Below are 144,179 nucleotides of genomic sequence, written 5' to 3' on the forward strand. Positions count from 1 at the left end.
TGGCAGTCAGGTGGGTCACGTCACAGGAGACCTGTGTATTTTCAGGGGTTGGCAGTGGAGGTTACTGTTGTTCTTTCTGCTGTATTGCAAGCTACACAACTAAATCACTAAAAAATTGCCAACTAAAAAGTCACCATGCTGGTGATTATAGACACCCCGAGTTACTTTATTTTATTTACAGAGGTTATGTGAGTTCACCTGAGTAAAACTAACAAGTTGATTTGCTTTACCTGCTACCTGCTAGAGTAGCACTGATTCAGTTTGTCCATTTGTGTTGACAAGCTGAATTTGCTCAGCTTTTTTTTTTAGTTGATTTGGGATTATTGACTGATTTATTGTAGCACTTTTGTGATAAGATTTGATGAGATCTTCCTTAGGAGATATGTCAGACAAATGTATGGCCTTGTGGAGACTTTGCAGCTTGTTACTACAGGTTGTAACTGCAGATGCCATCTCTTAAAAAAAATTAACTAATCCACTCTCATTTCCTTTCATCTGTTGGTGGTAAACTGTGGTACCCATTATCTACATGTTGCTTTTCTCTTTTTAGCAACTAAAGCTGTTTAACACATTAACTCAATAAACTTGCCCCAAAAAAACTTACAGTACATCCCCTTTTCACACCATTTCCTCTCTTTACATACCACATCATTTCCATCTAGATATACATCCTTCATGAGTAATAAGGATCCTAACATAATGAAAGGCACTGGTTAGTGTTAATTGCATATGGTGTAGAGCTAGCATAGGGAGTTTATTAGAATCTATTCATTTATTAGTTTAGTTAAATAGATTTAGTCTTTGGACTAAATAAATACTTAATGTTGAAAAATGATGAAAAATAAAACCCCACTGATATACTTTTAAATGTGCAGATATTTGCTACCCTCTTGGTTTGTATAATGTGTTTCTGTCTCTCCAGTATGATACATTACCCTCCTGTCTGTCCCCAGTATCATCTCTCTCTCTCTCTTTTCTACCTGTTGCTGTTTCATATGCTTGTCTGCATTCTCTTTCTGGTAAGAGCCACAATTCTCTACTCATCTCATTTCTCACTTTTACTGCTAACTCTCCAGGGCATGAATACTGTACATCCTATACACAAGTATGTGGGTGGTTTTTCAGGTATTCTTTAACTAGCTATGTAGTTTTTTCCCCTCATATTGCACTAGTCAGGCCCTAAACATGACACTATGGCAACCAGCAGTAACTGGAGACAGGAAGACACACTGCAGAGAGGTGTGAGCAGATTATATATAAGGTTTAATATGCAGTCTATGGATATGAAGGAACAAACATCACTGTGAGAGGTTCAGAGAGTGGGAAGCAGCATGCATTACAAAACTTTGATAAACTAAGTGTGAAAAAATCAGTTTTGGGGCTTTGCTTAAGCACTGTAAGCTTGTGAGTGGTGCCATCCATGATACTAAAACAATCAGGTGCGCATGACAAATCAGTCAGTTTTCTTACATTAGTCTTAATGTTCTTAATATGTGGAGCTTGTAGGTTTACTATTTAGATCCACCCTGGTTTCAGTGGACTGCATCAGAGATGTGTACAGACACTTGTTTAACTGGATGCAACACTAGATGATCTGTTCTCCTCTATCTCACTCTTTTAAAACCCAGATAGTTAGATATCCAGAGGGCATGGTGGCTCATAGTGTTCGGTACATTTGCCACACATCTCCAGAGTTGGAGTTCAATACCTGCCTCCATCCTGTGTGTGTTGAATTTGCATGTTCTTCTCAAGTTTCATACTCTGGTTTCCTCCCAGTACAAAGGCATGCATTTTAGGCTGACTGGCATCTCTAAGTTGTGTGTAGTGTGTATGATTCTGCCCTGTAATAGATTGGCACCCTGTCCAAGGTGTCCCGAGTCTCCTGGGAAAATGGATGGATAGTTAACCTTCCTCTGTGTGAGCAATTGAAACACACAAACGTCATTGGGATTTTCATGCATCAATATTGAATCCAATTGCAATCATATTCCTGTGCTATCCGATAACATCCCCTTTATAGGTTCTGAAACATAGAGAAAACACCTTCATTTCTTCATCTTTTCCTCCACATACCCATCCAGTTTGTGTAACACTTGGCAACTCTTGAGACTGATTGTGGCCCAATTCTTATAGCCAGACAAACAAAGATTTAAATTCTGTGCTTGGTTTGGATTCTGCTTCTCATATGAGTCACTTTGGAGAAATGATTGTGCTAAATAAATAATTGTACATTCTTCTCTTTCATTTTCTCCTACAGCTGTTATTACTTTTATCGCTCCCACTGGATGAGTCACTATTCTCCCAAATAACCCCAACTGTTAAGGTAGAGTACAGGAAATGGCTGACAAAAGTCTTCTTAGCCCATGGATTGTTGCTATTTTAATCATTTTCTAAATGTCAAAAACACCTTGAAGACTCTACCTCTATTATCCGGTAATTATCAGTTCACACCAAATCTCAGTATATCATCAGTATATCTTGAACAAGATCCTTAACCTTCAACTGTTCGGTTGTATCCTTTCTCAAGTGTAAGCTGCTTTAAATAAAAATCTCCATGTAAATGTACATGAAATTGAAATAGTAGAGTTGCATCTGCTGCTTATTGTCCTTCAGGCCAACAAACCAATCTGTCCTATTTTCTAAATTCATTAAGATTTTTTGTAATTTTCTCTTCTCCTGAAATGACGATAGATTACCAATTTGTTAAACACCAATGCTTTGATGTCCCAACTGAATACCAAAACATTTCCCTTTGTGGATGAAGGAAGAGAGCAAAAATGAAAGGAAAAATCAAAGGAAAGAAAAAAAAAAGATCTAAAATTGTGGTTATTTTACACCAGAAATAATGCTTTTCTCATACAAATCCCAAACAATGCTCTTCCTAACTAATCTCAGTCGAGTATGTGTTCTCACTAAGAGAAAGCAATAGATAAAATCTAAACATAAAATAAAAATATTGAAGAATAATTTCTGATCCAATATCAATACCAAATAAACACTATACATTTATCCTATCATAACCAGGCATTTTAAATATATTTTAGAAAGATTAAGACAGATATATAGGTACAGAGAAAAAAAATCAAGAGATATAAAGTGCGTTATATTGTGTGAGTGAGAGACAGAAAGAGAGAGAGAGAGAGAGAGAGAGAGAGAGAGAGAGAGAGAGAGAGAGAGAGATGAGAAAGAAATGAGAGAGCGAGATAGAGAGAGAGAGAGAGAGAGAGAGAGAGAGAGAGAGAGAGAGAGAGATGAGAAAGAAATGAGAGAGGCCGCTCCCCTTCTCACTAGAGACAGACCTCATTATAAACTAGGACACTATATAGGGCAGAGCAGGAAAAAAATCATGCATGAACATGAATCTAATGCAGCAATCGTCCGAACATCATCATCACCATCTCTCTCTCTCTCTCTCTCTCTCTCTCTCTCTCTCTCTCTCTCACACACACACACACACACACACAGTGTTATGCAGAGGTCATATGATTTTGACCTGTAATGTGTTAATATTTATTTCAATACAGAAGAACATCACTGAACAAGACACTGATAAACATGTAAAACATATTCCAAAATCCAGTGCAAATCATTAACTCCAACCAATTTTAAATAAAAACTTTCAGCAGTCTACATTTCTCTTTGGATGACCATGGTGCCCACCTTAAAGGTTGTTTAATAATTACTACAAGGTACAAGTTCATGGTTCTATTACTACTTCTACAAGGTACAGGTTCATAGTACTACTGCTAGTTGTAGTAGTAGTAATACCATGAAAGCTACCTATCAAGTCAAGTCAAGAAGCTTTAATTGTAATTTTGACCATATTTTGACCATATATAGGGGCTGGTCACAGTTCGTTAAGTCACAGTTTGTCCATAACGAACACCATGTTCAAGCATAAGGGTGTCCATCAGTACACATGGCACCAGGACACCCTAGGTCGGAAGTCGATGATCGACTTTGTGGTTGTTTCATCTGACCTCCGGCCATATGTCTTGGACACTCGGGTAAAGAGAGGGGCGGAGCTGTCAACTGATCACCACCTGGTGGTGAGTTGGATCCGATGGCCAGGGAGGAAGTTGGACAGACTTGGCAGACCCAAACATACTGTGAGGGTCCGCTGGGAATGTTTGGCAGAGTCTTTGGTCAGCGAGATCTTCAACTCCCACCTCCGGCAGAGCTTCAACCAGATCCCGAGGGAGGTTGGAGACATTGAGTCTGAGTGGACCATGTTCTTCATCTCTATTGTCGACGTGGTCGCGCGGAGCTGTGGCAGTAAGGTCTCCGGTGCCTGTTGTGGCAACAATCCCCGAACCCGGTGGTGGACCCTGGAAGTAAGGGATGCCGTCAAGCTGAAGAAGGAGTCCTATCGAGCCTGGTTGGCTCGGGGGACTCCGGAGGCAGCTGATAGGTACCGGAGGGCCAAGCGAGCTTCAGCCCGGGTGGTTGCAGAGGCAAAAACTCGGGTCTGGGAGGATGGACACACAGAAGATGGATGGATGGACCATATATAGCTGATACAGCAGTACACAATAAAATGAAACAACGTTTCTCCAGGACCAGGGTGCTACATAAAACACTGAGCTACATAAAACAACACAGAACTAGGGCTGAAGAGTAAAAGAAAAAGAAAAAACTTATAATTCAACTATAAATTATTAAAACATGTGACCAAACAGTTGTATTATTATTATTATTCATTCATTCATTCATTCATTTTCTACTGCTTATTCGAACTATTCTCAGGTCACGGGGAGCCTGTGCCTATCTCAGGCATCATTGGGCATCAAGGCAGGATACACCCTGGACGGAGTGCCATCCCATCGCAGGGCACACACACTCACACACTACGGACAATTTTCCAGAGATGCCAATCAACCTACCATGAATGTCTTTAGACTGGGGGAGGAAACCGGAGTACCCGGAGGAAACCCCCGAGGCACGGGTAGAACATGCAAACTCCACACACAAGGCGGAGGTGGGAATCGATCCCCCAACCCTGGAGGTGTGAGGAGAACGTGCTAACCACTAACCCACCATGCCCCCTTATTATTATTATTATTATTATTATTATTATTATTATTAGTAGTAGTAGTAGTAGTAGTAGTAACAATAGTTAGTAATAGTAGCAGTAATAGTAGTAGCAATAGTACTAGCATAATACTACTACTAGTAGTATAAGCAATTGTAGTAATAGTAGTAGTATTATAATTAATCCTAGTAGTGGTATTAATAGGTAGTTGTAATAGTAGTTGTACTTACAGCAGTAGTGATAATGGTAGTACTAATAGTAATAAGTAGTAATAGTAAGAAGAAGTTTCACATTGTTTTTTAGTGCATACAATAAAAATATACGTTTTCCTTATGACGAACCTTCACCACGCACTCTCTCTTTATCTCTCCCTTTCCAACATCATTAATGCTTTCCTCAAGGAGATATCATAAATCACGGAGTCATGAAACAAGGACACACGTTAACAGAGTGATACATTTACTCTCTGTTGTGTAGAGGGAGCTCCTCCTTTGAGATCTGTGGTGCAGTCAACATAAAATAACTGAAATCAGGGGACTTGACGAGTGAATGCTCATCATGGCCAATTGTAGGGTCATTTATACAGTTAAGAGCAGAGGTAGGAGTAAGTCACACATGTGCAAGTCACAAGTAAGTCTCAAGTCTTAACCTTCAAGTCTCAAGCAAGTCCGAGTCATTTTTTGTGAGAGTCAAGTCAAGTCAAGTCAAGTCACTGGCAAGTCATACAGATGTTTGATGATTTAACTAAATGTATATATTATACAAAGTTAAATTTATGGACTATGAGAGTTTTATATGCAACAAAAATGATTATATGCATTTATTTTTAAAAGGTGTCCACATACAGGTGAGTTGTAAATACAATAAAAATCTAAAAATGAATAAAAATCAAAACTACAAAGAATAAGATGTAAATGTAGCTGAAATAAGGCCAACATAAAAGCATGAAAAGTTTCAATATGCCACAAACATGGCAGAAGACCATGGAAAAGTATATATATATAAAAAAGTACAATGGTTTCTTTGCAACCAAATGCCATTTTTTTAACAGGCATTCCCTTTTAATGGGACATGAACACATCCTTAAATTAGATCCTTCCTTTTTAACAACAGAATAACAACAACAATCACGTCAATCAAAAAACATAAATTATTGAGAGAGATTGGAGTGAATATTAAAGGGATAGTTCACCTAAAAATGAAAATTCTGTCATCTTTTTCCCACCCTCATGATATTACAAACCTGTATAAATTTCTTTGTTTTGATGAACACACATGTAGATGTTTTGAGGAATGTTTGTAACCAAACCATTTATGAGCCCCATTCACTTCCATAGTGAGAAAAAAGAATACTATGGAAGTGAATGGGGCTCATGAATGGTTTGGTTACAAACATTCCTCAAAATATCTTCCTCCGTGTTCATCAAAACAAAGAAATTTATACAGGTTTGTCCCTGTGATGGGTTGGCACTCCATCCAGGGTGTATCCTGCCTTGATGCCCGATGATGCCTGAGATAGGCACAGGCTCCCCGTGACCCGAGGTAGTTCGGATAAGCGGTAGAAGATGAATGAATGAATGAATACAGGTTTGTACCATGAGGGTGAGAAAATGATGAAAGATTTTTTTTTATTTTTGGGTGAACTATCCCTTTAAATTGAATGTGTGTGCGTGTGCATGCGAGACAAGAATATGGCTGTGCTTGCAACTCTGAAGTTTTTTATTTTTATATTTATGTTTTTTATATATATGTGCATCCCCATAAACGATCCATAGGCTTTTCACTCAAAGCCTAACACTGATGACCAATAATAAGACCTATTGCAAAAAAGCTGACATTTCCACTTAAACAGTGACAAACCATTTACATTACATTGCACTTGCAAAAAAAATTAATTTGATAGAACTTTGTCATTCAATTGTGAGCGATATGGTCGCATCCTGCTGTTCTTCTCTTCTCATCTTGCACAAAATCCCGGTACCCGAACTTAACTATTTTTGGTGTGGCGCCTTCCATGTTTCGTCACGACTGTTAAGGTTTATTAGTTCAGTCAGGACCACTTGAGTCAAAATAAAGACAATTCTTTGACATATTTAAATTTTTTATTTGCAAGCTTATAAAATTTATATTTGGCGGTATGGCTCTGTTCTGAATTCCCCATCCTTTTCATGAGCTCCATGAAAGCTAGTCAGGGAATAGCAGCAGCTTCATGGGGGGACAATCTCCCATTTAACTGGGAAAGCAGCAAGACAAAATCCCCCATTTAGAACAGAGCCTGCATCAGTGACAACAGAATGACACTGATTAAGTTAAACACAAAGTTTCAAGGAGGAGCTAGGGGAGGAGGTGGGTTGCAGCACAGCAGAGGAAACAGCCAAGCAGACAGACTGAAAAAAGCATTTAAATAGGGCGCCCTGTTTGAAAAGGACCAATAGCGTGCTTAGAAATCAGATCAGCTGATGGGCGGGGTTAGAAAATTGACATCAGCTGATAGCCGAGCTTGACTATGTGGCCTGCCTGAACTGACGCTGAACGCTATATTTAGTGCGTTCAGACAGTTTGCGTGCGTTTAAAGACAGATTTAAAAAACAAGTTATTTCGAGTCATTTAACTCAAGTCCGAGTCAAGTCTCAAGTCATGAATGTCAAGTCAAAGTCAAGTCGAGTCTTTTTTTAATATTTGTCAAGCAAGTCTCAAGTCTCAAATGTGCGACTTAAGTCCGACTCGACTCAAGTCATATGACTCGACTCCCCCATCTCTGGTTAAGAGGCCATTTCTAAATCTTAATTATTGAAAAGAACTATGAGGAACTAAGAACTATGTGGAGAAGAGGGAAGTCCAGTGAAACAAGTGAAGATTATTCCCATCATATTTTTTCCCACTGTTCAGGTGTGCTATATAAGTAATGTATGAAACCTGAGTAACAATTATATTACCAGTTTTAACATTTCATTTACATTTCTGGCATTTAACAGACAAACTTATCCAGAGTGACTTACATTTTTTTTATTAAAGTTATACAACTTATACAACTGGTGGACCTGGGATTCAAACCTATGACCTTTCCATCAGTAGTCCAACACACAAATAATTATATTACCAGTTTTAACCACAACAACAACACAGCAACAAGGAAGCATTTTAATATGTAATGCTTTATGTGGGGCAGCATAGTAACACAGATCCAGGCTTCACATCTCCATCCTTGATTTACTGTGGTTGAGTTTCCTCTTACATCCTAATAATATGCTTAAAAAAGAGGCTTTCCTAACTTGCCCCTAGGTGTAAAAGAGAACTGCAAATGTAGGTGTTTCATAGACAGGTGTCCCATCTAGGGTGTGTTCTTGCTTCACAACCAGTGCTCCAAGTAATGGTGCTATATCCATTGCAACCCTGACCAGTAAAAAGTTGTTAGTGAAGGTGAATGAATGAATGAATAAATTAATTATTTGGATCTGCAAACGATGGTCAAGAGAAGATGATGGTGATACTGATTAGAAAGCCTCAGTAATGGAGAAAAAAGCAGGCCATTCATCTCTACCTGCTCTCAATGCTTAATTTAATTGTTTTCTCTCTCCTCACAATACTTTCATCCATCCTCTCCCTCTTGCTATCCATTCTCTTACTGCTTACTATCTTTCTATCCATTTTCCTTTCCCTCTTATTCTCCTTGATCTGTTCACGATCCATGTAGTACTTTATTTACAATGCAAATAATATTAGGATGAGGGGCACGGTGGCTTAGTGGTTAGCATGTTCGCCTCACACCTCCAGGGTTGGGGGTTCGATTCCCGCCTCCACCTTGTGTGTGTGGAGTTTACATTTTCTCCCCATGCCTCGGGGGTTTCCTCCGGGTACTCCGGTTTCCTTCCCCGATCCAAAGACATGCATGGTAGGTTGATTGGCATCTCTGGAAAAATTGTCCGTAGTACTGTATGTGAGTGCGTGAGTGAATGAGAGTGTGTGTGTGCCCTGCGATGGGTTGGCACTCCGTCCAGGGTGTATCCTGCCTTGATGCCCGATGACGCCTGAGATAGGCACAGGCTTCCCGTGACCCGAGGTAGTTCGGATAAGCGGTAGAAAATGAGTGAGTGAGTGAGTAGTTCCAGAGTATGATAAATAAATACTGCCATGTAGTGGTCACAAGAACAAACTGCATGTCCTTAGACTGAAAAAACTGTTATAGCCATATCACTCAAAAGCAAAACCATCAAAAAAACTATAGCATGTGCGTAATATGGGTTGAAAAGTTTGTGCAAGTAAAATGACATTAAAAATGTACCAGAATCTGCAATTGCAATTGTATCTGAGCACTTGTATGTGTAAACTTTACATTTACTGTATTTGGCCCTTATTTTGTTTTTTGTTTTGTTTTTGTTTACAAGGTAGGTCTTTAGGTGTTGTCCTAGGAACCAGTGCAGAAAAGAATGAAGAATCTTTATGCATTTTCATTTAATGTATGCATTTTTACTGCCTTTTTATTCGGTGCCGTCCCCATTCCATATCTCCTATTATCTGCTTGCTTTTCCTGAATCTTATGTTCAGCCTTACAGCATTTCTCCATATTCAGTCCTGTTTAATATAAATGTATATGGTCATGATTTTTTCCTTCTGACTCTTTATGTTAAGGAGGGACAGTTTTAGCACTGAACATGTTTCTGCAATGGTGACATATCTTAGGTTATGGTATTCTGGCCTTCCTTGAAGGCCCATGCACATTAGGTACAGCATTATGGAGAGGTTTCTGTCTAGTTTTCTTCTATCTTCTCTATATGGACATCCTGGACAGACACTAGACAGATGTTCCTTGTGTCTTGCCACTTTTACCTCAGGAAGGTGTGAGATTAGTAGAAGATGCTCATCTGTGCTCACATGCTGGACACCAGGAATCCCCCAAACTTCACTGCACCAATTTAACAAGAGCAAATTTTCAGAACCATGGTATCAGACATGAGCCCAATACCATACATTTACATTTACAGCATTTGGATGACGATCTTATCCAGACTGAGTGCTTTGAAATCTCCATCAATGAATATATCATTACTGATTCACTAGACCACAGGATAGGAAAACCATCAGTCTAAAAATCTAAAGAGTCGATTTCTGTTTCATTCAATTAGAAAAAGGAGCATTTTTGACTGTCATTCTCCAAAAAATCAAAAACTAATTATATATACAGTACAGTGGTGTGAAAAAGTGTTGGCCCTTTTCCTGATTTTTTTTTTTTTTTGCACGTTTGTCACACTTTTATGTCTCAGATCATCAAACAAATTTAAATATTAGTCAAAGATAACACAAGTAAACACAACATGCAGTTTTTAAATAAAGGTTTTTATTAGTAAGGGAAAACAAATTCCAAACCCACATGACCCTGTGTGAAAGGGTGGCCCATCCAGTTATTAGGTTTAGGGGCAAACATGTAGGTTTGGATTTTGTTTCCCTTATAAAATATAAAACTTCAGTCATGTTGGCAAATATTACAAGTATTCACAATTCGCACTGGCAATTTACTGAAAACTGCATTTGAACTCAAACAGGCTGGTCTTCAGCCTATCAAAAGAATAAGAGTATAGCTTTTAAAAGTTAAAATCTGTTCAAAAATATGTCTTTAATTTTATTGTCCTTCAGACAGTCATGATCTCCGGATGGCAAAAGGCAAAAAGGCTTTCTGTTTTTGAATGTGGCAGGATTATTGAGCTGCACAAGCAAGGGCTCTCGCAACATGCCATTGCTGCCAAGGTTGGACGCAGTAAGACAGTCGTTTTAAATTTCTTAAAAGATCCTGAGAGTTATGGGACAAAAAATTCAAGTGGTAGACCCAATATAATTTCACCTGCACTTAGCCGGAGGATCCGATGGGCCAATCCTCGACTCACATTAAGGCCATTACTGATGTTGAATGCAGCCCAATAACCATAAGACGGCTGAGAGAAGAGAAGGCTTAAAGAACAAAAAAATGTCTTCGAATGCCACGTCTCCTCCCACTAACCTGCCCGTTTGGAAATTGCAAGAGAGCACCAAACATGGGACAAGAAAAAACTGTAACCTGGATGGTCTTGGTGGCTTCCAACGATACTGGCATGACAAGGAGATCCTACTGGAGATGTCTTCTACCCAGCACAGTGGAGGACGCTCCATCATGATCTGGGGAGCTTCAGGTTGTGCAGGCACGTCAGATGGCGGCTGGATATGTGGACATGTTGAAACAGACATCCCTTGCATTGACCGTGGGCCCTCGTCTGTGTGGTAATAATTGTTTTAAACTTAACATTTTAAACCTTCATGTGCTCTGGTTATCATAACCACGGGCTGGGCCACATCAGAGCACAAGCGAGTAAATTCATCAGTAAAGATTATTATGAAAAGGAATTTGAATGTAGGCTATTCACCTTTGCAATGTGCATTGACATTTCTAGTATTTTTTTTTATTATTAAAAAACAACAACAATATTTTAGTTAGACACAGTCTGTTACGTGGTCACATTTTGATTTTGATTGTCTGATTAAGCATGGCACTATAAAAGCACAAACCTACGTACAGTGGATTACAAAGAAAGAAATGGGTCACAGTGATAATTGTGCTATAGAAACGAAGGCCCAGGTATTTGTTTTGGTTGTGTTGCTGGTGTCATGGTAACTTGTCTGCATTCCCAGTAAAACCTCTGAAGCGGTATTTATTTGTTTAGTTCTCTGTAGGTTTTAGGGACATGTTTGTTACAAATACTTTTGATTTATTTATTTGTTTATTTATTGATTGATTGCATTACGTTATGGCTGTAACCCTACAGTCATTCCTACTGTAGGTGTAAAAAAAAAGTTAACTACAAGGCTGTATGAAAACTAATTAGCTTAAGTACCTATTTGCATTATTTAGTACTAGAGTCTCATGTTTGAAAGCTGTACATAATCCTGCATAATTCTAGCCTTATATGTTTGAATGAAAAACAACCAGCTGCTAACATGAATGTTTTTAACCATACCTGTAATGTGTTTGCATTATATGTCATGAATATATGTCAGGAAAATTATATAGTGTGCTGTGTTTGTTATACTGTGTTACTAATATAGAAAAACACAAAAGCCAATAACTGTGGGTTTATACCAAAATTTACTGCAATTGAATTCAAATAAAACATGAAAGCAAATGTTTCAGCACGAAGTAAATCACAGTCATGTTCTCATGTACGGAATTTATCAGTGCAGTGCTGAAAGCGGATGTTAAAAGGGTGAGGAGAGGTGTTATAATCCAAATGTTTCACAAAAACTGAAGTGCTATAAAAAAATGTTTATATTAATTTATAAAGCAAAATATGAATTTGCATAAAAATAGGGGCCTGGAAACCACACTACTGACAGTGTATTTACAGATCCTCATGAGTACATGAGCTGATGTGAGAATTGTGTGCGTGCCTCGGTGCAGGTTTAGAAGCACTTCCTGTGGACAATGGAAGGTCCGGCTTCTTCATACTCATCCTTGCTGATCCACATCTGTTGGAATGTGGACAGAGAAGCCAAGATGGAGCCTCCAATCCAGACTGAGTATTTACGCTCAGGAGGAGCAATCATCTACATGAGGGAGATTTGGGATTATTTTAAAGTGAGAGTAAGAATGAATTAGATCTTACGAAAAAGAAAACAGTAGTAGTGTAATGATGGAAGGAAATAGGGAGACATTAGGATCATCATCGTGAAAACAAAACACTGAATTTGTACACTTTACAACAACAGTGCACAAATAATCTTGCACTAATCCCTGAACTAATACTTACTTAAATATGAACGTAAGGATGAGTTAAGGCATGTACTAATCACTAATGAAGAGCTAAACTTAACTCTGTCATGAGTCTTATCACCTTAACTAAATGTTAGTGCATGTTCGTTAGTTAACGTATTAACCTCTTGAGGACATAACATTTTCTCACACTTCATTGTCTATATATATTTATTGTACCAACCTTATATGAGGACTGTTAGGTATAATTCTTTTGCCAAACTGCTTCCTTGAAAACACTGATTAAATTTATAGTTATCAGCTATGAATTAAGAGAAACAGTCAGTAGAAATTGTAAAGTACACAACAGTAGCATACGGGTCTCAGGAGGTTAATTAACACATGGGGCAGACTAATCAAACAGCAGAAAATTATGTTATAATACACTAAATGTCATTTAATAATAATATCTGCTAAATGAATAAATGTTACCGTGTTCATTTGATGAGAGCTGGATGGAGAATGAAATGAAATTATATAAATGAAGTTTTCAGTGTATCAAAGCAATTCAGTGGCACACAATAATGTTGGTATGGCAAATGATATACATTTTAAATGATGTAGATTTAATTCTTTTTTTTTTATTTAGTTTACTCCTACATGTTGAATAATACACTAACTAGTACAAACATATTAATGTACTTAAGGTGGTCTATATTCATGCAATTTATATGACTCTATGACAAAGTTTATATTTAAGTAAGTATTATGTCAGGGATTAGTGCAGGATTGTTCATGTACTGTTATAGTAAAGGGTTACCTAGTTTTGATACAACGTCTAAATGATGTATGACATTCTACTTATGGATCTAAAAACATTAATTAAACAGAATGTTTAAAGGTGGGCAAATGGAAGTTGTGTATCACTTCCACTTATTTGCTTATTAAATAAATAAATAAATAAATAAATAAGGCATAAATAAATAAGGCATAAACAAACAAACAAATAAATAAATAAATAAATAAATAAACATCACAATATTTGATAGTCAAAAATACTCATATATAAATATTTATGTTTAAAAAAAAAATGAAATCCCGATTAGAAAAACAAATAAACAAAAAATGTAACTTCTGTCAAACAGAAAAACAAAGAACTCTGTAACCTGAATCAGTACAAAAATAGATCACAGCTCTCTAGTCATGGTTGTCCAGTCCTACAATAATCAATTCACCGATTTGAGCACTTGATATGGAAAAGAGAACAATACCTTGATCTTCATAGTGCTGGGAGCTAAAGCTGTGATCTCTTTCTGCATCCTGTCTCCAATACCTGGATACATGGTGGTGCCTCCAGACAGGACATTATTGGCATAAAGGTCTTTACGGATGTCAATATCACACTTCATGATGCCGTTGTATGTGGTTTCATGGATACCAGCCGACTCCATACCTGAAGAAAAAAGTGGTGCCATACATTTAGTTTGAACTATAAATTCATTTAACATATTTGTCCTTATTAATGCTTCCATGCAGCTATGTGCTTTTTACACTTATTTATTATATAGTGAGTGGTTTGTAGACAGTACTTGCTTAACCAAAAGGACAAAGACATAAAAACTGAACTGACCAATGAAAGAAGGCTGGAAGAGAGTTTCTGGGCAACGGAAACGCTCGTTGCCGATGGTGATGACCTGCCCATCAGGGAGCTCGTACGATTTTTCCAGAGAAGAAGAAGAAGCAGCAGTGGCCATCTCATTCTCAAAGTCCAGAGCAACATAGCACAGCTTTTCCTTAATGTCCCTCACGATTTCACGCTCAGCTGAGGAAGAAGAAATACATTTACATTAAAAAAAAAAAGCCAAAGAAGAAAGTCTTTGAATTATGATGCTCTGGAGGCTCATAACCTGAAATAGAAAAAATTTATAATAGGAGTTTTTATACTATTTCAAAATCCTGCTTTAAACTCCAGCTACAGGAACATTTCAACATGTAATTTAGAAGCAGTGTGAACACTGTTATTTAGTGCTGTGATAAAATACCTGGGCTTGTATTCATGAACATTCTTAATGCAAAGAGTTGCTCCTAGTGACGTAATTCTAAGATTTCCACTTAAAATTAAAGAAAAGATCCTAGTAAAGTTAAAAACATCTAGTAAAGTTATAAAGCATCTTAACCCTTAAAAGGGCCCAAAAAAGTTAAAAACTTTTAGGTGTAGATTGGAGGACATTTAGAAAGTTTAAGAGATTCTTTAGCAGAGGAGGAAATGGCTGAAAGGTGAAGAGGGAGAAATGTATTGTATACAGTCTTTAATATTGATAGTGAGTTAATAAAATGATACAGATTAGATTGTGAAGGATATTTTTTATGACCAATCGTATTAGAGATAACATCTCTGACTCAGCATAGAAATGACATATACAGTGGTGTGAAAAAGTGTTGAACAAAAAAATGTGACAAACATGCAAAAAAAATTAAAAATCAGGAAGGGGCAAAAACTTTTTCACACCACTGTATGTGTATATTCTGCCGTTATGGCATTTAGAGATATCTCCGAAACAGAGCCGAAATGCCATTGTGACAGACATTTCTGCACTGTGACAGAGATATATGCCATATGTGCCATATAATATGAAAGCCATGATGACATCACAGCCTTCTCAAGGTTAAAGTCATGGAAGCATTTAGTGCATGTGAGACCCTGCAGTAGATACGTCCATCTACACTTTACATTCTGCCAGCATTTATATTTTCATTCCAGACCTCTGATATCACACACACACACACACACACACACACACACACACACACACACACAGCACCTGTTGGTGAATGTGTGGCGAGTTTACAATTCTTTTAGCCACATGACAAGAACAGTGACCTCTAATTTCAGCACATTGAACATGCTCACAAACATGTGCACGCACACACACACCCCATATAATTGTTTGAAGGTGTTTTTCTGACAGCGGTTGGTAGGAAAACATGATTACCTGTAGTGACAAAGCTGTACCCTCTCTCAGTGAGAATCTTCATCAGGTAATCTGTCAGATCTCGACCGGCCAAATCAAGCCTCATGATGGCATGCGGAAGAGCGTAACCCTCATACACAGGCACATTATGGGTTACACCATCACCGGCATCCAACACGATCCCTACACGCACCCATACACACAAGCACGGTGTAACTAAAAGGGTTTTATAAGAAAAACATATTAATGTGACATCCAAAGCTTTATATATGCTGCTAATCATTTCTTTAGCTTGATATACTTCTTAGCACATTGTACACTTTCTATATTATAGGCCAAACTAATCATAAGCCAAAACATTATTCAGCTACCTACTAAGCTACTGTTGATTTTATTTCTCTAGCATAACTAGCTATAATGTGTAATTAAAAACATATCAAGCCACAAAAGTGAAAAGAAGGGCTGATAATAGTCATACAATCATGTGTGCATTTAACTAATGTATCATGCATCATAATCTGTGCCTTTGCTGGTCCAGAGTAGACCAAATTAGGACATAAATGTGTTTTCTCACCACACACACACACACACACACACACACACACACACACACATTAAAAGTATTTTCTAGACTAACATGTATAAAAAGTGTGTGTGTGTGTGTGTGTGTGTGTGTGTGAGAGAGAGAGAGAGAGAGAGAGAGAGAGAGAGAGAGAGAGAGAGAGAGAGAGAGAGAGAGAGAGAGATAGAATGAGTGTGTTTTCTCACCAGTGGTACGGCCAGATGCATATAATGACAGCACAGCCTGAATGGCTACGTACATGGCAGGGACATTAAAGGTCTCAAACATAATCTACATACAGATGAGAAAACAATGGGCATTAGACACTGATCACATTTAACATATTTATCTGCATTCTGTTTATTTTCCAGATGTGTAGCAGCACAGACATGTTAAACCAGCGGTGTCCAATCTTATCCGGAAAGGGCCAGTGTGGGCGCAGGTTTTTATACAACCAAGCAAAAGCCACCTGTTTAATCAGTTGTTCTTGGCTTTTTGTAGACTCTGGTGTGGCTTCTGCTTCCCTTTGTGGATAAGATTGGACATGGCTGTGTTAAACACTTTATGTTCTCTTTTTCTGTACCACTTAGAGAGAGAGAGAGAGAGAGAGAGAGAGAGAGAGAGAGAGAGAGAGAGAGAGAGAGAGAGAGAGAGAGAGAGAGAGAGAGAGAGAGAGAGAGAGAGAGAGCGAGAGAGAGAGAGAGAGAGAGAGAGAGAGAGAGAGAGAGAGAGAGAGAGAGAACTAAGTTTAATTGTGTTTGCATTACCTGTGTCATCTTCTCTCTGTTGGCTTTGGGGTTGAGAGGAGCTTCAGTGAGCAGGACTGGATGCTCTTCAGGAGCCACTCGCAACTCATTGTAGAAAGTGTGATGCCAAATCTGAGAAAGATACAAAATATACAACCTGTATATAAGATTTAGGACTAAGTGAACATTTTAATGTACAGTTCCATATATAAGATTGAGCCCCCCAAAATCTTGGAAATGAACAAAGTTTTAGGATTTGATTTTTTTTAACACAGTATCAAAACTATTACTGTAACCTTTCAGCTACGTTATTGCTGATGTGATTTATAATGATTATAATGATTGAAAAAGGATGCCAGAAGCATTTTCACAAGAGCTTCCAGAATGTTGGATCCTACTGAATACCCTAGTATTTGTAGAAAAATAGTGTATTACATGCTCATGCCCTCCTGAATGCCAATCTCATTCTGGGGAAAAGTATATATATATATATATATATATATATATATATATATATATATATATATATATAGCCACATATACAGAACCTCAGGACAGTTAGATGGTAATTTATCAAAGCCACTGAAAGTAATCAAAGCCTCACACTGTGGAAATGTGCCTCAATTCTAAAAAGTCCTGCAAATTTGATATTTCATCCCACTTTATCCAAGCAGATGGATGTGAAAAGACTGCCATTGGCATTCCATGGTGTTACCTTCTCCATGTCATCCCAGTTAGTGATGATACCATGTTCAACAGGGTATTTAAGAGTTAGAATGCCTCTTTTGCTTTGAGCTTCATCTCCCACATAGCTGTCCTTCTGACCCATACCCACCATCACACCCTGAAACACACATCATCCAACAACAAGCTGTTATCCCTCTCTGAGAGATAAAAACCATTGCAACTGTAACAAGTACATTCCTAACAATCATGTTTAATTACAAAGATCCCAATGCAACATTACTGAAGATCTGAATTGTAAAACTCAATAACCTGATGGCGAGGTCTGCCAACGATAGACGGGAAGACGGCTCTGGGAGCATCATCACCAGCGAATCCAGCTTTAACCAATCCAGAGCCGTTATCACACACCAGTGCAGTGGTTTCTTCCTCATCACACATCTTCACTCACACAGCTAAGGTCCTACAGGAAAGAAAGGAAAACAGAAGGAAATCAGAATCAGATTTATTGACCAAGTCTGTTTTAACACACACAAGGAATTTGGTACTGGCTGATGGTGACCCTCAAAAGTACAGATATAAAATAATGGCACTGTATGTTTAAGGAAAAAAAAACACTATACATTAAAGAAAGAAAGAAAGAAAGAAAGAAAGAAAGAAAGAAAGAAAGGAAGAAAGAAAGGAAGAAAATAAGAAAGAAAGAAAGAAAGAAAGAAAGAAAGAAAGAAAAAAATCTAAGTTGATTAATTAATATATATGAACATCTATCTATCTATCTATCTATCTATCTATCTATCTCTCTCTCTCTCTCTCTCTCTCTCTCTCTCTCTCTCTCTCTCTATATATATATATATATATATATATCTATATATATATATATATATATGTATATATATATACATGTACATATATATATACATATATATATATATATATATATATATATATATATATATATATATATATATATATATATATATTAACATGTAAATTTACTGAGAAAACAATACATAACAATTTATTTTAAAAATATTTGGCTTCACTAATTTATTAAAAGATTGATAAAGTAAACATTAAAAGCAAAAAAGACGCTAAAAAATTACACATGATAAAAAAAAATGTTAGTACATGAATGAAGGACTCACTTAGTAGAGGAGAAGAAGAGGCTCTTTTGCTCCCTTTGGAGAGTAGAGAATGTGTTCACCTGCTCTCAGTATTTATACACACACCTTCATAAAAACCCACCCATTTATACACACAACCTTTTTTGGACACAAAGTCTCTCACTTTCTCTCCACCCCACACACCCCTCTCTGTGTGTGGACAGACATGTATTTGCCCTCAATGGAAAGGACAAGTGCAGGTTCGTCTGCACAGAGACAATGTCAGACAGTTAATATTAGATGGTCATTTGTTACACAGGCGACAGCAGCTAGATATTTAAGGGGGAAAAGGTGATCACACTCTCTTGTGGTAGGCCCATCGCTTGTGTGTTTATGCGTTTATAAACGGTCTGAGGTAAAGTTCTACCCATGCAAAATTCTTTAATATTGTCAGGATCTGTAAGACACCAACATTTACACGTTACGAAACATTTACACCCCAGTTATATAAAGTTTAAAAATAAGACATTCAACACATTCTAAATATGTATTCAGAGAGTTCCTTGGTACCCAAAAACATGTGGAACAGTAACAATGTGTAGGAAATTTGCACACATCAGGTGAGACATCAGGAAAATAACCAGACTGGTTTGAGCTGTAGCTCAGAGGCTACACACTATGTACAACCATGGATGATGAGGAAGGCCATGGTGGATGATGAGGAGGGTGTGGTGGATGGTGAGGGATGTTATGGTGGATGGTGAGGAAGGCTTTGGCGGATAGTGAGGAAGAATAAGTGATGTATAGTGGATGATGAATGGATAAGAAGGGTGTGATGGACAGTGAGGAAGGTTATGGTGGATGGTGAAGAAAGCTATGGTAACTCAATCTTACTTGTATTTTTTATTTTTTATTTTTTATTTTCTATTACTTTAAGAAGGGGTGATATTGGGTGTGTATACATTAAGATAATAATATTACTCTAAGCATTAAATGACTAACAGCCTGGCATATAAGCATAGTAACCACATAGTGATTGGAATCATACAGATAAATAATAATAATAATAATAATAATAATAATAATAATAATAACAACAATAAAAATAATAATAATAATAATAATAATAATAATAATAATAATAATAATAATAATAAATAGCTAACAAGGTTATGTTGAGAACTATAATAATAAATTAGCTTTGCCTAAATATATATAAAGGTCAGAATACACATTGCATTGCAGTTTGTTGCCATGCTGACTCCTGTCCACCGTGGAAAGCACCAACAATAGGCACGTGAGCATCGCGCGCCAGGGGAACACATGGCACCAGGATTCACCACAGGAAGAAGACAAGTTGGTCGGCGGCAGTGTGATGCTTTGGGCAATATTCTGCTGGGAAACCTTGGGTCCTACCATCCATGTGGATGTTAATTTAACACATACCACCTATCTAAACACTGCAGACTGGTATTCCTTGATGGCTGTGGCCTCTTGCAGAAGGATAATGCACCCTACTACAAAGCAAAAATGGGTGCACAAATAGTTTAAGGAGCACAATAATAAGTTTGAGGTGTTCCAATCCAATCGAGCATCTGTGGGATGTACTTTTTTTTTTTTGGCAGCGGGGACCAATGCAATATTAGGAACATGGTGAGGACGGATTAAATTTTTAATAACTTACATAAATCTCTCCTGTTTTTTTTTTACATCAAGACCTAAGAGCTAAAAGTGTAAGTGTGTTCTTAATCTACAATGTTATGCACAGTGCTGAACAACAAACTAACTGTTTCAGTGGCTAGAAGAAAAAAGCTGTCAGTCAGACCACACACACACACACACACACTATAAATAAATAAGACTCTTGTGTTAAAATGGAGGAGAATGGCCTTGTCTCTCCTGACCTGTGCTGTCAATCATACATGCCAAAAGTGCTTTGCTATAAGGAAGTATCTAAATGCACAATCGTTAAAAGCATAGTAGACCAAGTGTCCTTCACTTGACATGACAAAGGGAGAACATTATAATGCTCAGAGATGGAAAGATAAAGTTGGCACAGATGTAAATTCACATTCAACTCAATTTTATATTCACTCAAAATAGTTGTTTTCCCCACGGTGAAGCTTTATTTGCTCTCATGACTTTCTTTAATGAAAATAAACATCATAGAGAGAGAGCGAGAGCAAGAGAGAGAGAGAGAGAAAGAGAGGGGAGAGAAGAGGAGAGGAGAGGAGAGAGAGAGAGAAAGAGAGGGGAGAGTAGAGGAGAGGAGAGGAGAGAGAGAAAAAGAGAGGGGAGAGTAGAGGAGAGGAGAGAGAGAGGGGAGAAAGAGAGAGAGGAGAGAGAAAGAGAAAGGGGAGAGGAGAGTAGAGAGAGAAGGGGAGAGGAGAAAGAGAGGGAAGAGGAGAGAGAGAGAGAGAGAGAGAGAGAGAGAGAGAGAGAGAAGAGGATAGAGAGACAGACACTCTGGTAAATGTCTGTTTTCTAACTGTTGTAACTGACAGTGTTTAATGTTTGGATAAATATCTTGTTAAAACATCCATCTACTCTCCAGGTTGAGTGATGTCTTGGTATAGAGCTTTTCGTTGTGGTATTTATGGGACCTTCATCACAACCCTTCTTTCTCCAAAAGAATGAGCAATTTGCAGCGTTTTTATATAGAACCTGATTTATTTTTATTTAACCTTTACATGAGCTTAAATGCTGATGGTCAGGTTTAATATGAGGATCTTTATTTACATCTAAATTAAAATAAAAACATCCTCTACATGATTGCCTTTTCTTATTAACACACAAGGGGTTATCTCTCCCAACACACAAAGGGTTGTCTCTCTCATCTCAGCGTTGTGTGTGATGTGCTTGCCATGTTCAGAGTTAACAGCATTGAGACAACTTCACAATGTAGCCGTGAGAAAGATTTAATGTGGTGTTCTTTTTTCAAAGACATTCTTATAGGCTGTCTGAAAAAAACAACAAAAAAAACCCACTAAAATATAAACTATGTATGAAACATTTTGAAAGACATTAGGCTAAAGAGTTTCTGGACATCACATACAATATTCTGTATCACCCTAAAGAGTATGGGCTCTCTTTCAAGTCTGGTTCCTCTCAAGGTTCCTACTGTATATTGTCTCCTTATGGTTCCTATAAGTTTGCCTTGACATCACATCTGGCTTGTTTATTAAGGATCTACAGTAAATAGAAATCTACATCCAGTTTGTCATACACAAAATAAAACGCCATTATTTTTTTTCAATAAAAAGTTTTCTAATAGCTTTATTTAAAATGAACTTCATTAAAAAAAGAAAAGAAAAAGAAAACAAAACCACTCCACCATATTGCACACATTTCAGCCCACCAACAGAGGACACAGTCTTTCTTCATGAGTCTAATGAATCTCCTCAAAAATAGACCTTATATAGAAAATAGGACAATTTGAATACACTCAGTAGTAGTTTTCATTTTAAATAGAGATCCGTTTTGCTCTAAATCGTCCCATATTTACAGACCACTTTAGTGTAGAACAGCGTTATACAGCAAATCAGTCAACCTGTAAACAATCAGTGTTAAATATAGTACATCATCTGTAGAATATATACACACATACACAATAGCATAACATCCAGCAGTGTTTTCCAGCTGTGCTCTGCACATTACAGATGTTCCTGCTCTAACTCACCTCAGCCCCTCAGAACACACCCACATCACACATGCCGATATTCATGTATCGTCAGTAATATGTCGATGAGTCAAAAAATCTCAGCATGTCATTGTTATTTTGCTGTGGTGTTGTCTGCATAATTGACCTACCAGAAAGGCAACTTTACTTAAGACTTTATTTCACCAGTTCTACACTAACAAGACTTCTTCATTGTGCACATTTTATTCTTGCACATTTGAGAGCCTGTATGCATTACCCACAATGCTCTGCAGCAGTTTTAATGCAGAGTGTGAAGTCTTTTCGAAACATATGGAAGTAATGGAAACGTTATTTGTTAATTGTTATCTTGTGACATAAAGCAAAATCTCGTGTGTTTAGGGTCCATGTCCTCTGTCCAGCTCATGAGAACTTGCAGGGCATTATGCCCCCATTCCTTTTCTGTAGGGCTTGTCCAACACAAGAGCAGTTAACATGGAGTCTATCCATCAGGGCACAAGTCAGGGGACACCCTGGACGGGGTGTCGTTCCATCGCAGGGCACAGTCATACAGTACACACACACACACAAACACTCACACATTACAAACAAATTAGAGAAGCAGATTCCAACTCAAGTCTGGTCTTTGGACTGGGTTAAAGAGAACTGAAGTATCCCAGAGGAAACCCCAGAAGCACAGGGAGAACATGCAAATTCCATGCACCTGCCAGCACTGGAGTTGAGAGGCAAACATGCATTTAGGGGAAAGCCCTGGTGTGTTTCCTGTTAAAATGCCCCATTTTTCTTTTTCATTTTTTTTTTAAAGTGAGAAACTCACTAAAATGTTGAGCAGCACGAGCACATTAAAACACTTTCTAACACAACCGACTGGACCAAATTTTCAGGCAACTTCTTCCGATCAAAATGGGTGCTTCGATATTACTGTGTGGTATGAAGTACAGAATTAGGTGTGCTAGAGCAGAAATACACTTCTTCACCATACTAATGTATAGAAACACTGCATGAAGCATGGGTTAAGAAACTGATGAGCTGAATCTGGCAAGCTTGACCGGGACACACTGCAATCTACACATACTGGCATTAATGCTTATTGTACCTTGCATTCACCATCTTCAATACACAGTAGAAATAAATACACACACGTTGTCCAGACCTCCAAGTAGTTGCCACAGTCACAGCATACACAAACACACAGCATTCTATCAGCAAGCATGCATGTGGAGTTAAAGGGTGTGTGTGTGTGTGTGATACAATAGCTTCATTTCGGCAATCGCTGATAGAAATGAGTTTTAAAGGAACTGTGATGAAAATGAAAGATTTCACTCTGTCTCACACAAACACATGTAGTGTAGTAAATACGCACCACTTTAAATCCCATAAGCACTTTTGATTAACTTCAGTGTAGAAAAAAAAAATCCAAATTCTTTCTCTCTCCCTCTCTCACTCACACACAAGCACACTATGTATGTGCTACGCATCTGTTATACAATATATTGCAATATTCAACATACACAACCATCACACCTCTTGTGTTAAGTCCTGGACGAGGCTGCCTATATAAGCCAGCAGTTTGTGCAGCAAAACCAATTCTGTCCTGTTCTGGTCTTAGTTTAGATTAACTGAATATTTGTTGATGGTGAAGGCAAAGTTTGAGGAACATGGTATGAGTACAATATTGTATTAGGACCAAAAACCATCTTTAAAGGTCCTGTCTCACAAAATGTGACCGGTGACACTGCTACACTATACACCGAGCCTGTAATCTAGAAATAAATGTTTAGTGCAATAACCTCATCAGCAGCGAAAATGACAGATGCATGATGAGTGGACACGATGACATCTGACGTGAGCTCAGGCAAATTATTGGATGTGATGTGTGATACCAAAACTGTTTAGAAAGCTCATCAGTTACCAAACACCAAAACGGTCCCTCTGCTGAACCTTAATACTGAAGAATGCTTAATTTAGCAAGGGATCTACAGCACAGATCGTTAGACTAGATGGCAATCTGAGGATGATGTCGTCATCTGTCATCACCAAGCTGATGTCCTACAAACACATGCATTCTATCCCGCCATACATCAATCAGTGGGATTAGTGTGTAGTATAAAGGAAAGACAAAGCCTATTGCAGTACATATGTGTAAATAACACCACATGTACTGTGTAGCTGTAACAGTATTCTTACACACTGTTTGATGAAGTTATATGTGACTTCAGAGAAACAACTGCATTTGCATGCTTTGTTTCATCAACTTTGGTTCAAAAAACAGCTACAACAGAAGAGCAGAAGTTAAGCAATGGTATTTTCAGAGTTGCCTGGTTTGCTCATTTGGGTCTGATATTGATGCTAATAGCATCTCTACAGAACACACAGTTTTACTTCTACTAGAGAAGAGTGATAGAGAAACTATAAACTGTTAGAAGTTGTTGGTGTTTGATAACTGATTAAATAACAAACGGCTCTTGAACACAACTGCACTTCTCGTTGCTTTGAAAAGTTCCTCATTTGCTCAAGCAACCTGTCCGTGGTTTTAAAAGTCTATAACGCCCCAGTGAAGCACATGAAGACGAGGATATGGAGTGCGAGCAGGTAGACCAGGAAAAAGTAGCGGGATTTCGCTCTGGATGTCAGTAGCTTGGAGCAGTAAAGATTACGGCCTCGTAACCAGCGGCGGCACGAGTGGACGCCGCTCTTCATCTGGAAATAAAAACAATAACAATTGCTAAACATTTCTAGCAAGGACAGATATACACAAAATGAAATACTGTTGTTAAAGGGAAATAATTCTAAACGAATATACATTTAATGTTGAGAAATATCCAAGTTGTTACAATCATGTACATTAAAATCCTTACACAAAACTTTATATCAACAATTACACTATGTAATATGAATTTTTAGCTGAAACTAACATCTGCTTTTATATATTTATATATTTATATATACACACTTATAAAAAAATCTCTACTCAAGAATGCACCATGGCTTAAAGATGAAATAATTTATAATAAAAACTGTGACTTAGTCCAAGGTTTTCATTAATCAAGTCTTAAGTCTTAAATTGTGGATTTTGAATGTAACCATGGCAACATTAATGATGCCTGGCCTAAATCTACAATTCATTATTGCTTTTGCTATCACAACAAAAAGAACAAAATCCAATGACAGATTTATGCAAACAATAATTATTTGAACCCTCCTTTTGCACAGGAAATAGAAATACAAGACTTGGCTATATTAGTTACTTTCATATCGTTCAGTTAGGTGGATGCAAAGATATATACTGTATAACCACATGTGCACATTTGCTCAGTAGACATGGGATGTTCACCTCACACCTCCCCTTGTATATGTGGACACTTACTTATATTAAAAGACTTACCGTGCGGATAAGCAGGTGTTGCTTTGGATCTAAAATCAGAGCTTCCCATTCCTCATCTGTGTCTAACCGGATACTAAAGTCTCGCACAGAAGATCTGGAAGGGCTAGGTTCCCTACTGTGCCACACACACACACACACACACACACACACACACAGTTTACTCAACAGTCTGTGACACTAGTCAAAGACATAACTTCATGCAGACGTGAGCCTGCAGTCAAATCTGAAAGATGAATAAATTAAAGTTTGTGGACAGGGTCAAAATGTTTGGGAACTAATTTGGATAAAACAGCTCTAATTAGTGACTTCAAACAATCACATGGACAAGTACAAACAAAATAAATAACTGCATGTACACATGTTCTCTATGTGTGACACACTGTGATAGATATTGCTCTGCAAAACTAATTCTCATTACATGTGGATTACATCTTACCTGCCCCAGTGCATTGTGGGTGCACTGCATATTAGTTGACCATATCTGCCCCATTACCTCTTAATCCTCTGCTCAGCCAATCCCAGTGCTTCCTCCGCTGCTTGTCTTCGCACCCTTTCCTCCTCCAGCCTGTTGTTGAGCTGAGACACATTTTGCTGAGTGGAGTCCAGCTGGAGCTCTGCTTCTACCAGTCTAAACAGAGAAGATATTTTCATGCTTTCCCTTCCTTTTCATACTCTCATTTATATATATTTATATACAGAAATATACTATTTTCCATGTAGAACCTTTTGCTGATTTATCAATTCCCTGTCATAAGTTCCACTGGTTTTCTTTAATCAGGTGAACAGTCCAGTACAGTCCAGCAAAAACAAGTTGGTCTAGTCTTGTTTCTGTGTTCACTTATACCCATTTCACCTGCTCTTGAGTTCTCTGATGTCCAATCCGTCCAGATTGCTTGAAGCGCTGCTGATTTCCTGAGGAGCTCCGGGTGCAACTTCTGCACATACCGAACCCTGACAAAATATGCATTCTGGATTAAAAAAAGAGTGCTCTTTATTTGTAATAATACTGTTTTTCTTTAAGGTTAAAACTGCCTTTGAACCAATTTGAAATTGATTTTAACCTAATTTCCTGAAATAAAATATTGTATGCTCAGCCACGTTAGATGACTGCTAAAAAAAAAAGGAGAAAATCTCATGGGAAAAGTATACTAAAAGACACAAACATACAGAATGTCCAAAAGTTTGTTTAACTCTACATGCAACATATAACATAAGAACAAAAAAAAACAGTCAAGTCTGGAATAAAGTCATTTTATACCATAAATCCTATTTTTATCTTATTAATTTGAATTAATATTGCTGTGAGTGTGAGTTTAAATCTGAAATGCTTCAGTCAAAAAACAAACAAAAAATCCTATTTTAAAGCTCAGTAGTTTTTAATTCAACATAGAACATGCATCAGCTGATATGAGGTTTCAGTATCTGAATCAGTTTAGAATTAGTATTAGAAAAGGTGCGATCTCACGAAGAAATATGTAGTTTTATTGACCAACAGTGTTATTTAACATTTGTCTATCTGCTCTCATTGCATGATGTAAAGGTCAACATTAGACCAACGCCAAACATCACCCAAGCCAAACCCTACACAACTCTAAACAAACAGACAAAACGAACTAGCTAGCGTGGCACTGCCGAGTCTTAAGCTGTGAACAGTAATCAAAAGTGTTTACTGTAACCAAAAGTGCTTATGAGAAACCATTTGCATGTGTATATGAATACTTCATACCTGTGCATGTGAGTGCTGGATTTGTTGCTGATTTGCTATCCAATAATAGCGGTTCTGCAGCTCACTCAGACTAAGCTGGGTTTCCCTCAGAGTCTGAGACACGGCTCTCAATTGAGCGGAAACGGCAGCTTTCTCTTCTACAGCTTGCTGCATCTACAACCCAACATCAGCGGCAACAGTGATTCCAACCAAAATAAGAATATGACAAACAGGAAGTGTAATTAAAAACAAAAAGGAATAAAAACCCAAACAAGCAGCACTGTATGGATTAATTGCATGTATTAAACATGCTTGAAAGCTGCACAGACAAAGTCTACCAAATCTAGCTAAATAATGTTACTTTTGCATACAGTTACAGAATTGTGTGCTGGCTTGTGTACACACCTTGATATTGAGCTGCTGAAAGCCAAAATCTCGCTGTTGAATCTCCACCAGGCAGCACTGTAGATGAGCCTGCAGCTGTGCAACCTGCTCTGAAGATGTGCCTTTACCTGAAACAAAACCAGTCCCCTACGCACACACACACAAGCACACACACACACACACACATGCACACACACACACACGCCCACAAACAGCACTTCAATAAAACCTGCATACATCTAATCCTTTGTCTACCATCAGCCTCTGCTATTATAATAAAAGAATTTGAATGAGTTTTGAATGTGACATAAATGTACGCTTATTCCCGTAACCTATAAAGACTTTTCTTAGCTCTTGCTTTTCAATGTGAATTTGTGAAACTCTTTAAATGTTTTTTAAAAATTATTTTCCCCCTGTTTAAGTTGCATTTCAGCAGATAACATCTATGTAACGCAATTTTCTCTGAACTTGGAAGCGGATCAGATAAAAATAAATAAATAAATAAATAAAAAAATTTATATATATATAAGATCAAAACATCACTCACTGGACATTAACTATTTACTATTTGACATACAGTATAAGTATAGGGAGTCACCTGTACACTCTTATAGAAGAAAGCCTGTGTCCAGGATGTAATGTTCAGGCTATTCTTTATTATTATAATTATTATTATTATTATTATTATGTTTTTAAATGACTTGATTGCATTTTTTTTTTAAAGTTTTTATAAGGATTAAAAAAAAAAAAAAGCATGTCACAGTGGCTTGTAACTACTCAGAATTAGCTACACAAATGACACAAAATTTGTGACCTGACAACAGCCAATTCACCCCTAGTAGTAAATTCACAAACTTGTTTGCGTATTAATGTGCTTAAGTAGCTTACCAGCAGTAGCTTTAGTAGCTTTTCGGCGCACTATAAAAGATCACAACAGCTACCATATGTAACGGGGTCAGTTAAATTTGCTTAGTGGGCTAGCTAATGGCTCTATGACTTGTGCACCCCTGTTCTAAAATACTGTTAGTGTTGATCTGATAATAATCTGATAATTTATCAGTGTACATTATATGCACTACTGTGTGACCTTCCTGTCTGTAATAAAAAAAAAAAAGAAATGCGGCCTGTATTATATTACCTTGCTGGACTCCCTGAGAGCTTGACATTCAGACTGCAGTTGGCTCTTTTCAGACCTGCATGGTTAGAGGGGTGAAAAAAAAAAATCACAATGCTGTCACTATAAACACAGACTCCACTGTTCCATTAAATGTTACACACATTTTCCTGGCTTTGACAGCATATCATGCCAAGCATAGTGCTAATGACTTCCTGTGTGTGTATGTGTGTGTGTAGAACTATCATACTGATTATAGGATAGAAAGTCCTTTCACAATGACCTCAGTCAGTTTAGGTGTAGAAACATTAGTCCTATTATTAAAGTTACAAGGCTGCATAAATCCAAGTTACAGTTTACTACAGAAGACTACAATAAATGTTACCATCCATCCATTTTCTGTACCGCTTATCCAACCCAGGGTCATGGGGAAACTGGAGCCTATCCCAGGGTACTATGCAGGACTGTTTGCAAAACCCATCGCAGGTCATAACACAGTATAGACAATTCAGATATGTCAATCAGCCTAAAGCAATATTTTTGAATTGGGGAGGAAACCGAAGTACCTGGAAGAAACTGCTGAAGCACAGGAGCATGCAAACTCTGTGCACATGGTGCGAGGGCGAGAACTGAACCCATAACCCCAGTGTGAGGAAAACATGTTAACCACTAAGCCACTGCACCACTACAACGACATTTATAAACCATACAGTTCATCCAACTCACTGTATACTCATTGGTGAAAATCTTTAGAGATGGTAATGTGTAACAGTAGAGTGAACTATGTGAGTGAACTCAATATCAATTAGTCCTTTAAAATGTAACACTATTTAGTTAAGGGTTAATGAATGATTTATCAAAAACAGGATGACAGTTTGATTTTAAATGACAGTTCGATTCTTTAAATATAAACAGTTCTTGGTAGTACACTGAGGTGTGTTGAAAGGCCAACATGGACATATTCATCATGCTACAGTTCAATGCACCAGCACTCACAGATTAACTTAAGTAACCCAGAGGAGCTGTATAAGTCACAGAAACAGCAACAAAACAAAACACCTTAATGATCCTGTTGTGTAACCTAGGAAAGAATAACTATGACTTCATACAATAGTTCTTCTGATCAAACACTAGTGCCTTATTTACCCCTTATTTCATCCATAAAATATAAAAAAGTTTAAAAATTCATTAATTAAAGCGGAAAAAATTCTACTAACTACTATTTTTTGTTGTTACGAATTGCAATATTTTATCAGTTTTTTTAGTTACCATAGTTAAGCTATCTCTAAACCTGTACAATTTTTATATTAGTTGCTCTCTCAGGCCTGTAAAGTCTGATGTACAGTGGATGTTAGAAAAAAATTCTGAACAGCAGCTGTGCTGAACAGCAGCATCGATACTTACTGAATTCTTGTATATTGAAGAGACCTGATAACATGCTGTTCGATTTGCCTAACTTAAAGCCCACTTCATGTTCTGACTAAAAGTATGCATATATTACGAGACAAAACAATTCTTTTCGTTGATATAAAAGCTGCAGATGCCATGTTTTCTGACAGCCATTGCGATTGTTGGAATCTATCAACGATTCCTGACACTATCATCAAACTTCCCAAGCTTATTCATGCTGATAGACTCAATTACTTGCTTCTGATATCATCATCTAATACTGTGTTCAGCCAACAAGGAAAGATCTGTACAGAAAAACCAAGAATTACCTCAGCTCTGCTAGTTCTGCCTGGTATCCAAGAACATCTTTTTCACACTGTTGTTTGTAAGCGTGTGCTTGTTGTAGTGCCCTATGTTGGTCATCGTATTTCTGCTTCAACTCCACCAGCTCGGCATTCTGAGACTGCAAGTTTCCAACCTCCTTAAGCTAGAAGACAAAGAAGCAGAGAGATTTGCTTGAAAAGCTATAACAGCAAAAAAGTAAAATAAAATAATACATAAAAAAAAAAAAAAAAAATGCTGAAAAGAGTCCCATTGCTTCAAGCCATCTCTGTGTATTTAATAACACCGTAAATGTACAAACTCCAACTGATCTTCACTAATGGGGCTTTCACACTGGCAGTTTTGTCCAAATCAGAGCATGGTTCACATGAAAAACTGGTAAAGCATTCATGTGGACCAAGAAGTACACCATGGAACTGAACTGGAGACTACTTGTAGGAGGAGGTCTGTGCAAATTGTGTTCAAGTGAACATGCTTGTGTCGACGCTCGTTCAGGTAGCAAAGTAACCTGTGCAGGTTTTAGCTGATTATGACGACATCGTTCATTTTTCCAAAACGTACAAGTACTATTAGTGGCAGGGAACAGTTGTGGGAAAGAAGTGGTAAGGTGCCCTGCTGCACATAACAGCACCAAAATAATTTAGAAAAATTAAATAAAGTACAGTTGATGTGATTGTGTTCACAAGTGCACCGGAATTATTTAAGAGAATTTAGTAAGTTAGAAACTTTTCCAGTGCTTGCGGGGGCACTAGAAACAATTTACAGTCTGATTTGGACCGCATAAACATGCCGAGTGTGCAACGCACCGAATTCTCAGTGAAGAATATAATCAACAATACAGATGAAAACTGAGCCCTTCCCAGGCCTGGTGCGCAAGAGATGGAATAAAGGGGACAGGTATTTTTTGGTTCAGACAGTTCAGGTCATTTTGAACGAAAAAAAGGTAAGAGTCAAAACCCCATGCTCTTAGCACATCCAAGTGAAGCCATACAAAAGCACACGAATAAGAGCAGCCTTGCATGCCCTTAACAAATGCCCACATGCCACAAGAAATACTCAATCTAATCACAGACATAGCCCAGGACTCACCAGGCCATCTCTCTCAGTCTGAAGAGAACCAGCACTGATGCTATGGTTATTTGAATCCTTGGATTTGACAGGCTCGAATGGTTCAAGGCTTGATTGCTGTCTACATTCGACTTCCTTCTTGGCCTTCCTGAGTTCCTCCATCAGTCTGTCTCGGTCAGATTGAAGACTGACCATCGCTTTCGAAAACGCATTAACCTGTCTGCTATAGGAGCTCTTCTCCAGCGATGCCTGTTTAAGCTGGCCCTCTTTCTCAGATACGGCTTGTGAAAGGTCGTTCACCAGCACAGATAATTTGGAATGTGCGTCTTTGCTTTCCAGTGCCAGCAGCTTTTGGACCAAGATGTTCTTTTCTGTATCAAGAGCTGATATTTCAGAGGTGGATTCGTTCAGCTGCCGCTCAAATTTATTCATGGATGCTGTAGCTTCCCTGAGCTCTTCGTCGTATCTGCCGCGTAGAATCTTGAACTCATCTATGAGCTGATCCCGGTCATTTTGAAGTGCTGCCATGGCTTTTCCAAGTGATTCATTCTGAGATTTCAGATTCTTGTTTTGGCTTTTAGCTTCAGACAATTCCTGCTCTGCTTGCATAAGATTTCTGGCCAAATCTGCAACCCTTTCGTCTGCAGTTTCTCTCTCGTTCCTCATTAAATTAAATTCGCGCTTAAAAGCGTTTAGTTCTTGGCTGTACTTTTCTTCAGCCTCTGTCAACTTTTTTTGAGACTCTTTGACTGTTTCCTTTAGGCTCCTGTTCAAGTCATCTGCAGCCACTTTTTGAGCGAACAACTTTTGCTGAAGTTCATTACATTCAGAAGCTTTTGCTGCGATGGCTTGCTGTAAATCAGCAATCACTTTACTCTCATTTGTCTCCTGTTTCTCCTTCCGTAAGGCCGATAAACTGTCTCGCAGTTCTTGCACCTGAGAATGTAGTTTCATTTTTTCTTCTTTTAAGGCTTTGATTTCCTCTGCTTCCTTCTGTACCTCTAAGAGGGCATCACAATGATGCATTTCAACGGTTCGTTTTTGGTTCTCAAGGTTTCTTATGGAATCCTGCTGCTTTTTGAGAAGATCCTTCAGCTGGTTGTCTTTAAGGGATAAAACCTGGTTTAAATCCTCTCTGTATCTAATAAGCTGAGCTTTGAGCATAGCATTCTCTGAATTGAGATCATCCATCTGATGAAGAAGGGTTCTGATCTCTTGTTTTAAGCTCTTGGTCACACTCTCGGCAGATTCTTCTTTACCCTGTGCCTTTATCTGCTTTAATTCCGATGCCAAATGTTCTTTTTCAGCTTGCAAAGACAATACTGAGTTTCTAAAGGTGGCAACATTTATTACCAACTGTTCCTTCTCCTGAGCAAACCTGTCCAATCTGACCTGAAGACTTCGGATTTTGCTTTCTAAAGACTTTGCTTCTTTATCAGAGCTTTCTTGCTTGGTATAGAGAGCAGTCAATCTGTCCTCATACCCTGCTAACTGAGCATGATGATTAGCCTGAAGCTGCTCCAGATACCCTGACAACTGTCCATCTTTTGAGGATAACAGAGAGGATATCTCAGAATCTTTGCTTTGAATAAGAGATTTCAAGTGCAATAAAATGGCTTCTTGCTTTTCCAAGTCAACGAGAAGCTTGCTGTACTGGGCCTGGACTACAAGGAGCTCGGATTCTTTGTCTGCTAACATTTTAGAGGAGTGCTCAAGATTGGACTTTACTTGAGAAATGGAATATTTTTGCTCTTCGACTTGTTTCACAAGGCTGCTTTTATCAGTTACTAACCTCTCAATTAAGGCACTTTGTTCGGCGGACCGTTTTGTAAGTATCTCGAGGTTTTGATTGAGTTCAGTATTGCTTGCACGCATTACAAACAGCTGCCTCTGGTGTGCAGCAGCTGCAACTGAATATTCGTTCAAAGTCCTCTCCAATTTCCGATTAGTAATCTGCATATCACTTAACACCCTGCCTTTCTCCCTATTGTCCTCTGATAGTTGAGTAATAACCAAGCTTTGTTCATGAAGCTGGTTGTCCTTATCATGCAAGAGTTTATGAAAAACATTGTCCCACTGCTCTGCAGCATTGCCAATGTTTGGATCTACACTTAACACTGCTAGCTTGGCCGAATTGGTCTCTGCTTCTCTCTTTAGGGTTTTAAGCTGCAAATCTTTAGACTCTACTTGTTTGTGTAAGGACATAATAACTTGAGCTTCCCTGTTATTCTGCTCTTGCAAGTTGCTGATCTGTTTCTGCAGCTCAGCTCGCTGTTCTTTTAAAAGGGCTTGCTGCTGTTCTGCCATTTTTTCCAAGGACCTCTCCCTTTCCGCCGACTCAAATTCGGACTGTTCTTGCCGCTCTGCGAGTTCCTCTTCGAGCACATGTTTCTCAGAAGTTACTCTGGACAGTTCCTTTTTGGTCTCGTTGAGGAGGTTTTTCTGTGTTTTGACTTCTTTTTCGAGACTTTCATTCTCCTTTTGCAAAACTTTGACGTTCTCAGTCATGTCACTGAGCTCCTTCTGTACTTGCTGTTGCTGGGTCTCACATTGTTTTAGAGACCTTTCTAGATTAAGGATCAATTCCTGATATTTAATACAATCTTCTTGTAGCAGGTTGAGCTCTTGATGCTTCTCTTTTAGCAGCTCTTGTAGTTCTTTCTTCATGTTTTTAGAACCTTCTGTGCCTCTTTGCAACACTTTGAGCTTTTCTTCAAATTCTTTCACAAGCTTCAAGTGCAAGTGCTCCTTTTCTTGACAAACCTTTGCCTTGTCCTCCTTGACTTCCATGAGTTGAGCAGAAAGCTGCAATTTTTGTGTTTGCAAGATATTAACTGCCTCGGTCAATTCATCGATTCTTTCAGAATTTTTCAGAAGCACCGTCTCCAAATATTCGTTTTCGTTTTTTACTTTATCAGATGTCTCTTGGACGTTCTCAAGTTCCTCTTGCAGCATACATTTATCATCTTCCAAAATCTTAACCTTTTCACTTAGGTTTATAGTTTCTTGTCTGTTTTTCTCTATTACCTGCTTAAGATCTGATATAATTTTGTCGCGCTCGCTCACTTCTCCTTCACGGTTATCCTTTGTCTGTTTTAGTTTCTCGGCAAGATTTGACTTCTCCTTTTCGAGCAGCGCGACCATTTCAATATGCACCTCTAAATCTGTTTTTTGGGTCTCTATTTGAGCTGCAAAAGATCCGTTCAAACGAAGAGCTTCACTTAATTTGACCTGCAGACTGCTTTCAGTTGATTCAGACTCCTTGTGCCACTTCTCAAGAGATAAGCTTGCTTCTTTGAGCTCCTTTGCCAGGATCTGGTTCTCCTGCTGTAGTTTGCACATCTGTCCTCTAAGCTCCTCTGATGATTCTTGGAGGGACTTGATCTCACTTTCTAACCTACTATTTGTTAAAGTCAATTCGTCGACTGTGCATTTTTGTTTGTCATCAAAAGACAGCAGGTCTTTTCTTATCTTTTCATTTTCCACTTCAAGCACCTCAATCTTCTGTTGTTTCACCTTGGCAAACTTTCTCATTTTTTCTTTCATTTTGTCATTTTCTTCCACTAATTCAGCAATCTGTTTATCAAGAATTTCTCTTTCAGATTCATATTTGTGAGACTTTAAAAGAGCTTCCTGCCTCTCTCTCTTAGCACCTTCAAGAAGCTGCCTCATCTTGTCCATTTCACTGCCGACATTCTCGTAAGCTTGGAGGAGAGATTCATATTCCTGCTTCAAATCAGCATGCTTGGATTTCCATTCGGACAACTCTTCGGTTTGTGAGTCTTTAAGGGATTCCAGTTGACATGAGAAGGCTTGCTTCTGTTGGGTGATGTTCTCGATTGTGAGTTTAAGGCTTTCACAGGCTGCTGATAGGTTGTGATTTTCGCTCAGGATTCGATCCAGATCCCTGTCGAGGATCTGTTTTTCAGCACTTAGCTTGGAAATGTTACTTTCCAGTTCATTTTTCTGCCGTCTGAGGTCAAAAACAGTGCTTTCTAAAGATGACAGTTCACTTTGCACATGTTCATTCTTCGACTGTAGTTTCTGGATTTCTTCTGTGAAAGCCCGATTCTCCTTCAAAAGCTCCTTGCGAGAAATCAAAGCAGCTTGAAGTTTTTTTGTTATCGGATCTACTGTCTTCTTATCTCCAATTTCTGCTGGTTTCTGTTGTCGCTCACTGACTTCTATTCTCATTTTTTCCATTTCAACCTCATGGAGATGAATTTGTCTCTGAAGTTGTTGTTCCAGAGCAGATATGAGTGCCTCCTTTTCTGAAAGCAAAGACTGAAACTCTCCCTCTTTTAAAGTGGTTCGTTGTTCACAAGTCACTTTCGAGCATTCAGATGGTACAGATGGTTTATCGGTAAATTTGGTCTTAACCAGAAGCTCCTTGTTTTGTCTTTCAAGTTGCTTCAGCTGGGACTCAAGTTGGGTGTAATCCTGTCTGGATTTTTCAATGTCCATCATGCAGCTCTCTTTTTCTCTCCATAGAGCTTCTATTTCTAATTTCAGTTGTTCCACTTCAGATTTTGCTTCTTGCCACTGAGAATGTTCTTCAGAAACTTGCTGACGAGCTACGGTTAATTCATTCTGCAAAACCTGCAGTTCTTCCGATCTCTGAGTGACCATTTTTAAGGCAGACTCCAGATCTGTGGTTACGACATCTCTTTCCTGACAAAGTTTTTCTATTTGGTTCCGCAACTCGTTTTTCTTGCATTCTTCACCTTCAACTGCCTTCATAGTTGGTTTTAGCTCTTCAAAAGATGCCAATTGGGTCTGATGCTCAGACTGAAGCTTGGTCGTGTCATTTTTAAACTGCTCAAGTTGTCTTTCAGTTGTCTGAATGTAGAACTTCAGGTGCTCAATTTCTTGGTTCTTCTCGTGGATCTCTTTATCGAGTTCAGATCTTTCAAACAGAAACTTCTCAACCATTTCTTTGGATTGTTCCTCAAATTTGAGCAGTAGTTCATCTTTGGGGGCCATTTCATGTGTGATCTTTTTCAATTTCTTTTTAAGACACTCTAGCTCTTCTTGAAGTAAAGACGACCGTTGTTCAAAGGATGCATTAAGGATATCCAATTGATTTTGATGGTCAGACTGAAGCTTGGCCCTGCTTTGTTCCAGGTCCTTAAGTTGCTGTTCAATACTTTGGATGTAAAACTTTTGTTTTGCAATTTCATCAGTTTTTTCTGTGATTTCTTTAGCAAGTTCAGATCTTTGTTCTACCGTTTCTTTAGTCTGTTTTTGCAAGCTGAATAGTAATTCATCTTTATGAGCCAATTCAGATTTCACATTTTCCAAGTTTTGTTTAAGACACTCCATCTCTTCAACAACTGATGATGTTTGCCCTGATTGTGTTTCTAAGGACGTTTGTAAATGCTGCACGGCCGCTTCTCTTTGCTCAATGCCTCTCTCTAAGACCTCTACTTTGTCTTGTAGACATTTTAAATTCTGAAGTGTACATTCCAGCTCTTGTACTCTGAGATCATAGCCTGATTGGACAGCCATAGACTCCTGCGTTTGCTTGCTGTGCTTCTCCTGAAGAGATGTGAAATTAGCCTTAAGTTCACAAAGCTCGTCATTTAACATTTTTTGATTTTCTTGAGATTTTTTGCGGGCCAACAATGCAGCTTGAGCTTTCCTCTGAAGCTCAGATTTCTCTTTCTTTACCTTAGCCAACTCACTTTCTAATTCTTCAGTATGATGTGATCTCTCGCTTCTTACGTCCTTGTCGGTCATGTCTTTCTCTAGTTGCTGGAGTTTGGCCACAAATTTCTGCTTTTCATTCTCAAAAGCAACGTCGTTTTCATTGCTTTTAATTTGAAGCTGGTCAATTAAAAGCTTCTGTTCTTCTAGTTTCTGGAGGGTGGAGCTCAAATTATCCTCCTTTTCCTTTAGTCTCCCTTGTAAATAATGAGCACTGGCTTCCATTTGCACTATGATCTGATCTTTTTCTGACATAAACAGCAACAATTCAGTGATTTTACTGTCTTTATCCTTCAACTGCTGAATAAGTTCAGAAACAATTGTATCGTGTTCTTTTTTGAGAGAGTTTGTTTGCGTCATGAGTTCTTCGAATTTCTCGCGCAAAGCTGAATCCTCTACTTTGCTCTCTGCACTTTTTGCATGCTGTTTCTCGTGTTCCTCTATTTTTTTTAGCAATTCTTTCCTAACAACAAGCGCTGCTTGGAGCTTTTTCTTCATGGCCTCTTTTTCTTTAGTTACTTGGGAGATTTCAGTTTTAAGTTCATTGCTGTCTTTCACCAAAACCTTGTTTTCAGATTCTTTCATTTCAATTTGACTTTGGTAAAGAGAGAGATTTGCCTTTGTCTCTTCCAGTTGTGAAATCAGACTGTTGAGCTGGTCCTCGTGTTTTATCCTTTCATTTGAGGCAGATGCAACCACTTGTGTTATCGACGTCTCCCTCAATTTTAGCTGCTGGCTGAGTGCTGTGATTAGCTCTTTTTGCTGACTTATCTGAATGCTCATACAACTGAGTTTATCATCTTTCTTTTGGATAAGTACATTGTGTTTCAAACTAGCCTCCTTCAAATCTTCAGATTTCTGGACTTCTGTCCTGAGTTTTTCTTCAAGCTCTTTAATGTTTTCAGACAAAAAAGTGATCTTGCCTTCGCTCTCACTATTACTATCTAGACCCTCCACATGCTTTTGCTCTAGCTTCCTATTTAACTCAGCTAATTCATTCTTAAAGAAGGACTCTTGAGACTGATTGACTTCTTGTAACTGCTTAATTGTGGATTGTAAGGAAACTCGCTCTTCCCTGAAAGCCTCTTCTTTATCTGACACGCACTGTGTTAAACGGGATACCTCCTTCTGAGCATACTCTTGACTTTCTACCAGTTTCCTGAGCTCTATTATCTTATCGTTTAAGGCCTGGCTTAATTCAATATTCTCCTTATCCTTTTCTTGAACTGTGTAGACAAACTCCTCTAATTTGCTTCTACTCATTAAAGCATCCAATTCTTTTTCCTTAAGCCTCTCTGAGCCCTGTTCAATAGCCAGCATGGCTTTGACTAACTTCTCATTTAAATGATCTAGGTCCTGTTTCAGAGCATGCACTTTACTGTCTTTGGAAGTCAGTTCATGCTTGATTTCCTCGAGTTGCTTAGCGAGGACATTCTTAGCCTGCGTTTCCCTGTCAAGCACTGAAAGCCACTCTTTCTCAGACTCTTGAAGAGTTTGTTCAACTCTCTCAACTTCGGATTTCAATCCGGTGATAATATCATCTTTGGCACTAACCTGGTCCTGGAGTTGCTCCATCTCTGTCTTCATTCTCTCCATGCTACTGTGTTGCTGTTGACTTTGAAGCTGCAGCTGTTCTTGTGTCCTTTGAATCTCATAACTGTAATTCCTACTGAATGCCTCTTTTTCCAGAAATAACTTATGGGCCTCCTCTTCCTTTTTTGTCTTTTCATTGTTGACTCGATCTAGCTCCTGCTTGGTCAAACGTTTTTCCTCTTGCAGCTTCTTGCACAGCTCATTTATTTTCTGCATCTCTGACATGGTGTCCTCTGTATGCTTTACCTGAGCAGTGTATTGACTATTAATAGCATGCAGAGCCAATTCCCTTTGCTCAAGGCTCTCAGTCAGGGAATTAACCTGGGCTGCAACTTGAAGGTGTTGTTCCTTTAATCTCTCGATTTCTATAGTCAGGGCATTGGCATTCATTTGCTGAGCAACTAATGCATCATCCTTTTGCTTCAGAACTTCAGCGTTAAACAATCGCAGCTGCTGGACCTCATTCTGCAAAGAGGATGACTCCTGTAGAAGGGTGTGAATTTGTCTGTCTCGCTCACTTATCGTCTGGTTTATGTTTGACAATTCTTTGTTCTTTTGGAACAGCAGATTTTTGGCTTCTTGAAGTTCTTCCACTTGAAAAGCAAATTTATCCTGAAGGTTTGTTAAGGCACTTTGCTTCTCGTCTATCGCTATGGAAAGCCTCACAGTCTCTTCCTTGAGGGCCTGAGTTTGATTCTGCAGCTCAGACACTAGTTCTGTACTTTCCATAAACTGACTCTTCAACAAGTCAGCCTCATCAGCCTTCCTCTGAAGATCCTGAAGAGCTTCAGTTTTGTCCACCACAGTGCAAGTGCTTTCTTCGAGGGCTGCTTTGAGTCTTGATACCTCTGCAAACTGGTCACTGAGATTGAAGTTCAACATTGAAAGCTGTTCTTTAAGTTGAGACAACTCTTGTCTTAAGTTGTCATTTTCTTCATCTTTGTCTTTCAGGGTTTCATTCAGTCTGCCGAGCTCTGTAGACTGTTTAGATGAAGTGTCAAGAAGGGCCTGATCTTTCTCAGCTAGTGCAGCCCTGAGTTGTGTGATCTCAGAGGAAAAGCCCTGTGCTTTACAAGTCAGTTGGGAAATGGTGTCTTCAAGTTTGTCAGTGTTGGCCTTCATGCTCAGCTGCTTCTCTGCTTCGTTCTTCAGCAGAGCATCCTTTTCAGTTAGAGCTGAACTGAGGCTGTCATTTTTCTCAAACAAAACCTCCAAGTCACCTTGTAATTTAGAGATGACATCCATGTCAGATTTAATGCGTGCTTTCGACACTTCTAATTCTGACATTATCTTTTCACTCAACCGAGCAATCTCTTGATCTTTCTTGAGCAGTAAGACATCTTTCTCCTGCAGTGATCTTTGTAAGTTCTGTGCATCCCTCTGTAGCTCAGATATGGCTTCCATTTTCTGGCTGATTTGACCCTCGCCGGATTCAAATCTGACCTGTAATTGACTCAAGAACGTCTCCTGTTGTTTAAAGGACTCCTCTTTTTGCTGTAGTTCCAGATGTAAGCTTTCGGCCTTGGAACGCTCGGTCCCTAGCTGCTGCGTCAAACATGTGAAATCTGCATCCCTGTCGGACAACTGTTTCTGAAGAGCACAGATTTCTTCTTGTTTTATGGAAATCGCTGTCTCTGATTTTTGGAGTTTGGCATTTAATGTACTATTTGCCTCATTTAATGCCTGCACCTTATCCTGAAGTTTCACCAGCTCGACTTGTTTCTGGCTCAGCTCCTCTTTCATCATTGCGCTCTCTGCCGAATGACTCTCCAAAGAATGTTTAAGATGTTCGTTATCTGAGAGAAGCTTTGCAACATTGTCGTTCGTGGTTGCTAACTGGCCAGTAACTGAAACCAGTGACTCATTTCTCTTGTTAAGCTCGTCGGTGTGATTACAACATTCACTTTCTCTCGCTCTCAAATCCTGGAGCAGTTGGGAACATTCTCCTTTAAGCTTCTCGTTCTCAGTTTTGAGGTTTGTGGTAAGCTCTTGCTGATGATTAAGCTCACTTTGTAACGAAGAACACTCCTTAGACTGCTGTTGTATAACTGCATCTTTCTCCAGAAGTCCAGACTTTAGAGCAACACCCTGTTCCTGAAGTAATGAGAGAGTTTCTTGTAGGTGATTAAGCTGGTCCTGATAACCCACAAGCTGTTTGCGTAGATCTGAAATGACCTGGTCTTTTTCAGCAAAACTGAGGTTAAATTGAGAATCTGACATCCTCAGCTGTTCGTTCAAGTGGTTTATAGACTCTCTGCTCTCCTGAAGTTGTCTTGAGAGAAACTCACATTCAGTTGTCTTTTCAAGTATGGCTTCCTTGGTTTGCTTGACTGTTTCGTTTAACTCTTCTTTGTCTTTAAGCAAGCCTCCTATAATTTTACGGTTTTCTGCATGCTGCATCTCAAACCCAGAAAGTTTGTCATTTAACAAGTTTTGTTCCTTCACTAACTCCTCTTTTTCTTTTTGAATGGTACTGTTTTGCTCAGCAAGGATAGAAATCTGAGCAGCAACGTTTCCCTTCTCTTCCAGTGTCGTCGCTAGCTTCTTATCCATTTCGGATACAAGCTGACTCAATTCGGCTAGCTCCTTCTCCTTATTCTCATATAAAGCTCTTATCTGTAAGTTCTGTGTGCTCAGAGCCTGAATGTTGTTATGAAACTCAATTATTTTAGTCTGCCTAAGATTTATTTCTTCAGTCAGGTTCTTGTTACTGGCAAGCAACTTTTCTAGGGTCTTTTTCATGTCGCCATTTTCAGCCTCAAGCTTGGCATTAAGCTCATTCATGGTCCCTAACTGACTGCTGAGGGAAGAAAGAGATGCGTTCCTCTTGTCCAGTTCATTTAGATGGCTTTGACACTCGTTAGTCTTATCACTGAGAGCTGTGGTTTGTTCCTGATGACTGTGACGGAGTTGGGTACATTCTTCTCTGAGGGAGTCACATTCGGTTTGAAGCACTGAAAAAAGATTCCTCTGTTGTACAAGTTCACTTTGTAAAGACGTGAACTGGGAGGCTTGTTGCTGTAAAAGACTATCCTTCTCCGATTCTCCTGAGTTCAAACTCTCCTGCAGCCGCATGATTTGACTCTGCTGGGTGTCTATGTGTACAATTTTCTCACTCAGAGTCCTCTCATTTTCTGATAGTTTACAGTTTAATTGGTCAACCTGAGTGTTCAAGGTCTCTATTTGGCTTTGTAAACGCCCAACCAGCTCTTTACTATTCTCCAGTGACTCTTTAAGCTGATTACACTCACCTGTTTTCTCCAACAGATGTTCAGAAAGAGACTGCTGGCTTTGCTCAAGCTCTGTAGCTCTATCATTAAGCCTTTCCTTATCTTTAATCAGGTCTTCTACCGTTTTTCCATTTTCCACTTGCCGTGATTCAATTTCTTCTGTTTTCCTCAGCAGCAAGTCTTTCTCCTCTGCAACCTGTTGCAGCAACTGTACCTTGTTCACAACTTCCTGCTTAAGAGCATGATTCTCTTCGGTGAGGTCGTCCACTCTGGACTGCAGGCTGACATTATGGTTTAGCACTAAATCCATTTGTTTCTGGGATTCTTGCAAAAGCTGTGTTTGGGTCTGTGAATTCTCCTCGAGAGATTTTTGAAGACCTAGAATTTCATCCTTAAGTGATTTCATCTTTACTTCCAGCTTCAAAATGGTCTTTGTTTTGCCAGCCAACTCTTCTTGTAGTGCCTTCTTTTCTTCTTCTGCCTTCTTCTGTACATTCCGCAGCTTTTCCTCCAGCGACATTATAGTCACCAGTTTTTCTTCAACCCCTAGCTTAACCTGTTCCTGGCACTCGACCTGTGCTTGAAGCTGACTGGATAGAGAATGAAGCTCATTGTTATATTTTGTAACGTCTGCCAATAGCTTGTTGCGTTCTTCCTTGAGAGTCTTCATCTCCTTCTCATGGGTCTGCTCACGGTCGAGGATCTGCTCTTTGAGCTTCTCGTTTGAATTCCTTGTCTCCTTTAGCTGAGCAAGAACGTCCTCAGAGTCTTGAAGTTTTTGAGAAGCAGCCAGCATTTGTTCCTTCAGTGTTAAAATTTGAGTTTCGCATTCGGTTAGGTGAGCACGCTGACTTGTGTGCAGCTTCTGAATTTCCATGTTGAGATCTTGTATCATCAGCTTGTTTTCATCCAGTTGACTGAGCAGATCCTTCGTTTCATTTATCTTTGCCTCGTTCTCTTTACGGGCCAAGGTTAGATCATTCTCTGTGACCCTGAGTTGTTCAGTCAGCTCAGCTATTTTCATATTAAGGGATTTCTGGTCAGAAGACTGTGAATCTTTAATTATTCGAGCTTCCTGTTCAGCTTTCAAAAGAGCACTCTCAATACGAACCAGATCCTCCTCTTTATGCCTTATTTCCTGTTTAAGCTCTTGTATTTGCTCTGCATATTCTAACATATTGCCCGAGAGAGCTGAGATTTCCTTGTCCTTGTCTGCAATAACGTCTTTGAGGCTGTCAATTTCTCGTTCGCAGCTTTGGAGATCGTGAATAAGCTGTGCTCTTTCTTCTAAATGTGTGGTGTTCAGCTTGTCCAGCTCATCGGTGGTTTGATCCAAATCGCTCTGCAACGATTCAATTGTAGCTTCTTGTCTCTGCATCTGAAAAATCATAAAAACAAACAAAAAAAGTCAGATCGTGTCACGTAATACTCTGTATTTTACCACTAAGTACCACTATGCTTGGAGGAAAAAATCCATATACACTTTGCTGTATGCATCACAGAGACATAGCAGGCATTTTAATCTTCGTCCAAATGTTCCACTAACATTGCACAGGGAACATAGATGTTCAGTTTCCTAAGCTGAGTGTTTCACACCAAACAAAACAGCAGCAATAAACAAATGCGTAATTTCACTATGCATTCATACTTTCATTTTTTTTTTAATACACTCACTGGCCACTTTATAAGGAACACACTCTTAACCAAGTGGCACCAGAGCAATCTATAAAATCATTCAGAGACAGGTTGAGAGCTTCATGTTCGCATCAAAATGGGGAAAAGTGTTAAGCTTTAATCGTGGCATGGTTGTTGGTGCCAGTTTGTGTTTCAGAAACTGCTGAGCTCTGTTTTTGAGATTTTCACACAAAAACATGCACAAATAGGCAAAACATTTAAAGCATCCGACTCTCACCTACCTTGATTTAGACCAATGCACTTATAAAAAATGTACTCTTTTTATATACATAATTTATATAATGAATATAATTGTATATAATGAATCCTTAGCAGCTTGCCTACCTACACACTTTTTCCCTTCACAGGGAAGCATCATAGCATGGACTAGGAACCTGCAATCTGACCTCTATATACAGCATGTGATGCTGGACCAAGGCCAGGAAGATAGAGAAAGACCTTAGCTATCCAAACAGTAGACATTTTGTTGCAGTTGGGGAAGCACTTTTGCTTTGTGAAGACCAAATAAGAGAATGAGGATCAGCTACGTCCTAGAGTCCATTTGGGTCCTCGACCAGGACAACACCTCAGACTAGAACCTGGACTTGACTGTATTGCACACACTACCTGAAGTAGATTGTGCACAGCATATATTGCACTTAAACTGCACTGATCTCTACCTTATTAATAATTGTCATACAGTTATTTCACCGATCCATTAATCTTTAAACTTACATTATATTTTCCTCCTTTGAAACTCTACAATAGTTTTATTTTGCTTTTTTATTGTAAGTCTCTTTTTATTCTACTTTTACAATACGGACACTGGTTTCACGTGACATATGACCAATAAATACAAATTTGAGCACACACTGAATACACATCTGCACTTTATTCATATTAGTCAGTTTGTTCTGCTGCCAAACTGTATTCATATGAAAAACTTGTATTTTTTTATATCTTTTCTTTCACTTTTTGTGTATAAAAAAAACAAACCACTCACCTTCTCTTTCAGCACATTAAGCTTCTGCATGAGCTCTGCGACTGTTTCTTTCATTTCTGTGCACTGCTTCTCAAATGTACTGCACTTCTTGGTCACATCAGAAAGCTGATAAAATATATAAATAAATAAATAAATAAATAAAAAACAACTTAATCTTCTCTTTTATAAAAGAGAGGAAATGGGGGGTTTACTTAAAGTGTAAATTTTAGGCAAATGCAGGGTTACGCACATTGTTTTCGGTCACTAGTAGTTTATCGGCAACGTCTTTGTGCTGCATCTCCTTCTCCTTCAGTGCGTCTTTCAGACTGTCGATAAGCTCGAGTTTCTCCGATGTTTGGGCGAGTGTGTGCTCTTTCTCCATCAGAGAGGATTCGAGACACTCCTGTGTGCTGCTTAGCCTGAATTACAAGTTGAATGAATTAATAGAGGGAGACAATAATGAAAAACTATGGATATAACATGTGCCTGATCACTGATTTATTTCTTAATTTATTACAATTAAACCTTCTAAGAATTTTACCAAGGAATTTATCAGCGGGATATTTGTTTATCGTGGTTTTGAATTTTGTTTATACGTTTGGCGAGTAATAGGTACATTCAAAATTATATTTACAATAATAATAAAATTAAGATGCTGCATCAACTAGTCCCAACTAGTGAGTCCCAGTTTTTGTGGTTGTGTGTGTCATGAATTTGCCGAGACATGCCGCGGAGAAACGTGTTGCAGACAGATTTAATATGTGACGTGTGACTTGTAGCTCCAATGTAAAACAATTTTGCTGGTCAAATATTACTGTGATAAAAGAAGAAATTACCCAGACAATATGTTTTTTTAAAGAAATATTACCCTTTGAGTTGCTCGTTCAAACTCGTGACAAGAAGCTGATGCTTTTCAGCATCTCTGCTTTGCTGACTGCGCAGGCTGCTAAGCTGAGCTTGCAGTTTCTCAGATTCATTCTGAAAGGCAAAAGGTTAAAATGTACTGAAAAAGTGTCAAAGGGAGCTTTTTACTTGGAAGTGAGTTTAAAAAGCACCAAAGCCCAAACAAAGCAGGAGAGCAGTGAGTACAACAAACCCAACCAAGCCAAGATTAAAGGACACCGTGTGTAATACGCATACACCTGCTCTCACATATACATACAGTATACACACTCTCTCACACACAAAACACACCTGAGAAACCCAAAATGTCCGACCTTCTTCATCAACATCGAAGGTCACCTGTGTTAGAAGGATGAGTTACAGAGTTCTTGAAAAGAACACATGCAAATTACTGGAAGTCCAAATAGGAAAAATGGACAAAACGTCATTAAAAGAAAAATAGAGGTTTGACTTCTGAGGGTGAAAACTGTTTGATGGGGAAATAGAACATAGCACAGAAAACTGAGAAAGGATTCAGTACCAAGGGCTCTTTCACACTGGCTGTTTAGTCCAAAACATAATAAAGTGAAGGCTGTTATGTGGCCTGGTAAGAGCACTATGGTACCAAACCCGAGACTAACTGTAGGAGTTCGGGTTGCACTGGTGCTGCGGTTGTTGTGAATGTGAATGCAACATTACTCGTACTCGCATCCGTACAGGAAGTAAAGTAACCTGTGTACGTGTTTTAGTGTTTGAGTTTCCACAACACACGTGTACCATGAGTGACAGGGATACAATGTGGGGCATAGAAGATATAAGATGCACTTTACAGCACCAAATTCATTTTTAAAAATGCTGAGTCATGTTGCGTTCTCCATGTGTATTTGTGATGATATAATACGAATGCATCGTGGCTCAACAGAATCACGCAAAAATGTCTGAAACCAGACCAATGCTGTCAGGGTGCCAGAAACAATCACGCTAGGATTCGGATCATGGCAGTTTGAAAACCACCTAAATAAGTAAAAATAAATCAAATAAAGCAAGCAAGCAGGCAAGATGAAACGCAGAATATTTCAAATGAAGCCACCTTTCAAAAACATGAAGTGCTTTGTTACACTGATTATACACTGATGATGCCAGGTGAAATGATTACATAATCTAACATTTGTGATGGCTCAGTAAAAGCAGTAAATGATGAGAAATACTACATCAACAGTTTATTATGGCTTGTTAAGTTTCGCTTGCTTTCACTCCGGACGCACACAATACACGGTATTAAGAATCATGTGTGTAAACTTTTGAACTGGTTCATTTATTGTGTCTTGTGGACTAGAGGTACACATCTGCTGTGTGAAATAACTTATTCAGAATAGCATTAAATAAAACAGAAAATGCAATTTTTATAACTTTTTATTATATTTTAGATATTTGAAAAAAAAAAACCTTGTCTAGTTATGTTTGTCCTTATGACTCCGGAAAGTATTCACAGCACTTCACTTTTTCCACATTTTGTTATTTTACAGCTTGATTCCAAAATGGATTAAATTCATTATTTTCCTCAAAGTTCTACAAACAATACCTCATAATGACAACCTGATGGAGCATGAGAGGTCTTGCAAAGAAGAATGGGAGAAACTGCCAAAAAATAGGTTGTATTGTGCCAAGCTTGTAGCATTATATTCAAAAAGACATAAGGCTGTAATTGCTTAAAGGTGCTTCAACAAAGTATTGAGCAACGGCTGTGAAAACTGATTTATGCACTGTAAGAAAACTGTTATGTTCTCAGATTTACCAAATCCTTATTTACACACACCATGTTAGATCACGGACATATTTCTGGTTGTGCTAAATTATTAAGTTAAGTTAAGTTAAGTTTTAAAAGAGATCAGAGGAGTCATGCATGAACGTTAATATAAAACATTCGGCGTACCTGTAGGGACTCGACGCGAGCCTGTAACTGCAACCGATCTTCCAAGTCCTGACAGCGCTCTTCCAGTCCAAGGATTTGCTCCTGCAGTTGATTTCTTTCAAGTTCCAGTTCTTCCACAACAGACCTCAGACCCTCTAAAAGATTAGATATAGACTGGGTTAAAAATGTATTAGGAGAAAAACCAATCTGCAACGTTACTGGGAAAGTACCATCTATGTTTTAAAAATTTTTGGACACTTGAAGAATCACACCCATTTGTGCTCATTTCCTGATGTAGTGCCCCGTTTGCTCATATAATAACCACTAGATTTGCTTTCCACTAGATTTCTAAATTTGGCTGAATGTGGGGGACGATAACTGCATCTCAAATGATATACTTATGCACTACAGTAATACTCTACTGTCTAGTGTAATTTTAGAAGGGTAGTAAAGTCTCAAATGGAGCACTAAAGTATTTTTACTAACTAGAAGTATAAGCTGTTTCCCAGTCGATGGTAAACAATTTCAATTGTTATTGAATACGTTATCATACATATCAGTTGAATACAATGAATTTTTAATATGCTGAAAAATAATGTACACAGTGTGGGCTAATTTAACAGACAGTTGTAAGATGTTGCTGGCTGTCATGCTATTTTTCTCTCATAAAAATGCTGTAGCATCCTGCACAAGTATGTGATTTGTTAACTGGAAATCTACAGCATAATACAGACACATAGATTGCGCGTCAAAATTTTTGCCATGATTGGTTGAAAGCCAACGTATGGGCGTGATGGTCGGGTGTGCACAAATACTGTTTTCTCAAAGCCACTTACTGTTGCTATGGCAACCAGTATCAAGATTGTCTACTGTGACCTGTGACTTATGTGTGTTCATAGCTTTAAAACTCGTGTCTCTGCACGATATGGCGAACGCGTTTCCTTTTGCGCCGTCCTTGCAAGACGCTTATCTTAATTATGCCGTGAAGAAAACATCGTTTGAATCCATTCATGCTCCACAGAAAATGCTTCAAATTATAATGCATTCACTTTGCTACACAAAACACAAATGGTTGAAAAATAAACACTTACCACAGATGAAGGGACTACACACCAACGTTATTACACCAAAAAAAAAAAACAGAATGTGCATTCAACATGGACTACAGCCTACAGAACCGAGACTAGGCAGTTCATCCAGCACGCACATGCCCCGAATAATCTACAAAAATAAAGCACAACTACAAAAAAATGTCAAACAAAAACAGACCATCACACTGGTTTGATTGATGGGTTAGAAAAATGGAAATAAAAAATATAAATATGCATTTGAATAAGATTGAGTGAGGTATAAAAACTTCATTGCCAAATGAGAAAAAGAATGCAAACTAAATACAAATAAAAAATAAAACAAGGCTGATGTTCATAACAACAATTTATGCTTATAATTTTTAGAAATTAGCTTAAGTTTAAAATTTAAATCTTAATAGATGTTACTATTAATCTAAACACCCATTCAGAAGGCTGTCTCTGTAACATTTCCAGTAAGACTTTGCTCTTTTAAGCAATTCAGTGCGTCTGTTCACTAGATACACGTATAAATTTACAGTGTGAGAAAATTCACATTCATTTGGTGCCATGGTTACAGAAAAGCAGCATATTCAGCCTTTTGCTAGCATTACAAACTGAGCGATTTAGCTACAGTAGTCGACTCCCTCTTTGCATAAATTACGATAATCAATGTGTCTCGATCAGCTTTCGAGTTCGTGTCCCGTACTAGAAATGAAGTCGTATTTTCTGGAGCTTCTCAGCATGGAAAAAAAAGAAAATCTCAGCTAACTTTGTCTACAAAAAGAAGTACAGTAGCTTGTTTAGGCAGGATATACTGTGACTAACCTTAAAGAATAGCTAAAACTGGCCTAAAGTTCATGATTTTCGACCGTAGCTTTGATCAAAATATATACATATAAATTATAAGCAATTTTAATGCTTTATGAACATGAGCACTTATAAAGAGTTTTATGCAAAAACAGTATATGGGGATGTTAACCTATGAGGAGAGTGCATGCCAGGCTGAACTGTCTAGTGTGCTTCACACCTGTGTTTGAGGCAGTGAATTCGGGCCACCAACCTCCCATGTTCTCCCCTTCCATTGGAGTGATACTGCCAGAGGGATTGTGGGAATCTGGGAAAGATGACCTGTTGGTGAACTCAAAGTCCTCCTGAAACAACAAAGAGTTAATCACTTGGATAATAAAACATATCTAACCAAATACATATTGCACAAAATGATGATGAATAATTCCATTTAATTATGAACAACAATTAAATACATGGCTTCATCCTTTCCTTTGACAATAACAACAAACTAACAGCACAATTCTATCCGAAAGTGAAATACGTATTCGTTACTTTTAGGTTAAGTATGTATACCAATCAGCATAACATTAAAACCACTGACATGTGAAGTGAATTACACTGATTGTCTATGGGCAAGAGGTGGGATATATTAGTCAGCAAGTGAATGGTCAGAACAGAATTTGACAAGGGCCCAGTTGTGATGGCATGAGGACTGAAGAATCTCCAGAGAGAATCTCCAAAACAGCAAGTCTTGTGGGTGTTCCTAGTATGCAGTGGTTAGTAGCTACCAAAAGTGGTTCAGGGAAGACAGGATTTGCAAATGTACCATAGAGTGTGAAGTCTAGCCTGACCACAGAAGAGCCACTGTAGCGTAAATTGCCGACTATGTTCCTGCTGACTATGATAGAAAGGTGTCAGAAAACACAGAATATCCCAGCTTACTGTGTATAGTGCTGCACAACTATAGAACAGTCTGCGTGCCCTTTCTGACACCTGTCCAATACCAAAAGCACCTACAACAGGCATCTGAGCATCAGAATCAGAAGCCTGGGTGCGTGTCTGTCGCTTACCTGTGGGAGAGATAGCACCAGGGTGCACTACAGTAAAAGGCAAGCCTGTAGAGGCAGTTTTGCTTGTAAACCTTGGGTCCTGGATTTATTGTGGATGCTATTTTGAAATGTACCACCTACTTAGTCCCTGCTGAAGACCATGAACACCTCTTCATGGTAATGATATACTCTAAATTTGCTCAGGAATGGTTTGAAGAACAAGACGAAAAGATTTTGACTTTTCATGCAAATTCTCCAAATCTGATTGAGCATCTGTGGGATGTGCTGATAAAAAAAAATAAATCCAAATCCATGGAAGACCCACCTCACAACTTATATGATGTAAAAGAATCTAACATAATGGTGCCAGATACCACAGCACACCTTCAGTGATCTTGTGGAGAATAGGCCATGAGGGCTTAGAACATTTCTGTGGCAAAAGTGGGACCTACACAATATTACAGGTGGTTTTAATGTTATGGCTGATCTGTGTAATTATTTATTAACTCTGTATGCTTCGCCTAATAGCCTGAAAATAATTTAGAAAAAAAAATTGTATTCATGATGTAATAATATAATTAGTAAAGGGGCTATTAGTAAATGAAGAGCATATTACCAGCTGCTAATTAAATACCTCAGTTTTATTGGTGTGGAAAAAAAAGACATTTACTTGAAACATTTTATATTTATTGAGTAGAACTAAAGTTAAAAAACAGCTGCAGACAAACAGGCACCAATTTGGTTATCAAAGCCTGTCCCCGGCTTGTTCCTCAGTTGTATACCTAATCTCTCCTGACCAGACAGTACGAAACTGCTCGTACCTGCAGGTTGTTGGGGCTGGAGCTTCCCGTCTTCTTGCCCCTTTGTGGACGGAGCCCTCGAGCCTGAGCCAACTCCTCCTCCAACTCCCGCTGCCGATTGGCCAATGCTGGATCGGAGCAGCCAGGAAAGAACCAGTCATCCTCAATCAGTTTTGTGCCACAGGAAGTTATGAAGGGTTTAATAGCATTTGCACGAAGGAATGAAAGAAAAAGCAACTGACAAATGAAAGGAAGTGACTGATGACTTGATGAATTGTGTGAAAAGAGGGGGGTGTAAAGGGAACTAGATGAAGAACTGAAATACATCACATGCATGCACACACACACAGAAGCTCCTGCATTCGCACACCACAAAGCAGTACAAGAGGACATGTACAGTGCAAGCGCATGACCAAGAGCTGTTTAGCATACACTTAAACAACATTTCCTCCAGCTCATTTAAAATATTTAAGAATTTATGATACAACACTGGCCTCCAGTTGGTTCAGAATGCTGCCACATGTCTTTTAACTGGAGCAAGGAAACGAACATTTTCCACCGCTTCTGGCCTCACTCCATTGGCTACCTGTGTATATTGGGGTCCAGTTTAAAGTTCTTTTACTTGTTTTTAAAGCCTAAAATGTTGTTGCTCCACCTTATCTCTGAACTGCTTCATCCCTACAGTTCTGTCTGGTCGCATAGATCGTCTGATCAGATGCTCCTCGATACACGGAAACCAAACAGGATGTCTTTTCTGCTGCTGCCCCTAGGTTGGGGGAACAACCTGCCACTGTATATTAGACAGGTGCCTACAATCTCCATATTTAAAAGCTGGCTTTTGGTTCAGAACAACTATAACCTGGGGTGAAGCGCATTCAACAATCTTCCATCAGAGGTCTCACAAATGCAAAAACAAAAGTTTTGATGTGACCTGGACATCTAAATCCTCCACATTTATGTTCATATTACACAGATCATAATGTACAACTGTATTAATCAAAACAAGTACATTGTTGATAACTGATCAAATATGAGCAGCTCTTAGTACTGCGCTTGTACTTGCATGGACTCCTCTGTACGTGCCAGTGCGTCTTTGCCAAGTGTAAAGATAAGTAAAATCCATGCACATTTCTTCATGAATTTCTTTCCTGAGAATGAATGAGAAAGGCAACAGGATGAAGTGTGTTGTCCAGAAGCAACAAACTGACTGCGAGGGAATGTGTTTGTGATTGCGTTAGGAAATTCCTCCCCGATTCTGCTTTGTGAGCGGGCAAAGCTTTTGGGTTTCGTAAAGCGTGCTTACATCGACATCTGATTGAATAAGAATGTGAACGATCGGCACAAAACATATCCCCATCTGTTTTGTGGCAACAGTGAAGTGTGGCTAAGAAAATAGATCAAAAATATTAAGGAAAGGACGTGACATGAAGGAAAAAAACAGAAACAGGAATAGAGATTGGACAAAAACCAAAAAGAGGTAAGCAGTTGAGTTGACAGTTTATTGGGTACACTCCTTGGCTATTTTATCTGGACACACTGTAGGTTTAAACTTACTGACTAACTTAGCTGCTGCAGTCCAGCCGTGCTTTACCCAGCTGTATGCAGGCACGACCACCAGAGCAGCTCTCACTACCACCACAGTTAAGGTCACTACTGTTTGAGAAAGTTCCAGGGGTCTCTAATCTTATCCACAAAGAGCTGGTGTATGTGTAGGTCTTTACAATCCAAACAAGCAGGAGTTGCACCTGATTCCACCTGTTTCATCAGTCGACCTTGGGGTTTCAGGAGACGCTTGAATGACTTCTGCTTGATTGGAATGAAAACCTGTACCCACGCCGTCCCTTTGTGGGGAAGACTGGACATGCCTAATCTAGCCAGTGCAGTGGTGATGCAAATAAACAACATTTTTCTACATGACAGTGCAGCCTGTCTCTGCAAATTAATTCTGTTTAACTGCATGTGTGAATTCCCACTGGCAAGCCAGCTGTCCTGAATCCATGCTTAAAGTGATCACTCTCCTGGTCCAGGTACCTGTATTTCATTAACGGTCTCTGACTCTAGGCCCACTTTGCTAGTTCATTCATATTGATTTCAGACTCTCTATCTTAAATATGGTTCATTTCCTATTCCTTGCATTTTGCAATGCTGAGAACACATCATGGTCACCATTGATGCATTCCGACTCTGCCTTCTGTTTAATCGACGCCACCTCCTATCTCCCTTCTTCTTCGGTATTCTCTACATAAGCTAGGTGGCTCCAGGCCTGATCTTTTCCAGGCTCTTGGTAAAAAAAGCCAAACCAAATCCTTCTGTCTCTAGACTCATAACTGCTGAGTTTCTAATTTGAACCAGCACTTACAGTATGAGTGGAGTTAGACATACAAAAATAAAACGTACAACATACACAATTGTTACCGAAAGTCTCTTGTAGCACAAGATAATCTTTACAGCATTCTTCAGTAGCAGTGTTCTGATCATCTGCCAAATTTGGCATGAACCTGTGTATTTTCTGTAGTATTATATTATCATCTGACCAAGGGATGCATATTCATTCAGCTCCCTAGTTCACTAGTTAAGGCACTGATCAGGGAGTCGACCATTTTTAGGACTGTCTCAATTTCAATATCCATCCAGTGGAAAAATCAATCCCTAAAAAAATGCACCACAAAACCGTGGGTGCATCCATGTTCACAAAAGATTACTTATGTTTGTGATATTAACCTTACAGTTATGCCTTGTTTGAGTCTACCAGTGCCAAAATTTGTATACACAATATACTGATTTCCCACCTAGGGATCTGAATGACACCCCCCCCAAGTCTTCTTCCAAATATTTCCTCTATTCTATGCTAAAATCTACTGCCATACTGATTTGTTTTAAATCTATTGCCACAACGACAACTTGTGTCTCCTAAATGTGTAACTTTTGTGCCTGAGACAGGTCAGCTTTCCAACCTAATGCAATATTTTGCTCACCATCACTACCACCTTCACTTCCCACCCTCCTGCTCTCATAGGCAAGAAATAGGGGATAGTTGATGGGAAAACCTCACAGATGCTCAACCAGGATATACTGTATATTCAGCAGAGTCTGGATTAGATACGTAATGCTGGAGTGCGGTAGAAATGTGTCCATAGTCAATAAAGCCAGTACCTTCAAGGTGCATTTATTGCTGATAGCATAGCCAGTGAGTGTAGATATAAGGTAGGACACCTTAGTAAAAACGTCAGTTTAATGATGGCTATAAAATAGGAACGAAGAAACAAAAACAAAAAATAAAGATTAGGAAACATGCAGGAGAGAACATCGTAATGTCCAAAAGTCTGAAGCATATATTCAGCTGATGGTTGTTGTTCAGAAATGTGTCATCATAAACAGATTTATAACGCATTTTAGAAAACTGGAATCTACAAAAGTTCGCACTTCACTTTTCCTCGCCTTCAAATTCAGACTTTTGGAGTGTCTCTTAAATCGAGATTTCTGAAAAGACTGAAATCTGGTGGAAAAAAAGACTGGTGAGATTAGGGCTAGAATTTGACCCTCTGTAATGATACTACACCATTGGTTGCTTTGTTGTGGGTCAGATTACTGTGAGTGTGAAAAGTAGAGCAAAAGAACTGAATATAGCAATAAAGATTGCATTGTTAGAATTAGTACATGGAAGAGGTAGGGAAAAAAAGAACCAAACGTGTGTGTTAATAGTGTGTATTTTACAACTCCAGGCCACAGCACAAATAATCTCAATCCATTTAAATGAAGAAAAAAAAGTGTCAAACCAATAATGTTCAAAGATGTGATTAGAGACTGTAGCTTAATCAATGAAACTAAATTAGCCAAAAACCGAGACTTACAAATTTGCCACAATTCACTCAATTTAAATATACCGTAGTAAATATGTTTTAATGTTAAGAAATCTGTATCTTAATAAATAGGCATGTGCTGATAATGAGAACGTAGCACTAAAAAAAGTAATATGTGGCCAATCAGAATTAAGAAAAAAAAAATTGTTTGTCACCAAAATGTGGCTTCGTTTCTTATAGTTATTGAAGATTAACTATAAGTTACTAGATTAAAAGATGAGTGAGGGTGATCAATTTACATAAACCAGTTCTGTAGTGAAATCTCATGAGGATATTGGCAATAAAACACCAGCGTTGGTGGTTTGATTCTCAAGTGAGAGATCAGTGTTTGTGTTACTCGATTCAGTCACATGTAACCGATGCGTGCATTATTATATTAATAGAATAAAAGCCTTTATTTTATCACATATAAAATACATTAAATTACATTTTGTCACAAAAAAATTACAGAACAGTGAAATTCTTTCTTCGCAAATCCCAACTTAGGATGTTGGGATCGGAGCACAGGGTCAGCCATGATACAGTGCCCCAGAAGCAGAGAGGCTAAAGGGCCTTGCTCAAGGTGCCAACAGTGGCAGATTGTGATTGACAGTGCTGGGGCTTGAACACAGATCCTTCCTAGCTTTTTTTTTTTTTCAGGTCGAGATAACAGCAGTGTAAGATCCTTCTTAAAGAAGGCACTACCTTTCACTTTGATTATATTGGATATCCACACATGCCTATTCAGAAATCTTTGTTACACCAAAAAGCATATATTTATAGCATCTAGTGTGTGAATGAGGTGATATTTGAGCTGTGCCTGGTCAATAAGAGGTCATCAGATCCAGAAAATAAGTACAAATTAAAATGTAGGGGGGAAAAATAGGAATACAAAATAAAGAAAAAGAAAATGATGATGTCAGACATCTGCTTCGGCTGTACTGCTCCCGTTTCCGCATCTGATAGGTACAAAGGGATGATGGGAAGCAGGAAGCAGTACAGCAGCAAAACAGACGCTGAGTGAAACCTGCATGCACAAAACTGACGGGAAACTGTTTCTCTTTGGCTGAACCGATCACAAAGAGGGAGGGAGAGAGGGATGGGGGAGATGAAGGGCGTGAGGCGTGACGAGGCACAGGGCCAATGTTCGACTCGTTGGCGATGGAGAGAAAATGAAAACATAAATAAGGGACCATGCTTTAACCCTGGCATGAAAAAATGCAAGGGAGGAAAGGAAATTCACAATGTCTAAGACCTCTTAATGGTTTTTATTTTAATGCTTAAATATCCCTCCCTCATGGATAAACAAATCTGCCAAATAAATAAATGTAATGTCATTCTAAAAAACAAACAAAAAAACTGCAAGGTTAAAGCAAATACTAGAAAGTATGGAAAACAAGAAAAGCTCATAAAGTAACATACAGAACTAAGAATAGAGCATCTCAGGCAGAGAACACTGTTATTATTGTTATTATTATTATTGTTATTATTATTATTATTATCCCCTCTCCTTCTCCTTACCTTCTCTTTCCTCCTCGATGTGGCTCATTCGGATTTCTAGCATGTTCTTCTCCTCTCGGATGTGATTTCGTGCCGCTTCAGCTTCAGCCACCATCGTCATCATATCCTGCCACTCCATCACCTGACTCTGAGCATCGTCCATGCTTCCAGCTTCACTCGCCTGCAGAAGAGTTGATCAGTTAGCACTTTCCTCAGCTAATCCTTATGAACGGAATCACGACAAGAGTGACGGCGACAGTTGGTGTCTGGATGTAGGTGTGTCCAGCGACGCAACAAAGTTGAGGAAACGTTATGCAAATATGGAGCAAACTGGTGCAGCGATTACCAATGGGAGTGATGGCAGAGTTCACACACTGCTTCTCCCTCATCTCGTATATGATATGATGCACATTAACACTACTGAATTTTACAGACAAAAGCCAAATCTCCCTCCTGAAAGTTTCATTCCAAAAAAAACTGATCTGTTGTTCAGTGGAAGCCTAGTTGCATCACCCACTGACAAATGTTATTGCTATGGCAACCAGTAATAGAAACGCCTACTGGCCACATCATAGCACAGCGAATGGAGACGTGTGAACATAGCTTTGTTGAAGTACGTGACAGTCTGTGGAAGATTAACACCAGGATATGTTTACTGACCCAACTGCTTACAAGCCTTCATGCCGTACAGTGTCAATAAAATAAAATATCTGACCTGGGATGCAGCTCTCTTAGTGACTTGCTCCAGATCGGCCTGCATTTTTCTCTGCTGCTCCTCATACACCACCAGCTTGGACTCTAAAACATCTACAAACAGAACATAACCACTTTACCTGCATGAAACTATAAACATATATTAATTGTGTATATACTTCTGACTTGCATATCCGACAATGTAGGAAAAAAAGAAAGAAAGAAAAGAAAGAAAGAAATTTGTGCAGATCCCAAACGTGTACTTAACTTTTAGTTATAACTTATTTGACAATAAGTCTAAGTTATTTAGAGACTTTACAGCGGTATATATATGCATTATATTATAATGACCTATAGCGCTAGGGGAACACAATGAACAAAGATTTGAACAGTACGGTCATTCAAGGTTATTGTTATATTGCACGGAACTCTGTAAATAACACAAATAAACATTTTGTGTGTCCTGCACCTCAGACTATTGGAGTTCTGCCTGTTTTATGCAATAACGATTTCAATATTCCGATGCATCTGATGTTTTGTTGAGTTGTTTCAGAGTATAACATGTTCTTTTCTTTCCCCTCGTACCATTTTTGCCCTTGAGCTCGTCATATTGCTCCAGTTTACACAGCAGCTCTTCTCTCTCCTCTTCCAGTTCGCTGACACGGGCACGAAGCGCCGTTACATCCGGGGCCGCGGTTCCACACTGGCAGGTCAGACACACAGAACAGAAACAAAAAAGCAGGCATTTACTACAGGGCCTTTCCGTAGCTATCATCACACTACAATAAGACGTTACATTTTATTATCTCTAAATTGCATTCAAGAAAACTGAAAAACAGAACATTTAAATGTGCATGAGATACATATTGTTAATGTGCATTTATAATAATATACTTCATTTACGTTTATTTTGAAACCACTTTCTTACGTTCTTATTCACATGGTCACAAAACCAGGACATAACAAACCAATCAAAATGAATATAAAATGTTATAACACACAGGTGCATGCACAAGCACGCACACCCCCTTTCCTCTTTTTTCTGAATTACAATTCTTTTTTTATTCTTTCCTAGTAACACAAGAATTATCAACACAGCAAACCTGCGCTTTCTTCAGCTCATCTTCTAGTTGGCGGGTGCGGGATTTGGACCAGGCTTTCATCCTCAAAAACTTCGCCTCTGACTTGCTGGCTTCTTCTGCTTTGAGCTTGACTTGGGCTTAGAAAAAAAAAAAGCACATAAAATGTGTTCTTGTTATTACATTGTCGGTTAAAGAAAAAAGGTTTATCTTGTGTGTTCTTGTTGGTGTTTTAGCACTAGATGAATATCATTGTAACTGGCTTGTTCAAGTTCTTGAGCAACATGGTTTGATTAAGGAAATCTTTCAGCTTGGTTGGACAAGATAGAAAATAAAATATTGTATCATGACTCACAAGGGCATTCTTACACTACTTGACATGTAACAGTATACAGCTAGTCCCTAGTTTACAAAGGAGATGTGTTCCAATGACCTCATCGTAACTAGAAAATATAACACAAGTCGAATCATGACCTAGGCTACCCAGGAGTCTTACAGAATAGTGATCAGAATGGGCTAGCACATTTGGCTAATGCAATCTAATAGAATGTTTGTTTAGTAAAAAACACTAAACTGCTATAAAAACTTTAACAATGATCGTAACACTTAAATGAAATAGCTATAGCTAAGTATAAGCTAGGTTTGGGTTACTGATGACTGCGTTAACTTAGTTGTCGGAAATTGAGGATGGCGACGACTAGTAAAACTAGTCTAGTAGACTAGTAAAACTAAGGGCGAGGCATGGTGTGAGAACAACGGATCGTACCACATATGCTGCTATGATAGCCCGATCGCGCGGAAAGATTTTGAAAGATTTTTAAACAATTTTGTTGTATCGCCATCATCTATAATAAGTGTGAAGTCAAACTATAGTAACTTGGAGTATAACTGATAAATAATATAAAATTTTCCTCACAAACCTCCAGCAACACACCAGATTAAATGTGTCAAACCACCATAAATTTCTTTATTAAAGTGAATCCTTCCAGAATTTTATGAGTTTGCGGTCACAAAAATAAACAAAAAATCAAGCAACTGTGCAATATTCTGAAGCGCTGACAAATTTTAAGTTAAATTTTCTGCAGGCTTGGGCCGAAACGTGTCATGTGACGTCATTGCAATGTACATTGAGACAAAGCCCTCTTTGACAAAACAGCAATCCTGTTTTTACAATTTTACAAAAAAAGGCTTCAGCATAATCAAAAATAAAAAAAAATCTCCACATAAACTAGAGTGGCTTCTAAATATAAATAAATAAAACAATTGTAGCTTTTAAAAACTATTTATTATTTACAAAGACAAAAATGTTTTAAAAAGATTTTAAAATTTAAAGATTTTTTTAAATTCTGTTTACAATTTGATCAGCCACTTTCAGTCAGTTCATTATTATTATTTTTATATTATTTATTATCAATCTTCAAAATGATAAAAAAAGACATCACTATCAGCAATATCAGCGATATATCAGAAAAGTACTTTGATGTAAAATGATCATGAAACTAAGATTTAGTTTTGTATTTTTCAACAAATGTGTAAATCTTCTACAGCTTTGGAGCTACAATGTTATAAATATGTACAGAACAAGAAAGAAAAGCTACTAAAGTATAAAGTGTAAAGTATACTACATGTCTACTGTGTTCTCCTCAAGGACATTTGACCATTTATACAGACCCAGTTACATAAAATGGCAGAATAAGCCCATAATTCGAGAATTAATAAGGATATCAACAAGGATATAAATAAAATTGGAATAAAATCTGAAATCGTTCATCTTTAAACATGAGAAAACTTTGTAAACCCACTAATCAATTCAGAAGCAGTGGAAAAAGATTACTAGTATTACTAGTACTACGAGTTTAGTGACATTCTTCGTATTATTTTCTAAATAACAGCACCAGAATACTGCATAAACTAGTTTGTTTTGAGATCCTGAAAACATCAAGAAAGTAGTTGAGGGAGTGGTGTGTGGTTTGGACTTGGACAGGAAAAGGTCTATAATGTTAAGAACAACAACATGCTACTAACTTTTAAAAATAAAATAAAATAAATACCTTCAAGATCTGAGAGTCTCTGGTTCACTGATGGGTCAACGCTCAAGTCTGCAGACGTGGTGACTGAAGCAGAGGAGATGGTTATCATCTCCTTCTCCGACATCTCCCTCTCGTATTTCTCCGTCACTTTCTTCAGCTCCTCTTGGTGCTTCTCCATGAGGTCTCTAACCTGAGTGCGCATGATGTGTTTCTCGGCGTCCATTTTAGACTGGAGGTTTTCCTTCTCGCTCTGTAAGCGTCTCAAGCGCTCGTTCAGCTCCTGGATACAAGGAAACCAGTCGGACAGATGAAGTTGCTTGGGGAATTCATGTTTAGGCTACATGTAGAGAAAAAACATCATTTCGCCCTATCGTAGGGAGACTGCGTTAGTCAATTAGCCATTTTTCTTAAATTGTCTTAACATTTCCATGGAAAAAGAGTTGAATGAGTGAGCATTATTTCTTTTTCTCCTCACCTGTATTTGCTGATCCCTTCCATCCACTTCTCCTTGAAGGACATCAATCACCTGAGTTTTTCCTAGAAGGACCTCTTCCTTTTCATGCAGTTTCTGTTTAAGAGCCTTCAAAAGCTGTACAGATGATATTAAAGAGAATCAAACCACCACACGCCTGTATCCTCAGTGCACTGTAATCTGTAGCAGCCTGCAGTGACCTGGATATTACTAATGTTCTATTTTAGAAAAGACCCAAATGTCTTATAAGAAATTATATTTGAAAACGTTAATTGTGTATTTCTATAGTTTATAAAATGTGTCACTGTTAAAACTTGGTTTAAAACGTTCGTTGTTTTATAAATCTAGGTAGAAAACAGCAATTAATTATTTCTCACAATCTGACAAATTAATTAAAAAAAAATTTTTAATTAAAAATTATGATTTTCTTTGTGGGAAAAAAAAATTCACTCCTTTAGCTTTACACTTTATTCTTTAGTCTCGACCAACAGCTTTTATGCCTCGGATCACACCAGCAAGTCCTCATCACCTACTAAAGAACTGGTGTGGTTTAATGAATTTCTACAACTAATGCATTTAATAAAAACTAGACAGCATTCGTGCTAAAAACATCACTTCCTATAAAGAAATCCATGGCACATTTTTTAAAAGCTAAATAATACACCTTTCTCAGTACAGTACTGATGTACATTGCTCTGTTAGATATCTTAAAAACATCCTTAGTGATGAAAAGAAGTTCTCCAAGCTTCCATGTCTTACCTGCTCAAGATCTGCACTAGCGTCTGACTTTGCTGCGAGTTTAAAAAGCTCCTGCTCATGCAACTGACCCATCTCTGTTAACCTGTTGTCTTTTTGTAAAATGATGTCCTTGAATGTCTGGATCTGTAATCAGGAAAAACACAAAGGTTTCTGTGTTTAAGCTATTGCTGAATTTGTCATTAGTACAGATTACAGAATAGAGACTACAGATTAGGTTAGTTAGGGTAACTAAATAAACAGTGCATGATGGATGGACTGCATGTACGGTTCATGATGGATAAATATCTACATGGACAAACAGATGGATGGATGAACTGATAAATAGATAAAGAGTGCACTGATTAGCAGAGCACCCAGTAGACAGTTTAAAGAAAATCCAAATGCAGCTCACATTTTGTTTGTACATGTTCTCCTTCTCCTCAAACTGAGCTCTCTCTGTGACCAGCAGCTCTCTGAAACTGTCGCTCTGCTCCTTTAAGAGGCTGTACCTCTCTTCTCCGTCTTCAACTTTTCTCGTCAGGTTTTTCACCAGCATCTCCAACTCCTGAAGTGCAGCTTCCTGAAATTATTCAAATGGTAAAAATATAATAATAAAAAATAATATCATCTGTTACAAATCACATTACAAAATCCTTAGTTGACCTTTTTTAGTGAATAGTCGTCTTCTACTTTCTGCTTTTCCCGTTAGGGGTCACCACATTGAATCATCAGTTTCCACCTAACTATATCCTCGGCATCCTCTACTCTCGCACCAATTACCTTCATGTCCTCATTTAACACATCCATATATCTCCTCTTTGGTCTTCCTCCTGACCACTTACCTGGCAGCTCCATCTCCAACATCCTTCTACCAATATAACCATCTCCCTCCTCTGTACATGTCCAAACCATCTCAATCTTCCTCTCTGACCTTTTCCCCAAAACAGCCAATCTGAGCTGTCCCACTGAGGTGCTCGTTCCTAATCCTGTCCATCCTAGTCATTCCTAAAGAGAACCTCATCATCCTCATCTCTGCTACCTCCATCTCTGCCTCATGTCTTTTCCTCACTGCTACAGTCTCTAACCCATACAGCAGAGCTGCTCTCACTACTGTTCCTTAGTGAATAATGAATTTACATACTAAATCTTAAATGGTTATTAATGCTAATTTGTTGCTATTATAAAATAAAGGAGTTTTTCCTCACCTTGCTTTCCGGTGTTACTTGCTCCGCTGTTTTATCCGATGTGGCTCCACCTAAGGCCATCTGTAAGTGAATGATGAAGTCTTCTTTTTCAGCCAGGCGTTTGTCTTTTTCCACCAACATGGCATCCATCTCAGAACCGCGCTCCCTCTGGGCTTCCAGTTCATTTGTCTATTGCATAAAATTACACAGGAGAAACATGTGTAGAGATGTGCCAGTGCTTTTGTCCTCTAGGTTAAATAGGAAAAAGCTGCTGTACCTTCAGATGCAGTTCCTGATTTCTTTGTGCAAGCTGCTGCTCCAGGTCTTCCAATTTCCTTTTAAGCAACAAAATTTTCCCTCTGCTGGCTCCGGTGTGCTCCGATTCCCCCGATTCTCCACTTCCACTCTACACCCATTGGTTAATGGTTATTTAAAAAATAAAAATAAAAAAAAAAAATAAATAAATAAAAATTTTAGCAAATATGAGTGTGGTCCCACTGACAGTAATGAGATTTGTAACTAAATATTAGCACCCGGAAGAGTAAAATCAAGTATACATGCTGTGGAAATGACCGAAAACCCACATCTCGACATTCTTCCAGCAAACAATTACACAGAACATCTTTCAGTGAGTGACTACAACTCTGAGGTGATTAGGTCAGCATTATGTCAGTATGAATGCTGGATAAAAGAATGAATGCCTGACCCTCTTTGTATAGAAATTAAAACTGGTGCACAAGCAATAAAGTGAGGAATAAGTGAAATATTGAGCTCAAGTCCACTCAAGCTTTATTGCCATTCTTCTACATACACAGTATACAGAAGGAAGAAATGCTGTTACAACAAACCAAGGTGCGTAAGTAGTGACACGACAAGGAACAAACGACAACAGTGAACAATAAACAAAAATTAACGGTAAACGTTTAAGCATCATAAGTGCTACGGTGTGTTAAATTTGAGGTAGGTGTGAAGTATGAGGTCAAAATGTAAGCAACCTTAAACAATAAAATAATTAAAAAACAATGTAGATTTAAGTGCAAGTGCACAGTCAGAGGTGACTCTGTGCAAATGTGTGCAATAGTGACAGTTAAAGTCCCCGAGTGCAGATGTCTGCAGATGTGTTACATGACCAATGTGCATTTTAGTGCACGATAAAAGTGGCTAAATGCGATTGTGTGTTGTGTCCATTAAGCTGTGTCCCAAATGACCTACGACACACTATACTCAATAATCAAAGAATTTTAAAAAAGGTAGCACTGTATCAAATGGGACAAAATCTGTTTTTAAGCTACTTGCCGGTCAAATGCGATCAGATGCTTACAACGTGACGTATCTAGCTTTAGCGGAATATGGTGAATTTTTAAAATGTTGACAAAAATAACATTGCATGACGTGCGCTAATTTAAGACATCTATAAATTGTCTTGGCGGCCAGAATGTTGTAAGCCATCTCGAAAAGGTTTTCTCACGCAGTGTTAGTGCCTGGTAGCCCTGTAATTCTTACACTGCACAGCAGAGCATTCAGTGTTGAGCACATGAAGTGGCAAAGATTCCACATATTTTCTTATTTGAATAAATAATAATCATCTGACTACTTGAAGTTCACATTTACTGCATTTGGTAGACGTCCTTATCCAGAGCGACTTACATTATCTCTTTTTTTTATACAACTGAGCAATTGAGGGTTAAGGGCCTTGCTCAGGGGCCCAACAGTGGCAGCTTGGTGGACCTGGGATCGAACTCACAACCTTCCTATTGGTAGCTCAACACCTTAACCACTAGGCTACCACATGCCCAATTTTACTTGTTCTTGTTGGACCTTTCAGTGTGAACACACTCCTCACACTATTTATACTTTAAAATGGTATAGAATAGTACAAAAGTATGCACTATAAATGCACATCAGACCCTTATTGATTTGGGGGGCGGGGGGCAGTGCGCAGTAAGAAGTGTTAATTAGCATTAGCACCGTTACCCTTTTGAGCTGTGGTGGCTCCCCCTGCAGTTTCCTCAGCTCCTCCAGCTGTGAGTTTAGAGACGTGACTTTTGCTTTGTTCTGGAGCCGCATCTTAGACAGCTTCGCTTCGCACGCCTCCTTTTCTCCCTGTAGAATATATGAAAAAGGAGAATTTTATTTCCACATGTAGATGTTAATAAATGTCACGCTAGTTTCCAGCACACCCTTTACACACGACCAAGTCCATTTTGCCCCTTAAAGAACTGGTGAATGGAGTTGTGTGTAACATAAACAGAAGCTTAATAGTCTGAAAGGATGATAAGTCCTAGTTTGACTCCTAAGACCCCCTCACATCTTCTCAGATGAGCGCTAAGGCTACATGAATAACCAAAATGCTCATCTTTACTATACTGTGGAATGTGAGCAATTCTCTCTGGTTAATCTCTCACAGCAATGAAAGATTAACCAGACTGCTGAGAGATGTGCAGATATCCACAATGCTCCATTATTACTGTGTTTAGCTTGTACTTTGCTCTGCATTCCACTAGAAGGATGACTAGCTTTCCAGGCAAAATGTGAATGTTCCTGTTAAATAATATGACGACCGGCAACAACGTGAGGTCGCGTTAAATCGCAATATGACACTAAATGTAAGTGCAGTGTAATATTCTGTGTATCATTCTAACTAGCTGTGCATCTTAACCCACGAGTAGATCACAAAAGTATCAATAGTTTCTAATAAGGTGCACTGATTTAACATACTACACACTATTGTGTAATGATCAGAGACTTTAATCCTCTAAAAGGCAACAACTGAAACTAATAATTGTGACTATTATAAATCAGACATTATTCATTAAATATACTTTTATTCATCAGAAATGGAATGCAATTAAACGACACGTGTGTAAAACATAAATGCAGTTTTTAATATAAAGTAATAAAGTAAATATTCTATATATCAGTAAACGTTCTAGCAAGGTGACGTCCCATTAACCCTTGACCTTTTAAAACTTGCTTTTCTACATTATCATGCATCATGCATTATGGCAGGCCTACACTAGATTACTACTACAAACTGCCTCTGGAACAGTAAACTTCAACTTGTGTATTTTATACAGTATTACATTCTCATCAGTTCCTTCATGATTTTGCTAACTAATGACAATGACAAATATGAAGTGCGGCGATTACCGATGGGAGTGAAGGCGGTACAATGCATGTGATCCATGGTAAAGAGGAAACTCTGCTTCTCCTATGTCACTTTTATATGATGCATAAATACCAACTGAAAAACAGTGTCACTATGGAAGCCTGGTGACTTCACAGTACAGTGACCGGTGACCTGCAGCGTATGTATGAATATATCTTAAATAGGAAACCTATGGAGATATTTAATTCAGGTAATGAACTGTAATTACTAGTAAAAGGTTGTGCTATAAGCACAACAAACTGCATTGACATTCACATTATTAGGCAAATGAGCATTTGAGGATCTCGCAGTGGCAGCTTGGTGGTCCTGGGATTCAGACTCACCACCTTCTGTTCAGTAGACCGACACCTTAACCACTGAACCACCACTTCCCACCCTTTGCTTTGTGTTGTTGTATTAAAACATATAATCAACCTCAGCTTAAAAAAGGCATCACACTGCGACACGTTTGTTGTTTATTACTTTCTTATAACAGCATGTATTATAACATACGTGACAAATTTACATTAATATAAAATGTACACAATGTTAATGTGACATTAATGACACACACACTGGATCTGCATCTCATATTATCATTTCTTTTCAAAGTAGGTAGTAATTTAGAGCTGATCACCTTGAGCTGTTCATCTTTATTGTGCAGAGCTGCATCTTTTTCTCGGATCATCTCCTTCAGCTGAGACACGAGCTGCTCCATCTGAGTCAAACGCTCTGTCTCCTCAGAGACAGAGGGCTTAACAGGACCATCGCTGGCCTGAGAGACAGAGAAAATCAAATATATAATAAAATACAAAGACAGAGAGGGATTTGTGCTGAATGCAATCGTCACTAACCATACTCACATGCAGCCTAATTATCCTGGCTTTTTTTTTTTTTTTTTTTAGAGAAAGCTTTGGATACTATTCTTGCTCATGAGTAAAAAAGAGTAAAGCTTGCTAGTGTTTGATTTTACACACAATATATACAGACACATACATTATATATATATATATATATATATATATATATATATATATATATATATATATATATATATATACATACACACACACACACAGTGATACCTCGAGATAAGAGTTTAATTCGTTCCGTGACCTTGCTTGTATCTCAAATTGCTCGTATCTCAAAGCAATTTTCCCCATTTAAATTAATTGAAATCCCATTAATCCGTTCCACCTTGCAAAATTCCACTCCAGTTGTTTTGTTTGTGTGTTTTGAATATGAAAAATGTACATTACCTGTATATATAAATGACAAATATAAAAAAAAATTGTATAAAACATACAGTAATAAAAGAGAATGTTAAAAAAATAAACTGGTTTTACTTTACGGAAGATGCACACGGATGTCGAGGGAGGAGTAAACAGGCGGAGGAGTTAGGAGGAATTACACTTTCACTGTCGTTCACTTACTCGCTACTGTACACTCTTAATGCTACTTTACACTTAAATGGAACTTAACTAAACTCCATTTAGAGCGGGGAGAGCAGCAACTAGAAAATAGAATAGACCCTCCTGTATAACAGAACCATTAATCATGCATAGAGTTAAAAATAGGAAAGGAAAATAATAAATGAATAAATGGATAAATAAATAATTAAATAATTAGAGAGAGAGAGAGAGAGAGAAATATGTGGAGATTTATGACGTAAATTGGTACAACGAACATGGGTTCCGGCATGGTGGAGTCGGGGTTGGAGGAGGGAGTTTAGATCGCAGCAGCAGCGAAGCGCTAGAGCGGCTCTATGAATGGGAATTTAAATGGTCGGGTAATATGGATGTTGTAACCAGATTGGTGCGCATCGTGGACAGCTGATTAACAGCTGATGCATGCTTGACGACGTAGCCTGCCAGAACTAACGCGATACTTGTGTATATATGTGTATATATATATATATATATATATATATATATATATATATATATATATATATATATATGTATATATATATATATGTGTGTGTGTGTTTGTGAGATACATCTCACTTGACAGTATGATAGCTGTGATGATAAGAGCAACAAAAAACAACAACAAAAGGTAACATACAATAATAATAATAATAATAATAATAATAATAATAATAAAGATAAAAATCTTTTGTGTTTCTTTTTCCATCATATTGCACAGTGTTAAAGTATTTACCTTTTATAAACATTTCTTTATAAAGCAAAACTTATCAGTTCTATCATCATGTTTCTGAAGGGGATTTCAGGTAACTTACATCATTTATCCACAAAGGCATTAAACTAAATGTATGCTCACACTATCACTTCAGTTTTGAAATCCCCAGCCCTTAAAATAGCTTCAGTCTCTGGCAAAACGTTAATAGAATAAATATAAAACAGATCACTTGAATGTCATGCCTTTTTTGTTGGAGAAATAATTTCTTACATATTTAGGTTATAAGTGATGAGAAATAAAAGTACTGCTTGTATTAGTCAGTGGACCGAATACAGTTTACTGGGGCAGAATTGAATCTGTGTCTCATCGAATCAGCTTCATTTTCATCAGGCGAACAAGCGACAGCAAAACACGCAGGACTCGTAGTAAGCAAACGTAGCACTCAATTTGAAGAATTTGGCAAATCACTATTACAATTAATGATTTGAATAAATCCAATTTTTAAATTACGTCAAGAAAAAAATAAATAAATTACGTAAAAATAACCAGTAAAGCAAAATAGCACACTGTATATAACCACATGCTAGAACTTTATTTTCAGTTTAAGCTGCTGACACGTTCTAATACTCACTCCGGGTGAAGAGCCAGCGTCGTCGGAGCCAAACCACTTCAGCATGGTTTAGATCTCAAATCTACAACACAAAGAACACAAATCCGTTATCCTTGTTTTTATCTTTGTTCTTATAACAGTTCTATCTACTCATACTGTACCAATACTAAACTTTCAATAAAGATCACAATTCATCTGTTTGTCCCATCAACTACACCACCTACCGCTTTAAAGTTAGTTCCAAAAGTGCTTTGAAGTCTCAATCAATGAATACGTCATAAATTCTAAGTTACACACTTAATATACCATCAACATAAAACCCTGTTCTTTTTTTTTAAAATACAAACAGTGAAAAGTGCTTTTTTAACTGTTTCAGGAAAAGGTAGGTGTTCATCCATTGTTTGAAGATAACCGGTGAGTCAGCTGTTTGGACATCTAGTGGAAGTTCATTCCACCATCTTGGTTCCAGAACAGAAAAGAGTCGAGACTCTTTGTGCCAGAACAGAAAAAAGAGTCGAGACTCTTTGTGCCAGAACAGAAAAAAGAGTCGAGACTCTTTGTGCCAGAACAGAAAAAAAGAGTCGAGACGCTTGGTGCCAGAACAGAAAAGAGTCGAGACGCTTGGTGCCAGAACAGAAAAGAGTCGAGACGCTTGGTGCCAGAACAGAAAAGAGTCGAGACTCTTGGTGCCAGAACAGAAAAGAGTCGAGACTCTTGGTGCCAGAACAGAAAAGAGTCGAGACTCTTGGTGCCAGAACAGAAAAGAGTCGAGACGCTTGGTGCCAGAACAGAAAAGAGTCGAGACGCTTGGTGCCAGAACAGAAAAAAGAGTCGAGACTCTTTGTGCCAGAACAGAAAAAAGAGTCGAGACGCTTGGTGCCAGAACAGAAAAAAGAGTCGAGACTCTTGGTGCCAGAACAGAAAAGAGTCGAGACGCTTGGTGCCAGAACAGAAAAGAGTCGAGACGCTTGGTGCCAGAACAGAAAAGAGTCGAGACGCTTGGTGCCAGAACAGAAAAGAGTCGAGACTCTTGGTGCCAGAACAGAAAAGAGTCGAGACTCTTGGTGCCAGAACAGAAAAGAGTCGAGACTCTTGGTGCCAGAACAGAAAAGAGTCGAGACTCTTGGTGCCAGAACAGAAAAGAGTCGAGACTCTTGGTGCCAGAACAGAAAAGAGTCGAGACTCTTGGTGCCAGAACAGAAAAGAGTCGAGACTCTTGGTGCCAGAACAGAAAAGAGTCGAGACTCTTGGTGCCAGAACAGAAAAGAGTCGAGACTCTTGGTGCCAGAACAGAAAAGAGTCGAGACTCTTGGTGCCAGAACAGAAAAGAGTCGAGACTCTTGGTGCCAGAACCTGGAGAGATAGTAGGACCAGTCGAGCAGTGCTGGTAGATAAGCTCCATGTGTACAATGTCACTAGCTTACACTGTGTACTGCACTTACAACATGCATTATGTATTGCATCAAATGGAACACTAACGCTTTTCACTAAGAGGGAGTATAAACTGCTGCCCAGTTGATGGCAAACATCAAATGTGTTTATGGTGACGCCGCTGGCTTTAGCAGAAGAGGTGAATTTTTTAAATGTTGAAAAATAAACCACTCAACATGGGCTAATTAAAGACATTTATAAGATGTCATTGAATGCATCTTGAATTTTTTATTTATTTTAATAGAATATTATTACTCACACTGTTTATATGACGAAATGGCATAGTGCATGATTCTGTGATTTGGGACGCACCGTTGGATCGTTGGTTGGATGGATGGATGGATGGATGGATGGATGGATGGAACACCAGAATGCAAATAAAAACCTCCCAGAATCTTTGGAATCGTGCATAATATTGATATGGATCATGAGAGAGCATGAGGATTGAGTCATTTATTATATGGGAGAAAGAAAGGTCACAGTGGCTTCTCAGGTTGTAGCCATTTGCTCCCGTTTGTATTGATACTTTGCGTGGTTTCCCTGTAAGTGACGTTTTGTTATCGTGGGAAGGAAAAGGTGCTTTCTGTGCGAATGATTTATCTGTCAAGTAATATTGCAACTTGAATGGAAACACAGCTACTGTCTTTAAAGCAGTCGTGCAGCTCTAAAAGTAATCATCACATGGGTCCTGGAAGATTTCTGTAAACCTGTCGTTCATCAGCATTCGCCCCTGTATCCAAAGCATAAGTCGTGCATTAACACCGTCTGTGAGCGATGCTGAGATGGACAGTGGCGTTGTGGAAGCATGCTGAAGTTTTGTGGTCAGATGAAGCAACATTTCAAATAGTGTTTTGGACAAAATAGAAAAGAGGTAAATAAACTTCTGGGCTGTTATCAAGCTGTCTAGACACCATTTTCCCTCATGTATTGTCCCTGTAAGTCTGAATGTTTGTTTGTGTGCATCTGACCAATCAGAACTAATTTGTTGACATCTTTGTTGATGTTTGTTGTTCAGATCTTGCTCACAGTCATATCTACCACTTCTACACTGGAATTCTTACTCATCTGATAAAACTGGAGTCTTATCCCAGATTGCTGAACATTTCTCTCTTAATAAACTCTACCAATCTCCCTCTGCGATGTCAGTGACAGAGAGAAATACCTGCAACTTGTGTGCAGTTTACAGCTGTTTCACTGAACACAGATTAGACTGTACAGCATGAGTAAGTATGCACTCAAATTATTTTCTTCCAGAAACATTGTGAAACAAACTAGAGCTGTCAAAGGTAATGCACGTGATTAATACAAAATCCCTAACGCAATAACACAATACCGCAATAATTTAACAATTAATTTGACATTAATAATTTAACGCAAATACCGCAAATAAATTACCGAGTCACACAAAGGTGCGTTATTAACGTGTTATGATGTTGGGGGTTGGGAGTTTATCAGACCTAGCATCTACAATGGTGCAAGTACCTCTGGTAGGTGGGAATTTCTCTTTAAAAAAACCTTCTATGGTACTCTGGATAAACTGTAATTTAATGAAGAACTGGCCTACCATCAAAGCTCATCGAGTTTACAATATCATTTAAAAGCAGAACACATCACAGGTTCTACTAGCAAACCAACGGGTAGTGTGTAAAAACCCACACTGGATCAGTGTGTATGGCGTGTGAGAAGACATACGTCAGCCAGGCTTGCTTCCTTCCGTAGAAAAGTAGATTGCCAAGGACTGCTGTTCAGTCAACATCATTGCTGACCAGAGCCTAAAAGAAGTGATCAGGATTACGACTTCCGACTCATCGTTCGAGCCACCGACAAGATCAACAATCACATCCAGGATTCACAAACTGTACATTAACGAAAAAAAATGCAAAGTAGAGCTGCTATCACAAACAAAGAGTGTTGCTTTGACAGGGGACCACTGGACATTGGTAAGCTTGCATAATTACTTGGTACAACTGCGCATCTCGTCGATAAAGACTGGCACATGCATTCATTTGCATTAACTATACCTTAGCGGCTGGATAAAGGTAGGGTCTCCGTTGTTTGAAAGCCAATGTTGACATTTGAAATCACCAAAACAAACATGCCCCTAACCCAAATGGGTCCCACCCCTGTTTTGATAGCTCCGCCCACACATACACCAGACAAGTATAACCCAAGTATAACCCAGACAACTATTGTGGTGGAACCTGTTTGGGCAGCTGGCCGAGGGTATATTTTTATCAATAAATTAACTCAATGAGTAATACTATGGTAATACAAATGTGTTTTTGTAGTACTGTGTGTTGTACTGTGAAAGGTTTATCTCCGTTTCACGCGGAAGGCGTTCAGTTCTCTCCAGCGCTGGAAAACTGATCCTATATTAACATGGGTCCTGCTTCTTGCTACCATAAACCTTTCTTCACTTTCTTTCTTTGTTTTTATCCTCCATGTCAATGTTAAAACCGCTTTCTGCTAATGTCACACATGCGTACTGAATACTCTCTCCGCCCATATTGACAAGACCCGCCCCTTTCTGCTCATTGGCTACACGTTAGTTTTGTTTTTGTTTTGTTTGGTGGCCCGACTCAGTTTTCTGAAGCATTTCTCAAACAACTGAGACCCCACCTTTAAATGCCGACTAGAAAGATAAGCTTGTGTTTGTTCTGTTTTAGTTTGGCAAGTAGGAAATTGAAATTGAATTGAGATTGAAATTGTTCTGATGGTTCGCTTTCCTGGATATAGCAATTTTGTGAAATGTTGTCAAAAATAAACATGTTCAACAAAAATAAAAGTGTTTGTTTCATTTCACTACAAGTGTGCAATTAATCACAGTTAATCACACAAAAAGAGTCTGATTAATTGTGATTAAAAAATTTAATCTATTGACAGCCCAACTCGAACACATCCCAAATATTTCAATATAAACAATTTATTTAATGTGGTTCAGGGTAGAGACATAACACACATACATAACGTGGCAGAAGAGGAACAACGTCTTCACAAACTTCACGAGACCAAAAGTATGTCATTCACAGAAACACCGTAGGAAAACCATGAAAGACTTGACGTCTCTCAGGATATTGAAATGTCTTCAAATAAACTCTAACACGCAGGCAGGCACCACTAATCCCAGACGATTGACAAAAATAGACACAGCTGACCAACCACACCAATACACACACCCAAACACTAACTCACCCACACACAAACACTGAGATGGCATTAACACAATTCTGCACAGAAGAAATTCTCACCTTCATATTCATCTACATCTATGCAGCTCGATCTTACGGCGATCATGAAATGCTACGAGAGCCTGCCAATGACCAATAAAATGACCTCTACACTGACCAATAAAATTCAAGCAATGCCAATGCCAAGCTATGCCAACCCATATCAATCTAAACAGCTGTGATTTAAGGAGAACGGCTAAATAAGAGACCACCGGTTTAAACTGAGCTTGGTTTCAGCTGTGTAGGATTTCAGTCAGCACACCATGGATTAATAAATCATTTGTTATTGTATCTTTTTGTTCCCTGTAACTGTAAGAGCAGAGGAAGGAGAGTGTTGTCTAACTTGAGGCAGTAAAATCAACCGGCACAGAAGAAAACATTTGAACGTGTCTTCATGTGTCCGAGTTCTCGATCGATAGCCGGTTCATATACACACACAACAGCTGTATGATAAACTGTGCGCTGCAGCATATCGACCTTCGCAGTTAGTGTAGCTCGCATCAGTCACAGACATTTAAGCCAAAGTCAAGGTTTTGAGATGGGAACAAGCGCAAACATGGACGTCAAATCACAGAGTCATAAATATACAAACCACGTTCCCTAGCTTTCATTGCCATATACTGTTTATTCAAGTATTTGTTTTTGAGCAGAAAGCACTAACATACTTGCTTGTTAAATCTGAAGGATTTACTACACATGTACTAGACTTGCATTTTGAGGAGGAAAATATACATAACAGGAAATTATTCACTCATAAAACCTACACTCAATTTGCCCCACCCAGTTTGTTTCCACTGGTCGGCGCTGTTTCTGTTTATTGTATTTTGTGTATTGTCTTGTAATTTTTTGTTTGCCTTGTCCTGCACTGTTTGCACAGATGCACTTTATGTGGCTAGGACTTACTTTTATAAGTGAAGTGACATACAGCTAAGTATGGTGACCCATACTCAGAATTTGTTCTGTGCATTTAACCCACCCAAAGTGCACACACACACCATGAACACACACCCGGAGCAGTGGGCAGCCATTTATGCTGCGGCGCCCTGAGAGCAGTTGGGGGGTTTGGTGCTTTACTCAAGGGCACTTCAGTCGTGGCCGGCCCGAGACTCGAACCCACAACCTTAGGGTTAAGAGTCAGACTCTCTAACCATTAGGCCACGACTTATTTACTAAGTCCTTAAAGCCCTGTCTTTGTTTTATGTAGCACCATGGTCCTGGAGAAACGTCTCATTTCACTGTGTACTGTAACAGCTATATATGGTTGAAATGACAATAAAGCTTCTTGACGACTTGACTTATGGGGCGGGGCTTATTAGTTCCAGGAGCTCGTTTGATTGGACAAAAGTATTTTTTTTGTACAAAAGTATAAATCCCCTTTTATAAATGTGAAATTTATAAAATTTGTTCATAAATGGTTCATATTCTTCATGACATGTAAACAGCATTTAAATCCAGACATTATGCCGATATGATCATGGAATATTGACAGGCATTTATTCTAAGAAATTAAATTAGCATGGAAATGGGAAAATAACAAGGATATAATTATAGGACACACAAAATAAGTTTAAAAGTTACAAAATAAACATACAAAACAAACATATAATTAAGTAAAACTGCATTAAATTGCTGTACACCACCGACCTACGTGAATGACAATGAGCTACTGTAGCTGCTTATGTTACACACAATATAGTAGCTACTTAGCTAAGTAGTGACAACATGAGCCTTAGCGTTAGCTAACAAGTGTCGATAGTTCAGCACGGTTAACTATTGAAACCTTAATTTAATCAGCTACCTGATGTCATTCTCCCAAGTGGTGTTTAAATATTGGGTCACTAATCTAAACTAACTCCCAAACAGGTTCGCACCCGTTTTGCAGCAAATTCTTCCTCCTTAGCTACAATTGGCTGATTCCACCGCGTAATCCATAATGTGATTGGACAGCAGCTTTGACAGATTAACGGAAAGCCAATCACATCATCGGAGGTGGAATCTTCTCGAATACGGGTGGGTTAAAAACAATACTCTAAATAGCTACCTTAGACTGTAGAACATGAGACACTGGTAACACGTTGACGTGCCGCGAATGACTTCATTTGACCCTTACCTGCTTTTTTTAGGAACATAGAGGGCTAAATATTTTCTGCAGCAGAATCGTGCTCGCTTACGTTTCCGCAAATATGGTGAAAATTCGGAGACATCATCATGATTTCTCATCTGTCCGCCATCTTTGTCAGGTGGACAAACACGTTTTTCGCGCATGCGTAGAGTAGCTGTTGCTGCTGAGCACGCGCTCTGGTCTGTTGCTAAACCCCTCGTGTTTGCTTTTGCATTCATTAGATTATTTCATTCGAGGGTTTTTCAATAGGCTGAGCATTTTACTCACATTAAAATGTCATGTACAGAAGCAGGGTCTTATCGAGGCATGGCGTGACAAGAGCACACCAGTAGCTTCCTTCACAAATATGCCGAATAAATCACTCGAAGCTTATGAAAACCGCGCGCTAGCGGCATCTGGTGGTCAAAAGCATGAAGTGCAGTGAACGTGCTATTGGAAGTCGTGTACTGTGCTTTACAAACTTTTGTGTAATATCTGCATTACAAAATTTTGTGTAATATCTGCATTACAAAATTTTGTGTAATATCTGCATTACAAACTTTTGTGTAATATCTGTGCATTACAAACTTTTGTGTAATATCTGTGCATTACAAACTTTTGTGTAATATCTGTGCATTACAAACTTTTGTGTAATATCTGCATTACAAACTTTTGTGTAATATCTGTGCATTACAAACTTTTGTGTAATATCTGCATTACAAACTTTTGTGTAATATCTGCATTACAAACTTTTGTGTAATATCTGCATTACAAACTTTGGTGTAATATCCGCATTACAAACCTTTTGTGTAATATCTGCATTACAAACATTTGTGTAATATCTGTGCATTACAAACTTTTGTGTAATATCTGCATTACAAACTTTTGTGTAATATCTGTGCATTACAAACTTTTGTGTAATATCTGCATTACAAACTTTTGTGTAATATCTGTGCATTACAAACTTTTGTGTAATATCTGCATTATAAACTTTTGTGTAATATCTGTGCATTATAAACTTTTGTGTAATATATGTGCATTACAAACATTTTGTGTAATATCTGCATTACAAACTTTTGTGTAATATCTGCATTACAAACTTTTGTGTAATATCTGTGCATTACAAACTTTTGTGTAATATCTGTGCATTACAAACTTTTGTGTAATTTCTGCATTACAAACTTTTGCCACGCATTATTCTTTACGAAAGAAAAGCAAACCAATTGAATTAAACTCCGCAATATTGAGAAGAGTTTGTACTTTTCATCATTTTCCAAAATAAACATTTTCTTCAGGTGTGTCTCGTGACGTCATCACAAAGTACAGTACATAAAGAAGAATATGGGTTTTCACTTGTAGTAGTTAAGTCAGATTAAAATAACCCTTACCTAACCCTAACCCTTAGAAAATAAACAGTCGTTTTCACCAAAACACCAATTAAATTTATTTTTTACTACTTAAATTGGTTTAAGTAGGAATAAGATGTAAAGGAGCTGATTTGATTCCACTGTAATATAATGGTCCATTGACGTTGTGTTACCTCTAGATGGCAGTATTGAAGCATTTTAGAAGCCCCCTCTTCTTTATTACACATTTACATCACAAAAGACGGGACATCCCATCATAGTAAGACAAACTAGCCAATAAATAAATAATAAGATCTAAGATGGACTCATAAATGACACATAAATGTGAATCAGGACTTTCATAAGAACATAATGATTTTGTCTCACTTTTTTTTTCTTCGAACATATTTGAAGTTCACAGAAAAAGAAAGTTAAGAAGGCTTCACATTTCTTCCATTTACATGTGTGATTATTATATTTACCCAAAAAAATGACCATGTTTCTTGGTCCAAATTTTGTGAATACAAATTATTCATGAAAAAAACGATATCTTGTAGAACTTAAAGAAGAATGTTTCATTTTAATTAATTCATTTTCACTCACAACCAATTACAGATATCCATCCAAAATTTAGAGGTTAAAAAAAAAAAACATTTTCAATTGATCAAAGAAAGGATGAACAGAAGGCACATGGATTGGTCTCAGTTCGAAATATTTTCGGTAAAAATCCCCCTAGAAGCACGTACTCTTGTATAGCCGTTGAACGGAATTTATTTGAAACATGGTCCAGTTAATACAGCTGGGCAACATGATTTAGAGTGATGATTCAATGAGCAAGAACATCTCTACTACTAAATATGTTTGTTATCAATACCTTCTGTCCTTGTTTCCCTTTTCGCTTCCTTTTTCAGTGGGATAAAAACAAAGTGAGGAAACAAAAGGAAGTAAAGAAAGGAAATGAGAAGCACTGCAGTTACTATCTCATTCTCTCTCTCTCTCTCTCTCTCTCTCTCTCTCTCTCTCTCTCTCTCTCTCTCTCTCTCTCTCTCTCTCTCTCTCACACACACACACACACACACACACACTCACTCAATAAGGTGTTGGGCCACCATCAATACTTTAGTTTGTTTGGTTTGCCCAGGCTCAGTTGAATGCTGTTGAATCAGTTGTTGGCTCAGTTGAATGCTGGAAAAAGATCAGGTGATTTTTTTTGGTAATCTTCAGATGTCCACTGTTGGTGAGTCTGTGCCAATGATAGCCTTAGATTCCTGTTCTACAATCTATTAAAGTTCCTCTGACCCCTCTAATTAACAAAGCCTTTCCACTTACAAGTCCGTAACTCACTCTATGACACTTTTTTGTTTTTCAGACCATTCTGTGTGAACTCTAGTGACTGTCACTGAGTTCACACTCTCCCCCTTTGATATGAACACTAACTGAAGCTTTGGGCCTCTATCTGCACGAGTGTATGCATTGTGATGTTGTCATGTGATTAGATATCCGCATATATGATCAGACGTATAGGTGTAAATAGTGAACTGGATGGTGACTCGATATTTTCATATATTAAATACCAAATGGTTAATTGGTAGATCATTTCAACTGATCTTTTAAAGGATGACTCTCATGTCTAATGGTATATATTTAAGTTACATTTAACCAGTGCTCCCACATTTGTGTTAAAGTAAAGTAATGCATTTCCATCTGCTATGTATAGATGGGGGAATTCATTCACTCCTTCATCTTAAGTAAACACTTTTCCCTTCTCTGGAATGTGGTAGATGTGTATACTGGAAACACTGGGTATGAGCCAGAAATACATCCCTGTAGATGGGATAAAACCACTGAAGGAACATGAACCATAAAAGGATCTAACCATGAATGAAGGAGCTGTAAGGCAGCAACACCTCCCACTGCACCATCATTGTGCCATGATAGAGAAATTAGAAGATTGAAATGCAATTTGAGCACACAATTAAATGTGCTTCTGTTAAAACATTTGTCATTGCATCTGAAATCTTCAATCTGATTCCTCATCTAGCAAAATTCACTCAAGTTCATAATGTTATAAAGTGTGCCTTAAAATGCAGAAAGGTGCTCAACCAAGGGGAAGTGAACGACCCTGTGTGAAAAAGCAAGGGACTTTAAGCACTGGTGGGAGGAGGCTTGGTCTTGTATGACATTCTTAAACATGATTGGTTGATTCTTTATGCCTTCAGAGTGCCATTGACTGTTTTTTTTCTTCCTTTATCCTTCTATCCCATTCATACCCCTGTAGGAGTCTTAGCAACTTCAGCACAAGGATAGGCGCCTCAGTATTCCTCATCTGATATAATCCACTTTCAAGGATTAGATACAGAAATGACAAATAACATCATTTAAATCTAATTCATTTTGTTTCACACCTGTGTAAACAGCATCCAGGGTTTGGATGCACCATGGTACACTGGTGGAATTTGTATATTTGTGCATTTGGATGTGTGTTTTATATATTCGTCTGTCTTTCGGAAACAAAAAAGCTACCAGTTGGATTAATATCACCTGGAAACTCACATATTCAGAGTAACTCAGACTTTAATTTCACAGCTCTTAAACACACGAGAGGACTGAAACACATGCAGTACAACACCAACAGAACAAGAATACAGATTGATTTAATTGGGTGAGTGTGTATGTTAATGTAATTCTATTATAATACATTGTTTTTACCCAGAAATGTGTATTTGTATTGAAATACATTCAGTATATACATGAGTATTATATGAGTTAATATTATCTGCTTAGTTGAAGAACCAACTTAACAAAAGAAGTCAAATGTACATAATGCTTCCTTTATGCTTCCTGATATTTTTAAATTAAATGTAATGAAAAAAATCAGCTTATTTGTATTTGCAGTTGGATTACTTCTTATCTATCTATCTATCTATCTATCTATCTATCTATCTATCTATCTATCTATCTATCCATCCATCCATCCATCCATCCATCCATCCATCCATCCATGTATACATTTTTGGGAAGTCATAATTACGACATCAGGTGTGTTCAAGTCACTTAGTTTTGGAGCAAAATAGAGATGTATCTTTTGTTAATTACAAAAAAATACAGCACGGCTTTTTGACTTCTCAAAAATGGCTAAACTGAAATTAACTTCTAAGACCAGTAACTAAACTAAGTATACCATCAACTACAAATGTTGCATCCATTGAATCTATCATGTATTTGTACCTTTTACTTCGAAACTCATAGAAAATCCAGTTTCCTGCTTGTAGTTACAAATTTGAACTGTTACCAAATACATACACACACACACACACACACACACACAAACACACACACACACACAAACACACACACATTCAACTGTGTGAACTGCACTTGCACATTCACTCAGTTACTGTTTGCGCACCACATTTCAATACCTCATCCAACTGCTGCTATAACTTAAGTGTATATACAGTATGTTTACAAGAACTATGTTTGTTTTCAATCCTCTATTTTTGCACATCGTACAGAATGCACACTGGTCAGCGCTATTTTGTTAATTTTTGCCTGATGCTGTTTGCGCTAGGTTGCACACGATGTACTGTATGTGTCCAGGACAACTTACTTTAAGTCCTTAGCTCTGTGCTTTATGTAGCACTTTGATGTTCTATGTAACACAATGGTCTGTTGAAACGTTGATTCATTACACTGTGTACTGCATTAGCTATATATAGTTGAAATGACAGAAATGTCAAAAGCTTCTTCACTTGACTTGACTTGTGTCGTTCATGTGTGTTCACTCATATTTTCGGTCTTAAATGAGCGCACCACAATTAAATAATGGAAGCATGGGGGGAGGAGTCACCTAGCATTGGTTTGAGGATGTTCTCACTACATACTGTATGTTGATTCTAACTAAGCTTTACATCATCTCTGAATGTGGGACAATGGAGCAATCTGAAACAGTTGGGATATCTTATCCTAAAACAGAAGATGCCGTCCAGTATGAACAACCTTGATGTTAATACATGGAACTAACATATCACAAGGCTGTTTTCAATAAATTGTTATATTAATAACTATGGATAAATTGCAATGGATTAGCTAGCTAGCTACAATATATGCGGAGTGTCATTGGCTAAATCTCACCATGATATCCTACTTCTAAGTACATGTTACATGTCTATTTTGTTTTTCTGATTTTCTTCATCTTTAAAGCTACTTTTTAGTATTTTTATCTGAGTTATCATGACAAACTCTTGGAAGAGGAACACCAATGCAGTTAAATTACTTCTACACATGTTATATGTTGGTTTTTGCTATCATTAAAGCAACAGTTAAAAAGACTTTTCACACATTTCTGCAGTCCATGCCTGCACCAGTGCATTAATACTAAGAAACTTCATGCAAATCTTTCAAAGATTCTATTCAATTTGTTGTCAGTAATATAATTTGTAATAAAATTTTTGTATTCAATTTTAAAGGAATACAAAACAGGAGCCTTTTTATTAGTGGTTTCAGACTCTTGGACCTAATTTTATATGGAGTTTTTCAGATGCCTCAAACAGAGGATCAAACAAGTATAGTTTTTTTTTAACATGCCAAAAAAAGCACTTGATAGATTTATCCTTCTATAAAGATGAAAGTGGAAAACTCCCCCACAAAAAAAGCCATGAACAAGAGCTAGCTTTTATCTTCCTTTATAACTAACCCTCATTGAGGACTAACCGTCATGAAAGGACAAGTCTCTAAATCAATTTCTGAATCAATCTATTCACTGAAGCTGTGAATAGAGCTAATAAATGCTAATGCTAATAAAGCTAACACACACCCCAGTTTAGCATTGTACAGACTGCATGTGTAAATAATCATACACCTTTTAGTGTCTCAAAAACACTTAAATATGTGGGTTCTGACTCTGTATAACATATTGTTATTTGCAATAAATGTATGACATCAAAAAGCTAAAATAAAAAAGTAATAGTGGCCATCTTCCTCAATTCGTGAGCACATAATTTACTATCACTCTGCTCAAGCATCAGATCCAGACAGGAATGTAGCTATAGGTCTATATTAGCTCAATTTTTTTAGGGTGTGTGATCATTTATGCATACTGTTAGGTGTTTAAGAACAACATCTTAGCTAACCGATTTCCTCACTAACAACGATTTTTTGCCTCATTCAAGTGAATTGGCACAAAAGACAATCGTCTAAGTGTTTGCTTCCCAAGCCTTTAAGATGACAATAAACTTAGTGCCATACAAATATTAGCCTGCTAACATTTGCACAGGAGCTAGGTAACAATTCAAATCCTTAGACAAGGTATTTATATAGATAGGGTGTTTACAAGAGTAGGTAATATGTTAGCCAATTTAAGGCCCTGTTCTAAATGTTTGAACACGCAAAACAAGTTCTAATAAAATGATTAAGCTTACTGTAACTATAATTATCCACACACAATTGTGGTCTTTTTGTATAAAATATCCCTTTCTCATCCTTCTTTCTCTCCATCTTTCTTTTAGCTGTCTTTCTCAAAGACATCTGCCAAATTAGCTATGCATACAACCCTGAGGTCAAAGGTAGCACACTATGGCAAAACCACAATAAAAACCACAACACTGTAACCAATTCACAAGTACAAGCTGCTGAAGGTTCTAGTTCATGTATAGCTAGTGGAAGGTTTTACTGCTTCACCTTTTTTGAACTATTGAGTTCGTGTTAGCATGCTAATTGCCCTTCTCTCAGAAACCAACTAGACAAACAGAGGTAGGCCAACTTGAGGACTCTTAATCAAATCCTGTTTACTCACTTGGTAAAAAAAAAAAGTAGTGTTAAAGTGTAGCTTTCGGTTGAATGGGTGGTGGCCCCTCATTCTTATTCATCACTTCTTATTCATCCTTTTAGTTTAACGTTGGGTGAGGGGTCAGTGTGGAGTGTTAATCTCACACTCAGACATGTCTTATAGGAGTGGATGCTTGTACACACATTAATTTGTGGTGATGGTTTTTACATGCACCTTGATATGTTTTTTTTAAATGAACTGGTGTATATATCATATGTTTGTCTACTATACAGTTTAGTACAATAAAAGTAAGTCCTTGCCTTATGTCCTATGTAATATACAGTGCTATAATTAAACCTTAGTCAAACGTCTTTAGGGTTTCTTGTTATTTATTGATTTATTATTTGATTTTATATCAAATCTTTGGTCAATTCTGTTCAATTCTTTATATCTGCTATAATGTGAGCTATAGCACCAAATGTTAACTGAATGATGTAAAAAATAATGAAACATTGGAATCATTGACAACTTGATTTATACTTGAAATAAAGAACATCATAACGGGATTATAGAAAACGAATCTATTGGTGGTAACAGTTACCCTAAGTATTTGTTTGTCTCTTTCTGCTTTTAATGAATCCCATAATCCCATCTAAAAAAATCTAATATCCTGCCTGCCTACCAATTCTTCCCCCACCCCTTCACACCCTGAGAACCTACAGTAGTGTCGAAACCCATGTCTAGTGAAGATTCATACAATCCCATTGGAGCCTCCCAAATTGGCAAGTTTTTAAAGTCCCATGCCCTATTCCCCCAAACCTAACAGAAATCACTCCTCAACCTGGGCAATGAACAGCAGCTGTCCTTCAAACCCTCAATCAAGAGCAGGCTAAGAGCCAGTGGGCACACCAGAAGCTGCTGCAGCCCACCACATTTCCAGCTGTGTCCCCTTACTACACATTAAGCTCACCAAGATGGCTTCCAAGGATGACTCAGAGGCCTTCCTGGAGCTGTTTGAGCATGCAACAGCTGTATGGGGATGCCCAGAGGAGGAATGAACTCTGTGACTTCTGCCTTTGCTATGGGGGAAGCCCAGATTGCCAGCCAGCAGCTGCTACCATGGACGCAGTTGGAGTATTCCAGCATAAAATGGGCAGTCATGCAGCACAAAGGCCAGTCATCTGAGGAGCACTGTCCAATAATTCTGGTTGCTGCAAGTCCCAGAGATTAGCCACCCATTTCACCGGTTGTTGATGTCAGGGGAGTGGGACACAGAACAAATCATCGAGCTGGTGGAACTTGGGCAGTTCAACACTTGACTCCTGAAAAGTATGCATCCCTGACTAAGCCATGCATCTGGTGGTGAACCTGCCTCCTTTCTGTCCACAACAGGCACTTGTTCATGCCCCTGCCACCACATAATTCCACTGATGGAGTCTCCTTTCCAAGATAATCTGTCACCACTGTCTGTGCCCCTGGTCTGTGAACTACCTCAAATTTGAAGTGGTAAGGCTAGTTTGAAAGGCTGAAATGCTAGATACCAAAAAGTAATCCATGTGTTGATAACATTCATGCAGTGGAGTCATTGGAGTGGAAGTGATCGGAATGGAGTCTAAAAGTGTGCGCTAGTAGGTACTATTAGAGGATGAGGATGGCCCACTTGCCAGGCACACGTTCTCGATCATGCTGTATTTGGTGTCTCTTATTGATAGCTTCCAGCTGATGTACAGCACAGAGTGCTCCTCCCTCTCCTCCATCTGGGACAAAACTGCCCCCAGCCCTCTGTCCAGTGAGTGCATCAGTCTGCAGAACAAAAGGAGAATGCAGCAGTATGCCCCAATATAAAACTGCTTTTATCTGGCAGAATGCCCACTTGGACAGCTCTGTTCACTGGATTGGATCTGGCAGTCCATTTTTAGGTAATTCGGTAATCTCAAAAATTATTTATAAACTTTTGATAATAGCCAGCCTGCCCCCACCCTATTTTAGACCTTGGGTCTTTTGAAGGATGCCATTGCTGATTTCTTTTTAAGCCCAAGTGGTAGCCCAGATACCATACTTCCACCCAATTAGCTGCATGCTTCTTTGGGTTTGTGGTGAGACCTGTTTACTGAAAGTGTGCTTAAAAGCACAGACTAAGCCCCTTCCTCCTTCCACACCCTTACACACCAGAGGTCTACATTTGGCACACCTATTTGGTTTAATGATTGCATGTCCTCAAGCTAGCATGGCCTAAACCCTGTTAATCCATTTTAGATAAACTCTATCTACCATGTTGAACACATGCTTCATTGAATGGGATAACACTCAGGGAAAACCATTTTTGTATGAACACTTAACTAAAATAAGCAATATAACAAATTGTATTTGTAACTAATAAAGTTAATTATCTTAGATTAATCTGGAGTATGTGTAATACCCCCACTGTGTAATACCCCCACATCTGTCTGCATACTGTGTTTATAATGTTCACAGTGTTTACAGTTTATTATAATTTTACTAAATAAATACATTTATAGTGGGGCACGGTGGCTTAGTGGTTAGCACGTTCACCTCACACCTCCAGGGTTGGGGGTTCGATTCCTGCCTCCGCCTTGTGTGGTTGGAGTTTGCATGTTCTACCCGTGCCTCGGGGATTCCTCCGGGTACTCCGGTTTCCTCCCCCCGGTCCAAAGACATGCATGGTAGGTTGATTGGCATCTCTGGAAAATTGTCCATAGTGTGTGAGTGTGTGTGTGCCCTGCGATGGGTTGGCACTCCGTCCAGGGTGTACCCTGCCTTGATGCCCGATGACGCCTGAGATAGGCACAGGTAGTTCGGATAAGCGGTAGAAGATGAATGAATGAAATACATTTATAATTGTACTTGTTATTTAGCTGTACCTGGTATAGATGCGTACAGCATTTTTATGCATATGAATATTCAAGATATTGAACCTTTCTTTGTTTTACCTTTTTGAAAATTCAAACACTTTTTATTTTCAGTGTTTAAAGAAAGAATGTTTTTAACATGGTCACCACAATATGTGTACTGATATTTTATGATTTCTCCTTGCAGTTTCTTGCTGCTAAGCCAAAGGCACTGCTAGCTTTACCTGTTAGCTAAATTAATCTTATCTATCTCTAATCCATCTCCAATGCAATAAATTCAAGCACCAAACCTTAAAATCTTTACTACAGTAGCTTTACCACATTTGTTAATGGGTTACCTTCTGCTTATTTCACTGAAGTGTTGCTTTAGTTAGACGCAGAGTCTAAAAATAACATACAGAACCTTAATCTCATTCTGATATGTCAGAATCTAATAAATATACAGGAGAAAATGCAGTACAAATAAATAACAAAATATAAAAACTAATTCCATCAGAAACAGCTAAAAATCCAATGAAAATCTTACAATCAATCTATTTTTCCATAGGCCAAACGTGTGTGGAACAAGATGCTGCTCTGGCTGGATTGTTCATCCCAAGACTAAGAAATGCACAAAATGTGAGTGATTAAGATTAAATGTATTGCCATCCTGATTTTTTGTTTCCGTTATTGAATTCTTTTCTCTACTATGTCACCTAACTTACTGCCCATTTTACTGACTGTCTGTTTTTCCAACTCTGTTGGAAAAATGTTGGAAAACTGTACTCGCAGTATGCATGGTGTCTCAGCCTGCAAAACCTTTCAAACCATTTAATAAAATATTCTCCAAGCTAAAGTTAAGAACCAAAACACTTATCAATGCATGTGTAAATTCATGAGGGGATGTGGTAGCTCAATGTTTAAGGTGTTGGGCTACTGATCGGAAGGTTATGGGTTCGAACTTCATGAAATATGAAGTGTGCACGTGAGCACACTTAGTGTTTTATCTGTGTTTTAATGTTTATATTACAAAACTGTACAGAAAAAAAAGATTTCAATAAAATAATGCTAAGCTCATTGGAATACATACTGCCTTAAAGTGGTAAATACATACGCAAAGGCAATGGTGTCAATGGAGTGTCAATAAAAAGAGCAACTAGGGTATTTATATCAATCTAACAAGCTTCTCTATCTGTCTGTCTGTCTGTCTGTGTGTCTGTCTGTGCAGCAAAGTGTTCTTCTCGTTGTTATAACAGATCTGGGTGCAGAAAGCGAAGCACATGTCTGTGCCATTTAGGTTTCCGGCATTGTAAAGAGAACCAAACCATCTCTTCATCTGAAATTACACCCACACCTGTAGATGTACCAGAAGCCACACCCACATACAGAACCACACCCTCAGTGCCACTCACACCAGCCACAACAGACCAAAAATCTATGGAGAAATATTCTGTACGCTGGAAGCCCCTAAGGTAAGAGACTATACCTCTTATTTTTATATATATATATAATATATATATATTATATAAATACCCATTCCAGGGTGTCCCCTGTTTTGTGTGCCGGGCTGAACTGGAAAGACTTCAGATTCAATGTGACTCTTACATTATAAGTGCTAAAGAAAATGGATGGATGGATGGATGGATGGATGGATGGATAGTAGTAAATGAAGTAAAAATGAATGAATGAATGAATGAATGAATATTATGACAGCAGTAAATTTCAAAATTTCCACTTTGGGAAATAGGTAAAACACAGTTTGACAAGGTTATTTTTATTTTAGCTGTCCACAAAGTGTATATGAGTTGAAAAATGTTTAGTAATGTTTCATACAAGCACCGGCTCACAATAACAGTTCAAAGAGAAATAATGTTTGTAAATGATACCGAATATCTCAATATATTTGATAATTCCCTTCTTATAAAAATTACTTAATTCACCTTGCAGTCAGTTTAATTATACATGTGTTACCAAGTACTTGTCTATAGGAGGCACTCTTATTCTCTATATTCTGTATTCTCTCTCATTTGAGCTTCAATGTCAAATCCAAACCGGAAATCTCACATTTGATATTTAAAAAGAATGTTTTGCTCTATCTCCCTTTCTATTGGTTCTTCTTCTTCTTCTTCTTCTTCTTCTTCTTCTCCTTCTTCTTCTTCTTCTTATTATTATTATTATTATTATTATACAACCTATATGTCTGTGTGCTGTTAGATCTTTGACACACAACATCCCACCCCTTACCAAGCTGGGAATGTACGGCATACTGATTAGTGTCCAAGGGGGCACATACAGTACCACACTTTGGTGGATTCAGGCTGCAATTATACCTTAATTTACCAAAGTCTGGTTCTGTGTGGGGGGGCACGGTGGCTTAGTGGTTAGCACGTTAGCACCCTCCAGGGTTGGGGGATCGATTCCCACCTCCGCCTTGTGTGTGCAGAGTTTGCATGTTCTCCCCGTGCCTCGGGGGTTTCCTCCGGGTACTCCGGTTTCCTCCCCCGGTCCAAAGACATGCATGGTAGGTTGATTGGCATCTCTGAAAAATTGTCCGTAGTGTGTGATTGCATGAGTGAATGAGAGTGTGTGTGTGTGCCCTGCGATGGGTTGGCACTCCGTCCAGGGTGTATCCTGCCTTGATGCCCGTGACCCGAGGTAGTTCGGATAAGCGGTAGAAAATGAGTGAGTGAGAATGAGTGGTTCTGTGTGATGCTTTGGGTGCAGCGTGCAGGGTGAAGTTAAAGTGTTTGCTTGGCTCTCTCCCTTTTATCCCTGCTCACTAGCTCACTGCATCAGAGATCAGTCATTAATGCAATTTAGCACAGGTGTGTGATTCTTACCACTCACTTCCCTTGTCTCCATTCACAAACCTGCATTTGATTCCACAGCGTCATAGCCAGTTTAAAAATTGAAGGTGAAATTAGGTAGACTTCTACAGCAGGATTAGATCAATGCCTCGAAATCCGCCTTGAGCTATTTCATGAAATAGAAGTTGATGCTTTCGGATTGATCCTCACAGTCTCCATGACATCATATGAAATATGTATGTAGATCCTAAACATGCTGCACATGCAAGATAGCATTAGAATTAGAAGTGTTCTGCATGAAAAAGTGGGTAAAATGTTCTTAAACAAGAATAGAAAGTCCAAGCTGGATACAAAAATCATTTGCAATACCTGCCAAAGTGGTTATTAGTACTGACAGTAATACTGACATTGTGCGGTATTGCATACAGTTTTTGGTCATTTTTGGTCATTCAGGTATAAAGTAGTTATGCAATCATTTGTTAATTGTTTTCAATAATATACATACAATAAGATACAGCATAAATTTCTTTCTTTAGAGCATGTTCACGTTAAACTGGGCTAATAGAAAACAATAGTCTTTACTGTGTGTCATACACGGATGTTGTGTTGAGTGAAGTCTGGTGTATTTGAGTGTGTTAATAAGGAAGGAAAGTCTTAACATAATGGAAATAAATTTTGACAATGAACCACCAAAAGGGTCAAACGAGAACAAAATAAACAAAAGAAATTTCCACTTCCTACTTTCTCACATCTAAAGATTATTTTTGGTAATAATATGAACAAAAAATGCATGCCACAATTCTTAAGGCCACATAAAGTGATGTGTTATTACTTTAATACTATGAGGCAATTTGAAATATAATTTTATTAAAACTATTCTGTTTATATACTATATAGGAGACATTTTACATTATTAATCATGTATCATTAGTAAGCAATGGGAAACAAGCTATACATAATTATACATAAAGCTATACATAATCCGAACACTCAGGTCACGGGGAGCCTGTGCCTATCTCAGGCGTCATCAGGCATCAAGGCAGGATACACCCTGGACGGAGTGCCAACCCATTGCAGGGCACACACACACACTCTCATTCACTCATGCAATCACACACTACGGACAATTTTCCAGAGATGCCAATCAACCTACCATGCATGTCTTTGGACCGGGGGAGGAAACCGGAGTACCCGGAGGAAACCCCTGAGGCACGGGGAGAACATGCAAACTCCAAACACACAAGGCGGAGGCGGGAATCGAACCCCCAACCCTGGAGGTGTGAGGCAAACATAAGACACCCTTGATGGTGTTATATTTGTTATATAATAATCTTATAATGAGAAATATTGTATTAAACATTTCTTCCTTCTTTCAAGATATCTTCACAAGATATCTGAACTATTAAACTGTTCAACCATAGGCCTATTTTTGGGGCTCTTTCTTGAAAACGACTTCTTAAAAAACTAATTAAATAATTGTGGTACTTAGAATATATATATATATATATATATATATATATATATATATATATATATATATATATATATATATATATATGTATTACCAGGTAATAAAATAAAAATAAGAAAAAAATAAAATAATTGGTGGTTAATAAAAAAGTGTTTAGTTTTTTTTCGTCACATGGTGATTATCCTTATACCACTGGAATCTGAGAATCTGGTTGTGCTTGTAATGTGTAATGACTGATTGCTTGTGTCAGATTGCGTGCACAATGTTTACATATTTTTTTCTCTCTGGTCATTTAGCCGCTTGGTGTTGGAATTGTGTTTTGTTTAGGTGGAAATGGTCTTTGTAGTCTTATGGCGGAGTTTCTTCCCGTGCTTCTGCTTTGCTGCATGTGTAGATACATTAAGACGCTTTATGATTAAGAAAGCATTTATAATTTCTGTCCTTACACTAGGGTGGATGGATTATTTTATTTTATATTAGAGGATAGAGTTGGATAGAGTTCATTTTGTTCATTTTTGGTGAGGCTCAGTGAAAATCCAGATGTGCTGCAGGGGTGTATGTTGGGTCTAAGCCAGAAGTCTTATGTCATGCTCACATTAACAAGGGGCCTCCCTCAAAACATGTTCTGTGTCTCCGTGATCCACCTTTCTGTGTGTTCACTACAGTAAATAGTGTAATGTAATTATTCTTGTTCTGTTTTTTATTTGCCCTAAGTCATAAATGACATCAGCATATTTTTAAACCTGAGACTTGAATGAAAAAAATATTTATTTTTTTTTGTACAGTGTACTTGGACTGGAGAGCTTTAGACCTGATGTCATGTTCCTTCTCATGAGTTTACATTGCCATGCCTCTAGTTACTCTCTGAGTAATGCCACAGGTCAACGTTTGGCTTTATTCACCAAAAAATGACGTAACAGCATTATGTCCATCTCTGTCCATGTATGTATACAGCTGGGATGGAAATCAGTTCACAATGTATGTGAAGTAATAGTCTAAATTACTTAGTATTATTACTAAAGTAATTTTTTTTTCTATTACTACATTCCTTAGAATACTTTATACATCTGCGCTAAACTTTATGTGTGTTCAAAATAGAGTTTTCATCCAAATAGAGTGTTAGAGATGTTTTTACACAGTTACGAACAAACTGGAACACACACACAAACTCACACACACACACACACACGCACACACATGCACACACTCTCTATACTCTTACTTTAGAATTGATGCAAGGCTTACACCAATTATCTTATTATACTAACTGAATATAAAGAAATTCTTCAGATGTAAAACATGATGTGTTGCTGAACAAATACTAATAAAAAGATGCTGGTGTTTGGTTGTTTTTACTTTATCCAGATGAGCAGTCAGATATGAATCTTGTAGGTGCAAGCAAGTGGCCATATATGTAGTTATATTGAAAGTCTACATTTATTGTGAACATGTGAACATTTTCAGTGATACCGTTCATCCTTAGTAACTGCCTGAGTAGCTCGGGCTACTTGTTTGCTTTATTTGGGATATAGAACTAGAAAAAAGGACACACCCACTTTGAGTTTAAATCTAAATACAAATAGAGATACAGAATACAGACATGTTTTACATATTTCCATTCAGCTTGTGGGTTGTGGTCTTCTTTACTACACACCTTTACAATACCTGGCAATGTCAGACCCTCATTCTGAAATTGTGTGTGTGTGTGTTTGTGTGTGTGTGTGTGTGTGTGTGTGTGTGTGTGACTAACTGACCGACTCTCTTCCAGTCAAAAAGAGGCCCAGGTGATGCTGATAAGAAAAGCTTTAATCAGAGCAGTAGGAGGGAATAAAATTGCTAACATCCTGCTAAAACACATTGACGCAGAGAGAAACAGATTACAGTCCTGCAACTCCACTGAAGAAAAGACCAGCACGAAGGCCTTTTACACCCAACACGGCCAGTATACGCTCATATACACTTCAGGTCAGTATGTATTCTTCAACATCACAAACGATCAACAAACACATCATCACATGTCATTACACAGCCCCATCATGCATATTAACTTCAACAAACCAACAGCATTATTCTGAAAAGACAAGCAGACGCTTCCAATAAACATTTTCAAATCACCAACACCGAAGTATACACTATATTCACCAACACTAGCACTGTATTTGCATTCTCCAGAAACAATATACACCATCTTTGTGCATTTTTCTATTAAAGATCTTCACAGTTTTCCAGTTAACATTAACATATTAACATATTGTTAGTTGAAACTTTTTTAACTAACATTCTACATCAAATGCCCATATTTTTTATAAATTCTTCACCAAATATATTCCCATTCAAGCATTCTTGCTCTTTATAGATTTATTCATTTACTTTTGGGTATGTACATTGCTATTTATTTTAAGATCATATTAACCAATAATCTATTCATAATCTTAATCTAGTCATTACATACAATGGATAAAAAAGTATATAATTAAAATACTATTCATTATATAAAGTCTGGATTAATTACAACAACATGTACAATACCATTGGAAACCAAACTGACACTTTTCAAAGAATAAAACTAAAATACATATAATATATAAAAGACAATATCTGTGTGTACACTCCTGAAATAATAGTACGTTGATGCACATATTGATTTTATCACACCACACAGTCTTTTTGGGTAAGGGTTTATCAGCTCAGTTGGGAAATTTTGTCCCAATCCTCTTTGGAAAAATGTTATAGATCCATCAAATTCTTAGGGCTTTTCAATTTTCTATTGGATTCAGGTCTTTTCTCTGGCTGGGCCATTGCTGATTTGGATCTGTGCTTTGGGTTATTGTCATACTATAAGGTGAAATTCCATTTCATTTTCAGCTTACTAGCAGCCACCTGAAGGTTGTGCACTAAAATTGACTGTTCATGATTCCTTCCCATTGAATAAAATCCCCAGTCCTAAAGCATGATGCTGCCACCACCATGCTTCACCATGGGTGTTCTATCCTTCTTTTGTCCCAAGCATATCTTTTGAATTCTGGAATTATTTTACGATTGGGAATTAGCCTTATCATAACACATTTTACCACATTTTCAGGGCTGATTTAATTGGGCTTGGATGTTTTTTGTGAAAAATGGTTTAAATGTAGCCACCCTAAACCATGCCCCAGACATGCAATGAATATAAAAGATTGTTGTCACATGCAGAGAGTAATCAATAATTGTCAGATATTCTTGCAGCTTCTTCAATGTTGCTATAAGTCTCTTGGCAGCTTTCCTGGAAAGTTTTGATCTTTGTATATTTTGGACGGATGTCCTGTTCTTGGTGATGTGGTGCTCCAACTATCTTGGGGATGTGGTAGCCTAGTGATTAAGGTGTTGGACTACTGATCAGATGGTTGTGAGTTTAAATCCCAGGACCAATAAGCTGCCACTGTTGGGCCGGTGAGCAAGGCCCTTTACCCTCAATTGCTCAGTTGTATAAAAATCTGAGAAAATGTAAGTCACACTGTTTAAGGGAATCTGTCAAATGCAGAAAATACAAATGAAATATAATGCCTTGGAAGTTGTTTTGCAGCCATCACCTGAGCAATACCTCTGAACAGTGAGATTCTGCTGATGTTTTGTAAGGTCTTTGTAGATCAAGGCTCTTGTAGTAGAATGTAACCAAGATGATGTCAAAATAAGAGTAACTTCAGTTAAAGACAGTGGACTAATTACTATTTAACATGAGCTTGATGATTTGTTATGTCAAGTTTTCTTTTTTCATTATAGGCTGTCATTTTTATATTAAAGGTGGAAATGTTCTGATATCTTTCTCTTATTATTTTACATTATGAAACCTGTTGTTTTAACTGAGCTGTGCAGAATTTTATAACCTCTCTGCTGACACAGAGAGAAGTCAGGCATTTATGCTGTTTAACCTCATCCATTAAAGTTTTGTTTTCATAATAACGTGTGACTGTAGCTGATTTGATCAATGCCCACATACCTAAGCTTGGATATCAGTGCAGAACATGGCACTTTCCAAACAAAGCCAGTATTGCTTGGAACAGATTGTGTTAATAATTTGGCACACTTCCTGCTTTTTTGAAAACTTCTGGAGCGAGATAAGGTTATCGTCGGGTACATTTTTGTACTTGTGTTTACTCAGATAGCATTGTAGGGGATTCCTGCAATTGTTTGCATTGGCCCAGGGGTGGAGGTGCAGTAATGACTTTGGATGAGATGAATGTGGCTGCTAATGTGCTAGTCTCTTTGATTAAGTTTTTTGTGTTAGTTGAATGCAGAAGGTAAATAAATTACTATTATTATTATTATTATTATTATTATTATTATTATTATTATTATTATTATTACATCATCGAATGACAAAGAGGTGCTCTGTGGAAGACACTGGGTAGGCTTTCAGACTGAAGGTTGTAGCGTTCTTGATATGGAGATGACATGAATATGCAACCTCCTTCACAAGCTAACATGCTTTCATACACTTTGTGGTTTTGTATTGGCTGTCACATATTTTAGGTAGTATTAAAGTGTCAGGATTTTCAATGTAAAGTGCTGACTTCATACGCTATGTCTATTTGTTGTGAGTAAAAGTTAGAACATGATGCTAGGGAAGTGAAAATAACAGTTCTTGTCCGGTATATTGTTGTTGACGATCAGCATCTACCCGACTTTGAAAAGTCATTTTGACGCAATGACAAAAAAAGAACACACTTCAATTGGGAATCAGTGACACATTGCAGGTTTACTATATAGTAGCTATACGAAATATAATAAATATGAAGCAAACACACTTGAACAACGTATATATTAGCTCAGGAACACAGATTCGTCAAACATTCTATGTATGAATTCATATTGATCATAAGATTTAAGTGGTAATTTATTTATTCATTTATTTATTTAACAAACATACAGTACATCACAGTGTGAACACCACCCATGAACTTTTGGGTACATTTTACTACACTTTTAGTACATTAACAAGTGTGCATTCATCCTGGCCACTGTGTAAGCCAGTGGGGGAAAAAGAGCTAAATGAAAATAGTGATGCTCCTGATTAATATTAAGGACTTCTTCACACTCTGTTCATTGTACAAAGACCCAATTTTATTTCATGAAGTGTCAATTCATTTCAGTTTTTACTTTTCACTTAATTGAAATCCAATGAAAGTTAAAGGAAGCCGTATTAATGGAAATAATGAATGATGGAGAGGGCCATTACTTTTTTCTTTCTGCTGCCAGGAACACAGCTGAGAGACATATATAACTGAGAAATTTCCAGACTGTTACAGGCATTGTCTTGCATTTTATTGGAATATAAGTTCCAAAACAAACCTTTTTAAAATTTCAACACTCTTCGAGGTAAACAATCCTGACCAAAATGGCTGTCCAGGCATCCTGATGAGAAGGAAATGAATATTAAACCACTAACATCTTCTTTACATTTCCAAAATCCGGTCCCTTTTTAATGAACGCTTTTATTTCATCATGTTACGCTCAGCTTAAATGAGCCTTACCATCATCTCTGTAACAGAATATGTTTTTTATGCTCATTAGTAAACCAGAGCCAGACATATAAAGTTTATGTTGGACAATTCATTATTACCATTGTTCCACATTAAGAAAGACAGGGTTTAAATGTACAAAGCTTTGGAGAGATTTTGGTGCTAGTAAATGACTCTGTACTTCAATAGTGCCTGTTAGTGAGCATAAACACTGCCAAAAGCTACAGAAAACTAGGAACAAAGATACCTGAAGGATCTGGAGATTATTATCTTTTTAGAAAATGCTAAATTTAACTTCAAGACAGACAGACAGACAGACAGAAAGATAGATAGACATAATCTAGACATAATTATATATTTAATTCCAATCTGTTTCTGTTGACTATAAAACACTAGGTTATAATTTACACATTAGATAAGCCTTTGCAATGATGATATGGAATTTCAGCCCCCAGAACATTCTTGAAGATAAAAACAGCCTTTATTTATTCTTCTCTGATCTGCACAAAAAAAGCCCTGTACAAATATTTAGTGACAAAAAGACTAATACCAATATACTTCTAATGCAAAAAGATGAATGTCACTGCATATTCCATGGATAAAGATCCACTCAGTCTGGCCTTTTTGTGACACTGCTCCTTTGCCAAATGAGGATGCTTGTGTGACACAATGTTGATTCTGGCGATGATTATGTTCAAACTGTGTCTTTGCACTCTGATCCTGTTACCAAAAAAATGCATAATGCAAGACCTTTATACTTTTTTTTTACCCTGGTTGTGTCTAATCATATATATGATGCTTATTTTTTGTTTTCTTAAGTAGTGAGAATTATTTTCAGGGCTGTCAAGTTTTGAAGACAGGCAAGCGTGACACTTAACAGAACTGTATTTTAGTATTTTAGTGGTTGTCCTTTGTGAAAGATGGACCAAACTTTTAGAAAGATGGATTTTGGGGGATTAATGTATCTTTATATATATATATATATATATATATATATATATATATATATATATATATATATATATATATATATATATATATATATGTATTACTCAATACTATAATAATATATATATATATATATAAATATAATATATAGGGGCATAATGATGGCCTAGATATAGCTAGGGGAAAACAGAGTATAATGCCCACTGCTGCAGAAATAAAATATTAACAGGGCATAATTACCAAAATCTGTAAAAAATGTTAGATTCAGATTTTGCCAGGTTAAATTTTTTTCATGATCTTAATATTTATGATGGGATTTAGGCCTCTTTTGTGTACATATGAGGGTTTGTGTAAGTAGAGAACTGCATTAGTATTTGAAAAAATAAACCCAGACATGTGACATCACTAAATCAACAATCAGGAACTCAACCCCGTCTCCTCCAACTATACTGTAATCCAGTGCTCTTAAATACACCTAGATATTACACCCTAAACCGCCCCACTTCACACACTTCACACTATCAATCCATATTTCCTTTTAAGGACTAAACATTTCCAACACATTTTCAGTCACTTTTTATTTTTTTAATCAAACACACCACAGTTCTTTATTAGACACCTTTATCCACCCCAATCAGTACCAAAATCTTCCATTTAAACACCATTACTTCCCATCAGACACCCCCATTATCTATTAAACACACCAATACTTTACCATATACCAAAATTATCCATTAAAACTATTACTACCCATCAGGTATCAACATTCTCCATCAAATGTTATTTCTTAGCAGACATCAACATTATCAGTCAAACCCACCAACACTCCTTTCAGGTAAGATCAGTCTCCTTTACACACCATAACTTCTTATCATTCACAAATAATCTTCATCAAACCTACAAATTCATATCAGTCCATTTTCAGCCAACAGAATATGACACCACTACAATTAGTACAATTACAATTAGACACCAACATTCTCCATCAAACATGACTCCCATCTTCCCATGATATTCCACCGAAAAACACTAACAACATGTGATGGACATAATTATTCACCATTAATCACCATTAATTCCTATTAGACATTAACATTCTCCAGGCAAGACACCAATGGTTTTGAATAAATGGCAAAATACTTCAGCGTTCAATATTACAAACCAGTAATTATAAGTATTATTTCATCAAATAAACCAATATCCTGCATTAAATACTAACTTTCTAAATACTAGCCATCATTTCACTAAGCTATAAGAAATGGATGCTCCTAACTTGCAGTGTTATTGTCATGTTATGAACACGTTAAGCATAGTGTGCTAACTTGTTTAATTAGTACAACTATTATAATCTTGTTATTAAAAAATACATAATAAAATGCTAAGTATTACAATAAAAACAGTTCTTGGTAGTGTTCTCAGACTTTTGGACCTGCCCATATGTCCTTATGTGTCCCTTGGAATTTAGAGTTACTGCTGTATGACAGGGGCCAAATGGTCGATAGATCATCCACATAAATGCAGACAGAGCTGAATCCTCCCTGCAGTCGCACTCCAGATTTATTGTTCCATCAGATTTGGCAGTGCTGGGACTCACAGGTGTAAGAGATAAATAAGTACCCCTAGAATATCCCACTTTAAGATGCTAAGAGTCTCGGACAGAAATGCAGATTTCATGTGGATTTCTTTTTTTTAGGTTATAATTTGCTTTATTTGGGTTTTAACAATTCAAGCATCATTATGCAAAATGACTAGACAAGAAGTGATAGAATGATAATATTATGAGTACAGCCACATGATTAGGACAACAAGATGCTAACTTCACTAAATGGCCTAAAATTTGATAACACCTGACTATCACAACTACTGTACTGTACTGTATATGTGGTTCTTCCCCAAACTGTTGCACATCCTTGGAAACTCAGAAGAGCTTCAGTGCATACCTTTTCGGATAAATAAGAATGCCAAATGCAACCCAAATCTTCTCACCTGAAATCAGCCGCTGACTTAACTAATTTTCTTGTGGCCAAATGGCCAAATCCCCACAGCCACAGTCCAAAATCCAGTATAAAATCTTGTCTATGGTTTTGGAATGGGATGTTCAATAAGCACATGTGGGTATGGCGGTTAGGAAATATTTGGTCCTATACAGAGTATAGCGAATCTAAAGCAAGTCAGAAAGGCTGAATGGGTGAGATGTCTAGATGCCTAGAGTAAGTTAGCTAGTTAGTCTTGTTTGGCAAATAAATGCATCACCCAGCTGATTAGCCACTTATTTAAGATATGACAGGCAGCTCATATTGTGCTCTGGTTTTAAATATTAGACCCTGATGAACTATTCTGATGACTCACACACCATACAACAACACTGCTTTTTATAATGTAACATTTGATATATAAATGTAGATAAAATGTCTGGTCCAGATTCTGGAGTTTGTGGGTATCCACCAGTGATGTCACTTCCTGCTCTTATGAAGCTTTAAACTGACTGAAACTGACTGATAGTGAGTGGATGGAGATAATCCTTTACAATAATTACATTAATATTTACATTTATACCACTCTGCACTGTGATTTACAGACACGCTCTGTAAAGAACATCACTACAAGACACTCAGAGATCTTAGGCTGTGTACATTAAACTGTGATATAATGGGTTTTTTTTAAGTGAGAGTGGCAATTTAAGATGATCATTTGTGGGCGGAGTTCCATTACATTAAGTCAGTTTGTGGTGTTTATTAAAGTGCAGTGTGGAACAAAAGTACTGTACGGCCTTGCTTCCATACACACACACACAGACACACACACACACACACACACACACACACACACACACACACACACACACACACACACACGCTTCCAAACATTGCTCACCCACATATACAACGCCAACAGTACCCTTCTCTCTCTCTTTCTCTCCCCTTCCTCGCTATTTCCCTCTGACTCCCTCTCTCATTTTCCTCCTTCTTTCACCGCCCACTCTCCTCTCATATGACGCAGAAAGTTCTGCTTATGCACAGCAGTGTGTGTCTGAGCTTCACTCCAGTATGTGATGGATCTCATTTTCACAACACATTGGATTTTGAACACAGACCAAACTGCATTTCCTGGGATGATTAAACTTTCTAAAACTTTAGGATTTTTTATTGCTTCTTAACACACACAGGTGTGTGTGTTTGTAACACTGCCTGAGACTATTTTGCTAGTGTGTGTATGTGTGTAAGTCTATTTTGCCTTTTTGCAACTGTAAGACGAAAGCAGAAAAGTAAAGAGAAGCTGAGAGGACGCATGGACTTCACTCAGGATCCTCAGCTGCTCTTTTTTCAGTGTGTGAGAGTGTGAGTGTTTGTGTGTGTGCGACAATGTTTCGAACACTGATTTTGCTACTGTGTTGTGTGTCGGCACTGCTGCATGTGTCTCCAGCAGCCGAGAGGATTAAAGTTCTCTTCACGCCAACCATCTGCAGGCAGCGCTGCTCCAATGGACACTGCATCAACAACTGCAAGCGAGGCAACATTACCACGCTGTATAGCAATGAGGATGTGACAAGCACGTCTGGCTTTAGAGTGTGTAAGTATACACACACACACGCATATACACACACACACACACACGCACACACACACACACACACACACACACACACACACACACACACACACACAGTATGTATCTATTACAGAAGCTTTTGTTTGAATAAACAAATTAACAGAACAAAATAGAAACAGTTCTAACAGCATTGCAGTCTGGTTCCAGGTGTTTTCTGCTTAAATTTCTTTCTCTCTCACACACACACACATACACACACACACACACACACACACACACACACACACACACACACACCGTATGTAAATATTGCACATACTTTTGTATAAATGAAAAATTACCAGAACAAAATTTTGAAACAGTTCTGATAACATAGCAGTCTGGTTCCAGGTGTTTTCTGCTTAAGTCACACACACACACACACACACACACACACACACACACGCACACACACCCCATACACACACACAAGCACACACACACACACATCTGTGTGCATGTATGATAACTTTTTGGTTTTGGGGAATGATTAGTTAACTAAATAATACAAACACATACATGGATAAACATACAGCAGTCTGTTTCCAGCTGTTCCACACTCAAGACTCACCTAAAAACACACACACAAACACACACACACACACACACACACACACACACACACACACACACACACATACAGATAATAAAGCTGCTTTTGAGGGTTACAAGTTGACATCATCCTGGCACCTGGTTCAAAAGAAAGAGTATAACTCCCCTTTGTAAAACTAGCACGCTAATGTTTTGGATATAAAAATGTGATATCAGTCTTTATATCTTTATAGTCTATATCAGTATAATAATTCCATCCTGTGTGTAAATTAACATCTTGTGTGCAAAATCTTAAACCAGTAGCAAAATCATAAACCAGACAGACAGTTAGACAGACAGACAGATTAACAGGGTGGGGTGTTAACAGGGTGTTTAGTATGAGCATCGTATCTGTATCTTTAAAAGGATTACAGCAGCAGTTTGAGCAGTTTCCAGTATCCATATGAGATTATCCACTGACAAGACTTGGAGCTAAGCTGGTTTTTGGAAAGTGCAGTATTATCCTCATAGGGACTTCCACAGTAGCAGATGGTGATTCAAAAATCACAGAAGGAGTATCAGGATGAATGCTGTAGTGTGAAATAATCGAAGTCCAAAACCACTTAGTACCTTTTACTCAGCTGTTGTCTTGATCTATATTAATAATATAGTATATTTATATACATGTAAATATAATACTATATTTACATTACATTTCCAGCATTTATCAGACTCCCTTATCCAGAGCAACTTACATTATCATTATTTTTTTATACAACTGAGGGTTAAGGGCCTTGCTCAGGGGCCCAACAGTGGCAGCTTGGTGGACCTGGGATTGAACTCACAACCTTCCGATTGGTAGCCCAACACCTTAACCATTAGGCTAGCACATGACCCATGTTGCCATTGTCATGTGATCTACAACTTCATAGTAACCTTCAACAGGTCAACAAATGTGGTTTAACAACAAGGAACAACATTTAATACATATGGCTTTTACCAAACAGTCCTGCTGCCTTATGGGATAGTGCATTAAACATTAGCTCCAGAGTCTTAGCAAAAGTAGTAGGGAACGTCACACGTACTGTTTTTTTAAATACTACATTTAGAAATCTTTTGGCATATAGTGTCTACTATATAATAGGGTAGTACAATGGGGTAATATTTGGACACAGCTCAAGTCCAGCATCAGACACTAGCAGCAATGCAGGAGAACAGATTATTAGGGATGCTGTTCCTGTATGCCACAGTGGTTTAAAAGGGTGTACATTGTGAAAAGAGAGCAAGTGGGGTCTAGCTGTAACAGCCAAAATGTAAACCAGGCCTGAGAGAATGGACATAAAGCCAAACATGAGAGGTCACATGAGAGAGAATTTTCTTTGTGTTTTCTGTTAGTCCCTGACTAATACTTTAATCTAGAATCCTGGAGCTGTCAAATTGCTTACAGCAGATGGGATACGGTCAATATTGATGTATTTACTGTATGTAGCTGATAAACTGACAATGGTTTTTATGTTGCTTTGTCTTTTATATAACTTATTCAGAATAGCTGTTACACCCTATGCACTCAGTACACACCCCTTTTGCAGAATATATTGGTGTTCCTCAGCCAACTGGCCTTCCAAAAAGTGAAGAATGATGGATGTTCTTATATTTTTGTTGGATGACTGATGAAACAAAAATAGTTCTCAATAATGTACTCAGACTTGGATTAAGGCAAGATGCTATAAAATCATGTTCTTTTCATCACGATATCATTATTTGTCAGCATCAACATTGAATAGGTAAGGCTTTTTTTACTATAGACATCAAATCTGACAAAACTGATCTGAACATCACACCCATATGGGGCCATTTTTGCCAAACTGTTGCCACAAAGATAGAAGCACACAATTTTGTAGAATGTCTATCTCTTCATTAGACCTAAGAGGCCTAAATCTTTTCCAGCATGACAATGCACCTGGGTACAAAACAAGGTCCATGCATACATGTTTAGCTACGGTTGTAGTGAAGAGCTTGAGAGTCCTGACGTCAAACCCCACTGAACACGTTTGAAATGAACTGGAACCCTGAATGTACCCCAGGCCTCGTCACACTTACAACATCAATACCTGACTTCATTAATACTCTTGTAGCTGAATGTGCATAAATCCCCACAGCCACACTCCAAACTCTAGCATAAAGGCTTTCCAGAAGTCTGGAGGCAGTTATAGCAGCAAAGGGGGGACTAAATCTGAAAGAGGGACATTCCGTTAGATGGTTAGGTGCCTAACACTTTTGGCCATACAGTGTATGTATGTCTTTGAGGAAAAAGGGTGAAGTTTAGCATCTGTGTTCCAGCTGAACTCATTTCTGAGCTAGAAAAGTATACAGTGAATTACAAATCTTTTGCATGGCTGCATGGCGCTTTGAAACTTTGCACTCTGCACTGGTAAGTTGCAATTTATGCAGTAGTGATGAAGATTTGACCCTTATGAAAACACACACAGACACACACACACACACACACATACGCATTGGGTCACACACACACATTGGGTCAACATTTCACTAACAAACCAGAAAGATGTCCATATGTTCTTACTGACATAATTTCCTCCTATCAATGTTTATGTATCCTAAAAAGATAAATTTTCTTACACACACACACACACACACACACACACACACACACACACACACACACACACACATACACACACATACACACACACATACACACACAAATAAATAAATGGACACAGAAATGTGAAAGGATGAAATGAGTAATCTTTGATTTTGGGATCATTACGTATGCTTTTTATCTCGCTGTCACATATACACACACACACAAACACACACACAGAGTGCACTCTGTATTAATGCTTGAATCGAAGAAGGAAAAACTATGGGAGGGGGTGTCTTCAGCTAAATTAAAAGCACATGCTGCAAGTAGGCCGAGAAGAGATAAAACCTACACACCAAACTTGCTCTTACACACACACACACACACACACACACACACACACACACACACACACACACAGTACATTTGTACAGCATGAATCTTGCTCATTTCAGGTCTTTAGTTACATTAACATCACAAAAAGTTTAATGGTCCTTTTTTTCTTCTATTTCATTGCATTGTTGAATCTAGTGCAGTTTTTCTTCCTCTCTCTCTCTAATCTGCTTTGAGCATCAATCAGTAACCCAATCAGCTGATCAGTTACAGTGGGGTGACGTGTAACTCTCAAACTTCAGTTTCAGCTACAGGTTTATTGTCATGTGTAAAGAGCGCTTTAAACATCTATATAAAATACAGTTCTTGTGCTACAGTTGTACCACAACCCAGACACAGTGAAAAAAAGTGGAGTAGCTCTTACACAGTAAAAGAAGTAGCAAACTGTAAACACTGAGCACAGACAAAAGACCATGCAAGGCTATTAATGTTTAAGTTTAATAATAGTAAACTCTAAATAGATTATGCAGTCACAAAGTAATACAGTGAGAGATATTGCACATGTAATATAAGGCCAGTCAAAGTAAAAAAAACTAAGTAAAAAAAGATAAAGATTGTTATTGTCACTATACTGAGTACAGCGCATTGAAAACAGTCCTTACAGAACAATTCACTTTTAATTTGGTGCAAGCTACCAATTTTAAGAAATAAAAAAAGAAAAAGAAAAAAGAAATAAAAACAAAAATTACAGAAATCATATAAATTCAGGAAAAAATTAATTCTACATTTAAATTTTTTTATTTATGAGTAATAAGTAAGTGTGAAATAACATTGGCAAGGAAAAACTCCCAGAAATGTTAATAGGAAGAAACCTCCAGAGGATCCAGACTCAAAAGAGAACCCATCCTCATCAAAGTGACACCAGATGATTATAATGTGATTAGAAATAATTTCCCTTCTATACATGCTGGCTGTTTATTGTCTAAGTCCATGAGTTAAGAATAACATCTTTCATAAAATATGAATTATAACTAAAATAAATAATCTTCTTTGTATGAAACATTTATCTACAGTGGGATCCAAAAGTCTGAGGCTTTTGTTTATTGCTTTTCTTTTTCGTTTCTTTTCTTAGACAACTTCTTGCTTAGAATCTTTGAAATATTCACATGAATTTCCGACATTATTAATATTCCACAAATACTCTACAAACGTGCAAATATTTATGATCCATTTTAGATCAAATTTATCTGAGTGCCATCTGAACACATGCTTCAATAGGACGGATTAGACACAAGATAGGGAAAATAAGGAACTAGAAATGGTGCAAATTCTTATTAAATATTTACATACTTTGTTCAAAAGATTTTAGTTCAAATTTGTTATAGAAATTTTTAATGAAATCCTGAATTTTTAAGTGTGGACTTTTGCTCTCACTGTATGTATGAAACTATTTTATAATCACAGTCCAGTGTCCTCCACATGAGGATGTGTTCCCTTTTGAGTCTGGTTTTTTTTTTTGAAGGTTTCCTCCTAATATCATTTTAGGGAGTTTTTCTTGCCTCCGTTATAAGGATATAAGGATAAATAAATAGATATCCTGATTTTAAAGTGTGGTAGGCAAGTGGTTAATCAGAAGGTTGTGAGTTTGAATCCCAGCTCCACCAAATCTGCTACTCCTGGGCCCCTGAGCAAGGCCCTTAACCGTCAGTTGCATAAAATGAGATAAAATGAAAGTCACCCTGGATAAGGGAATCTGCTAAATGTCATAAAATTGGATTAATCACGTTGAAACAAACATTTGAGACTTTTTGAGAGAGAGAGTGAAATCAATTATTAATGGATAATATTGAAACCAATGCAAGTTTCATACATGGAACTGAACTTAACCCGATCATATTTTCAGGAAGCTTGAACTGCTACTCCGTTGCTGCTTATTACAAAATATTTTAAGCTGCTCGCATACTGAAAGCAGCAGTTGTTGTGCTTACACTATACTTGTATACAATATGTGGGGATTTTGTCTGTTTGATTGATTACTTTTATTTTTATTCTGTCATTTTTTATCCTAACAGAATTTGCCACATATTACAACTTTCACAGTCACTTAAATACAAAGAAGGGTGTTGTTTTTCAGTGGTAAAGACTGTTTTTTGGTAGAAAGTGTTGATGTTTGATAGGAAGTGTTGGTGTTTATGAACATATTTTAGTTGGTGTCACAATTTGGAAAAACTCAGCATAAAATAAGTAAAATAAGGAGAACAAAGAAGATTGTTCTGATTTTAAGTTGCTTTGTGAAAGAATTTGACTTAATCCCAAATAATCCAATCCATCTAATCCACAATTGAGACACTGTAATTCAGAGATGATAAACTGTGCACTATGTAAAGTAATAACAGACACATCTCTCTCTGAAGATAAACACTCATACACACACACACACACACATACACACACAACTGATCTGACTCAGCAAACAATCAGGTCCTTGTTACATAAACCGCATTAGATCATAATGATGCCGCGAGATAGAGAGCGATGCTGGTGTTTGTGTGTGATAAATCACAGTTTTTTTGGATTCTACACAATAATATGCACATATATCAATTTATATTCACACACACACTTGGAGGACCAAGTGGGCCATTTTTCTCACTGGGAGTTCACCTCAGATGCTTTTGCACACACACAAACTAATCCGAAGTTAAACTCAGTTTTTGGGTGGATCTCCTTTTTCTTCAAACCCTGCCCAATGTTTTATTTGCAAAAAAATTCAAGTTCTTGAGAAGACTCCTGACAGTGTATGTGTAGCCCTTAGTGGTTTGCATCATCACAAGTAAACAGATTATGTGATGTTCCCACCTGACTTATCGTCAATTACAAGTATTAGACAAAACACTTAAAAAATTCTGTATAAGACATTTTGATTCTTATATGCAGCAGTACTTCTACTTAACTGTTGATGAAGTTCACCTGCTTGATGTTTGGACACACTCCATCTCATCTCCATGTCATCTGAAACAAGCATTGCCATGAGCACTGAGCTTATTAAAGAGGAGCATTTACCATATATGGTGATTTGTGGGCTTTATGTGAATGTCTAGATTTCTTAATGTTGCATTTAACTGCACACTTGTTTGATGCACACTTTAATAAATACTGCAGACTTGCTGTATACATAAAGTCTATAATGCTCATGGTGAACATCCTTTTAACACACTTACTACTGTTTGATTTAATTGTACATAGTATAAATATTGAAAAGTCATGATTTTGACACTGAAAAAATTGAAAGCAGGTTACATCCATCCATCCATCCATTTTCTACCGCTTATCCGGGGCCGGGTCGCGGGGGCAGCAGTCTACGCAGGGACGCCCAGACTTCCCTCTCCCCAGACACTTCCTCCAGCTCTTCCGGGGGAATACCGAGGCATTCCCAGGCCAGCCGAGAGACATAGTCCCTCCAGCATGTCCTAGGTCTTCCCCGGGGACTCCTCCCGGTTGGACGTGCCCGGAACACCTCCCCAGGGAGGCGTCCAGGAGGCATCCGGAACAGATGCCCGAGCCACCTTAGCTGACTCCTCTGTGGAGGAGCAGCGGCTCTACTCTGAGCTCCTCCCGGGTGACCGAGCTCCTCACCTATCTCTAAGGGAGCGCCCAGCCACCCTGCGGAGGAAACCGGCCCTCCGGCTCACGACTGCGCCTAGAAATCCTGTCCATATAGATAATGAACAGGACCGGTGACAAAGGGCAGCCCTGCTGGAGTCCGACATGCACCGGGAACAAGTCTGACTTACTGCCAGCAATGGACAGCCCTTAGCAGAGGGCCCCGGACCCCATACTCCCAGAGCACCCCCCACAGGTCACCACGAGGGACACAGTCGAATGCCTTCTCCAGATCCACAAAGCACATGTGGACTGGTTGGGCAAACTCCCATGAACCCTCCAGCAACCTGCCGAGGGTATAGAGATGGTCCAGTGTTCCAAACGCGCATTGTTCCTCCTGAATCCGAGGTTCGACTATCGGCCGAATTCTCCTCTCCAGTACCCTGGCATAGACTTTTCCGGGGAGGCTGAGGAGTGTGATCCCCCTGTAGTTGGAACACACCCTCCGGTCCCCTTTCTTAAAAAGAGGGACCACCACCCCAGTCTGCCAGTCCAGAGGCACTGTCCCCAGCCTCCACACGACGTTGCAGAGGCGTGTCAACCAAGACAGCCCCACAACATCCAGAGACTTGAGGTATTCAGGGCGGATCTCATCCACCCCCGGTGCCTTGCCACTGAGGAGCTTCTCAACTACCTCAGTGACCTCAGCTTGGGGGATCGACGAGTCCACAACTGAGCCCTCGGCCTCTGCTTCCTCGATGGAAGACATGTCAGTGGGGTTGAGGAGAACCTCAAAGTACTCCTTCCACCATCCGAGGATGTCCCCAGTCGAAGTCAGCAGATTCCCACTCCCACTGTAAACAGTGTGCGCAGGGCACTGCTTCCCCCTCCTGAGGCACCGGACGGTTTGCCCGAATTTCTTCGAGGCCAACCGATAGTCCTTTTCCATGGCCTCACCGAACTCCTTCCAGACCCGAGTTTTTGCCTCGCAACCACCCGGGCTGAAGCTCGCTTGGCCCTCTGGTACCTATCAGCTGCCTCCGGGGTCCCCTGAGCCAACCAGGCTCGATAGGACTCCTTCTTCAGCTTGACGGCATCCCTTACTTCTGGGGTCCACCACCGGGTTCGGGGATTGCCACCACGACAGGCACCGGAGACCTTACAGCCACAGCTCCGAGCGGCCACGTCGACAATGGAGGTGGAGAACATGGTCCACTCGGACTCAATGTCTCCAACCTCCCTCGGGATCTGGTTGAAGCTCTGCCGGAGGTGGGAGTTGAAGTTCTCTCTGACTGGAGACTCTCACAGTACGTTTGAGTCTGCCAAGTCTGTCCAACTTCCTCCCCCGCCATCGGATCCAACTCACCACCAGGTGGTGATCAGTTGACAGCTCCGCCCCTCTCTTTACCCAAGTGTCCAAGATATACAGCCGGAGGTCAGATGAAACAACCACAAAGTCGATCATCGACCTCCGACCTAGGGTGTCCTGGTGCCATGTGTACTGATGGACACCCTTATGCTTGAACATGGTGTTTGTTATGGACAAACTGTGACTAGCACAGAAGTCCAATAACAGAACACCACTCGGGTTCAGGTCGGGGGGCCGTTCCTCCCAATCACGCCCATCCAGGTGTCAGTGTCACTGCCCACGTGAGCGTTGAAGTCCCCCAGTCGCCGGTCCCCGGTCAGAGCACTTTCCAGCACCCCTTCCAGAGACGCCAAGAAGGTCGGGTACTCTACACTGCCATTTGGCCCGTAAGCACAAATAACAGTGAGAGACCTATCCCCGACCCGCAAGCACAGGGAAACGACCCTCTCGTTCACCGGGGTGAACTCCAACACATGGTTGCTGAGCTGGGGGGCTATGAACAAGCCCACACCAGCCCGCCGCCTCTCACCGTGGGCAACTCCAGAGTAGTAGAGAGTCCAGCCTCTCTCAAGGAGTTGGGTTCCAGAGCCCAAGCCGTGCGTGGAGGCAAGCCCAACTATCTCTAGTCTGTATCTCAACCTCCCGCACCAGCTCAGGCTCCTTTCCCCCCAGCGAGGTGACATTCCATGTCCCTAGAGCCAGATTCTGTGTCCGGGGATTGGGTCGCTGAGGCCCCCGCCTTCGACTGCCACCCAATTCACATTGCACCAGCCCCTTACGGTCCCTCCTGCAGGTGGTGGGCCCACAGGAGATCGGCCCCATGTCGCTCCTTCGGGCTGAGCCCGGCCAGGCCCCGTGGGGTAAGACCCGGCCACCAGGCGCTCGCATGCAAGCCCCAACCCCGGGCCTGGCTCCAGAGTGGGGCCCCGGTTGCGCCATACCGGGTGACGTCACGGACCTTGTTATTGAATTAGTCATAAGGGGTATTTGATCCGCTCTTGTTCTGGCCTGTCACCCAGGACCTGTTTGCCTTGGGAGACCCTACCAGGGGCAGAAAGCCCCAGACAACATAGCTCCTAGGATCATTCAGGCACGCAAACCCCTCCACCACAATAAGGTGGCGGTTCAAGGAGGGGAAAGCAGGTTACAATACAGTGAAATTACTCAAATGTGTCTACACTTTCATTCATTCATTCATCTTCTACCGCTTATCCGAACTACCTCAGGTCACGGGGAGCCTGTGCTTATCTCAGGCGTCATTGGGCATCAAGGCAGGATACACCCTGGACGGAGTGCCAACCCATCGCAGGGCACACACACTCATTCACTCACGCAATCACACACTAGGGACAATTTTCCAGAAATGACAATCAACCTACCATGCATGTCTTTGGACTGGGGGAGGAGACCGGAGTACCCGGAGGAAACCCCCGAGGCACGGGGAGAACATGCAAACTCCACACACACAAGGTGGAGGCAGGAATCGAACCCCGACCCTGGAGGTGTGAGGCGAATGTGCTAACCACTAAGCCACCGTGCCCCCCTGTGTCTACACTTATTAAACATTATTATCATTATTATTATTATTATTATTTCTATGTCTAGACATATTTTGTTATTTTTGGGTTTAAAATTTTCTTGTTACATTTGAAGATTATTTTGCTAATTTTAGGCATCAATTTCTAGAAGCAAAATTATCTGCCAATTGGAAAAATAAAAACATTTGAAACTTTGCATTAGTGAAATATGTTTAGAAATAGGCTTAATAATCATACAGTATATTGTCATATGTTAGAATTTTTTTTTGCTGTGTAATTGCACTGTCTTTCATCACCAAGAAGAGAATTATCGTTCAGTCTGGATCCTTCCTCATGGTGTCTCAGGAAGTTTTTCCTGGCCATGTCTCCTCTGGCTTGCTTATTATGTATATCAAATTCTATGTTTGGATTTCTGCATAGAGGGTTTGTGACAATGTTAATTATTAACCTTTTTATTGTTATAGTTATACAAATAAAATGGAAGTTTACTTAAGAGCCAGGATAGATTTCTATTTAATTAATTATTCATACATGAATTAAAACCGAATACATTAAATAACATAAAATGTTGACCTAGGACAGCTCATGCACAATGAAGTCATAAGAATCAACCGATTACTGTGTATTATGGTCCAGACATCAATAATCTAAGACCTTTATTTGCCTTATACTGTAAGTTTAATAAAGTGTCTACTCAGTGTCTACTCAGTATACAGTATGTGACACCTCTGGAATGACTTCGATTCAATTATATCTATCTACGTTTTTCTCGCTGTCTTTCTTTCTAGTTCTGTGCCCCATGTTGTGTAAAAACGGAGGTGTGTGCATTAAGAAAGATCGATGTCTCTGTCCTACCAACTTTACTGGAAAGTTCTGTCATATCCCTGTGACTTCATCCTCCACCACTTCCCACGAGATTGAGAAGCTTTCTCCAAGTGGTACTTTTCTGATGCGTTCGGAGTACTTCCTTCCCTTACAGAGTCGACAGCAGAACCAAACCAACGGTAAGATGAACTAACTGCATGTAGACTAAAGGAAAACTGTTGGGAACAATTTAATTTTTTGCACAACAGCTAATAGTCAGGGAAATGCAGTGAAATGCAAGATATTTTCACAAATGGTAGGTAGTTTGAACATAGTTTTACATATTATAAGACAACGCAACAAACCCGATATAAGATTATTACACTAAATTCTAGGTGTTCTTTCTACTTATTTCAAGCTTTACATTTCCTTGTATTGTAACAATATGAAGGTTGAGACATATACAAAGCTGCATTCTCAACTATTTTATGTAGGATGTAGATCTAGAAAATTTTACATTCAGTTTACAGTATAGAAGTTCACATAGTTTTATGTATTTCAGCAGTTAAAAAGAAATGTGAACCATGGGGAGAACATATAGAATTTCTTTTTAACTGCTGTATGTAACATTATTGTATTCAATAACAATTAATTGTCAATTTGTTTAACATTTTTTTGTTAGGCGGATCGGTATCTCTAAATTGTCTATAGTGTGAATTGGTATGTAAATGTGTGTGATTGTACGCCATATTTGTCAAGCAGGAAAATTAAAATCAGACGAGTTAATACTAGCATGAGAAGTGAGAAGGGGTGGGACTTACTGTACAGGAGATCGGTTAATATTAGAGATTTCGTAACACTATCACAACTGTCATTTATTCCAGATTCACATAGTAAATTATACACTCCTACACAAAATGAGTATTGTTTGGCAAGGAGTCCCGGTCTTGCAATCTCGTGACGATAGGGTAAACGTTTTTTTGTTGCACCACTCAAGAGCCTTACAGTCTTAAACATTCAAACATTTTTAACATTTCTCTCCAGAACACTATCACTATTTATCACTATCCATGCTGCTTTTAGAAAATAACACCCCTCTTTTCTGAGTGTAAATTAGTGAAGAGAATTCACTAAATTTGCGTATATTTCTGTAAATGTCTATATATGAAATTTGGCAAACTGTGGAAATCGTAGTAGCACATCACTTTGTGTAGTCAGATTTTTGGAAGTGACGGTTTATCATTTATTCACTGGTATCCATTTAAATAACTCTGTTTCATAACTGGGCTATTATGAACCCCCCTTAGTTGCATACTCATAACAAACTCCATATGGCTAAAGAGAACAGGCAATGATTATATTACATTTTAATCTCTTGTTTAACCTTCTCCTAATGCTCAGTACTTAGCAGCGCTAGGTTCTCTTGCCCCAGGTCATCCCATTACTTTTTTAGAGCAATAATTCTCAATATAAACCATATTGATGGAACTGGAGCCCCCAAAATCCTTCCTATGCTCAGGGCTTTCTTGCTCTGTCTATGACTCTGTGTTGTTTACACTGAAATCTTGCACAATTGAATTATTTTCACATATTTGGCTCATGGATATACTCTGGGGAGCACAGTAGATCTCATAGGCTGTTTGGTGTTAGAAACAGCTTTTTGTTAAACAGTTTATTTAATTAAGCATTTTATTCAATGGATGCATGTATAGTAGGGATGAAACTGCATTTTTAAAAGTCATGAACATTTTCTAAATAACTGTTATTAGTGTGACTGATAACTAATTTTTCTTCTCTGGTAATAAACAACTGTTTAAAAATGAAAATAGTAACTAATAATAACTAATAGTGATGTGTGATGTAACTATTGTATGCTGTTTATTAAGTCTGGTGTTTTAAAATGAACCTTAGATTATGTTCTTTTCTTCACTTCTCAGGGAATGGATGTAAACAAATATGACCTTTGGGCTTCAAATTGTCCAGCTGGATTTTCTTTTTTTTTTACTACATTATGATTAATAGGACTGGCTTAGTAATGTGCTAAAGCAGCATAAGAAACAATGCTTCAAATTAATTAATTAATTATTTCTTTCTTTCTTTCTTTCTTTCTTTCTTTCTTTCTTTCTTTCTTTCTTTTTTCTTTCTTTCTTTTTGTGTTTTGATAGTTATTTCAGCCTTATAGTGCTATAGAAAACAATAATTAACAACAACAACAACAAAAACAACAACAACAACAACAACAATAATAATAATAATAATAATAATAAAATGGCTTAGAACAAGGGGGGCACGGTGGCTTGGTGGTTAGCACGTTCGCCTCACACCTCCAGGGTTGGGGGTTCGATTCCTGCCTCCACCTTGTGTGTGTGGAGTTTGCATGTTCTCCCCCTGCCTCGGGGGGTTTCCTCCAGGTACTCTGGTTTCCTCCCCCGGTCCAAAGACATGCATGGTAGGTTGATTGGCATCTCTGGAAAATTGTCCGTAGTGTGTGATTACATGAGTGAATGAGAGCGTGTGTGTGTGCCCTGCGATGGGTTGGCACTCCATCCAGGTGTATCCTGCCTTGATGCCCGATGACGCCTGAGATAGGCACAGGCTCCCCGTGACCCGAAATAGTTCGGATAAGTGGTAGAAAATGAGTGAGAGTGAGAGTGGCTTAGAATAGGCTTAGCAAGTCCACTGAATGATGAAAAGGAAGAAATGGAGTGAAAGTACAATCAAGAAACATAAAATAACAAAAAAAACAGATTTACTGAAGGTGTGGGTGTGTGTGTGTGTGTGTATTCAGGGTCTCCACTGGTGACTGTTCGAGTGCATCATCCTCCTGAAGCAACGGTGAAGATCCACCAGGTGATGAAAGTCACTTCAAGTTCCAGCTCGGAGACGGTGGCACGATCATCAAGCCTCTCAGGTTCCCATGGTAGCAGCAAACATAGCAGCACATTTCTGTCAGACAGAGCAGAAGCTCCAAGTGCTCTTGTCCAGGCACAAACTTTCAGGGGAGACTCTATCTACACAGAGGCTTCTGGATTTAAATATTGCTTTAGAGAAGTCCGCAATGGACAGGTGAGAAACACACATCTAACAATCTAGCAATCTTTTGACAAGTGAAAATGATGACTGAATGGCTTCTGTAGGAAAACAATTAGAAACAGTGGCTTCAAGCCGTTCCTGATTACGATACTATAAGAGTATGACAAAAAACACCAATTGCACTACCCTACTATGGATTATGCTTTAGTAAGCACTATGAAGTTTAGGGAATAACTTCATAAAAATTATCCACTACACAGAACATGACATAGTACTGTACATGGCACACTGTTTACTACAGTAGTATGTGGTTTAGGATTAAACTGATGCAGCAGTGCTTACAAATGAACTGCAGTGATGCATCAGTACAGATTTTGGTATCCATCTAATACTGTGCTAATTTTCTTATATTTATTAAAACTGCTCCAGTACCAACATCTCATACCCTGTGCTGCTATGTAATGTAAGCCTAGTGTACTTTGATGTACAACATGACATGACTGGCTATATTTTTCACCACTCAAGCACAATTCAGATTATCACTAATGAGCCTTCTGTTTGTCTTCCACAGTGCAGTTCTCCCCTGCCTGGGCTCCGCAGTCAGGAAACGTGCTGCAGGGGAGATGGTTTAGCATGGGGAATAAAAGAGTGTACACTCTGCCCTCCAATATCAGGTAAGCCTAGGATACACACACACACAAACACACACACAAACAGAGTAATTTCTTCTCATCCCACAAATAAGCAGTTCTCCTTATTTGTATATGACTGCAATATTTATCCCACCATAAATATTTAATTTAACTTATTTTACTAGGTTTGGTATTAGCCTCACAAAACACTTTCAGAACAATTTCCACAGTCATTTGTTCCAGATATATACACATACAAGCTTAAATGTTCCCTGTAATGCATAAGTCCTGCTAACATAAATTTGTGCTTATCACTCTATAGTATCAGCGACATAGTTAACACAAAAAGTGAGTCACCATCATTCTGATTTTGTTTGCGTGTCCTATTGAACATAGTTTTCTTTACCAGCTAGTCCTTGGTTGTGGAACAAAAATGGGCTTTTTGTGTTTATTTGCTCATTCTGTCAAATGACCTCAGCTAAAACATGTACAGCCTCTCTCCAGAAACACACAAGACCATCACTATGCTAGTGTTGAGTCTATTTAGATTGAGAAGGGCTGTGGATTATGTCATTGAGTAAAAGTCTGAGTAGCAGCCACTAGCACTGGGTGTGGTGTCTTGATTTAACAGCATGACAGACAACCCTGGTAGTGCTGTGGCCTTTGCAAATAATCTGGTTCTTTGAGACAGTATTTTTTTTTAAGATTGAGGGCTAGCCTGCCTGTCTGAAAAACTGTTTTTCCCATTTGGGAAATATGAGACAAATAGACCCTGTGATGCTACTGATATTTCATAAGTATGCTCCAGGCCTACACATGCACCAACAATAAAATGCATCTATTTAAATATTGATGCCTGTATTGTTATATAAATATATAGGCAGATATCATGGTTGTGCATATGCAATAAACAATACTACTGTACCTCACAGCTCCATGGTTCCCAGCTTGATTCAGCTTGGGATCCTGTCTATGCAGAGATTTGAATTTTATCCTTCTGTTTTGGATTCCTCCAGGTTGCCTGGTTTCTACCAACTGCCCCAAAACATGCCAGTAGGTAGATTAGCTACACTAACTTGCACCCACATGTTAATGAGTGCATGCATGGTGCCATGAGGTGGACTGGTATCCCATCCAGGGTGAATACCCATCTTAAAACCACATGAGAATAAAGCAGTTACTTTGAATTAATATATATGTAAGGATTTGCTGGACGTACAGTAAATGCACATATAAATAAAATTATTTACATAATTATTCGTTTTATTTCAGCAAAAGAGACAATGAACAACACCATGACTGTTTTTTAAAAAATGAGAGCTGGTAAGAAATTAAAAGTGTCAGCTTTTACTGATGAACTTAAGTTCCAATTACTAGAGTCAAGTGGGTCAATATAATAGCGACTTAAGTTTTATTTTTGTTAACCAGCAAACATACATGTTACTATTTCTGAAGAGAATGGCTTATATTACACCACGGAGTAGTTCATTAATATTAGCTAACCTAGCCAGCTACTTAAATGTCACTTGCACTTGCATGTTCTGTCTGGGGCTTCATACTGTATGTTCAGTTTGCTAGGTTGTAGCTAGAGAGTACTAGCCAAGTCTCCTAATAGGCTATCTGATACTAAAGGATCTATTGCAATGACATCACACAGTTATGATTGTGATTGGCTGTCATCACCTATAAACAGATCAATTGCAGTAGGTGTATAGTAAATAGAAGTAGGGAAAAAAAAATCAAAAAGGCAAGATGAAAAGCAGCTGAGTGGATTCCAGTGCATTATGGTATTCAGTATTCAGCCCAGTTATCTTGATTAGCTCTTTAAAACTTGACCATTAGCTAATGGATGATGACTGCAAGTCAGACTAGTTACAGTAAGTGTAAAATTAAACACAGTTTTAAAAAATGATCAATGTCAATTAGTATGGATATGAACTATCAAAAAGTTTTGACCAGTTAGAGAGTCATAGTCAGTCCTGGATGACCAGTTTCTATTTACGAAGAGACAAAGATTGGTATGAAAATCATAAGGTACATTTGTCTTGTCTGGCGAGCGTTGAAGTTGTATTTCAATAGTTTGCACGCTTTCATTCAGGGAGGAAGGATCTGATTTAGGACTGGCAGGATATATACAAGGGTTGGACAAAATAATGTGAACACAGGTGAAATGCGTAATATCTCTATTAATTAGATGATGGACCACCATTTGTATTTAATACAACTTCCAACCTTCTTGGAATAGATTCATTCAACTTCTGAATACCTACTAGTGGAATTTTGTACCATTTATAAAATTTCACCAAACCCACATTGTTTTGGTGATATTTAAGTCAGATGATTGAGCTGGCCAGGGCTGTTGAAGTTCATACTGGTGCTCCTCAAGCCAAGACTGCATTGCTTTGGCTGTGTGTATGAGTGCATTATCATCTTGAAAAATAGCATCCTGGAAACAACATTTGGGCCATTGGATGCACCTAATCCCTTAGAATTACCAAATAATTACTGCCAGTAACTTGACCATGTAGGCTAATGATGGAGCCAACAGAATTCCAAGATATGGTCAGCCAATTCATCACAGATCCACCCCAATGTTTGACAGCTAGAACTAGAAATTCCAATTTATGTGCTTCCTTGGGGGTCCTCCATACATAAACTCAACCTGCTATTGGGAATAATGTAAATGATGATTCATCAGATCACATCAATTGTTTCCAGTCTTCAGCTGTCCAGGTTTTGTGATCATGGCACCAGCTTTTTTGCATTTTTTTAAGTGTGTCTTAAATTAACCATTGCTGCACACTTACCTAGACAATATATAGTGATGAAAAATAAATAAGTGATAATAAATTCATTCATTTTTTACAGCAGCTTAATAAATAATAAATAATATTAACCCATATAACAATGGGAGTTCATGGTATTTTGTCCATCCCATGTATGTGAAAGTGCATCTGCTTAGGGGTTTATTGGCCATGGAGTTTTCATATGATCATATGAAAAAAGGGCCTGAATTGCTCAGGTATATCAGGTATATTTTAAATTTGTGTGATTGGTCAATATGACAAAAGCCAACCAGGTCCACCACCTCCCTAGCGCTAGCTTCACAACTATGAGCACACAGTTATCTTATAAGTAGTTAAATTTTGTTCTAATTCCTCTTGTTAAGGAAATATAGGATTCAGGATCTATCTATCCTTGTTTGATTGCTTTAAAAGCTTGATCGGTTTGCCTGTCCCAGATGGGTCTCTTGGAGCCACCATATAGAAGCGGTCAGTGCCACACTAGCAATGGAGAGACAATTCTTTTGAACTGCAAGCAAGTTTGCAAAATTGCTTATGAAGGCCTAAAACAGCATAACCACATTTTCAAAATGGCCAGAACTGAAAGCAAATTTCCACTTGTCATCTTCTCTTATGCTGAGAAGATCCAGATTACTGAATCTGCTTAGATGCTTTAGTTATTCAAGGGCTGTAGGGACCACAGTATAGGGATAACAATAATGCTGCTATGGTAATCAGTGCATCAATGCCAATCCTTTTTATAGACGCTATATTTCACTTGGTTTGGTGCACAGTTTAAGAAAGAGAATATATACAATATTTAGCTGTGTTGTGTTAGGGAAATGCTCTACAGTGCAGGAAGATGGCCTATGAGGAGGAAGGGTACATGTCTTTGTTTTGCTAAATATTCTTAAACTTGGAACAAGAGCCAAGAATTTTTGTGGATTGTTGGGTTGAATATGGACTCTCTGGGGAGGTGGAAGCTATATTGATGATCAGTTTTATACAAATATACAAAGACTATATTATTATCTCTCTCTAACAAATAGATATGAGAGTTATTTTCCCTTTTTCCATTGCAATCGGTGATATTTGTTGGATTTAGCCAATAAGAATATGGTTGTCACATTGTTGAAGGCACTGGCTTTGAGCTGGACAGGATGAGTGCCATAGATACTTGCCATCTATAGATCTATCGGTTCTTGTAGTGCTTGTCTGGGCACTTGCAGGGCTTACAATGTCCTGTCCTTAAAAAGGTTTCCTGCAGTTCTGGTGGCGATATGTACTGAAAGGTGAAAGGATGTCTGAATGATGTATCACCACAGGTAAGAAGAATGATTTGAGATATATTGCTATTGCTACCTGCCATGTCAGTGGTTACATCCGCATGCAACCCTTGACAAAACGTAGAGGTGAGGGTGGGTTTGTTCCCTCTGCTACCTGCTACAAAGGTTCAAAATTCTGGTGCATACTCACCTGCTGTAAATTATCCTCCAATCTCTCTTCCATCAACAGGACAATAGAAAACACTGTGTAACAGTTTTAAAAACCGCAGAAGCCCAGTCCAGAGCTCTACATTACTGTTTACATGTCACTATTATATTTGCACAAAGTGAATAGATTAGATGAGGTAAGCACTAACACAGAACAGATTATTAGGTTTATTGAGTATGTTGGAATAGCATCTATTTGTATTTGTTGTTTCTCAATATTAAGGTGTCGTTGGTTGGTGATGGAAAAATGTATCCCATTAACCTGCTGCATCCATGTTCTCAGCAACAGAAAGGACAAGATGAAAATCAGGTCAAAAATACTCAGGTGTCATTATTCCTTAAGTGATGTATTCATTGTTTACTTCCTGGTTATGCATGTGATCCTGTTTCTGATCTGGTGATAGGTAGTGTAGTCTGGCTCATGACTAATGTTGACATGGCATGACAATGTTTATGCTGAAATTGTCATCCCATACTGTATGTTGTCAACACTGATGCTTGATAAAATCCATCAAGCATCAGAACAGATTTCCTAAAGAATTACATGATGAATGAAGAAATCGTTTATTAAATAACTTTGGACTTGCATCTGGATAGATAACGAAGTGTGATAAAGATGCAAGTTCAGGTAAGGCACTTTAATGAGTATAGCAAACCATTCGAAAATGCCAGGCAAAAAGCAAAGTCCAAAAAAAGGCAATGACAAGGCAGATAACACACAGGATTCCAGAGGCAGGCAGACTGAAAAACAGAGAATGAGAATAGATGATCAAAATCCAGGGTAAAGATTACAACAAAAACGGCCCTGTAATGACAGTACACAAGGACACTGTGCAAATCCTTTGCAGTGGATATGAAACACACAATGGTTTAAATACATACACAAATCAGGAAGAAGTCTGAAAACAGGTGAGACTAATCAAGACACACAAGGGTAACAACCAGTGACAATATAAGGGTGGAGACGTGTCATGATCTGAAACTAAACACACTTGGTAAAACAAACAAACCAAGCAGAGGAGCAAAACCAGCAGTAACCCAAGCTGAACTTTATTACAGTACAAAGAATGTTTGTCCTATATAAAGCTTCACTTAAAATTTTCTAATAAAAGTTATAAATATTTTTTAAAAATAAAATCCACACTTGTAATCAGGAGGATCCCTGAGCATGGGAAGAACTTTTTAGAACTTTCGAAATAGTTGCCATCAAAATGTTTATATTAATCAACACTAGGACAAAAGGGGCAGTTTTAAGAAGAACGTTACAGCTTTACTGTAACACACCTCTGATCAGAAGGAACAACTACAGAAGCGTTCTGTCAAAGTTGATCATGTTAATTACGTAGTTGCATAAATCTCCTTTGCACAATATTCAGGCTGGGCCAGCATGATTAAGCAAGAACATCATGTGTTATGAAGTCTGACCCAAGGGACGTCTGACTAATACACAGACCCGATGAGAACATGAAAACCTGGAAAAATATTTAGCACGGCTTTAAATTCTGAGCAAGATGTTCTGCTTTTGGGTTTCAGTGCAGCTTTATTATCATTCACAATATACACTGCAATCTAAACCAATGTTTAAGTTTTATTTTATACTCAGATAGAAAATCTGAAAGGTTTTAGCTTAACAACAAAGTCTTATTACATTTCAGTTCTGTATATACTGAATAATTATTGTATAATGTTCACACTTCACAAAAACACTTAATGGACAGCAATTAATACATGGATAAATGAATGAATGCTGCATTATTGATGCTGTCATGGAAAATGCGGTGTTCCAACAGCACAGTACTAAATGAACTGCAGATACAGAATGAGGAACCACATCTGGGAATTCAGAGGAAATGAGAAAATACTATTTGAGCTGGTTGAGCTCATTCATATCACTCAAATGAAAAACCTTTTTTTATTAGTACTATTTCCAGTGGCAACAGATTAGTGGACAGTAGTGGACATACACCAATCAGCCATAATATGAAAACCATTGACAGGTGAAGTGAATAACATTGATTACCTTGTCACAATGGAACCTGTAAAGAATTGGGGTATATTAGTAACTAAGTGAACAGTCAGTTCTCAAATTTGTTGGAAGCAGGAAAAACAGTCAAGTGTAAGGATCTGAGGGTCAGAGTATCTTCAAAACACCAGGTCTTGTTGGGTATTCTCAATATGCAGTGGTTAGTACATACTAGAAGTGGTCCAAGGAAGAACAACCAGTGATCCAACAATAGTGTCTTGGGCAACCAAGACTCACTAATTCACATAGGGAGCAAATGTTAGTCTGTCTTGTCTGATCCCATAGAAGAGCTACCGTAGTACAAATAGCTAAAAACATTAATGCTGGCTATGAAAACAAGGTGTCAGAACACACAGTGCATCACAGCTGATGTGTATTGCTGTATATGTTTGGTGACACAAGGAAGACCTACACAGTATTAGGCTGGTGATTTTAATGTTATGGCTGACTGGTGTAGATCAGCTCATAGTGATCGTTCAGTATGTTGAATACATTGCAAGCCCAAAAAATGAATGAGTATGAAATAAATTGTTACTCTTGAATTGTGGAATATATGAATATAAGCTCCAAATGCTATTTTTTTAGACATTTCATTTAATTAAATTTAATTAATTTAATTTTTAAAAACAACAATGTCTTTGTTCTCCTAGAACCCCCAGCCTGAGGCTGCTTACATCAGACAGCTAATATGTGTAGCTAAATGAAAACATGATATTGTTCATAACAGAGTAAACCATATTGACCCACCTTAGCCTCATTTAGGAGGTAACTAAAGGGACCCTGCAATGTGATGCAGAATATAAATGTATGATGTATCCTTGCACAGAAATGAACAGCTGTTGACTGCAAGCCATAAAGCAGAAATCTAGGAACACTACAGTCGCATGGTCACAGTTCACAATACAGTAGATTAAAAAAACAACTTCAGCATGTTTATGTAGTGACTAAGTATTAAGATCTGAGATTTCGAATAGTATGTTGGATGATTTTTATAAAGCAGCATGTGAGGGGAAATAGAAGATTAATCTGAAACCCTTAGAGAAATGATCAGAGAGGAAGACATGTCTCTTCTTGGCATCTTCTTCATTTAGAAAACCAGCGTGTAATGTCTTTGATCTCTGTAAAGAAGTGTGTTCATCAGCTCTTGTTTTTAAACCTGGGAAAAGTATATATTTAAATATAAAAGAGATATTATCATTATATGAAGATACTGAAGCCAAAAGTTAAACTTTTTTGTATTATGTTTCTTATGTTCTGTGAAGCTGCTTTGAGACAATGTCCATTGTTAAAAGTGTTATACACATAAATTTGAATTGAAAAATAGTCTGACATTAAGACCAATAATCAAAGACGCCATCACACTTTACTAATATGATTCACCAATTCATGCTAACTAACTATAATATAAATAGGAAATATGGAGATTGATAATGGAAAACCTCTGAACTTTGGTACTGTACAGTATTTAAAAAAATAGCAATACAACAACTTTGACTCATGCTGAGCTCTTAAAAAAATGCTCTCTTTTGTCAATGTTGACTGTGTGTGTGTGTGTTTGAATTACTCTTATGAATTACTCTTGCTGTGTTTTTTTGTTAATATGTTTTGAGTGAAGAAAAGAGAAAACTATGAGATTTGCATTTACAGCTGTCACATCACAGTCTTATGGGTAATCCCTAGGACAATACTACTGAAATGAAGCAGAGAAAATAAAATTTAGGCCTATACTGTATATAAGCAAGATATGACAGTAAATGTTTGTTTTCTTTACAGGAAGTGGTACAAATGGAGAGAAAAGCTGTCCGAAAGGCTTTGAAAGGGTTAATGGTACACAGTGTGTGGGTATGTACAATAATCACTTTGATATTTATAACAGGAAGTGTCTTTTTGTGTATGTGTATGTATGTGTATGTATATATGGGTGTTAAATTATTACAATATTATTAGTAGTTGAAGTCTCATATTATATTGATCACTTATACAGCAGTTGGTTCTGGTTATCTAATGAGACAGTATAGGGGTATCAGCAAAGGTACTTTTTACTTTGAACTTAGCTCATTCAAGCAGATTTTAGAATTTCTTATCTCTTATACATAGATTGCTGGTTTATGTGAATGGCGGTCATAAGTACCATCATATTATGATAGCATAGCATAATAAAGAAATAAGAAATAAGAAAATAAAACTACTAATCTACTATCTGCAAGTGATCCTTTTAACAATAAAATGTAAAAAAAATATTCAGGTAGTTTGCTAGACCACTTTTCTCTAATCATTTTCTTCATTGCTTACAGTTTTGTCGTCTTCAAGAAAATTAAGTTGTAAGCAGTGTTGACTGCCCTACTGGTAATTTGTCAACTGCACACTGCTCTGTCTGTGTGTATTTACTTATCCAGTGCATGAAACATTGTGGGTGGGTTAATTATCTGCGTGTGATGTTCCTTGCAAATCTGCCAATCAGATAAGTGATGTCACATAGCACAATATTAAAACCTGTGTGTGTGTGTGTGTGTGTGTGTGTGTGTGTGTGTGTGTGTGTGTGTGTGTGTGTGTGTGTGTGGTTTGAGGGGTGGGGATGTTGGGGGTTGTGACTTATCTCTCAGCTGGAGACAAACTGTCTATGACTCACTCTGCTTCGGAGAACAGTTTATTCCCAGCTAAGATACAAATAAGAAACCTTGTCTCTCTCTCTGTGTGTGTGTGTGTGTGTGTGTGTGTGTGTGTGTGTGTGTGTGTGTGTGTGTGTGTGTGAGTGTGTCCATGTACATCCTGAATCTCAACTGTGTTATTACATAACTATAAAAGATTAGTTCATGTTATAAAAGTAAAATGAATAAATTTCATGTAAAGTATTTATTGCAAAACATAAAACTCATGTTATTGAGAGAGAACTTTTTTAAAAATTTGTCCCATAATGTTAATATATATTAAACATTATAAGCTTTTGTGAACCTTTGCAATCTGTTAACAATATAGACTCAAATACCAATATACACTTGCTGTCCACTTAAATAGAAACACCTGTACACTTGCACATTCATGCATTTATATAAGCAGTCAATCATGTGACAGTAGCACAATCCATATAATCATGCAAGTACAAGTAAAGAGCTTATTAAATGTTCACATCAAACATCATTTGCCCACTTTGGTTACTTTATTTGTAGCATGGTATATTTTTTTACTAGATGGTCTTGTTTGAGTATTTTAGAAACTGCTAATCTGGGACTTTGACACACAACAGTCTTTAGAGTTTACAGAGAATGGTGTGAAAAACCAAAAACTGTGTCACACTGATCCTGTGTGCAGAGGATCTACAGGCTGAATACACTTTGTTGATGAGAAAGATCAGGGGAGAATGAACAGCCTAGTCTGAGCTAACTATAAGGCTAACAAACCCATGATGGCTATCATGGGCACACCCAAACCCAAAATTAGAGAAAAAAGTCTGTTCAGTTTTGGTCTGTGTCCATTGTGGCCTTCGATTCTTGTTATTGGCTGCCAGGAGTGAAACTTTTGCTATTTTCCATCCACCCAATATTTGATGTGCATTCTGATGCTTTTATAGTTGTAAAGAATGCTTGTTTGAGTTACTATAGACTTGCAGTTTGATCATTTTGGTCTGATATCTCTCAACAAGTGATCAATTTTCTCCCATTCTGATGCTTGATGTGAACATCCACTGAATCCACTAGATGATTGGATGTTTAGATAGCTGCATAAATGAGAAGGTATACAAGCATTTCTCTTTATACAGTGTTTTCAATGGTGCACACAATGATGGCAGGAGATTTAATTAAATCATGCTAGATTAAGGGATTGTACTACCATTTTGGAAGGGTCAGTTTGTGTTGCATACTATAAATAAAGATTACAAATGTGCTGTGAGAGTTTACTGAGATTTTTCATGGATGAATGCCAAGCAACAGCATATGGATTAAATCAGTCTAATGTTGGTGTGTATACATTCGCCCAGAATGGGGTAGTGATCTGAATATACTATGTACATTTCCAGTCATCTTTTCATAGATTGAGCGTTCTTTGAGGGCCTATTCTTTTGTCAGTTTACATCGCGCTATAGTTTACAAATGAATCGGTTCAATACCCACAGATCTACATAGCGTAAATGTGACACAATCACACTGTCATAGCTCAGTTATATTGCCTTCATTGATCACCAAAATTATAGTATTGTATTGTTGTATTATGACAATTCAAATGAGCATATATGTCATTGTATCTTAGCCTAAAGTGGGTATCAAAATGTCTAAACAGCCATTTAATGCAAATAATTAAACCAAGATACATCATATATCATTATCTATGTGATAGAAACCAATAAAATTCAAGAACAATAATTAAAATGAAAAAGCTTAAATAATACCTTGTTAAATCAGCTTTTCTGAACATCATATTCCAAAGGCCAATTGTCTGTTATTTCAGAGGTTAGTATGGAATCCTCTCGAAGGGCCTCTCTCTTTCACAAGTCATGAAGAATTGTATTTATGCCATGGCTTTGAACATGCTAAGGATATTATCATCCTCAAACTAAGATTATATACAACAAACTCCAGCTGTTAATGTAAAAGTACAGGGACAAGGAGGGACTGGAACATGTATATTTCTATAGTAGAATTTATAAAGCACACTCTGCTTGGGTATAATATGTGTATATTTATCATATACCATATAGCATATGAGTGAGATTCTGGTTCCATTTGTGTGAACAAACTCACAGAAAATCAATTTTAGCATCAGTTGGATGGAAACAACATGACCCACAAGACCCCCTTATGCACCCACACACCTACCTCTCATCTTCCTCCTGGTGTAGATATTAACGAGTGCTTGCAGCCGGGTTTCTGTGAGAACGGCAAGTGTGTGAACACCCGTGGGAGCTACAGCTGTGTTTGCAAACCTGGTTTCTTATTGGATGCTTCACATGGCCTCTGTATCTGTAAGTAAAGGGAAAATGCTAGAGCGTTGAAAGCTGAAGACTCAAACAGCTACTATGCAGAGTCAGGTCCAGATGTCTGAGTTCACTGCCAACATGGAATAAACATTCTAAACATTTTATTAACTAAACTAGTAGGTCAGAAAAGATTTAATGTATTCTTAACATTTGCGTATAAGAAAATAATGTAGAGTTATAAGACCTTTCTTTATTTCTTTCAACATATGAGGAGGGAACGATGACGTGCTTTGTAGGCTTATCTCTAAATTGTCATAAGTGTGTGTGAGATTGTAACCTATGATGGGTTGGTACCCTGCTTTATGCCTCAAGTCCACTTGGATAGGCTCCAGGCTCTTTGCAACCCTGCATAGAATATGGGTTACAATTAAAACTTAAGGTGTGATAGATGTCAGGTCTTGTGAAAGATGTGGGCGACGCTTCACTTAATATTAGCTGAACCCACTTTAATGGGAAGATGGGAAGAAGAAATATGTATAGACTGAAATGTCAGCAGTTACTCAGAATGCTTAAACTCCTCATTGCTGAATAGTCCAGTGTCTAAAACGCTACTAACTGTGTAGTGATAGTACTGACACTCAGGAATCCTTTCTTAAATAATAAATTAAATGTTTCCTGAAAACAGAATCATTAAAAGCTTGATGATGTAGTTTTCTTTGTTATGGTACTGTTTCTTGATCCATTTATTATTAGCTTCAGATTATGTAGATTTGCCATGCAAATGATTTGTTTACTACAGAAATAATGATGTATTGGAATAAGCAAACTAATAGAAACCATTATGTTATGGGCTGTGTTGTTATACAGTTTAATTTAACCTGTCTGACCCATCAGAAACAAGAATTCAACTGCAGTGTAATACATTAGGTGTTATTAAATGTTGGAGATGGTAGTTACATTTAAATAATGAATAGTGAATAATGAAGGATTGGCTGAAGGATTTTAGTAGCTGATTAAGGCAGTACACGTCATGGTAGTGCACTCAGACTTTTGGATGTGACTCTTTATTCTTTAAAAATGTAACAGTTAAATTCATTCAAACACTCATTATAATCCTTAGAGATGAATGCCTGAAGAGACAGAAATGCAAAGACTGATGTTTGAAGTGCTAAAAGCGTTTGCAAGAAAGCATCGCTGGGCTGCTGACTTTCTTGTGCTTTACTGATGCCTTTGAACTCTACACTGTTCCAGCTGCCGTTTTTGTCCGCTTTGTTGGAATGTTGTTAATACGTTTTGTATATGGAAATATGTATGTATGTTGTGTGTTTATGCTTTCATGCATGTGCATGTGCGTGTTTTTAAAAATGATATGTCAGATATTGGTTATTGTCAATTCTGCTCTACTAAGCCAATCAGACAGGATTGCAAGTAGGATTCCAAGCAGTACTGAAATGTATTGCTGCACATAATGGCCTAAAAATCATATGGTTAATATCTGATTTGTTACAACATACTTAACACACAGTGTGGAAGATTAATTCCATGGATGTCAGTAAAGGTTTTAAACACAAAATAATAAATAGTAATTAATCTGCCACAAACCGGAACACTTGAGTAACAGTGTGACACTGTTGTCTAGAAATGTATAGAAATCACATAAATTAGAGAAAGTAAAAACCAATGTCGATAATATTATAGAGTCAATGCACCAGTCAGCCATACAGTAAAATCACCTGCATAATATTTAAACAGATCTGATCCGTTGAGGCATGGACTTTACAAGACCTCTGTCCTATTTAAGTCCTTCTACACATCCCCATACACAGCAAGCTGTGATGGTCTGTGTGGTCTGTTTTTAATCATAGCCAGCATTAACATTTTCTGTAATTTAAACTACAGTAGTTTTTTGTGGGATCAGGACAAACGGGCTAGCTTTAGCTCCTGTCAAGCACCAGTGAATCTTGGGTTCCCATGACACTTCTGCTGGTTCAATAGCTGTCTTTTCTTGGACAACCTTTGGTAGGTATTAAACACTGCAAACCAAATACATCCCACAGAGCTGCAATTGTTTAATCCAGTCATCTAGCCTCACGATTTAGTAATTCTCAGTTTCACTCAGATCCTTAGACTTATCAATTTTTCCTTCTTCCAACACATCAAATTTGAGAACTGACTGTTCATTTGCTGCCTAATATATCCCACCCCTTGACATATGCCACTGTAACAAGATAATTAATTTTACTCACTTCACCTGTCAGTTATTTTAATGTTATGGCTGATCAATGTATTGTAATTTCATCATGTATTTAGATCCATTTTTAACTATTTACCTAAAGTAATGTTAAATTGTCAGTTTTAATAGTACATTTGTTTTCCAACTGTATTTATCTTGATTTTACTTGCCACATAAACGTCAGTGAAATAGCAGCCCCTCTAAATGGTCTAAATCAGGGGTCGGCAACCTTAAACACTCAAAGAGCCATTTGGACCCGTTTCTCACAGAAAATAAATACACAGGGAGCCACAAAACCCTTTTGACATCTAAAATGAAGATTTAGAACACTGCATATGTCGGGTTTTTACCTTTATGGAAAGTATAGAAAAAACTGTAGTGCGTTGCATTTTTGAAATCAATGACCTGCTACCGAGTAAAACAAATTTTATTTCTGCAAGCAAACAAAAATATTTTGAACAGTTTGAACTAACCTTAACAAAAAAGACGCTGGGTTGAAAGTTACTTTCAAATAAAATGTTCAATGTCTAATTGAGTCCTCTTCGTATTCATGACATCAAAATTTTAACTTGCTGGATGCAGCAAACCAAAAATGTGTCTGCTTCTGTGTGTCGGATTTCGCAAGTCGGCAGTTATGACGCATATTTTGAGCGATAAACAAATTAAACACGGTTTATTTTAATGTTACAAGAACATCATAATCTTAGAATTTAGAATTACATTTTTTAAAAAACTAACTAAAATAAAATAAATTTAAATTAAATATTTATTTTCCAAATCTACAGGGAGCCACAGCAGAGGTATGAAAGAGCCACTTGCGGCTCCAGAGCCACGGGTTGCCGACCCCTGGTCTAAATAAACAACATTAACAATATGAAAATACAATACTATCAAAAATAAACATGGTTTATTAAACAACAGATATAATTACCTTATAATTATTATATAATTATAACAGAACATTTTAATTGTGCCTTGGTTTTGACTATTATTATTATTATTATTATTATTATTATTATTATTATTATTATTATTATTATTATTATTATGTTCAGATTGATGTGTTTTGGATGATGTGACCACTATGATTCATCTAAACACAGAAAATCATCTCTTGAATAAATAACACTGTAGTGCACGCCATCACATAATCTCAACCTTACTGACAGTGTAGTAATCACAGTAAGAGCTAAGAAACCATATAATGTGTAACCCTAAGAAGAGGTCATTTGTTTTTAATCTAAGAAAAGGAGATTCTCAAACTCTTTGCATACCCCCTACATTTTAAAATGACTTCATGAATGTAAGTATTTGAAAATTAAGGTTAGTATTCAAATAAAAACATATTAATTTGAGGGCTTTTATTGCTGAACTTTCCACTGACACAATACACCAGGTCCAAGTTAAGTATCCTGGCTAATAACTATAAAATAAATGTGATTATAGTACATCAGGATCTTATTGCATAACTTATTGCATTCTATCATTTTATAAATAAATAAATAAATAAATAAATACTTTTTAATGATTAATTAATTATTCATAAATGATTACAAATTTTAATTAATAATTAATAAAAAAAAATAAAAAATTAATTAATTTTGACCTCAGACCCCACATTGAGAATATAGAAAGACAGCATAATGTACAAGAGTTATAAGAGCTGAGGTGGTATTTGTGGAAAGATTGGGGTGTTCAGAAGGTCTAATCACTTTATGTATCCCTAAACCTTAATGGACTGGCATGTGAAGAATGATGCATGTTTGAATCTGTGTCCCTGTTCACGCAGTCTGCTTATAGTGTTACAGCATTTCAAGTTTGAGTTGTATCATTTTGCCTTTATGTTCTGTGGGATGACGTTTTTACCCCTATGCACAGCTCAGAAGGTGATTTCAGAGGAGAAGGATCAGTGTTTCCGTATTGTCTCTCAGGGCTTCTGCTCTATGCCCATTCTGAAGAACATCACCAAGCAGATCTGCTGCTGCAGTCGTGTGGGTAAAGCCTGGGGAAGGAAATGTGAGGCCTGCCCATATTTTGGATCTGGTGAGTCACTTGTTTTATTTTTGCACTGTGCCAAATTGCTGCAACATCATTGACTGGTTAGATAACTGCATGAATGTGCAGGTAAACAGATAACAAATAAAGTGGAAGGTGAGTGTATACATTATGGGAATGGGAAATTTATTTATTTATAAATTTACTTGCCTTAACATGAGATTAGACAGGATTTAATTCTCCTTTATATTTAATAAAGTGGCTGTTTGTGGTAAAGCTCTTCTTCTCTAGAAGAGTTATCTCTTCTTTAGAGCTTTAAAAGACCAGTTTGTGCAAAAATGTATTATGTACACCATACCACTTGCCTCAAATGTAGCTAGCTAACAACAATAAATTTATAGCCTTTCTTTAGCATTGTGTAAACTTACTGTCTCTCATTATTACCATGCTGCCAAATGGCTTAATCATGGTAAGGGGAAATTGGATATGATTGTTTAAACTTCATTTCAGTACTGTACTGTAAATAAGTCACTATGGATAAAAAGACCTGTCAGCTTGTAAATGTTAAATGCATTGTGTCATACATTGCGCAATAGGCATACATTTGTTGTTCATTAGTTACTGAACAGAGGATTTCCAGATTTCAAATCTACAAACACATCAATATCAGTTTAAATGTGAATACAATGTAGAATGAAAGTACAAAGTTTCTTTCTTACACCAGATGTCAGTAACTAGCTCAAGACATGTTTGGTATCTAAAATATGCTTCTACTGTATGTTGTTTTCACTAAAGCTAAGCTGCTAATGTAGCTAACAAGTTAAGAAAGCTTATAGCTACTAGTTTATCTAGTTGAACTAGTTTAGTTACCTTGTAAGCAACACGTTTAAATCACTGCACATTTGTCTCATAAGACACATTTTCATATACAGTATATATAACTATATCATGCAAATTATTTGCTCCATTCAGTTGTCGAAATCCAAATGATTTCATAATCAAGTTTTTAACAAATATTTATCCAAAATTTATAAACAACATCCCATAATTGAGCTGATTTAAGAGAAGCATGTGAAAATTTGGAAATGTACTACACTAAAATGGAGGCTTTCATTAATAGTTAGCTTCATAGGTGTCTGGTGCAACATTCAAAATGTAACAAGTGAAGGCTTAAGCACCTGGTTTAATTTATTTCCTGGGTTTGCCATTCAAATTATGTAAATAACATGCATTAATTTCACTCCTCGATTTTTTTCAATCCAAACTATTTGATAGTTGCTTATGTGACACTCCACACAAAGAGATCTGGGTATAATTCAAATGAGGAATGACAAAAATCATGTCAGTTTGCTTTAATTTTATGAACAATCTGTCCACAGTTGAATTTAAGGAGATTTGTCCTGCTGGTCCTGGCTACCATTACTCACCCAACACCTTGAAGTTGAATCCAAGGGTTGCTGAACCACACAGACCTGCTCTGGTTTCTCAGATCAATCGCACTTCGACTACAGTGACTAGATATGATACATCATTATTACAATCAACAACAAGAAATGAGCCGCCACATAACCAAAGACCTACAAGACCCCAATCTCCAACTATCAGCCATAATGTCAAGATTCAGCAGTCCAGTACTGGTCAGAGACAGCCACTTACATCAGAGGTTTTCATCATTCAGAGTGAACCACAGCTAAGTCAGCACAGACAAACAGGAGGGCTTGCTTCGTCAACTAGCCAGCCAAGCAGGGAACGTTCCTGTGAGTACCAGCAACATGAAAATTAACCAAACTTCTCTGCCAGATTTACAAATGTCTAAGTAATGCTGGGTACTGCTCAGATTAAAACGCTATTTTCACATGTCCATATGCATGAGCTCACAGATGCCGATTACTTTCTAGTGATTGATCGGGGAGAGAGGACATAGATAAAATAGAATAGAAGCCTTTATTTTTGTGACATATAAATTACAGCACAGTGAATTCTTTCTTCAGAAGTCAGCTCAAAATCCAAACATCTTTTTTGCATTATTATGTTATGTACTGTATATTTTATGATGAGCATGATACATTTTGTTCAGTTGTTATTAGGACCCAGACAAGCAGGCCATCGATTATCAGACAGCATTATTCTGAATTCGGACCTCTCCGAGGTCCCTCGACGGTCCGTCCACCCCCACCAATAACAGGTCAGAACCTTATTCAACCTCCTGATTTTTACCATGTTAAATCTCAGTCATTCCTAATTTTTTGTCTAATTCCTCTTGTATCACCTTTGTTACTATGTTTTTGTACTCTCATGTATTTTTCAATTTCTAAGTATTGTAGCTTATTTTCATAGGGCTATATGGAGAGATTTCCAATGTGGGTTAATGTAGCTATGAAATCTGATTTATACCATATATATATTTTTTACATATATAAACTTTTCTTACATGTTAGCTGCATTAGCCATGTGGCTTCAGTGAAACCTGTACAGAGAAAAGCAAACCTCAGACATCAAGAATGTTTTAAAAAGGGAAGATTAGGTACTCTACATTTTTTTTGTTAAAAGGCAATATTTATTCTAGCAGGTTTTCTTCACAGAATAACTGAACCCTCATTCTTTTGCATTGTCAAATGGTTTTTAATATCATCCTTTCTGAAAATGGGAACAGTATCTGTAAGCAGATACTGTACTGAAAACCACACAGACTATAACGGAGCCAGCAAGCTATTTAAATTTCTAATTCTGTGAAATGTGGACACAATATGGAATATGGTTTCAGTCCATTCCTTTGATATGTAAAGTGACTGAGATGGTGCCAGTGTTTTATGCAAGCCAAAAATGTAGACTTGGACAGAGTTGAGAGAGTAACCCTAATCATTCTATTTATAGTGAATTTCAGTGAAAGTAGTATCTTCTACTCCAGTGTGCTGCTAATACATATAATCTCAGTCTTTTGGGGGAAAAAAGGAAGAAAGAAACAAATACACAAAGAGCATTGCTGGGAAGAGTGTTCTTACCAAGTTGTATGGACTAACTCACTAGTATGCAGGTATGGAGAACAGTTATGTTAGGAGTGTGAGACATGGTGCATGCTTGACTTTATCCTCAATGCTAACAGCTTCCTGCTGTATAATCCTTGATACACAATAAAGCGCATAGGCTTTTTTGCCTTTACCTACAGTATCATATCTAATCAAGGCTTTCTCCTGAAACATGGACATGGGGTAGGATTATTTCCAACATGTTTTCTAATGAAATGCATTTCTCTTTGTCTGCTGTCTGTCTGTATGATCTGCCTTTTGGACAACAGAGCTTCAGTCTAACATAGCTAATTAATGTCTGTAAATAAAAATGGTTAGATAGTTTATTGAGGCTTATTGGCCTGCTGGTCAGGTAAGTCAGTGATCAACAAATCCAAGAAAGCCGCTTTGTGCTGCAAGTCGCTTCTCCCATATAAGGGCTGAATAGTGTTATAAACATTAAAAAAATCAAACAGGTTTGCAAACCTAGAGCAAGCCTTTTGAGGAACCTCAGCAGGTGTGACATTATCACTATAGTTGTGGGTTGGAGAAATATATAGCCTTAATGTTTGCATCAAGATCCTGTTCTGCCTTTTATGGCATTTGACATATTGTGCGAAAGTGGGCAAAGTGTGGGAGAGAAGTTGGCATGATTGTAGTAGATACATAGTGGCAACACTATCCTCTGATATCCTTGCAGTGTGAGCAGCTTAAAAAATCAGTCCTATGCACATCTCTAGCTGACATTAATTAAATAATCTAAATGTAGATAGACCAAGCATACTTTGTTTGATAAAAATTTAAACAACACAAAAGGATAAAAGAGAGAACAGAAAGCTTTCTGGCTGTGTGTGTGCGTTTGTGTGTGTGTGTGTGTGTGTGTGTGTTGTAGTTTGGCCCAAATTCATGTTATTGCATCGACAAGACATGCATTGTGCAACCCCAATAGTAGGGATGAGCGAGTACAGCATTATCTGTATCTGTATCTGTATTTGTTAACCATATGAATTATCTGTATCTGTACTTGGAGTGGGTGGGGCCTAACCCGGAAGTAGCCCGGAGCGTGTCTTTGAAATGGGCGGGGCTTTAACCGGTATGTTATTTTAAGCATGCAATTGATATGGGTTGATCAGAAATTGTTATATTTATTGCTGCTTAGAAAAATATTTACAGGACAGCATCAGGATTGAGCTTCAGATCAATGGTTTTGATCACGATAGCAAACGAACTATATTACAGAACAAGTTTTGCAACAATGAAAACAAAACAATGCAGTGCAATTATGAAGTAAAATGTAATGAACAACATAACTTTCTTTTTTAACTTTAAATTTTTTTATGATCAGTGTGATTTTTTTTATTTTTTGGTTCTTTTTTATTTTTTTATTTCCACACGAGGTGTGTGTGTGTAGCTTAATAAATAATTTGTAATATTTATAACACTAGCTTACTACCTTTATGTTTTTATGAAATACAGCAAAAACGTGTCAGACACTCAGTGTCTGGTTACTGGTTAGATACAGCTGAAGGTTTAAAAAAGAAAAAAAATCTCCGACAGGCAGAGACGCAATGCGAGTCGCATTCTACCAAGCAAGCACCACGTCTGAACGAACCCACGTTTACCAGAACTCTACTGGTTAGTAAGTACGTATTATTAACGTTACAACCCGAAGTAAAAAGCTGAAGAAACCCTAAACGTTAACGGAAAAGACCCGCAAACCCGAGTGACTGAGGGAGAGACAGAGAGCTGTTCTGTGTGTGACTGTGAGTGAGCAGAGCGAGACACAGCAACACAATACATCTGTATGTGTGTAGGGGAGGGGCGCTGTGACTAGCCTATCACAGAACGCTGACACAATCAGCTACCCAATGATGATTTTCATTCAATCCGTGCACAGATATTGACTTGTATTACTCGTATAATACTCGTACTCGGCAGAAGTGCTTTATCCGTACCGGATACTCGTTTCAGCCGAGTATCCGGCTCATCTCTACCCAATAGTTTCATTCTAACGCATCTGGTTAAATGTAACGGCTAAAATCTAATATTTATCAGTCACCATTGCTACTGTATTTCATTGTTTGTGTGTTTTACAGATAAACGTGCATGTGAAGCTAACCCACAGGTTTGTGGGCCAGGTCGGTGTGTTGATATGCCTGGAGGTAAACACACATGTCATTGTAATCCTGGGTTCATCCTCAATTCTCAAGCAGGTCATTGCCAAGGTATGAAAGCTTCTCCTCCTCTTTTAGAATCTTCCCAAAACCACACTCTCTCTGGGACAAAAATACTATTGCAAGCTACTTTTTGGGTAATGGGTACTGGAGTTTGTGCACATATAAGGAGCAGTTAATTTCACTATGTTCACTAATAATTTGTGTTGCTGAAACCAGACTTGATTAAATGACTTTAAAAGAGTTTCTACTGGCTAAGGGAGGGACAAAGCTGACTAAGGAGAAGTGTAGTAGAGTTAGGATTAGAGACCATGACAGCCTTCAATAGCAAGCAAAAAAAAAAAGAAAAAATATATAGAGAGAATAAAATATCTAATTACAATCTATTTAAAAGCATAGAGTATTACCATGCCTATTTTGTTCAAGCAAAAAAGTCTTCCCAGTCAACATCATTATTATTATTATTATTATTATTATTATTATTATTATTATTATTATTATTATTATTAATTATAGAATTCATGCAGCAACTTACTTTGTAAATTATGTTCAATGAAGACATAAGTGGAAGTTCATCTGATGAACAAGTAACCAAATGCAAACGTTAGTTGGAATGAACAGATAATGTCTCTTAACTGGGATTCCATGGCATACAACAAAAAAGGTTTGTTTTTTGGGAGGTTTGTTACTTTCAATTATAATCAGAATGGGTAACTGCATGACCCTGATATCTTAAAAAAAAATGGACACACCATGCTGCCAGCACTGATAAACAGATACAGATAGTGCTGTTGCAGTATGGGATATTCTGTATGCACTTCATTTATTTCAGTATACCAGAACAAGTAGATTACATTTTAAACACTGGATCTGTCTTGGCACTAAATAATGGATTCCTAATACATCTAATAGAACATCTGAATAATAATTCTGGATTTGTTTGTGATGACTGAGGTCTCTGTATGTTTTCATCGGAACACAATATCCTAAACTAAAATTCAGCATTTGTCTATGGAGAGATTTTTGTTTTTCTCATGAATTACCAAATCTCTGCATTTGACCATTTTACATTCTTTATGGCTTTACTACATTTTCCCATGGACCTTTTAAAGCTCTTAAAGGTCAGAGTTCATTTAGAAGGGTCTGAAGACTTCGGTCATGCTTTCAGACATTGGCCTCAGCAAACAATTTGCTTTTGTTTTCAAGAAGCTTTGTATTTACCGTCCACATAATCACCTTTAGAGTTTTATTTTTGCTGGCTCGATAACCTTTTGACCCTGAAGGTCATGGGATCCAAACCTTTAAACCTCCTCAGCTGTTCTTTTGTCCATGAAGTCTATGTCCCAAATGTTAGGTATAATTTGAGCCGAGCCGCCTACAATAACCATGTAACCATTAATCAGCCTAATAGTCAACAGTTTGCTATTATATTGACTACAGTAACAAAACATTTTGATGCTTTCTTTTCTAGTACCTCATCTTTGTGGTACCTGTCAACTGAATCGTCAATTAAATATCAAATGTTTCAAGTGTACATCACAATCATTTTGTAATTATTTTATTGTTATATATTTATTTATTATTTAATATAAAATAGGCATCTTTCTAACTTGCAAACTAGAAACTCTGAATGCGGAGGTGGAAAAGATGTAGATGATAGACAAAATTGAGAGGATCATTGGCAATAGTCACCAGAAGATAATTGTAGCTTTGCTATAACAAAGAAAGGTGCAAGTTGCCTATTTGACTCGACAGTGAGTCTATTACAAGGCTGTGGAACTATGTGGACATTGGAGACAATGGGCATGTCTATTGATTTTTGTACTACATTGCATATTGCTGGAAATTTTACTTTTTATATCTTACTGTTCATTTTTAAACCATCATTTTATTTATGGCTTAATTATAACCACTTCCAAACTGCTTATTATACATATTTAATATAAAGTTTGAAACTTTTTTAAATACCAAACTACATATTTTCCATACAGTTTCAGTCTGCAAATAAACCAAGCTGTTTATATTTATTTTTTTTGTGTTGATCTTGTGTTAAGAGTTTGAAATCAGAGACAGAGACACAAAATTTACAAATTACAAATCAGATGGATCTGAGGAAGCTAAAACACCATGTTTCACATAGTACCTTACATATTATTTAATTACACTTTATTTCTTTACTTTATTAACTTATTTGATTGAGTTTGGCATTTGACATATTGTGCGAAAGTGGGCAAAGTGTGGGAGAGAATTTGGCATGATTATAGTAGATACATAGAGGTAACACTGACAGACGGAGGGATCTACACAGCATTAAGGAAACTCATGCTTGCTAATGACAAGTAGCTTTATGTTTAAAGAGCAAAACATTAAATGTTGTAATACTGGACATATGTTATCCTCTGAATGGCTTCCTTATGTCCTCAGGGATTAGTAGCCTGATGGCAATAGTGCTCTTTGCAGTGTGATCATCTTAAAAAAATCAGTCCTATGCACATCTCTAGCAGACATTAATCAAATAATCTAAATGTAGATAGACCAAGCATACTTTGTTTGATAAAAATTTAAACAACACAAAAAGATAAAAGAGAGAACAGAAAGCTGTCTGGCTGTGTGTGTGTATGTGTGTGTGTGTGTGTGTGTGTGTGTGTGTGTGTGTGTGTGTGTGTGTGTGTGTGTGTGTGTGTGTGTGTGTAGGCTGAATTTAGATATTCCTGTAAACCCAATTGGTTCGATGTCTATTGTTAAAAGTGCAATACAAATGATGACTTCAATTGAGTTGAACTAAAAAGTATTCCACATGTTGAAAGTTTCAGTGTTATTATTACATTCATAAGCAAAATGAATGGAAATGTATCTGTTTGTGTTTTCACAGATATAAATGAATGTTTGTTGTCTCCAAGGCCGTGTTTGAGTGGTCACTGTGAGAACACACTGGGAAGTTTTCAGTGTGTGTGTCCTTCAGGTTACCAGACTAATTCCCAAAAAAACCTTTGCACAGGTCAGTACCGTATGTGTTAGTTAACAGCACTTTCGTCTCTGTCTAACATTGTTTGCAATATGCCTTATGAATTGAAAAGTTATCATGGGTGTGCTGATACCGTCTTTTATTGACGTCAGATAAACTAAGTTTCTTGCCAACTTTTTTTTTTAACAATTCATCTAAATCTTTCTCTGCCAACATTTTTTCTGTAAGTCATATTCAGAGTTGGGTTAAGTGTGCAGAGTGAGGATACCAAAATTGCATACCTCAGTTTTCAGACCTATTCACCCTTCGAACAAAAGGTTCTATATACAATGTTAAAGAGCTATATTGAGTGCTCCATATATGCAAACCATAAAAAATTCTAGATAGATATCTTCTAGATAGAATCCTACAGGAGTTTTTGTAGCAGGTTCATTCATTATTAATTTGTTTAGTAATTTATTGTTGTAATAATAGTAATTATAATCATGCAAAAAAAGCAATATATAGCATGAATTATATATTGAATTAAAAAATTAAGCAAAGTAAAAGACAATTACAAAATACAGCAAAATAATGTAAATACAAGCAAATTTATTTATTTATTTTTTTGGCAAAAAGCGTTCGTTGAGCTAAATAAATAACCCTATTGCTCTATGTAGAAGAAAGTAAGATTGGAAATTTGTAAGGATAAAATGATGACCTACAAGAATTCACAGTTGAGTGCTTGTTAAGCTTATTATTCAAATTGTGGCCACGTTCACTTTACAGAGATGCACTTATTAATTATCTACTTTTTAAATTACTTAATTACACAACATATTCCATGACAGAATTCTAAAATGATATTCAATCATATTTTTTATATATTACAGATATTGATGAGTGTCGTCTGATCCCTAACCCTTGTGTAAATGGGCGCTGTGAGAACACACACGGCAGCTTCAGGTGTGTGTGCAGGACAGGATACAAACTGCAAAACAACACCTGCATAGGTAAACTCACATCCTGCATCTCTGCTACTTTAATTCTTACTCCAACTGAATCTCAGTCAGTATCTAATGCCACCTGTTTCTATTGAACAAAAATGACACATATGAGCATATAAAGATGTGCAACTTATAATGTATAACTTATAAGAGTTCAGGTAATTTGCAAGATCTGTGTGTTTCAGACATTGATGAGTGTGATGACTCACTCCGCTGTCCAGGAAAGGAGTGCGTAAACACTCAAGGTTCCTACAATTGTGTGTCCTGCAAACCTGGATTTGGTCTCCTTAATGGCCAGTGCACAGGTGTGTTAAATCAACATGTGTTATTCATTTAAAGGAAACTTTTAACCACAAATGAAAAAATGCACATGTACATATTTGTCTCCAAATTGTTCATCAGTCAAGTTTGCTGTCCAAAGTTGACATGAATAGTTTTGTACTAGAGGTACAATGTTAATGGATCTTATAGCCTCTGGTTTCTCATTATGGCTTTCACACTTGAGATAGTTAACTCTGGGTCATTGTAAACTCTGGGTAAATGAACTCCTGGCTTATCTTGTTTCATGTTTTGCTGCCTGACACTACCGAGCCATTTTTATTAAGTTTATTAAACCCTGGGTTTAGAACAACAATAACCCATTAACCCGTTAATAAATTAAGACTTTAATTTTTTAAGTCTTTTCATACAATGACTCATAAGTAGTGTTAAGGTGCACATATACTTCAAGTTCAAGTATACTGTTTATGCTGGTATTGTACTACATTTACATGTTAAATTCTGCAGGTATTCTGCAGCAACACACTAAATGACAGCAGAATATGTTCTGTGGCCATCTTGCATAGTAACAGCCAGTACAAATCTGCCTGGTTTCAACCTTGCTATTCACATGTATTTTCTTTTTTCTGCCATCCTCTTAACAATTCATTGCTTTTTTGACATTAGCCTTATTGCTTATTTTCTCATGTCACACAGATATTGATGAATGTCGTCAGAGTCCATCTCTTTGCTCTAGTGGCCGCTGTGAGAACACACCTGGCAGCTACAGATGTGTGTGTAATAAAGGTTTTAAGCTACAGGGTAACATCTGCACAGGTACAGCACAGTCTGTCTTAAATTTTATTCTGAATTGTTATATTAACTGGCTTTATATGGCTCTTTATTTGTGTATCGTAATATATATCACATTTTATGATAGAATACGTTTCTCTTTGGCAAATCATTTAAGGCATTTACTTTAAGTCATTTTTAGTTAATAGATTGGAGACTTTATTGTAGGTTTTATTTCAGCTTTTATATCAGAATTCTGGTGCATAAGATGTTGAGTGTCTCTCTAAAGACTCTGGAACATTAGACTTTTAGAAGCTTCTGATTGGCCAATTGTCATAAGATAGAGTCAGTGCCATTTTGTCCTTGTTACCATGGGGAAATTTAAGCATCTCATCCAAATAACTGTCAACATCCATTACACAAATTAAGTCACAAATTAACCTCCAGACATGTATGAACTTTTCAAAAGTTCAAAAGGTACAACTAAACACTAACACATGAACAAAAGAACGAATAAAGGAGTTTGAGGCATCAGATAACAATGCATGCACCTACTATTAAGAGATTCTGCTACTCTGTGACTGGAATAAAGAAGCCAGGGTGAAGTTTTCAGGGGTGATTAGCATTTTGAAGGAGTGCTCTCTTGTATGCAGATGAAATAAAAATAATACTCAGCCCTATGCAGAGACGAAAAATGGTGAGGCATTTAATCCGATAAACAACATCCCAACTGTGAAGCATGGGGGTGGTAGCATCATGTTGTGGAGGTGTTTTACAGGAATCGAGACAGAACAGAAAATTTATGGCCAGTGGATTGTCTAGAAATACAGAAATAACACCACAAAATATCAGCCGGAAAGTTAGAACAATGATCTTACACATACCTCCAAAGTTGTATCGCTTAAAGACAGCAACAATTAAAGTATTGATGTGGCCATCACAAAACCCTGGCCTGAATCCCATAGAAAGTTCTGAACTGGAAAAGGTATGTCTGAACAAGGAGTCCCTCAAAACTGACTGAGTACCATCAATATCCTAAATAAAAGCTGACATTTTTGACTTAACACAGGAAGTATATGGTAATATGAAATCAGTGTAGTTTTGAAGCCATGTTTTAAAAAAGAAAAGTTATCTATCTATTTAACTATCTGTCTATCTATCTATCTAAAAAACCTTTATCTTTAAATGTTTAGCTTTAATTATTGAAGTTGCTACATATATTTATCACATATTTGAAGGAGTTTAAAAATGTAATGTTCATAAGAACAACACTAGCTAAATGATGCTAACATAAAGTGCCCCAGTGGTGAAATGCTTGGTTTTGTTGTGTCCTTGGAAATTCAGATTTGCTAAACAAATATTAATGGATTTGATCTCTTAATTCATTTTAAAGAACTTTGATTGGTCCTGAAACATCAAATGGTCTCCAGTGGTATACATACAGTACATGCATCTGTGTGTTTCAGATGTGAATGAATGTGAGGACTCTCTGCAGTGCCCTGGTCAGGGATGTATTAATACACTGGGTTCATATAGATGTGTGTCTTGTGAACCCGGGTTTGAATTAACCAACAGAAGATGCACAGGTAAATATATTTATCTCTAAATTTCTTCATTCTTCTATTCTTTTTCTTCTTCTTCTTCTTTCGGCTTTATAGCATTTATATAATATTCATATGATCTGTTCTATTAGATATCGATGAGTGTCGTCAGGTTCCTGCCACATGTGCCAATGGGCGCTGTGAGAACACACCTGGCAGCTACAAATGTGTGTGTCATACAGGGTACAAGCTTCAAGACAACAAATGCACAGGTGAAATATTCATTCACAAACATTCAAAGAGAGAGAGAGAGAGAGAGAGATGCCTAGATATTTCTTTTTGTGTGTGTTTGTCTGTGTGTTTGTGTTAGATATAAATGAGTGCGAGAACCACCTGCAGTGTCGTGGTCAGGTGTGTGTCAACACTCCAGGTTCATACCGGTGCAGATCATGTGGCGCTGGATTCAGCTTTCATAATGGACAATGCACAGGTCAGCAACAGCATTTTTGTCAAGGTTTATCATATCACATTTATCACGTCCGACACATTCTGCGTGTGATGTTTATTAACTTACGATAGTTAATTAACTCTGAGCAGATTTAATTAACTACCTTAGCGAATTAGCAAGCTAATACTAGCTTGGCAGTCCATGTCCTGAATGTTGCTACCTGTCAACAGGGCTAGTGCTTGAATCTGATCAACTGCAAAATCAATCATTCAATGGCACCCTGAACCAGAGTGACTTACATAATTATCCACCAAAACAAACATCCTCATACTGGTTCTCTAGTAATATCAGTCTAATAACACTGAAGAAAGCATAGTTTGAATCATAGAAGGCATAAACACATTTTAAGTACTAATATATGTGCTTCAGAAAGAGGTAGGTCATTAGATGTTATTAAAGACAGCCAGTGACTGTTTAGATATCTAGAGGAAGTTCATTCCACCACCAAGTCACCAAAACTGAGTCTTGATGCATACCCTAAGAGATGGTCGGACCGGTCAAGCAGCACTAGAGGGTCAGAGATAGTGTGGTACAGTGTGAGGTGTAGGTGTAGTGTGTATCTTTTTGGCAAGCATAATTTTTTCATCAGATGTAGGCAGCTATGAGTGCACCAACAGGGTGGTGTGTGAGAACTTAAAGTAGGTAAACTATAGTAGAGGTTTAAAGAAATATTATCCATGATGATTAAATTTATGATAATGACTAATCAGTTTTACCTTAAGGTTTCCGTTCTTAACCTGTCTCCATCAAACCTCACAAAAATGTTGCCTACTTTCAGAGTATCTTTCCTATAAGTATTGCAAGAAGAATATGATAGACTAAACACTATGTAATATACATCTATATATAAGGCAAGGTGTAAAGCATGTTGTCTTGTATGCTGATGTTGTTTTTTGTGTCAGATGTGGATGAGTGTGCTCAAAACACACGTCTCTGTGGTAATGGACGCTGTGAAAATACCCCCGGAAGTTTCCAATGTGTGTGTCAACCTGGATACAGACTGGAATCGAATGCCTGTATAGGTAATCATCATATGTCTCTTTAGTACAAGATATTTCTATTATTTGTATAACCTTATTTGTGATTATTCAGGAATGGCTGTGATGTCACTTGACGTCACGTGAAAATAAAAAAATTTGCACAATATGGACATGTGAAATATCAAAACACTCAGCACAATGAGGGGAACTGCCTCACGTGTATTCTGCTTACGTCACATGCTCATGTCCGCTCGCCTCCAAAAGTATTGGCACCCTAGCGGTCCAGTAGCTTTCACAATCTTTCTGTCCACTTGCCTCCAAAAGTAACACTGACCCTTATGTCCACTCGCCTCCAAAAAGCACCGGCCTTTGCGAATACTTGCACCGTCAAAGCCAACATCAAAGTTTGTCGCGACGAACTTTACAAATCTAGTTATTATTATGTTGGCTTTGTAGAAGCCAACATTCTGATTTCCGTTATAATCTTTTTATTATGTTGGCTTTGTAGAAGCCAACATTCTGTTTTCCTTTATAAACTTATTATTATTATTATTATTATTATTATTATTATTATTATTATTATTATTATTATTATGTTGGCTTTGTAGAAGCCAACATTCTGTTTTCCTTTATAAGCTTATTATGTTGGCTTTGTAGAAGCCAACATTCTGTTTTCCTATTTAAGCTTAGACAAGAATTTATAAAATTTAATGCGGCCTAGGGCTAGCCACATGCACCAAATTCGGATATGTTGTAGACCCTGGTCTGCAGTTTGTTGCTATTACGTTACTAAGCGATCCGAGTACCGGTACTTCCGGTACCGGGTCTCAAATTGGCCTTTTTTCCCATAGACTCCCATTATAAATTTTGGAGGTTTATAACTCGGCAAGCTTTGAAACGATCTACACCAAACTCGGCCAGCTCCTTTAGGGTGATACTCTGAACAAAGTTTTAAATTGGTGTACCGACTGGCCTTTCGGTTGTGCCTCAGCCCCGCCCCAATATATGCAAAATAAAAATTTTTACACAACATGGGCATGTGATATATCAAAACACTCAGAACAATGAGG

The 144,179-nt window shown here is 37.9% G+C and overlaps 3 protein-coding genes and 1 long non-coding RNA gene across 9 annotated transcripts in view; 2 read left to right on the forward strand and 2 right to left on the reverse strand.

Moving 5' to 3' along the window:
- Positions 1-12,124: 12,124 nt before the first annotated feature.
- On the reverse strand, positions 12,125-18,891 carry LOC132851037 (actin, alpha cardiac muscle 1-like). The gene is made up of 9 exons (XM_060877607.1): positions 18,856-18,891; positions 18,023-18,173; positions 17,742-17,870; positions 17,048-17,158; positions 16,487-16,571; positions 15,740-15,901; positions 14,377-14,568; positions 14,018-14,199; positions 12,125-12,601 (listed from the first exon to the last, which is right to left on the reverse strand). Exons 2-9 carry the CDS (start codon positions 18,149-18,151, stop codon positions 12,458-12,460), a joined length of 1,134 nt encoding a protein of 377 aa, XP_060733590.1. The 5' UTR covers positions 18,152-18,173; positions 18,856-18,891; the 3' UTR covers positions 12,125-12,457.
- A 3,182-nt stretch (positions 18,892-22,073) lies between these two features.
- On the reverse strand, positions 22,074-75,897 carry LOC132851038 (golgin subfamily B member 1-like). 2 transcript variants are annotated; one of them, XM_060877609.1, is made up of 29 exons: positions 75,749-75,897; positions 69,002-69,062; positions 66,866-67,003; positions 65,055-65,183; positions 63,358-63,486; positions 63,102-63,269; positions 62,309-62,476; positions 61,918-62,040; positions 61,162-61,275; positions 60,708-60,966; positions 58,681-58,796; positions 58,163-58,280; positions 57,600-57,691; positions 56,906-57,065; positions 51,567-51,673; positions 49,968-50,058; positions 47,859-47,992; positions 45,912-46,021; positions 45,294-45,462; positions 45,065-45,169; positions 31,880-43,765; positions 30,778-30,935; positions 29,084-29,138; positions 27,967-28,092; positions 27,583-27,735; positions 26,710-26,807; positions 26,350-26,484; positions 25,857-25,971; positions 22,074-25,171 (listed from the first exon to the last, which is right to left on the reverse strand). In XM_060877609.1, exons 2-29 carry the CDS (start codon positions 69,044-69,046, stop codon positions 25,013-25,015), a joined length of 15,360 nt encoding a protein of 5,119 aa, XP_060733592.1. In that variant the 5' UTR covers positions 69,047-69,062; positions 75,749-75,897; the 3' UTR covers positions 22,074-25,012. The 2 variants fall into 2 exon arrangements, with proteins under 2 accessions (XP_060733592.1, XP_060733591.1); XM_060877608.1 differs by having other exon boundaries at positions 51,567-51,718.
- Positions 75,898-79,662: 3,765 nt separating this feature from the next.
- LOC132851050 (uncharacterized) lies at positions 79,663-87,051 on the forward strand. The gene is made up of 3 exons (XR_009649007.1): positions 79,663-79,747; positions 86,270-86,340; positions 86,930-87,051. It is a non-coding gene; the product is annotated as an uncharacterized LOC132851050 (long non-coding RNA).
- A 12,380-nt stretch (positions 87,052-99,431) lies between these two features.
- LOC132851049 (latent-transforming growth factor beta-binding protein 4) overlaps positions 99,432-144,179 on the forward strand; it is a 424,131-nt gene continuing 379,383 nt past the window's right edge. For 4 of the 5 annotated variants that reach the window (XM_060877626.1, XM_060877625.1, XM_060877624.1 and 1 more), the window contains exons 1-18: positions 99,432-99,995; positions 110,781-110,996; positions 113,585-113,862; positions 114,401-114,503; positions 122,534-122,602; positions 125,595-125,717; positions 129,784-129,948; positions 131,280-131,657; positions 131,978-132,085; positions 135,002-135,130; positions 137,952-138,077; positions 138,917-139,036; positions 139,216-139,335; positions 140,006-140,125; positions 141,547-141,666; positions 141,774-141,893; positions 141,992-142,111; positions 143,032-143,151. In XM_060877626.1, the coding sequence (XP_060733609.1) occupies positions 99,788-99,995; positions 110,781-110,996; positions 113,585-113,862; positions 114,401-114,503; positions 122,534-122,602; positions 125,595-125,717; positions 129,784-129,948; positions 131,280-131,657; positions 131,978-132,085; positions 135,002-135,130; positions 137,952-138,077; positions 138,917-139,036; positions 139,216-139,335; positions 140,006-140,125; positions 141,547-141,666; positions 141,774-141,893; positions 141,992-142,111; positions 143,032-143,151 (2,743 nt within the window). In that variant the 5' untranslated portion in view covers positions 99,432-99,787. The remainder of the gene's footprint in view (positions 99,996-110,780; positions 110,997-113,584; positions 113,863-114,400; positions 114,504-122,533; positions 122,603-125,594; positions 125,718-129,783; positions 129,949-131,279; positions 131,658-131,977; positions 132,086-135,001; positions 135,131-137,951; positions 138,078-138,916; positions 139,037-139,215; positions 139,336-140,005; positions 140,126-141,546; positions 141,667-141,773; positions 141,894-141,991; positions 142,112-143,031; positions 143,152-144,179) is intronic. The other variant, XM_060877628.1, reaches the window with a different exon arrangement.

The sequence above is a fragment of the Tachysurus vachellii genome, chromosome 9, assembly GCF_030014155.1.
Source record: "Tachysurus vachellii isolate PV-2020 chromosome 9, HZAU_Pvac_v1, whole genome shotgun sequence".
Lineage (NCBI taxonomy): Eukaryota > Metazoa > Chordata > Actinopteri > Siluriformes > Bagridae > Tachysurus > Tachysurus vachellii.

What these genes read in the sequence shown, in the direction of transcription:
- LOC132851038 (XM_060877608.1), bottom strand. Translation starts at nt 69,046, where the DNA reads ATGCTGAAGTGGTTTGGCTCCGACGACGCTGGCTCTTCACCCGGA. An exon ending in GAAGGGATCAGCAAATACAG is followed by an intron (nt 60,967 to 61,161) that starts GTGAGGAGAAAA and finishes CCTTGTATCCAG; the next exon opens with GAGCTGAACGAGCGCTTGAG. An exon ending in GCTGAGCAGAGGATTAAGAG is followed by an intron (nt 25,972 to 26,349) that starts GTAATGGGGCAG and finishes TGTGTGGCACAG; the next exon opens with TAGGGAACCTAGCCCTTCCA.
- LOC132851037 (XM_060877607.1), bottom strand. Translation starts at nt 18,151, where the DNA reads ATGTGTGATGAGGAAGAAACCACTGCACTGGTGTGTGATAACGGCTCT. An exon ending in ACTGGGATGACATGGAGAAG is followed by an intron (nt 17,159 to 17,741) that starts GTAACACCATGG and finishes TATCTTTCTCAG; the next exon opens with ATTTGGCATCACACTTTCTA. An exon ending in GTACAGCTTTGTCACTACAG is followed by an intron (nt 14,569 to 15,739) that starts GTAATCATGTTT and finishes CTTCTTCCTCAG; the next exon opens with CTGAGCGTGAAATCGTGAGG.